The 144,179-nt window shown below is 41.8% G+C and overlaps 1 protein-coding gene and 1 non-coding gene across 4 annotated transcripts; both read right to left on the reverse strand.

The window, feature by feature from the left end:
* Positions 1–20,932: 20,932 nt before the first annotated feature.
* Positions 20,933–105,887, reverse strand: SHLD1 (shieldin complex subunit 1). Of its 3 annotated transcripts, XM_076010944.1 has the most exons (5): positions 105,798–105,887; positions 101,119–101,162; positions 100,622–100,759; positions 95,235–95,416; positions 20,933–21,855 (listed from the first exon to the last, which is right to left on the reverse strand). In XM_076010944.1, the coding sequence occupies exons 3-5, from the start codon at positions 100,744–100,746 to the stop codon at positions 21,401–21,403; spliced, it is 762 nt and encodes a 253-aa protein (XP_075867059.1). In that variant the 5' UTR covers positions 100,747–100,759; positions 101,119–101,162; positions 105,798–105,887; the 3' UTR covers positions 20,933–21,400. The 3 variants fall into 3 exon arrangements, with proteins under 3 accessions (XP_075867059.1, XP_012610532.1, XP_012610534.1); XM_012755078.3 differs by lacking the exon at positions 100,622–100,759 and having other exon boundaries at positions 105,798–105,886; XM_012755080.3 differs by lacking the exons at positions 100,622–100,759; positions 101,119–101,162 and having other exon boundaries at positions 105,798–105,878.
* LOC142861481 (U7 small nuclear RNA) lies at positions 60,578–60,639 on the reverse strand. Its single transcript, XR_012912707.1, has one exon. It is a non-coding gene; the product is annotated as a U7 small nuclear RNA (small nuclear RNA).
* Positions 105,888–144,179: the final 38,292 nt, after the last annotated feature.

Raw genomic sequence — 144,179 nt, forward strand, 5'->3', positions numbered from 1 at the left:
GAAATGAATTGTTACAGACAGCAGTTTAATTCTTCATGCAATAACTCCACCCTGAGCAATTGGAAAATTAGCTTCCTGAATCCACCCTCTTGGAGATTTGGCAAAGAATGCTCAAGCCTAAAGGGGACTTGGAGCTTTGTTATGTCCTCATTTTGCAGACACGGAAATGAGGTCCGAGGGAGTCATGTGAGCCTCGCCGGACGTCTTGCTTGTTAACGGCAGTGCTGTTGCCTCTCATGCCTGCAGCTGGGCTCTTCCTTTTGCCATGATGTCTCTCAGAAGGTACAAACCCGCCTCCCACTCTGGCCCTTTGCTTTTGGTTTTAAAATTATACAGTGTCAGTTGTAGGAAAGGGAAGGAAATTGTCAAGCTGGCTCCACTAAGAGGCTGAACAGGAGATGTAAATACATAACTAATTCATGTCTTGGTCTGTATTTACCCAGCACTGGTCCATGCCTGGCCTGGGTAGTATAAGCTTTCTGGCCTTCAGGAACTTTCTGTCTATTCAGGGAAGGAAGATGTAAACATATGAACAGTAAAAGGACTGTCCTGCTGTGTTAGGATTAAAAATGCAAATGAGTAGTTGGGCAGAGCCATGGGGGCTAGAGAAGGGATGGAATGTTTTGGGGGTTCAGGCCTGAGGAATGTGGAGAGAACACCCAGGTTAGATCAGTGTTGACCTGGGGTTGTGCTTCATCCTGTCGGCAGGAAGGAGCTTTCTGCAGGGGTGGATGGAATCCCCTCAGTGATCAGGGAGATCAATGTGGTAGCCACAGTGTATGGAAGAGGCTGGAATGGGGAGAGATGGCAGCAGGGAGAACCCTGAGTAGGTCCTTACAACGATGAAAATGACAAATGACACAGGTAGTGGCAGTGGGAAAGAAAAGGTAGATGTAAGAGTTTTGTTCTTTTAAGGAAAAAAACACTCATGCCAAGTCCTGTTCTAAACACTATATAGATGCCTCTCGATTTAAGGTGGGATTACATCCTGAAAAACCCATCATAAATTGAAAATATTGTTATGTCAAAAACTAAAGGGAAAGACCAGGCGCGGTGGCTCACGCCTGTAATCCTAGCACTCTGGGAGGCTGAGGCGGGCGGATTGCTCGAGGTCAGGAGTTCAAAACCAGCCTGAGCAAGAGCGAGACCCCGTCTCTACTATAAATAGAAAGAAACTAATTGGCCAACTAATATATATAGAAAAAATTAGCCGGGCATGGTGGCGCATGCCTGTAGTCCCAGCTACTTGGGAGGCTGAGACAGAAGGATCGCTTGAGCCCAGGAGTCTGAGGTTGCTGTGAGCTAGGCTGACGCCACGGCACTCACTCTAGCCTAGGCAACAAAGTGAGACTCTGTCTCAAAAAAAAAAAAAAAAAAAACTAAAGGGAAAGACCAGGCGCGGTGGCTCACGCCTGTAATCCTAGCACTCTGGGAGGCTAGGCGGGCGGATTGCTCGAGGTCAGGAGTTCAAAACCAACCTGAGCAAGAGCGAGACCCCGTCTCTACTATAAATAGAAAGAAATTAATTGGAAAACTAAAAATATATAGAAAAATTAGCTGGGCATGGTGGTGCATGCCTGTAGTAACAGCTACTCGGGAGGCTGAGGCAGGAGGATTGCTTGAGCTCAGGAGTTTGAGGTTGCTGTGAGTTAGGCTGATGCCATGGCACTCTAGCCTGAGCAACAGAGTGAGACTCTGTCTCAAAAAAAAAAAAAAAAAGGGAAGGAAAGCTACCATCATTAGAGCAAACAGCCCACAGAGTGGGAGAAAATATTTGCTCTCTACACTTCTGATAAAGGTCTAATAACAAGAATCTATCTAGGCCGGGCGCGGTGGCTCAAGCCTGTAATCCTAGCTCTCTGGGAGACCGAGGTGGGCGGATTGCTCGAGGTCAGGAGTTCGAAACCAGCCTGAGCAAGAGCGAGACCCCGTCTCTACTATAAATACAAAGAAATTAAGTGGCCAAATAATATATATAGAAAAAATTAGCCGGGCATGGTGGCGCATGCCTGTAGTCCCAGCCACTTGGGAGGCTGAGGCAGAAGGATTGCTTGAGCCCAGGAGTTTGAGGTTGCTGTGAGCTAGGCTGATGCCACGGCACTCATACTAGCCTAGGCAACAAAGCGAGACTCTGTCTCAAAAAAAGAAAAGAATCTATCTAGAACTTAAAAGATTTAACAAGAAAAAAATCAAACAGCTCCATCAAGAAATGGGCAACAGAAATTAACAGAAACTTCTCCAAAGACAACAGAACAATGGCCAGCAAACATATACAAAAATGCTCAACATCTCTAATCATCAGAGAAATGCAAATCAAAACCACAATGAGATACCACCTAACCCCAGTGAGAATGGCCTGTATCAAGAAAACCCAAAACAACAAATACTGGCAAGGATGTGGAGAAACAGGCAGAAACTTCTGCAAAGAAGACAGAATAATGGCCAGCAAACATATAAAAAAAAATGCTCAACATCTCTTATCATCAGAGAAATGCAAATCAAAACCACAATGAGATACCACCTAGCCCCAGTAAGAATGGCCTATATCAAGAAAACCCAAAACAACCAATGCTGGCAAGGATGTGGAGAGACAGGAACACTTTTACGCTGCTGGTGGGACTGTAAATTAGTGCAACCTTTGTGGAAAAGAATTTGGAGATACCTCAAATAGCTAGAAATAGAAATACCATTCGACCCTGCAATAGCATTGTTGGGCATCTACCCAAAAAAGCATAAGACATTCTATTACAAAGACTTCTGCACCCGAATGTTTATGGCAGCACCATTCACTATTGCACGGTCATGGAAATAACCCAAGTGCCCGTCAACTCATGAGTGGATAATTAAAATTTGGTATATGCTCACAATGGAATATTACTCAATTCTAAGAAACGACAGTGAGCTAGCACCATTTATGCTATCCTGGATTAAGCTAAAGCCCGTTATCCAAAGTGAGGTGACATAAGATCTGGAAAATGGGCTCCACATCTACTCGCCATCAAATTGGTACTGACTGACTAAAACTATGGTGCTCAAATGGTGGTAGTGTGCACCAGGACTGGGGGGGACACCCACATCTTAGGGATGTGGCAAGCATTGTGGAAGGGAAGGGCATACCTCTAACCCTTCTTAGGGAGAGGCAAAGATATACAATGTAACCAAAATGTCAAAGAAAACCAACAAACTTTTATGGGGTGGTGGGCAGGTGGGAGGGGGGAGGAGGAGCATGTATACTTACGTAATGTATACTTAATGTTACATAAGTGTATACTTACATAATGGGTGTGGTGTACACCACCTGGGGGTTGGACACGCTTGAAGCTCTGGCATGGAGGGGGAAGGGGTGGCAGGGGCAATATATGTAACCCTAACAATATTTGTACCTCCATAATATGATGAAATAAAAGGAAGGGGGAAAAAAAAGCTGTCTTGTTATGCAGATGAAGTCCCTCAGGTAGCAGTCCTCAGGAAGATCAGATGGCAGCCTGCGGTCAGACCTTTAAAAGTATCAGACCTTTAGTCTCTTTCTTGTGAGTTACTCTTCCTTAGATATGGATAAGGGGATCTTAGGGAAAGCCTCTGCCTAGATCCCCTGTTTGTTACTAATGTAGATAGCTGTAAATTTCATTTACAAAAGGATAGCTTTTCAGAGCTATTCCTATCTGCAGCTTCTCTGAATAACCAACTCGAAATATGCCAAAGAAGCATATTTTGAGGAGGCATATCTTAGTTTCCCATACCACTGTAGCTAATTTAAGCAGAAAGGGATTTGCTAGAAATGCACCAGAATGTTGAAAGGGCGAGAGGAATAAGCTATAGGCTGGGATTCCAGCAACAACTCCCCAAGCTACACCGCAGAACTAGAATGACAAGGGAGACAGGGTTGCCCCCAACTCCTATGCTGGGTTTCCTTAGCTTTGGTCAGGAAACCACTGCCCTCACCTTCACTAAGCCCCAAATTGCAAGGCCTCTGCCACAGTTAAGAAGCTGGGGTGGGCGCGGTGGCTCATGCCTGTAATCCTAGCACTCTGGGAGGCCAAGGCGGGAGGTCAGGAGTTCGAAACCAGCCTGAGCAAGAGCGAGAACCCCGTCTCTACTAAAAATAGAAAGAAATTAATTGGAAAACTAAAAATATCTAGAAAAAATTAGCCAGGCATGGTGGCGCATACCTGTAGTCCCAGCTACTCGGGAGGCTGAGGCAGCAGGATCACTTGAGCCCAGGAGTTTGAGGTTGCTGCGAGCTAGGCTGATGCCATGGCACTCAAGCCTGGGCAACAAAGTGAGACTCTGTCTCAAAAAAAAAAAAAAAAAAGAAGCTGTTGCCACCCCTGATAAGCCCAGAAATATGCTGTTTTCAATTTCCCTAGCACCAACAAAATGGATGCCCCAATGCCCTGCCTATTTCTTCATAGGTTACTTCTGGGTCTCACACTTGTGTGCAGCTGGACTTTCAGAACCCAAGTCCTGTGTCTGCAGCACAATGGGAAGGGAAGCTGGGACTCTAAGGCTGGGAAATACCTAAATGTGGAAAATGTCAAAAGTATTTGGGCAGATGAAAGTGATAGATGTCCATGAAGAGATACAGTTGGAAAATCCTCTCTCACCCTTTGTAGTAGGTCATTTTAGAAATGGCGCCCCCGTGAATCATGGCTCCTTGTGTTCGTGCCCTTATGTAGTCCTTTCCCATAATGCCAGTGAGCATGGCCATGTGACTTGCACTAACCAATAGATCATCAGCAAATGTGATGCAAGCAGAGGTTTGAAGAGTGCTTGTGCAGTGAGGTATGCCCTCCGGGAACTCTACCTCCATGTAACGCCCCAGCCAATAGCCAGCCCCAACTGCCAGACGTGTGAGTGAGGCCATCTTAGAGCATTCAGCACCAGTGGATCTGCCAGAGGACTGAAGTTGCGTGAGTGACCCCAACTGCTCAGATGAGCCTGGCCCAAGTTGTTGACCCTCAAAATTTTTAATTATGTTTTTTATTTTGAGGTAATTAGATTCGTTTGCAGTTGTAAGAAATAACAAATCCTGTATATCCTTTACCTGGTTTCTCTCAATGCTATCATTATGCAAAACTATAGTATAATATCACAACCAGTATATTACCATTAATACAGACAGATCTTGTTCAGATTTCTACATTTTGACTTGTACTCATTTGTGTACATTTGGTTCTATGCAGTTTTGTCACATGTGCAAGTTCATGTATCCACTACCATATAGAACAGTGATATTGGTGATTTGTACAGTTCAACTGAATTGTCTTTAAGTTCAGTGATTTTGTTGTTTGTTTCCACTCTACCATTGAGCCCATCCAGGGAGTATTTTTATTTTTGTTGCTGCTCTTATCAATTGTATGGTTTTCATTTGGTTCTTTATGTAACTTCTATTTCTTTCCTGAGGTTTTTTTTTTTTTTAAAAAAAAATGGTTCTTTTCCATATGTTTCAAAGGATTTCATATAATAACTGCTTGTTGAAACCATTTTATGGTGGTTGCTTTCAACTCTTTGCCAGATTGTTCCATCATCTGATTCATCTCGCTATCGGTGTCAGCTGATTCTTTTCTCACTCAAGTAGTGATTTTCCTGGTTCTTGGTAGACATGTGATTTTCATTTGTATCCTGGACACTTTGTACATGATGTTAGGAGACTCTTGATCCTATATAAATCTTCTATCTTAGCAGGCAGCTACCCTATTTAGGTTTAGTGTGTCAGTTTTTGTCTATTTCTGTGGACTATAGTTTTAATGGCATGGCATTTTCTGAGCCCTTACAGTGCTATTTTGGTCGGCTTTGTTCTGCTGGCTCTGCTTAAGCTCCTACTAGACCCTTACGTGTGGTGCCTGCAGAGGCAGAAGGCACTTTTCTGGGTTGTCTGCTATCATTAGGCAGGTGTTGGGGATGCCCTAGGTCACCTGCCACTGCATGAATGACTGGAAGATCCCAGGCCTGCTGGTGCAGGTGGAGGGGCCCATCTGCTGGTCACCTGGTATGGGGCAGTGGATGACCTGGCCTGCCCAGGTTTCACTGTTACCTCTGCTGTGGGCAGATTGGGCTCATTCATGGCTGCTGGTGGGTGTGAGGTGTGGGGTGGGTTAGCCCACCTGGGTTCTGCTGTTGCCACTGCTGCAGGCAGATGGGCCTGCTGTTGTCTGTGACTGTAGAGTGGGGGAGGGGTTGCAAACTCATTTTTGCTGTGCTGTGGGTAGTTTGGGTCCACTGCTGTCAGTGGGTACAAGTCTCCCCACTAAATTCCTGCTGGGATTCTCCTTCCCTGGTCCTGTAGCCAGAGGGACCAGAACACACACACGTGCTGTCTCGGTCTCTCTCTTTTTCTCTCCTTCCTTCCTTCTTTCCTTTCCTTCCTCTCTCTCTCTCTCTCCTATGCTTGTTGGTGGTTGCAGGCTGGCTGGTGCCCAGAATATGTGAAAGTAAAAAGAAAACCCAGGGAACTCACTGTGGTAGTGTTCTTCAAGTTCTGAGGTTCCTAGCCAGTGCACTTTTATCTTTCTACCTTTCTGAGTCCTTTTATGATTGCCTGTTGAATTATTTCCATGGTATTTGGTTATATTTTGAGGGAAGAAGCCAAGAAAAGTAAATCTATACCTTCTTTTCCTGAAAGTGGAAGTAGCTTTGGGATTCTGAGCACATGCTTGTTGTTCTAAGCCACTGCATGAATTTCTGATTGCTGCTGTAATACATTTCCACAAATTTAGTGGCTTAAAACAACACATTCACATCTTATGTTCTGCAGGTCAGAAGTCAAAAAAATGGGTCTGGCAGAGAAGATCAAGGCATTGGCAGGGCTGCGTTCCTTCTGGAGGCTTTGGGAAGACTCCATTCCTTGTCTTTTGCATGGAGTGCCACCTGCATTCCTTACCTGTGGCTCCCTTGCAGCAGTGGCACCGCTCTGACCACTGCTTCCATTGCCACATCTCTTTCTCTGCTCTGACCCTCCCGCCTCCCTTTTACAAGGACCCTTGTGATTATACTGAGCCTGCCAGAAAATCCAGGCTAATCTTCCCATCACAGGGTTCCTAACTTAATCACATCTGTAAAGTGCCTTTTGCCATGTCAGGTAACATATTCACAGGTTTCAGGGATTAGGAGGTAGGCATCCTTCAGAGCCGCTGTTTTGCCTACCATGGCCATTACATTTTGTGTTGGTTTGTCACTTAGCAATAGAAAATGGATGCTCTCTTCCCCTCAGCTACCCAGTTCTCCCCTACAGAGGCAACAAGGGTCACCAGACTCTTGTATCTCTCCAAAGCTATCTTATGAATATGCAAACATTTCTCTGTTGCCTCCTTTTACCCCCACATGAATGGCAATTTACTACATGTACTGTTTTTCCCTTTGCTTCCCCCCCTCCCAATTAACATTAATAATATAGTTTGGAGATATCTCTGTCTCCAATAAATAAAAACCCGCTTGTTCTTTTTATTACAGCTGCATGGTAGTAGCCTACAATGTGGACATGTCCTACTTCATCTAACCACTGCCTTACTGTTAGGCATTTCTGTTGCTGCCAACCTTTTGCTTTTGCAAATACTCTCCAAATATGTAAGACCAAAGGCTTTTTAAAAGTTCCTGCTGGGATTTGAGGGGTGCCCAAGAAATACCTTATTTTCAAATGAGATGATTGTTAGTCACTGATATGGCCAAGAGGGGCTTCAACTGAGGAGCAGTGGCCGTGGAGGCCAGGTTTGAAAGGGATAAGGCACTAGTGAGCATGGAACAAATGGGGCCACCTCACGATTTCACTATGCTCTTTAATTTATAAAGAACTTTCAGGCACATTTTGTGTACATATGTACTGAACAGTCATTATCTTATGAGAGCCTCATAAAGACTCTGAGACATTGCAATCACCTGTTATCTCTAATCTGCAGAGAAGGAAACTCAGGTCCAGAAAGGTTGAGTGACTTACCTGAGGGTGCACAGTGGCAGAGCCAGATCTCAAACCTAGGTCATCTTCGTCTCCAGATTCCAGCATCTTTTTGTGTCTTAGCTATTTCCTGGGGCTAGAAGATGGAGCAAAGGGAAGAAGAGGAGCTCGACAGAAGCAAACTATGATTAAATAGTTTTGTTTTTTTTTCAGTACATGGGGGTTGTGTGTGTGTGTGTGTGTATGCATGTGCATACAATTTCTTAAGATAAAGGAGATCTGTAAACATATGATGGAAAAGGGGGAAGAAAAAAAGAGAAGAGTGAGGATACAAGACAGCAGGGAGAAAATGTGAAAATCAGGGCAGGGTCAGGCATTATTGTGTCCTTGTCGCCAGGGATTCTAACCAGAGCATTTGACAATTGCACACCAGGCATCTCAATGTTCCTCATACCTTCTAGAAAGTCAGTATGGCAAGAATCAATCAGGATCCCAGGAGGAGCTTGCAAAGGCGACCAGAAAACTTTCCCAGTTTGATATACATGCATTGCATTCTCATGAAATAATAAAGTGCGCTTAAGGCATCTGACAGTAAGCTGCGAATGCTGAAGGAAGCAGAGGAGAAAATAACAGAGAGGGCAGAGATGCTAAATCTTGTGTCCTCTGCAAATGCACCACCCACTGAGACAGCAGATGGAAAGGATTCACTGGGGAGGATTTGGAGAATTCTCGGTTCAGTTGCTGATAAAACTGCTGTCTCTGTTGCACAGCTCTCAGGGGTTTAAGAAAAAAGCAATGAGAGAATAAGGCCTGTGGGTTTCAAACAAGCAAAGAGGCCTGGGCTCATCCACAGCATATTTGCCTAGAGAATCATCTATCCAAAAGGGGCCATCTAAGGCAACCTTCTCCTAGGGAAGAAAGCAGAACCTGAGAGAGCCAGGCACTGCACAGTGGCCTGAGGGAACAGGAATAGAGAGAGGAAAAGGAATAAACAAGCATTTTGCATCAAAATGCAGCAAAAGTAGAGGTGGTTTGTCATTCATTTGGATGTGCAAAAACCTACATGCAAACAAAAGTTATGTCTGCTTCATTTTGTTTCTGTTGAAGTATTTTGAAGTAAATTACAGATATTAAGATATTTTACTCTTGAATCCTTCAGTATATGTCTCTAAAAAATAAGCACATCTTCCTACATTTTGTTTGATAAACATAAATATCTGACATTGGTGCCTGCTGGACTGGGTGTGCCCGGCCCGGGCCCACAAGACAGAGCTCACGTTGCTTTGGCAGGGGTGGGGCTGGGAGCTGAGGGGAGACTCAAACCATGTGCTACATTATCACATTTGTTTGATGGCAATTAAGTTATGAAGGGGAAGCTCACAGTGCAGTGGGCGTATACAACAGGGAGACCTTCCCAGTGGGGTGGGGGGGGTGAAGGAGTGGTCTCTGAGAAAGGGACCCTCCAGGCAGAAGGCACAGCCAAGGGGATGGCCCTGAGGTGGGAGGAAGGGCAGCATCCTGAATTAGGTGTGGGTTCTGGCGCCACCTCTGCCAGCTATCAGCACTCTTTGCCTCAGTTTCTCCATCTGTAAAATGGAGCTGATAACAGTGTTATTTGAAACGATGGTTGACATGTAATGATGATAAGCAGTCAACAATCCTATCTTAAAAGATGTTGCTTTAGGAGAAGGCACGAGGGCAGAGGCTGGTCCTAACCCAACAGCAATGTGAGAAGCATGGGAAGGTTCGTGTCTGTGGCAAGGTCAGTCTATATATATATTTTTTTTTTTTTTTTTTTTTTTTGAGACAGAGTCTCACTCTGTTGCCCGGGCTAGAGTTAGTGCTGTGGCGTCAGCCTAGCTCACAGTAACCTCAAACTCCTGGGCTCAAGCAATCAGTCTATATTTTTAATTTTTCAGCTATTTATTTAATTATAAAGGTGATGCATGTGTTACTATTAGAATGCCCACGTCCCCATGTTTTTGTCTACACTAGATAGGACTGAACTTTTCTATTTTTTGCCAACCATATAAAATTAAAAATGGTGACACCTTTTAAAAGCTCCATTTCTTTAGAACATAGGTTGAACAGTTGTTCATATTTATTGACAATTTGCATTTCTACTGTGAAATGCCTGTTCTGTACTCTTAGTTCATTTTTCTATTTGTTTGCCATTTTAGCATTTATTTACCAAAGTTCTTCATATAGTATGACATTAAACTCTTGTTTGTTAATGTATGGAGCAAATTTTTTCTCCAAGTCTGACACTTGTCTTTCAACATTGTTTTTCTTTCATTAATTCATTCATTTAGAGGCAAGGTCTCACTATGTTGCCCAGGCTGGCCTTGAACTCCTGGGCTCAAGCAATGTTCCCACCTTGGCCTCCTAAGTAGCTGGGAATACAGGTATGAGCTACTGCACATGGCAAAAATATATTTTTGTCACAAAAATGTCAGACATAGAAAAGTAGAAAGAATTATGAACCTCTGTATACTCATCACCTAGATTTGGTAACTTGTTAACATTTTGTCATATCTATTTCGTCTTGTTTCTGTTGAAGTATTTTATTTATTTTTTATTTTTTGAGACAGAGTCTCACTTTGTTGCCCAGGCTAGAGTGAGTGCCAGTGATGTCAGCCTAGCTCACAGCAACCTCAAACTCCTGGGCTCAAGCAATCCCACTGCCTCAGCCTCCCAAGTAGCTGGGACTACAGGCATGTGCCACCATGCCCGGCTACTTTTTTCTATATATATATTAGTTGGCCAATGAATTTCTTTCTATTTATAGTAGAGACGGGGTCTCGCTCTTGCTCAGGCTGGTTTTGAACTCCTGACCTCAAGCATTCTGCCTGCCTCAGCCTCCCAGATTACAGGTGTGAGCCACCGCACCCAGCCTGTTAAAGTATTTTAAAGTAAATTACAGACATTAAGACATTTTACCCTAAATACTTACATATACATCTCTAAAAAATAAGGACATTTTCTCACAAAATCACAATGCCATTATCACATATTTATGATATCTTTCACTATGAGTTTTAAAATTTTTATGTAGTCAAAACTGCCAATCTTTTATTTTATTGTTTCACATTGCCATCTGTCTTAGGAAGACCTTCATGCAAAAATTATAAAAACACCTATATTGTCAATCTATAACTTTTATAGTGCTAATTTTTTTGCATTTAGATTCTTAATCCATCTGGATTTTTTTGTGTGTATAATTTGAAGTTGAGATCCTACCATTTATTGGATATTTAGATAATTCATCCTTTACCGGCAATTTAAAATGTTATGCTTAACACATACTAAATTTCCACAAATATCGCATTCTATCTCCCTTATTCTCTGCTTAAAAATCCTCAAGTCACTTCCCATTGTCCTTAGAATAATACTCTTTTTTAAAAAATTGTATTACTATATATTTATGGTGTACAACATGATGTTTTGATAAAGGTATACATTGTGGAATGATTTAATCAAGCTAATTAACAACTCTATCACCGAACATAGTTACTTTTTTTTGCATGTGTGGGTTAAGAACATTTAAAATCTATTCTCTTAGCAATTTTCAAGTATATGATACATTATCTTTAATTATTGTCACCATGGTATATAATAGATCTCCAGAATTTATTAATCCCAACTGAAACCTTGTACCCTTTGACGGACATCTCTCCCCTGCAACACTCCCAAGCCCCTGCCCCTGTAACTACCATTCTACTCTCTGCTTCTATGAGTTTGACTGTTTTAGATTCCACATATAAGTGAGATCATGTGGCATTTGTCTTTTTGTGTCTGGCTTATTTCACTTAAAATAATATCCTCAGGTCATTCACATTGTCGCAAATGACAGGATTTCCTTCTTTTTTAAGGCTAGTGTTAAGTGTTCCACAGTGTGTACACCATATCTTCTTCTATATCCATTTGTTTGTTGATGGAGACTTCAGATGGTTCCATATCTTGGCTATTGAAAATAATGCTGTAATAAAGAGAGTGCAGGCATCTCTTCCAGGTACTGATTTCATTTCCTTTGGATATATACTCAGAAGTGAGATTGCTGGATCATATAGTAATTCTATTTTTAATTTTCCGAGGAACCTCTGTTCTGTTTTCCATAATAGCTGTACTAAATTACATTCTCACCAAGAGTATACTAGCATTTCGTTTCTCTACATCCTCGACAATACTTGTTATCTTTTGTCTTTTCTTTTTTTTTTTTTTTTTTTTTGAGACAGAGTCTCACTCCGTTGCCCCAGCTAGAGTGCCATGGCATCAGCCTAGCTCACAGCAACCTCAAAGTCTTGGGCTCAAGCAATCCTTCTGCCTCAGCCTCCCGAGTAGCTGGGACTACAGGCATGCACCACCATGCCCGGCTAATTTTTTCTATATATGTTTTTAGTTAGCCAATTAATTTCTTTCTATTTTTAGTAGAGACAGGGTCTCGCTCTTGCTCAGGCTGGTTTCAAACTCCTGGTTTTGAGCGATCCTCCCACCTTGGCTTCCCAGAGTGCTAGGATTACAGGAGTGAGCCACTGCTCCTGGCTTTGTCTTTTTCTTAATAGCCATTCTAACAGAGGTGAGGTGGTATCTCATAGTGGTTTTATTTTTTATTTTATTTTATTTTTAACTCCTTACCCTAGTCTAAAAGGCCACAGCCTGCTTCTGAAATTCATCTACCACTCTGCCCTCTGTGGACTGTGCTTCAGCCACATGGGACTCCCTTCTGTCCAGACACTCCAAGCTCATTCCAAGCTGAGTTTTGCACTAACTTTGCACATGCTGTTCCCTCCGCCTGGATGTGACAGTCTTTGTGTGGTTGGTTCTTGTGACATCTGCAGCTTTCAGCTCAAATGAGCCTTCTTCAGAGTCTTCCTCAGACCACCTAGTCCAGAGCGCCCACCCCAGGTACAACCACATCATCCTTTACTATCCCAGAGCACTTCTCACTGTCTGAAATGACCTTGTCTTTGTCACCCCTCACTAGTGGGAGACCTTCCAGGTCTGGTTCACCGCCGTAGCCCCAGCTGTAGTAGGTGCTCAGTCACAGTTGTGGAATGAATGAATTCTTGGGTCAAAACAAACATGCTTTTATGATTTTGATAGAGGTTGCCAGATTGCCCTGAGAAAGGCTACCCCAATTTACCTTCCCCCTGATAGTCAATCAGAGCACATGTCTCTCTTAGCCCTGGCCAATACTACATTCCTTCCAACTTCTTACTGTCCTCCAAAATACAAATATCAAGAAACAAAAAATAACAAAGTGTATCTTATTGGTGTTCTCAATTGCAGTTTTTATGTTTGAGTGTACTTGTACATGATTTCATGTTTATTAGCCATTTGTGTGTGCATATATATATATATATATATTTCTTTTTTCCTAACTACCTGTTCATGTCCTTTGTCAATTTTTTTTATTTGGCTGTTTTTCTAATGATTTCTATGAATTCTGTTTGTTGGAGGAAAAGTCTTTCTGTTGAGTTCCAAATATTTTTCCTAATTTTGATCTTGTTTATGATAAGGCAGTCATTTTCATCAAATTTGTCCTTTATGAGTTTTAGGTTTTGTACCAGTCTTAGAAAAATCTTCCCTGTTCCAAGATATCTAGATATCTCTATTTATGTGTATATCATCACCTGGATTTTATTCTAGCATTTTTATGATTATATTTTTTTACATGGAAATTTTTCATCCACCATGCATTCATTTTGACATAAGAAGAAGACTTTGCCTTCGGAATCATGGCACTGTCGCTATGGAAGGGGCTGGTGGGCATTGGCCTCTTTGCCCTAGCCCACGCCGCCTTTTCCACTGCTCAGCATCGTTCATATATGCGATTAACAGAAAAGGAGGATGAATCACTGCCAATAGATATAGTTCTTCAGACGCTTCTGGCCTGTGCAGTTACCTGTTATGGTATAGTTCATATGTTAGGGACCGACCTTCCACAGCCCCACTGGACAGAAGAGCAGAGACATTGAGGATGCAATCACACAAGAGGAGGTTTATTTTCTGGCTAGCCAGGGTCCAAGCCCCAGAGCACCAACGCAGTGGCCACTCTCGCAGGCAAGGACCCCGACCGGAACAACGGCATGCCTTGTATCCCCATGGTGCACAAGCTGCGCACAAGCCGACTACGCATGGATCATGCGTTGACCTTTAAAATGATTGGTTGCCCACTATTGCCTTTTGAAATAATTGGCGGGTTGGTTGCCCTCTATTGCCTGATGGGCCAGTCGCCCGTGCTTCAATGACCTCATCCCATAATTCCCCTTACAGCGGCGTAGCAAGCAAGCAATGACCAGAAGCAAAAGTTTGTGGTTAGCTCATTGCCCCACCCAAGTAAATTCTCGACAATTGGAAAAACTCCTCTGCCCTTCCTCTGTCCTACAAATTCCTCTGCCCTACACATATTGCAGGGGAGTTTAAAGATATAGATGCCACTTCAGAACTAAAAAATAAGACATTTGGTACATTAAGGAAACACCCATCCTTTTATGTATTTAATCATCATGGTCGAGTACTGTCCCGGCCTTCCGATTCAACAAATTCTACAAACCAAGATGCATTGTCCTCTAACACATCGTTGAAATTACGAAAACTCGAATCACTGCGTCGTTAAGATTTTTACAAATTATAATAACAGGACAGGACATAGAGCTGGAATATTGGAGTTTGGGGTATAAAACACTCCCTCCCATCAGTATTTATACTTATCTTTCAGACCTAATTAAAAAAAAAAAAACTATGGCCCTTGTTTATACACTGTTAATCAAATCATTAATGCAGTATAAGTTATCTGTAGAATGAGTCTTTGGTATTTCATATAGAGAATTTTTTTTTCATTTAAAACAAATTTATGTCCTTTGTAAAAGCCACTGTTTTGAACACCATTCCTTGGAAAATGGTAGTTTTTGTGATTATTTATTTTCTTAGATTTCTTTTCTTTTGCACTACAGTTTTTAGAATCCTTTTGGAAATACTATGTGACTACTGCATTTTGCAGCATGAATTATGGCAAAATTGTCTTCACTTCTCAACATATGGGCTTCTCTAATGAGACCAAAATGGTGACTTATCGGTTTTTCTTGTGTCCCCTAAAAAGTGGCTCTGCTTTGGCAGATACTTGCCAGCTTTTAATTTATCCATGACTTCTTGTTTCATCACTTCAGAGATTCTGTGTGCAGTGAGTAATTTTGTGTCAGAAATTCTTTGTCATAACAAGTATATTTAACAAGCTCAACTTGCTGTAAAGCTACCTGTGCTTCTTCATTTATCTGTAAAAATTTTCCCTAATTGATTATGTAGTGTAAAAGTAGTTGGAGATAGACCAAAAGACCATTTGTGATTTCATTATCCTGCCTATGTAAAAGAATGGTAAATCACTGAGGAAAATTGATTACTTGTCATTAGCCAGTTTAACTTATTCAAAGTCTTTGTTGGTTTATTTCATACCGAACTAGTGAATCAGTGAAAATAAGGAAACTTTTCATTAACCTAAAGGAAGACTTCAAGGAATTGGGCCAAATATGTTCTAAATATTTGGAACTGATATATTTAATTTTTTAGAAAACTATGGTCATTTAAGAAATTATTTTGTAGCTTCTGATTTATAGCAGGCTTAGAGTTTTCCATCTTCACTGTATGGTGCTGAAGTGAAGGTGAGGATGAGGATCCAGAGTTGAATTTTTTTTGAAACAGTAATTTTACTTTCAGGGAAATGTGGCTAGCTCTTTGAGCTAGAAAGCTGCAGGAAGCTGAACATTTCCTTGTAGAGAACATTGCTTGTGTTGAATTGTTCAGGTATAAAAACATTGCTTTTGTTGAATTGTATAGGTGTAAAGGGAATAATTGTATGCAGGTTTGAAAAGGAAATCTGCTTTAGGCACAAAAGAGTCATAAGATGCCCTTATACTTGATGGCATTTTTTCCTATTAGAAAGGAACCTCAGCTCTGGTAACACATAGCCCGAAAGCACAAGATTATTTTGTCATTGGATTTTTTTTTTTTTTTTTTGAGACAGAGTCTCACTTTGTTGTCCAGGCTAGAGTGAGTGCCGTGGCGTCAGCCTAGCTCACAGCAACCTCAAACTCCTGGGCTCAAGCGATCCTCCTGCCTCAGCCTCCCGAGTAGCTGGGACTACAGGCATGCGCCACCATGCCCGGCTAATTTTTGATATATATATTAGTTGGCCAATTAATTTCTTTCTATTTATAGTAGAGACGAGGTCTCGCTCTTGCCCAGGCTGGTTTTGAACTCCTGACCTTGAGCAATCCGCCCACCTCAGCCTCCCAGAGATGTCATTGGATTTTTATTGTTGTTTAGTTTTGTTTTGTTTTACCAACCCAGTCTGTTGTGGAACACTGACTCTGCTCTCTAATGAGAACAAAGTTAGACATCTGCTGATAACCTGAAATGATTTAGAAATGAGTTAAAAATATGAAATCAGGGGTTAAAGTGACGATGATTAAAATAGTGTGTGAAAAACATGCTCCTTCCATCAGGCTTGTATACCGTTTCCTTAGGTATGACTTGATTTTGGAAGAGCCTCTTGTTTTCTTTTTTGGCGTTGTCTTCCTTTCCTAATATGTATTTGTGATGATGTTATTGAGCTATAATTCACCCAATTAAAGGGTGCAATTCAGTGATTTTCAGAATGTTCACAAAGTTGTGCAACTATGACCACAATCAATTTTAGAACATTACCCCAAGAAGAAGCCCCATACCCCTTAGCAGTCACCTCTTCTTTCCTCCCACCCTCCAGCCCCTGGCAACCACTAATCTTACTTCTGTCTCTGTAGGTTTGCCTATTGTGATCACTTCATATAAATAGAATTCTATAACATCCGGTCTTTTGTGACTTGCTTCCCAAATAGGTTTTCTGTGTGGAGTGAGAAATTCTTCTTATCTTGAGAACACTTATTGCTATGAAAGGGAGTGGTTGGTAAAATCAATAGATTTAAGGAGGGAAAGCCAGATACCTAACAGGTTTCTCAGTTAATCTTATGCTGAATAATTTTTCCTTGTAGCCAGGCATTCATAATATTATATTTTGCTCAAGCCAGAGGTGGTGGTTTGCACCTATCCTCCCAGCTATTTAGAAGGTTGAGGTAGGAGAGTCGCTTAAGGCCAGGAGCTCAAGACCGGCCTGGGCAACATAGCGAGACTCCGTCTCTAAAAAACAAACAAACAAAAATGGCCAATCTTTAGAATGGTTAATGAAATCTTTGCCTGCCTGGTCAGGAAAGAAAGTCCTGCTAAAAATGATGCCAAATAATTTGGCAGGTAATTGACATAGTAGTTGTCAAGTGTGTCTACCTTTGTTAGCAGCTTATATACCAAGTGAGCTCCATAAATTTCTTTTTAATCGACTCCAGTGAATTTCTGCTGTCTTTCTGAAGTATGTACCATAGGACTAAAAGTGATTTGGGTGCATTATAGCACTGCTAAATGTACTAAGTACAGAATTTTATTTGCAGTACTATGAAAGTCCATTACTGCCTAGGGTAGTTCAAAACATATAGTGATTTGATCTAGTTAACCTTGCAGTTTACATGATTTCAGTGACATTTAGAAGTGTGTACCAATCAGAGCTCTCTCAAATACAGGAAGACTCACTTTTAACCAAGGAACCAGGCAAATACTATGGGCTAATAGCCCAGCTGCAGAACATGCAGATCAGTGAACTAGAGACTATTATGCTCTGCAACTCCCTAATGATTGTTTCCTAATCATTGTGGCTTATTTCTGAATGGCATGACAGCATCTTCCTGGTTGTACGTGGTCTGTTTCCATGATGTATTGAGTAGTGTTGTTTGTTGTGAGCATCGATGCCTATAACACCAAGCTAAACACATTGTTTTGGATATGTTTCCTCTCTAAATGACCTTGCTCTGTCCAATAAATAAATGATTGCCTCACCCTGTTAAAAAAAAAAAGAAGAAGAAGAAGACTTTTACTGTCTCCCCCAGTGTGGGGGGGCCAATGACTTGAAGACCACCTGCTAAAAACTCACCCTTTTCCTTATGGATCTGAAATGCTGCCTTCATCATATACTCAATTTTCACATGCATGTGTATCTATTTATAGACTGAACTCTTCCTTTTTCTATTTCTGTTTTGTTGCTGCTTTAATTTACTGTAACATTAGAAATATTTTCACATTGGATAAGCCTAGTCCTTTCTTTTTAATTTCCTGGCCATTCATGCATGTTTAGCTTTTTAAAAGAATTTGTATTATGGCTGCATGGTAAGAGAGGCAAAAAGTAGATAGATACAGGTTGACCTGATGAAAGTTTCTTGCAGTGCTATAGGAGAAAGATGGTGGGAAACTAACGGGGTAGGATGGATTATTTATCCCACCGAAGTCCAAACTTCAGTCATTTTCAGGTATACAACTTTTATAATTTTTGACATAGCACTACATCACCTGTGCTGTTAATTAAATTTTTTCATTAATTCAGTCCACTTTTAAATCTCCAATACTTACAATACACTTGTCCTATGTAATAGATGTGAAAGCATGGATTAGATGTAGTAGTTATATTTTTCTAACACATTAAACTGAATAAGCAATTGAAATAAACATTGTTTGTCCATATAGCATCTAAAATTATTTTATATGCTACCAGCAGTTTGAGAAACATTGGTCAGAGCAAACTGTTCTCATCAGTTGTCCAGATGAAAATTTCCACTTAGAAGGCAGCTGTCTGGGCAGGGCTAGTGATATCTGTTGCTTGATCAGGATGCTGGTTACACAAGGGGGTTGGTTCAGTTTGTGAAAATCATTGAGATGTTCACTTATATATATGATATGTGCACTTTTCTAATGAATTAATATTATAATTCAATAAAAAGTTTTCAAAGTAGAAGTGTATTGTTTTGTGCTAACTACTAGTTATAAGATCTGTTACATGTGTCTGTACATAGGTTATGCAAAGAAACAGACTAACAAAATGAATAATGGAATGTAAATTTAAAACACTGGCAGCGGTTCTTTTCTTTACAGTTCTGATATCTCTGCAGGCAAATCCATCCTCACAAAGACCCCAGGAGGTCTGAAAAGGGCCACAGATGATATCATAAGCCAGTCTTAACATTCATAGGATGGTAGGATATTGGTGAATTTATCTGCAGGGCAGAATGAGACAATAATGCTAAAGACTGAGACTGGTATCCTTATCTCTCAGTCTTTATTAAAGGTTCACAGAGATAATGGAAAATGCCATCCTAACCACTCACAGAGATCAAATTAAGGAGCGAGGATGCAGGGAACCAAATATCTTGTACTGACCTGTCAAAAACACTTACTCAAATGCAAGTAAACACACACCACACTCTTTTACCCTAAGGTGATTCTGGTTTTCAGATTTCTAAATCCTCTGCCTTCCAGACTTTACCTCTTGCAGACAGCACCCTTAGCACTAACATTAATGAGGGTTACAAAATTTCTGGTGCTAAAATCTCACCACGAAACAGAAGCTACTGCTTCTCAATGTGGAGATTCAAATAGCTTGTATTTTTTTGCCCTTTACGAACCGTATAAAATAATCCAATTTCATTCTGTTGGTAGCCATGGAGACTAGGTGCAAATATTTCAGTGAGTGGATAATACCAAGAATGACAGCATTTTTCAAGGGTATCTATTAATATACTTCACATTAGAAAAACAATAAAACTGGCAACCTTCACATTTAGTTGTCAGATTTTAAATGATAAGTCTCACTGGTTTCACAATGATTTGGGGGCCAGTTGTCTAAAAGACACCCATGGAGAAAGATGCAGAAGATTGCTTGTCAGAGGAGAACCTGCAGTCTTGTTTTCCCAAGTGTCTCTTAAAGACCTACTCATTTCCCATTTACTGCATCAGGGTCTCCTGCCAGGGGCGCCTCTACATTTCAATTTGGAGCCCTGTTTCTTACCTCGGATCTTCCCACACTGGAAGCCTGAGTATGTCATTCTTAACCTTTAAAAGGCGCCTCTCTCTGTCCAAGAGTCCCCAAGTGACCTTCCTGAGAGGGCATGCTCACTTTTAAGTTCACTTTTAGGCTGACCCATTTGCATGGCCTGTTTTCCGGGAAGCTTCTGGGGTCTTAGGCCAATTAAATTTCACAATTAAATTGCACGGGGCTGCCAGTTTCTCTTGTTGTTCCCCCCAACATGCAAAATAACCCCTTGTGCCCATGTAATGTGTTTGGAGGACTGGCCAGGTAGGGATTAGCACATGGTTTCCAATTGCACTTTTGGAGAGCCTGGTGCCAGCTGATGTCATTCCAACTGAGTCTGACACCGGGGTTCAGGACACGACCCGCAGAGCTGAGCATCTGCCAGTGCAAGCATGCACTGGCTATTTCAAGAGCTCCCTGGCAAGGCAGGGCTCAGGCCTGAAGGACAGGGACAGGGTGGCAGAGAGGCCCCAACCTGGGCAAGCGTCTGCAGGTGAGAGCCCAGGGTGTTGGAGCAAGGACCAAGGCAATAGGGGAGGGGCCAACTACTCAAAGGGTGACACAGAGTGCTGGCAGCAGGCAGGCAGAGAACAAAAATGAGAAGAAGAAGGACTCCACCTGGGTAAAGGATTCCTCATTCTCTTCACCCACAAATCGAAACAAGGCTGCATCGTCTCAACCTACCATACCCTCATTGTGTATCGTGCTTACACACACTTTGGTGGGTGGTGCACAATTGTTTTCTTCTCACCTTTCACATTTGCAGTCTGATGGGGGCAAAGAGACTTAAAAAAAATCTTGAATTTTGAGCTGTTATTTTAGATGGTCCAAATGTCCCTTCCGCACCCAGTTAGTATGATAAAACGGGGAATTCTGGCATTAGAGAGGAGGCAGCGGTATGATTAAGATGTGATGTACTTTTTGGAACCAAATTTAAATCTTTATATTATTTTAGAACATACATTCTCAATCCCTTGGCCTCAGTTATACAACTTCGTGTCATTCTTTTACCTGATTCGGCTTTGTACCCTTCCCAAACCTCATTTCACAAAAACCTGTTATTGTAGGTTGGGTTCTCCCAGAAGGATGCTCTGAGTGAAGGGTTCAGATAGAAGAGGTTTATTAAAGAAAGGCTCCTGGACACACCAGTGAATGGATGGGAGGAGGATGGAGAAAGGAATGAGGCCCAGCAAGGTGTGCCTTCATGTAAAGTCCCAGCCTCAGCCTGATGGGGAGGGGAGGGAGCATAAATTGCACTTCAGGGTATGTCTTTCTTTGAGGCAAGCAAGCTGGGTGTTTGACTCCTAACCCAGTCAGTCAGTGGCCAGGGCCCAGGGGAGTTGGCCGTGGGATGGCCACAGGGACACCTAAGTCTCAGAGCCTGCTGGCTCTCCGTATGGGTGGACTGGCTCCAACACCAGATCACAGGTACCAGCCTTTAACCACAAAACACTGAGCTGGGATTGGGCACATGGAGCTGGCAAGAGTCCCCGGGGAATCTGGTGGCCCACCAGCAGCGGCTGCCACGCGCTACACCTGCAATACTGCCTGCCCGCACCACCAGGTGCCAGCTATGGGTCTTTCATCACATTCTGCTGCAAGAGGAAATTAATAATATCTTTTGAAAGTCCTGGAATTGGCTCCTCATCATCCAGAGACAAACATCCTTCCTCCAGTGGGTAGAAGCGGGTGTCCCTGGAGTGCTTCCGTAAGACCGAGCAGCCGTCCCGGTTGAAGATGACTCGGGCCATCTGAAAACTGCGGAGAGCGTACACTTGGCTCTCCTGGCCTCTCAGTTGAGAGATTTTCTGAGACAGGCACTGGCAGACAGATGCAGAGAGTGGATTCCCTCTGCCAGATGCAGAGGCTGGCTGCAGATGGCCAAACGTTTCGTAGAATCTGTCCAGGGAGTTGCGAAGTCCATCGTCTTCGTCTTTGGTCCCTGATTGGCTTCTCACAGAAGGGTCAAGCCAGAAGTTCTCAGAAGCCCAGGAGTCATTCTGTTCAATGTTCAGGTTATTGCTGTCTGCAAGACAAAACACAGTCCAATGCTGGAACACACAATCAGAAATATCAGAAGGCAAGCCAAGAGCAGACGATGTCTCTTTTAAGTTCAATACACTTACTCTTCCCAGGTGACGGCAGTGGGTAGAAGCAGCTGAGTTCAGAAGCTGTCCCCACCATCCTGGGGTTTTGACACTTGTCTGCTCATCACAAGAACATCTTACTTGCATGTATCAGGGGTGTTAACCTGGGGACCCTCTATAGAAATTCAAGGTGGCTGTGAACTTGGATGGAAAAAAAAAATCCTATCTTTATTTTCACTGACGACTGCCTGAAATTAAACATTTCCTTCCATGATGCACGCAGGCAGCAAACCACAGTATTAACAGCAACCACTGCTGTGTCCATCTGATACTCCATGTTGATATAGCCCAGACTTGTAGAGCTCTCAAACGGGGGCAGCAATGTCTACTCTAGGGAGGGTCTGCGCATGTCTTTGTGTCAGTGATTGCAAAGTGCTACTTGCGTTTAGTGAGTGGGGTCAAAGGTGTAACATCCTGCAGTGCACAGAACAGCTCCATACAGTGAACTGTCCTTCTCCCCATGACAATAATGTCCCGCCACCCCTCATTCCTCTCCTGAAGAGGAGCACTGGCTCACAGGATGGATGTTGGAAGAAGTGGGAGCTGAAGCCCACTGCGTTGTAATATATTAATGTGCCTTGAGCTCCCTAAGGGACCTTTGCTAAAGATCACTATTCTCTGCACAACACCCTTGTTGCTAGAACCTACTCGAGTTTTGCATTCTTCCCTTCTCAGACCTAGAGATAGGGTTTTCTTTTTTTTTTTCTCAGCCAGGACCCCATTCCCAATGATTCTAGCATCATCCAAATTGGGTGGCACTTCCTTTTTTTTTTTTTTTTTTTTTTTTGAGACAATGTCTAGCTTTGTTACCCAGGCTAGAGTGAGTGCCATGGCGTCAGCCTAGCTCACAGCAACCTCAAACTCCTTGGCTCAAGCAATCCTGCTGCCTCAGCCTCCAGGTAGCTGGGACTACAGGCATGTGCCACCATGCCTGGCTGATTTTTTCTATATATATTAGTTGGCCAATTGATTTCTTTGTATTTATAGCAGAGACGGGGTCTCACTCTTGCTCAGGCTGGTTTCGAACTCCTGACCTTGAGCAATCAGCCTACCTCGGCCTCCCAGAGTGCTAGGATTACAGGCGTGACCCGCCGTGCGTGGCCCGGGACTTCCCTTTTTATTTCAATATGCCTTCCATCATGAATAGGATTTCTTTGGGAATGTACAAGGAGAAAAGCAGGAGGACAGCTGGATATCACAATGCTTTTGCATGCATTGTTTCAAGTTAACCTATTTCCCCAGAGCGATCAATTGTTAAACACATAGATACTTGATATTCTTAGAAAACTAAAAGTACTTTCATATCTTTAGGAGTTATAGATGCTTATTTGAATTTGGTAATTCAAGACAATGAATTAGCATGGAGCATTAATATTAATGGTTGTATTCTGCAAGAAGTGCCATTAGCCTTTAGAAACCCAGATGTCTGATGGGAGTTTCTTCCAGGGAACTTTCCATAGCTATTTCTGTGGCTGATAAATACACAACAGGATTTTGTCTCTGTGAAACATTTTAGCCTTCACCTTTAACAAGTTTCTGCTAAAGGGATTTGATATTTAGAATTCTGCCTCCTTCGTGTATCTGAATCAATGGCCATCCTGCCTTATTTTACAAGCAACTGCTCATTAGGAGGGTCTGTGGTTTCAAGGCTGTACAGAGCCAAAAGAAATATAATGTTTAGGCCGGGCGCGGTGGCTCATGCCTGTAATCCTAGCACTCTGGGAGGCCAAGGCGGGCAGATTGCTGGAGGTCAGGAGTTGGAAACCAGCCTAAGCAAGAGCGAGACCCCATCTCTACTATAAATAGAAAGAAATCAATTAGCCAACTAATATATATAGAAAAAATCAGCCAGGCATGGTGGTGCATGCCTGTAGTCCCAGCTACTTGGGAGGCTGAGGCAGTAGGATTGCTTGAGCCCAGGAGTTAGAGGTTGCTGTGAGCTAGGCTGACGCCATGCCACTCACTCTAGCCTGGGTAACAAAACGAGACTCTGTCTCAAAAAAAAAAAAAAAAGAAATCTAATGTTTAATCTAAAAATATGGGAATGTATCAGGATTTAAGGAAAGAAGAAATACGTGGCTTATAAGGTCTCCTTCCATGCTGCTCGGGTGGGAAGCTGCCCCTTCTTCAGGGCACTGTGTGGCACACTCCTAAGTTCCCAGGCCCTGCTGCCTTGGTTTGCCTGTTGGAGGCTCCTTGGGTTTTGTGTGGCTCTAAAAAAATTCATGGAGAAGAACAAGGTGAATGGGGGACTGGAGGGCATGTCCTGGTCATCAGTGATGGTCACTTGTCAGTACACTTTTTTTTTTTGAGACAGAGTCTCACTTTGTTGCCCAGGCTAGAGTGAGTGCCATGGCTTCAGCCTAGCTCATAGCAACCTCAATCTCCTGGGCTCAAGTGATCCTCCTGCCTCAGCCTCCCAAGTAGCTGGGTCTACAGGCATGCGCCACCATGCCCGGCTAATTTTTTGTATATATATATTTTAGTTGGTCAATTAATTTCTTTCTATTTTTTAGTAGAGACGGGGTCTCGCTCAGGGTGATTTCGAACTCCTGACCTCGAGCAATCCGCCCACCTCGGCCTCCCAGAGTGCTAGGATTACAGGCATGAGCCACCGCGCCCGGCCTGTCAGTACACTTTTGATGCACGACTCTTCTTTGTGACAGCAGCCAGACTCCACAGGCCTCACAGCGCCCTGGGTAGGGCACCTCTGTGGGAGGCACTGCCATTTTCAGTGTGTTAGGAGTCATGACCCATGGATCTGGGCTAGGCTGCCTCTTCCTGCTCCAGATCTTGCTTCCTTTTCTTTCCTCCCCGCTTCTATCCCTCCCACTCCCTGCTCTGTGGAGGAAAGGAGGGGAGAACAGGGCTATCGGGTGAATGAAAACCTAAGGCCTTTGGAGTCTGGCTCCCTACTCGGGAGGATGATGCAGGAAGATCACTGGAGCCCAGGAGTTTGAGGATGCAATGAGCTATGATGATGCCACTGCTCTCTAGCCAGGGCAACAGAGTAAGATTCTATCTCAGGAAAAAAACAAAGTTGTATTTCTCTCACTCCCCTAAGTCCTTGTTATCCCCACCTCCCTTCCCTGCCTTATATTTCTACATAAACCTAGTATCATCTGAATACACATACGCACAATTTTTTTATCTTCTCCTACTCAAGAATTTTTGTCTCTCTTGTTACAGGCTATTTGGGACCTAACACAGTGCTTGGCACATGGTAGGTACTCAGTACAAAAAAGTTGATGTTTTATTTGGTGAGTTTCATTTTCAAGGGCATGATGAATCTTTGATACACAAAGACCCCCTTATTGTATGTTTAATAAATCCCCATGTACTTGGTACACTTGTAGAATGAACAAACACATGAATGAAATCAAGGTTAACTTTTGTAAACAAAAAAGTTAAAAAAAAAAAAGTAGCCAAACTCCTATCTAGTCCCAACACACATCGTATTCAGGTATATTTCCTAAAGACTGACACAATTCAAAGACAATTTTTTAAAAACTTTATAATAGTGATAAAAAAGTAAGGAATGCCACACAGTATAATGAAATGTGATTTGAGCAACATGTACACCTAGATCTGTGCTGTCCAGTACAGTAGCCACTAGCCATATGGAGCATTGAGCACTTAAAATGTGGTTAATGGAGACATAAGCATAAAATCACACCAGATTTCAAAGACTTAATATGAAAAATTAATGTATATCTCTTGATAATTTAAAAATATTGATTACATGCTGAAATGGAAATATATTGGATCTCTTGGGTTAAATAAATATATTCTTAAAATTAATAGTTTGTTTTGTGTTTTTGAATGTAGTTACTGAAAAATTTAAAATAACATATGTAACTCTCGTTATAGTTCTTTTAGACAATGGCTGGTCTAAACATTCTTTATAGCTGTGGTATAAGAAAGTCATCTTTCCTGAAGGTTTAGCTTGAAGGCCCTGGAGATCATGCAACATTCTGAAGGCAGCCAGGATGAAACTTTGCTGTGCTGTGGTGTCCCACACTGTTAGGGAAATAGGAGGTGTCCGTCCCAGTTGGTCAGTGCTGTGTGTCTGCCTCTGCCAGCTGCCCCTGGAGACCACTCTGCAAGGAAGTGAGGACCAGCCTTCCAAAGTGGCCCAGTTGTCTCTGCCTTTCACAATCAATAATTATGGAGCATTTACTGTCCAACACATAGAGCTCGGCCCAGTGATAGTGGCCAAGGGCCAGGAGGCAAAAGCCAAGCAAAGCCAGGATGAGCCGGAATGCTGGGGCTGGAAAGATGAGTCATCTTCAGACAGACGAGGCAGAGGAAGAAAGCTACTGCAGGGAGGGAGAACCTGGGAGCAAGGCGAGGAGCCGGAAACACCAGAGAGCACGGTGTGGGGTGGTCTGGCAGGGCAGAGAATTCTTACAAGACAGGAAAGGCTGGGTTAGGCACTGGAGGACTTGGGGGCCAAGCCAAGAAGCCAGGTAGACACTTCTGATCGCCGTCCAGCTCCAAGTACTCACTCCTCCTGTAAAAGCATGTGGTCACTAGGGTGGGTGACCGGTACTCACGAGGGTGACTGGGAAGTTCCCCCAGGACAGACCTGCTTTAGAGTAATTGTTTCACTTAATTGTGAACAGCATCCTCTTTCACTCTCTAGAGGGCCCTGGACCACAAGACTCATTGAACGTATATGGGTATCACGACACAGTAGATATATAACCTGGTGCCAGTGGCATGGGACAGATATACTTGGGTTAACAGGAAAAAGTTCCCACCACACAGTTACATCCCAAGGGCTGAGATTTGACACTGGAAATCATCACAGTTTGTGATATAAATAATAAGGTGTCTACAGATTTCTGTTTTCTTCCTTTTTTCGCTAAGCCTTCCATGGATTTGTTCTTCTTTTCTCCAAGACAATCCTCTTTTCCTTTTCCCTCTTTTCACAGTTGGCATTGCTCCTATTCCCTTGCTGTCCAAGAACTTTTTGGTTATTGCCTGGCAAGGGAAGGGCCCCAACTCACTCTACCCATCAGTACCTGGCTTGATTCCTCTTCCTGGTTTTGTCTGGCTTTTCCCTGCTGTGTAGTAATGCCAGAATTGGCATTCTAAGGCACCTTACATCCTATTTTATTAATAACATAAACTACAACAACAAAAAACCCAACAACAAAAAAAGCTTAATGAGCTTAAGCTTCCTTTTTTCTGATAGCAACCATGATTTATACATTTTAGTATCTATACAAAGAGATGGTGTGTGAATATCAAGATATTTAATCCAAATTAACACTTCAAAAGGATGGATGGCTTGGTCAGGTGCTTTTGAAACCACAGTCTCTGTCTGTACTTGTTTACATCTGAAAGCTAGAACTGGATGAATCACCCAGAGGGGAAGTGGCATATGCTGTCATCCTTCATCCTAATGACAAACAGATGAGACAGGTGGAGGATAGGGTACTCTAAGAGGCTACTGCTGAGAAATAAAATGAATGCTGGAAAATAACAAAGGTGTGATCAGTGAAGAGCCCTAAAATTAGGTGTCAGGGCAACTTAATAAGGCCAATGTTCCAGTGTGTAAGCTGTCTTACTTTTGCCTTGGCATTTTATATTTTTCTTAAGAAATTAAAATGTTCTAAAAACCACAGAGAACTATAACACCCAAGCTCACACAACCCCAAACTGACAATTAACATATTGTCATATTTGCTTGAAACCTCTCTTCTTACTAAACATTTCAATTACAGTTGACTGCTTCTTCATAGATATTAATTGGGTTCCTTCCAGCCTATTTTTATATGTTACATATATATATGTATCCATAAGCAATAGAGTGTTGTTTATGTGTGGTGGTCATTTTAATTTAGCTTTCAATATACAAAGTTTTGCATCTTGCTTTAAAAAAAAAAAATTCCAGCTTGGGCAACATGGCGAGACCCCATCTCTACAAAAAAAATAAATAAATAACTGGGTGTGGTGGCACTCGCCTATAGTTCCAGCTACTTGAGAGGCCAAGGCAGGAGGCTCATTTGAGCTCAGGAGTGAGTTTGAGGCTGCAGTGAGCTATGATTGCACCATTGCATTCCAGCCCAGGCAACACAGTGAGACCCTGTCTCTGAAAATAAATAAATACAATTTCCTTTTTTTTTTCTTTGTTTTAATTCAGAAGAACCTTGGGATAATATTTTATATTCTATTACAAAGTTTTTCATCTTTCTTTTAAAAATATTTTTACCTTCTATATATTATGTTTTATATCCTACTTTATGATTTTTTACTTCTAGCTATTGTTGATGTATGAAGATATAAATCTACTTTATAGTATTCTAATATTCTAACATTATTTTCATCCACTCTCTTCCTGATGGACAAGTAGGAGGTTGTATCTTATTTTTCATTATCACAAACAAGGCGTCAGTGAGCCTCCTGATACATATCTCCTCGTGCACATGTGCGAGGCTTTCTCTGGAAATACGTCCAGACATGAAATCACTGAATCGAAGGAAATGTGCATTTTCAATTGTACTAGATCCTGCCAAACTAGTCTCCAAAGTAGTTGCAACAATTACACTCCCACCAGCAGTGCTGGGTTTTCCTGTTTCTCCATCTTTGCCAAATCCTGATATTGCCAGATGTTGTGTAAAGTTGTATCTCTTTATTTGGATTTGCATTTCCCTGATCACTAGTATGGCCAAGTTGCTTTTCATCCACTTATGGGCTTCCAATTCTGTGAACTGTTTATTCATATTCATTTTTCTCTAATTTTTTTTATTGGAGAACACTTCATTCTATAAAATAGAATGAGTGTTCCCTGTTTATTCATATTCTTTACCAATTTTCTATTGAGATTTTTTTTCTCCCTCTCTTATTATTATTTTTTTTGTGTGTGTGAGATAGTCTCACTCTGTTGCCTGGACTAGAGTGCCATGGCGTCAGCCTAGCTCACAGCAACCTCAAACTCCTGGGCTCAAGCAATCCTCCTGCCTCAGCCTCCCAAGTAGCTGGGACTACAGGCATGCACCACCATGCCCAGCTAATTTTTTCTCTATATTTTTAGTTGTCCAATTAATTTGTTTCTATTTTTAGTAGAGACAGGGTCTCGCTCTTGCTCAGGCTTGTCTTGAACTCGTGACCTTGAGCGATCCTCCCGCCTTGGTTTCCCAGAGTGCTAGGATTACAGGCGTGAGCCACCATGCCTGGCCTCCCTCTCTCTCTTTATCTCATTTCTTTTTAATGGCATGCAAAATGAATTACCAAAACAACAACAACAACAAAAAGCCATTTTTTGTCTGACTTTTCCTTGATTAATCTCATGACTAGGTTATTCCAGTCTCTCACATGGAAGGGGATAAAAAGAAATGTGAAGGTGAAAGAAGGACTTCCCGAGAAACCAGCAGGTTTGTTTTGTTTTAATGGCAAATCTCAAGCCAAACAACCCTCACAGTGTCAGCTTAACACCACCAAAGGTGACGGTGTGATTCAACTCTATTTAATAAAGAAGTCATGTACCAAGCCGGATCCAGGAGCAGGGAAAACATCTGGCTCCACAGTGTCTTATTTTCTAGACCAGAAAATCGAGACAAGGACCAAGTTTCCAGAATCACTGGATGAAGGGGTCGGCCACTGGAACGCGGGAAAGGTGTTTTAATCTGCTCATTCATTGTATTAATTAATGTGATCTACACATGGCTATCGTTTGCCACAGTTAGGACGGGGGATAGCTTCACATGTTGGCAATGACAGCCAAGCAGGGTGGGGCCTCCCTAGATCATTCAGATGATGAAAGTTTCGGAACTAATGACTTTGATCATAAAAATGCTTGACAATTTTCTTCTTTGAGGCCTACCCTGAGGTTTGATTTCAAACAGCTTAGTTTTGCATTTTTGTCACAAAGGAGTAACAGAGTTAAAGGATCACAACCTGACCCCCTTTATAGCTAGTAAAGCCGCGAGGAATGATCTGGTTGAACTCTCCCACTTTCTAGAACAAGAGCTGTGATGCCCTGACCCCGTCCACGTTCTAAACGGCTCTTGGGCAGCCAGGCTGTCAGACAAGGGAGAGACAGTTTCCTTCTGGAGCCACTTGGAGTTAGGAGCTTCACTGAAACACTTAAAGCAATCATTTAAGAATGTTTTTCCCCCAGTGGTTTTTAAACTTTCATTTCACATAGGAGGTTTCAGCCAATTTGCTTCACAGCCTGGCCTAGATGGTAAGGAGCACTTGTGATGTGAGCAGAGAGGAAAAGCAAGTGAGTTGGATCTTGGTTGCTATGGCAACCTTGCTATTTTGATTATGCTTGTTTACTTCTGCAGAGTTAAGTTAAATGAATAGTTAATTAAGATGACGCTCGAAACTCTAGCTTTAACTTTACCTGTAAGAAAAATATAAGCACTTTAAAAATAATGTTTGAAGCGCTGCTGGATACATATTTAGCAGAGAGATCATTCCTGTTTGCAGAAAAGCAGAAGCCTGACCCTTTTTCCTTGAAGAGGAGGATTCCTCCCACAATCTGTCCAAATCAACAAGTCAACAGCTGGTAATGTTAAGATTTTAAAGAGGAACAGAACAGGATTCCTATCCAAACAGAGCCAGTTCCAGTGCTGACATCAGCAATCAGACTTTCCAAGAGAAGGCCAGGTGCCATGGCTCACGCCTGTAATCCCAAAGTGCTCTTTGGGAGGCTGAGGTGGGAGGATCACTTGAGGCCAGGAGTTTGAGACCAGCCCAAGCAACATAGTGATGACCCCATCTCTACCCACAAAAAGAGACTCTCCAAGAGAAGGTAACATCTCTCATAGACAAGGAAAGTCTGACATTTTCTATATGTGGTAGAATTTTTGTTAGATGCAGATTTTGGTAAACAGATCTCACTCCATATCAAATCAATGTTAAGTTCATCTATGAAGTCCACAGATTGAACTGTAAACAAACACACTAGAATGTAATTAAATGGCGGAGTGCTCCTTCTTCCTTGGCCTCCTCCTAAAGGCCAAGCTCTCATTTGTATTTATAAAATGCTGACACTACTAAGAACATGTTGGAGCTTCTTAGGAAGTGTCTTCACTTTCTTTGGAAGCTTCTTCTAAATGTCCTCATTGGTGACCAATCTCTATCATCAGAAGACAGAAATTACCTTTTTGGAAACTGGCAAGAGGCACTAGGAGTGAAATCACCTAAAGAATGTAGGTGATCAAGCAGGGAAACATGGCATGGGGTAAGAGGCAAGGTTTATTCACAAAAGAAAATAGACTTTATTATGTTACACATGCTGATTCTGTAAGCAATCGCACAAAGGAATTCCAAAATCAGTTCTCTGCAATGTAGGCAGCATGGTTTCAATGTGTATTCACTTCCAAATATGTTACCTTATAAGGTGGCTTTCAATTCTGGATTTTGTAAAAGCTCATACTCATAGATTAGAAATCTGGTTTTGTCCTCACAGAAGAGATGTTTGCAAGTGTGGACTCTGGATTTAGAAGACTCGAGCTTGAGTCCCAGCATCACCACTTATGGGCTGTATGATCTTGGGAAAGTTACTTAACATCTCTGAATCTCCATGTCCTCATCTATAAAATGAGGATAATTGCTCCTACCTCATAGAGATGTTGTAAGGATTAAACGATTCATTAGCATAAGCCTAGAACATAGTAAGTGCTCAATAAATAAAAGCTACTTTATGATTATTACCATCGTGACAAGAGTAGTACCTATAGCAGAGTTGTTACATCTAAGTATTAAGGTGTTTGTCCTTTAACACCTGGGATTTTAGAAAGTGAATCGTGAATGCTCCTGTACGTCTGCTACAGAGCGATCAATACGTATCATAAGGGAAGTCCACACTAACAAGCATTTGTGACTGGAAGGAACTTCATCTTTACCAATAGTTACTGCCCCATCCTGGCAGCAGAGCTGAAGGGATGAATCATCTCGAACATTCTCCATCTCACAGCAGGAGGACTGCAACTACACAGAGGTCCCAAGTGCACATTCTGCAAAGCAAACATGATCCCTGTGTGGGTAGAAAGAGCAGGTGTCCCAGCGTGTGGGAGTGTCAAACACAAAAGCCCAGGCTGGCAGAGCCCTCCAGCTGTCCCCAGACACATCCCTCCCAGGGGGACCAGCACCAGAGTGTGGGTGCAACTGAAATGACTCAACCTCCAGAGAGCCTGCTGGTGGATTTTTGTTAGTTGATGGCAACTATTAATAAAAATCAAGCAAAGAGCTTTAGGGAAAAGTTTGGGTTAGTAAATACATTGACTAAGGAGAAACAGGCTGGATTAAAAAAAAAAAAGATTGTGAAAATAGGCGGAAAAGATCTAGGGTTCACAGAATGACTGCTGGCTGAGTCAGAATTGCAGCACTGAGTTAAACTGAAAAGGCAAGATGAGATTGGGAAATACAATGAAAACAGTTACGGGAGATAATTCTCAACTCCCTTTCCTGCTATTTACACTTAAATTTAAGGAAAGCATAAATTTGAGCCTTCTCTTCTGAAGCACAGAACTTTGGGGAACACAAAAAAATTCAGAGAAGCTGAAAAAAAGCCACGAACAATATTTAAAATGTACATAATACAACCTATGCAGTGAAAGACTATAGACAGCAGAGAAGTGAAAACTGAGGCTGACTAAACGACAGAAAATGTGGGCCATGAGGAGTTTGGGGTGCATTTTTGTTGAAAGATTTTCTAACATGAATTATTAAGAGCTAGGACTGGTAGCAAATATGGAATTAAATTTCCATCTTTGCAAAGACACCTCTAGTAGGGTTGTAGAAACAGTTACATATTTTTGACAAAAGAATATGGTAGATAAGATATTATGAAAATCCTTCATGTTACTAAACATCTAAAAATGCTAGATAAAATATTTTTTTAAATCTTTTAAAATGCATGACTGAGCTGGTAATAAGATAAGGAAAGTCCATAGAGACCAAAAGCAAAATCAAAGTAGGAGTTCCAAGAGATCAGCGAAACCTGAGCTGGTGTCTAGACTTAGTATGTCACCTTTAATGGCCACACAGAGCTCTCAGGACACAAAGTCTAGGGTCATGGCAAGATGGGGCTCTTACAAGGAGATCACTGCATAAAGCTGAGAACCCTGAAGTTACACCCTTAGAGAAAAGATGAACTGAAAAAACAGTATGCTGGCCGGGCGCGGTGTCTCACGCCTGTAATCCTAGCACTCTGGGAGGTTGAGGCGGGAGGATCACTCAAGGTCAGGAGTTCAAAATCAGCCTGAGCAGGAGCGAGACCCCGTCTCTACTAAAAATAGAAAGAAATTAATTGGAAAACTAAAAATATATAGAAAAAATTAGCCGGGCATGGTGGTGCATGCCTGTAGTCCCAGCTACTCGGGAGGCTGAGGCAGGAGGATTGCTTGAGCCCAGGAGTTTGAGGTTGCTGTGAGCTAGGCTGACGCCACGGCACTCTAGCCCAGGCAACAAAGTGAGACTCTGTCTCAAAAAAAAAAGAAAAAGAAAAATATCTTACAACCATTCGGAAAGACAAGACAAATTATCCATAAATAAATGATGATTAAGTTGTATGAGATGCCTCCATAGTGGCAATGCAAGCAAGAAGGCAATGAAATAATGCTTTCAAAGTTCTGAGAAAATAGTTACAACCTAGGGCCATTCAGGAAATGCTGAGGAAGTTAAGACATCAAACTCTTAACTGGCCTAATAAACAAAATAATAAATGTCATAGCCAATATTGCCCTTATATCCAAAGCTCATTCTCTAAGAGTGCCTAAAATATGGCCAGCCATGATGGCTCACACCTGTAATCCTAGCACTCTGGGAGGCCGAGGTGGGAGGATTGCTTGAGCTCAGGAGTTGGAGACCAGCATGAGCACGAGCAAGACCCCATCTCTGCTAAAAATAGAAAAATTAGCCAAGCATTGTGTCACACACCTGTAGTCCCCGCTACTTGGAGGCTGAAGCAAGAGGATCACTTAAGCCCAGGAGTTTAAAGTTGCTGTGAACTGTGATGATGCCACTGCACTCTACCCAGGGCGACAGACAGAGACTCTGTCTCAAAAAAAAGAAGGACTGCTTAAAATAGGTAATATTCTTATCACCTAGATTGAATTATGGAGATTTTCCCTGAACATAGAGAAAAGAGCTATATGGAATTTCAAGGTTTTCTATTCCTTTGATGACATGAGTCTGTTTAATTCACCAAGGTAGTCCAGCTATCCTTGAGACAGTATTCTGATGCTAGTCTTTGATCCCAAATCACACGATTATCTTAAAAGTATAGTTCATGTCCATTCCACATTTTGTTTCTGAAAGTTTCATTTCATAATAAGCCAATTATGCAAAATATTATTCAACTTCAAAGTTGTTCTAGGTTGGTTTTATAAAAAATGCAAATGCTATTAATGTTTTGCAATGACATTTCTCTCTCTATAATCAACTATTTCCATTTGCTTTGCAAATAATTACTAACTTTATCTTCCTAACTCAGCTCATGCCTGCTGTTCCGGTGGCCTCTGCATGCAATACTAAGTGTGCAGTCATTGGACTACAAACCAAGGATATCTGTTCCAAATACTCTTGAAAAATGGGAAAATAATTATTTTTACTCTTTCATGATATTCACTCTCTTTGAAGAGATCACATGAAAGAAGCTGTATAGCTTAGTTTTAAAAAAGTAGTTTAATTTCTTTTAGCCAATACACTATGCCAATCATAAGAAGATAAAGAGTCAGAAGGTATGAGTCATGAAGTTATTAGTGATAACATTTACTGTCTTAGTGACATTTGGAATTTTCTGTTACCTAAGGTCCTCCTTAAATTGCATTTCACATAAAAATGCATAAACCCAAAAAGAAATACAAATTTGAAGGGTACTATGAAGACAGAAAAAAAAAAAAAGAAAGAAAAATGACCCAATTATACTTGGTCATTCTGGATGACTAAATTTTTTTGACCTCTAAGTGGCAAAACTTCAAATACATTTGAAACTTCATTTCCTAAAAGGAGCCCTGAGAAATTCATGCCACAATAAATCTTTCACGCACATTTCTGTTTTTCTGTATCTTGATCTGGGTAGTGGTTAATGGGTATATACATATGCAAAAATCTACCAGGCTAAACATATAAGATTTATGTACTTTACTGTATATAAATTGGATCTCAAAAATATACCTATGTGTGCATGCATACACGCACACACAGACACACACACACACACATATTCCCTGTCTTCAATAAATTTTGGATGTGGCATATAAATTAATTATTTTCAAAAAGATTTCCACATGGTTCTAAAGTTCACTTAGGTTACTAACCACTACCCTGGAGCAACTGAAATATGTCTCAATTAGAATGGACATTCAGCAAATACTTGTTTTAACAAATGAATAAATGAATGGATTAATTAATGAACAAACCAAAAAACTAACAAATATGTATGTTATTTATGATTGTTGGTGTACCACTGATTAAGGCCAGAACAAGCACTAAGAATATTTTCTATAAAAAGCATTCCAGATAATGTTCTAAGCACTTTAAATGTCTGACCTTATTAAATCTCTCAAAAACCCTATGAGGTAGGTTGACTGTTCTGGGTTTTTAGTTGCAACCAACATAAATCACTTTGGCTACTTTAAGTAGGAAGACATATCAAGAAGTGTAATACAGTTCATATCATTGCTAGGAGAGATGCAGAAACAGATTTTAGACTGAACTTTCAGGAATTACTCCTCAAATTACTCAGTAGAACTGGACAGCCAAAGGGCTGCTGCCTCCATCACTATTAGGAACTACATAGTTAGGAAGCTGCTGTTAACAGATTTGCTCCAAACTAACACAGTTTCTACTACAATCTGGAAGCTTCCCAATCAGGAATTTGCCTGTTAAATCAGGAAGCTGTCACTACAATGGCTAGTTCTAGAACCATGATACCTTTGCCACTATCCATACCAGCTGAAAATGAAGGTCTCATACCCCATCTCTCTTCCTATATCACTTAGATCTGAATTCAAAGGTTTATGAAAATGCATTTGATTAGCAGACCTTAACTTACATCCAGAACACTAGCTGCAAGGGATTCTGGAAATGGAAACTTTCCTCCCTCTGTAAGACAAGAAATTGTGCTGGAAGGGGTTTGGAATAGGTATTGAGTGGGTTAACTGACAGCTTCCCAGATGATGAAACTGAGGCATAGAGATTAAGAAATTTGTTCAAAGGCACACAGCTGGTAAGTGGCAGAGCCAACATTCAAACTCAAGAAGTATGGCCCCAAAGACTGATAAAGCATGTAAGAAAATAACAATGCAGTGCACAGGCAAGCTCCTGGGTATGAGGTCTCAGGCCTACATGCAAACTGTTGTGCCCAACATCAGCAACTTCTAATTTACTGCATTTGTTAATCATGATATTATCTCTAAGACTTGAAAGACTTGCAGTTTATTCAAAATGCAAAGATACCATTAATTTACTTGATCATTTTATTATTGGTTTAGAAAGTGTTCTCAAATATTAGCAGCAGGAAAAACCTAAAAATGTCTCTACCACCAAACGGTGAGTGAAGACACCCATCCCCAGGCTTCCACAACCACTCCCCACTCCAGCTCCTTGCATTAGGTCCATGCTACAGATTCAAGGAACACTTAAAAGTATCCTGAAGTTATTTTAGCACTTTCCAAAAGAACATTTTACTGATTCTATATCAATAAGTTTGGGAAACTATGATATATACAATAGAATGACAGTTATTTAGCCTCTGCTTGGAAAGCTGACTATTATATAGCTCTTATGGCCTTGAGGCTAAAGCTTGGGATGTATTCTGTGTTATCTGAAACTGTACTTCCACATATCCTTGGTATAGCTTGGTCTGTCATTTTGCCTGTCTACCTGTCTGCCTGCCTATTTATCTATCTACCTATCTTTATCCATCCATCCATCCATCCATCCATCTCTCGAGAGTGACCCAGATATCAGAATAAAAACACTAAGCTATATCCAAAATAAATATATCAATAAGCATAGACTAAGGCTGAGAGGAGTGAGACGGGTCAATTTCAAATCATAGGAGGGAAATGTTGAATGCTCCCCACAAAGGAAAATGTGTCGGCTATTTTTAAAAGATTATAATTTTGATCAGAGATCCATCTGGGAATAAAGGAAAGAGAAAATGCTTCATTTGACATGACAGGTTATGAATTGCAAATCTGCTGGTTTGGGAAAGGTCAATATTTGCTGAAGATTAAGTCCATGGCAAAGGTACATCATTAAATCTAAAGTAATTAAAAAGCTAAATTTAATATTGCATGCAGCTACTATATTTTTAATAGGCATACAGCCTCAAAAACCACAAGCCATAATCCAATCTGTCTCCATGGTGTAGAAGGAAATGACAAATGTCTTCAGCATGACATCCAACAAGGTGAGTCTGAGTTAATTACCGCGTGCGCAGGTGAAAATGGATTTGGTTAAACAAATGAGCCTCCCAGCCAACGACATTAGCCACATGCTGGACAAAATTTCATATTAATCAAACATACATCAAACTGTTATCGGTGACATACACAGAAGAAGAACTACTTAAAGCTTATCTTTTAATTCATAATTAATTTTTATCAACATAATATATACTCATAGCTTTTAAAAGTTGGATGAACCTAAAAATTGAAAAACAGTAGTCCCCATTCCTTCCACCCTCCTTCCCATTCTACATGGTCTACTGTTTCAACCTACTATTCCTTCTGATTTTAAAAATCTTTATATGTCTCTTTAACATGCTCATATGTGATAATATATCACTTTTAGACATTGTGTGTTGATATCCTATTATGGCAGGTAGGAATTTAGGTCTCAGACGCACATGCACACACACACGCTCATTCATGCACAGATACAGAGACGCTTTCCTTGCCCCATTCTCTAAATGCAGGTTTGTCAATTTTTTATCAAAGCAACATTCAGTGTTTATTTTATATCTATATAAATCTTGACCACTAGTAAATGTACTAAGAATATGTTTCCTTTATTGGACAATGTTATTGTTTCTGTGGCAAACAGGTATTCCTCTTCTGCATGTGCTTGCTTCGCTCTGTAACTACAGTTGACCGACCCTTGAACAACATGAGTTTGAACTGCAGGGGTCCACTTATACGTGGATTTTTTTCAATAAGTATAATGGAAAGCTTTTTGGAGATTTGTGACAATTCTAAAAGACTTACAACTTGAAAAAACTTACAGACAAACCATGTAGCCTTAGAACTATTGAAAAAACTGAGAAAAAGGTATGTCATGAATGCATGAAATACGTAAATACTAGTCTATTTGTGTGTTAACCCACAATGTTATTGGCAAGGTCAACAGTAAGCTATTAGCAGTTAAGTTTTTCAGGGAGTCAAAAGTTATGCGTGGTCAAATGGTATGTCTACTTTTAGTAAAAAAAAAAAAAAAAAAATGCAGGGATTTTTGACTGTGAGGGTGGAGGGGGGTGGGGTGTTGTTCTAGGGTCAACTGTATCTCTGACCCTCCAACAATCTCTCAATGTTATTTTCCATGCATCAAACTGTGGGAACAATCCCTCAGTTCCCAGCCCTCCCGGTAATTCCCCCTGAGAATCTTCTATCCTCTTGTTCCAATCTGCTTCGCTGCCACCAAGCCTGTTCCACAGCTGTTGACTTGAACTCTCCTCTGTTCCTCTCCTACATTTCTTGTATTATTTCTATGTTGATTTCCTTTTTATTTTATTTTATCTTTTTTGCAGATTTCTCCTGCTCCATCATTGTCTCTATTTCCTCCAAGTTCTTGGTTTCTTTTTAGTCTTGCTCCCTATATTTTTTAATAAAGGATTTCCTCCAATTGCTGCTGATCTTTGGCTGTGAGTTCATATTTAAGGGTGAGGCATTAAAAGTGCTAATTGCAAGCTTTTGCTCGTGTTACCAAAAACTTGGCACTTGTCCTCTGGGCCGCATCAGGAGAAGGAGAACAAGTGGTTTGAGGGGAAGAAAAGAGAAGTTTCATTACTTTGCTGGCAAAGGAGGAGGATGGAGACTCCTGTCTGAGATGCTATTGTGTAATAATAATCAGAAATACACAGCTTTTAAAGGATGGGTCCCAGCTTTAGGCGATTACTGTTCAACCACAGTTGGAGGCGATTACTGTTCAACCACAGTTGATGATGCTGATCATCCCATCTCCGCTGAAGACAATGTCGTGACCTCCACTCAGGACCTCCCTTTACCAGGTCCAGGCTGGGCCATCTCCTGTTGCACCGATAACAAAACACTTACCCTGCCCCTCCCAACCACTGAGGATGGCCTGAGGATGCAGGGATGCAGGTTTCAGTTCTCAAAAAGGAGTAGAGGATGTTTCAAAGCGACAGAAAATATTTTTGCCTTTTTTCCAGTCCATTCCCTCTGCTACACGAGGGGTAGGGCTTACGAACAGAAGGGCCTCATATACGAAGCTGGTTTTTCCAGAGGTGGATCCGGCCTCCTGACTGGCCAGAGAGTGAGGTGAAGATGCCGCTTTAGCAGAGAAGGTCCAGAAAGTCCTCCTTGAGGAGGTGGCATTGAATTGGAAACCTAACTGCAATGAGGAAGGGAGCAATGCGAATATCAGGGCAGGCAGGTTCCAGACAGGGGAAATGACGAAGGCCCTGAGATGGGGACAGCTTTGCAAGGACAAGAGGCAGCCAGGAGTCCACCGGGGATCGCTGTGGGGGCGAAGGGACGTGCAGGGGGGAGGATGTACCTTTCCAGTGTGGGAAAACGGTTTTCACACAGACCTTGGCAGAGACATTAAGAAGCCAAATATTAAAATATTTCATGATACTTTATAAAAGTGAATCGATCATTTTTTTACCATATTTGACATTAGACATACAACATCACTATTGATTTGGCTCTGTTTGGTTAGTCAGGCTAACAGCCATGCAAAATTATCTACTCCATTCGACCTTGCAAATATTCTGAAAAATAAAAAATCTATAAACACTAATCTAGAGATTCTGAATTAGCTATAAGCCAGCACGCACATGTCTCAGTTCAACCAAAGGAAGCAGTTTATGGTGTTGAGAGAAATCAAAAGCTTTTTTTTTAAAAAAAACAAAACCCAGTTGTCAAGGCAGCAAGAAAAAAATTAGAAAATATAGTCTTCATCTCAACTACTATCACATACAGAAGCTGAATATCTCCTAGCCCTGCTTTGGAAGTTTCATTTAACCTTTAATCAGTTATTTCAGTAGATGGGACATGAACGGAGAATCCACAGCACAGGGGCAACTTGCTAATAAAAAGCCACTTATGAGAAGGAACGAAAGCCCTATGGTTTACAGAAAAAGGCATGAGAACTATTTTCTGTATTTAAAAATTATTCTGCAACTTTTCCTATATGATAACTTTGCTGAGAACTTCCATTTATTAGCTAGAAACCAAATGGTTATTGAGAGACCAGAAGGTCAAATAACTTGCTGGAGAGTTTCCAGGTCCTTCTCCTTGAATTTCTGTAATTTCACAGAGTGACTCAGAGTTGACTTTAAACGCCATCTGTGCTGCTCCACCAGCCACTCTGCTGAAAGCCCCGACACTCACACGCTGCCAAACATGGTCTCCAGTCTCCCCTTCCCTGTTTTCTACACCTGGAGGACTCCACTGCTCCATGGGGACCCCGTGCCTGTCCCCTCTTCTGGGGAACCTTCCCCAATTCTCCAGATAGAGCCGGCCAGCCCCTACCCCAGGTCCTCCCAGAGCTCAGTAGACGGTAATTCAGGGGCTGGTACATCCTACTGCAAGTTCCTGTGCGGCTGTTTTCTTATGCAAACGTGACTTCCCCGAGTTAGGGATCCTGTTCTAGCTATAGTCTCCTGGCACAGTGCTAAACTAAATGCTTTTTAGGGAAGGAGAATGAAAAAATTAGAATATGGCCCTAGCCTTTAATGCTAAAGAACGATTCCCAAATCAGTATCAACACAGCTGGTGAGAAGAATCTGGAAAGTTGGGGTGGAAAGGGAGGCAAATGTATCTGGTTCCAGTTCAGCCCCCGGCCAGCAGTGTAATGGCCGAACCTCTCTCGTCCCCCAGACTGTGTCTGCAGAGTCCACCTGCATCCTCAGAGACAGTAGCAGATGCTCCACAAAAAAGAGATTTAATTTTCCAATAAATTTGAGAATGGCAGGGCACTATGTTCTGAATGTTCGTGTCTGCCGCCAATAAATTCACATGTTGAAATGCTAACCCCCAAGGTGATGGTATTAGGAGGTGGGTGATTAGGTCATGAAGGAGGAACCCTCGTGGATGACAATAGTGCCTTTATAAAGGAGACCACAGCACTCAGTCCTCTTCCTCCTTTCATGACTCGAGCACACAGCTAGAAGGTGTCATCTATGAACCAGGAAGTGGGCCCTCACCAGACACCAAACCTGCCGGCACTTCGATCTTGGATTTCTCAGCCTCCAGGACTGTGAGAAATAAGTTTCTAGTGTTTACAAGCCACATAGTCTATGGTGTTTTGTTATAGCAGCCCAAATGGGGTTAAAAACATTAAACATGTTTTTTTTTCAATAATAATGTCAAGTTTAGGCCGGGCTCAGTGGCTCATGCCTGTAATAGCATTCTGGGAAACCGAGGCGGGAGGGTCGCTCAAGGTCAGGAGTTCGAGATGAGCCTGAGCAAGAGCGAGACCCCATCTCTACTAAAAATAGAAAGAAATTAATTGGACAACTAAAAATATAGAGAAAAAATTAGCCGGGCATGACGGCATATGCCTGTAGTCCCAGCTACTTGGGAGGCTGAGGCAGGAGGATCGCTTGAGCCCAGGAGTTTGAGGTTGCTGTGAGCTAGGCTGATGCTATGTCACTCACACTAGCCTGGGCAAAACAGTTTGACTCTGTCTCAAAAAAAATAATAATAATGTCAAGTTTAATCTGTAGCGTGTTTTGCTTGGGTGATACACAATAAACAGAGGTTACTTGAAATGATCAATGGGTAAGGTTAAAAATGGGCACTGGCTCTGGCCAGGTGGGTGGAAAGAGGGTAGGGAAGGCCAGAGAGGAGGTCTCAGAGGGCACTGGCCAGGACAATCCATGGCTCTTAGGAACCCAGGGACATAGGCTTTCAGATGACAGCTCCTCTCTGAATGAGCGCCCAGGCAACACAGACTGGGACTGGTCATCACAAAGTTGTCAGCAGCCTCCTCCTGACACAACCACTGCCCACTAACATGCAATATACCAGAAAAATGAAGCTCTTCTTCCCTCTTTTTTTTTTTTTTTTTTCCTTTGAGATAGGCTCTCACTCTGTTGGCTGAGCTAGAGTGCAGTCGTGTCATTAGAGCTCACTGCAACCTCAAACTACTGGGCACAAGCAATCCTCCTGCCTCAGCCTCCCAAGTAGCTGGAACTATAGGTGTGCACCACGTCGCCCAGCTAATTTTTCTATTTTTTCTAGTGATGGGCTCTTGGCTCAGGTTGGTCTTGAACTCCTGGCCTCAAGTGATCCTCCCACCTTAGCCTCCCAGAGTGCTAGGATTACAGGTGTGAGCCACTGGGCCTGGCCTGGAAGCTCTTCTTATTCCACCTCCCAGGCACAGCCTCCAACCCCCAGCAAGAGTTCTGAAATCTGAAAACAGAAAACGATTACATTTGAAACGGTGTCCTGCAATTTTCTTTCTCAAATATAGCCACTGCCCCTCTTCCAGCCCCCTTCACAACCCCCAAACAATTTCTGTGCCAAGATAAAGAGGAAGCCTCCAGCCGTGAGGATGTCTCTTTCTCTCTCTGTGTTTCTTCCTATCTCTGTCTGTCTGTCTGTCTGTCTCTGTCTCTCTCACACACACACACACAGAGCAGGGCAATCACTTGGACTGTTCAGGACAGACAATAATTTATAGCAACGCAGTTAAGCAGAGGCCTGGAGATAATGCAAATGTCACATCCCCCTCAACCAGAGCAGAGCAGAGCAGAACAAACAAAACAATGTACCCATTAAGGTATTTTGAAGGTCAAGAGAAACACAGTCTTCCAGTGTTACAAAGGGGATTTTTCTTCTTAGCAATGAATAATCCTGTTTAAATGAGTATCATTTAATATTTTAGGAGGCTAAAGAGAAACTAGAGACAAAGTTCAGAGGAGTCTGGAGGGAAAAAATCTGAAGAAAGTCAAGTAGTAGAGAAGCCCAGGAGTCTATTTTAGGACTATTTCAGGAATCTATTTTTAGGAAGCGTGAACTAAAATAAAATCTTAAGCTCCCCTGCAGCTGACTGAATGGACCCCCTCTTGGCCAGAAATACCCTAAAGCTGAATTGCTGGCCAAGAGAAGGGAGGTCAGACACTCCTCATCATGCCCCCTCCCCTCTTGGCGATGTCCTTTTATTAATAGCTCATTAACAGGCTTAAGCCTACACCAGTCAAAGCTTAAACCACACCTGCAGGTCATCAGTTTACTTAACAAATAACTTGAGTCTGGGTATATGTTGGGTGGCTTTTTCTCTCTTTAGCAGACTTCCTTATCTTAACTTAAGATGTTCCAAGCCTTTAGACAAAGCTTCATGTCTTTAACCACTTACAAATCAAAGATTCTTTACACTCACCCATAACCTGTAGGCCCCCCAGCTCTGAGATGTCCTGCCTTTTTGGGCCAAACCAATGTAGACCTTCCATGTATTGATCCCTGAAATGTATAACACCAAACTGTAACCCAATCATGGCGAGTCCACTTGCTCAAGGCTTCTTGGGCGTGGCTCTGGGTCATGGTTCTCAAATTCGGCTCAGAATAAACCTCTCTAAATTATTTTACAGAGTTTGGCTTCTTTTGCATTGACAGAAGAAACAGCAGGAGTACAGACACTGTATGGTGTGTGCACCAGGAGCACGGCAGACCAGGGCCTCCGGGCCACGACAAGGAACAAGGTCAGCCATGCAGCACGTGCTGCTCACCACATGGTTCCACGAGTGTCAAGAAAAGCACAGCACTGGACAACTACCCAGAAATCCTCTACCCAGAGAAGTAAATCTTCTGTTAAAAGGCAGAGAACCAGGATTAACAGGATTTTAAAGTCTAAAATATGTAGGATCCCTGCTTTTAAGATGAAATTAAGGATGATGATATTAGTAAATGGCATGGTTCTATCCTAAAAGAATTCTAAGCATTTTTTAGTGATTTGGCATATAATGTATATATATCAGCCAAGCTAATCTCCAAAATTTAAGCAATGAATAAGTAGAGCTTTGGGTTATAAGTCATGCTATAGTATTTTCCAGCAAGATACGAAAGCCCAGATCTTAATTCTACACCTTCATATACAGAATAAAGAAAACCGAGTCAGCAACACTCTGCCCACGGAGCCTTTAACAATGTAGAGAAGTTTCTTTCCTAGACTAACTCCCATTACTCTTAAGAAATTAAGAAAAAGGGTGGGGGGTAGGGGGTGAGAAGAGGAAGACAAAGAACATGAAAGCAATGGTATTATAGGAAAAGGAAAAAATTACAATAAAACAGTAAAAGAATTTCCCTCTGTGCGGAAAGATTATGAGTGTTTTTCTTTTTCCTTCTTCGTGCTTTTTTCATATTTCCTAATCTTCTGCAATGAACATGTAAACAAGAATATTTTAAGAGAGAGAGAAAGGTCAAAGGGATTAGAGAAATCAGATTGAGACAAGCCAGGGAAGCAACAGAGTTATTGCCACTTAATAGCAAATGCTTGTTCCTGCCTCAGGCAGGAACTCTATTCATCTTCCTATTTCTTTAAGGACTTGACAAGGTCTTCACTTGTCAAGTATTTATTAAATGCCCCACCCAATGCCAGACCTGTATGGAGAAACGCAAGGTGGGGCTATTGGTCTCAATAAACTTGCAGTCAAGAAAGAAGCAAAAGAAATGAAATACCTACATAATCCTTAATTTAAAAATAAATAAAGGCCAGGTGACTCATGCCTGTAATCCTAGCACTCTGGGAGGCCAAGGCGGGCGGATTGCTGGAGGTCAGGAGTTCGAAACCAGCTGAGCAAGAGCGAGACCCCATCTCTACTATAAACAGAAAGAAATTAATTGGCCAACAAATATATATAGAAAAAATTAGCAGGGCATGGTGGCGCATGCCTGTAGTCCCAGCTACTCAGGAGGCCGAGGCAGGAGGATTGCTTGAGCCCAGGAGTTTGAGGTTGCTGTGAGCTAGGCTGATGCCACGGCACTCACTCTAGCCTGGGCAACAAAGTGAGACTCTGTCTCAAAAAATAAATAAATAAAAACGATTTTTTTTTATTTTTTTATTTTCAGCACATCTATTTACAGCATAAAAACGATTTTTAAAAAGAAATGAAATACCTAGATCACCATTAAGTGCTAAACTATGTTCTTTTGATGATGGCTGCAACCAGCTTACAGAGAACAGAAAGTCAGAGGTGCTGCAAAGACTGCACTGAACCAGGAAACCTGAGTTGATCCCCAAAGGGGTGGGGATTTAGATAAGCTCTCATGGTCCTTCACAAAAAGACCACGGCTATGTCAATGTCTCGATCCGTCCCTTTTGGTAGATAATAAAGTTCTGCTTATCTTCCATGATGTTTCTGTGGAAGGGAACCGTGAGAACCGTGGCAATAGTTACAAAGAAAGTCAGAAATGAAGGGAACATGAGCGTAAAAATAAATAAATAAATAAAGTTCTGCTTAAAGACAATGTAATACTTGTAAGATCTCTAGTCCTATGTCAGTGTCACTTTAAATGGTCTCTATACTGTTGTTTTTCTCATGAGTCAGCATTAACCAGAGAGGATAGTGACCAACTCTTTTTATTTTTTGTCACCCCAGGTAGAATACACTGGTGTCATCATAGCTCACTGCAACCTCAAACTCTGGGGCTCAAGTGGTCCTCCTTCCTCAGCCTCCCTAGTAGCTGGGGCTACAAGCACATGCTACCATGCCCGGCTCAGGCTGGTCTCAAACTCCTAGGATTACAGGTGTGAGCCACCACTTCTCAGCTCAACTCTTCCTTAAATTATTATAATGCCACATTTTCAAATTGATATATATATATATATATAACTTTTTATTAAACTATAACATGCATATATCAAAGTGCCTAAATCATAAGGTCTATTAATTTTCACAAACTGAATGTATGCAGTATAATCAATACCCAGATCAAGAAACAGAACGGCATCAGAACCCTGGAAGCTCTCCTTGTGTCCCCTTCCAATTATTACCCTTCTAAGGATTACCACCATTCTGACTTCTAACACTTAGATTGCTTTGTCTTTTTCAAAAATTTAATTTTTTATATACTTTCTAGAGACAAGGTCTCACTATGTTGCCCAGGCTGGAGTGCAATGGCTATTCACAGGTGTGATCCCATAACTGATCAGCACAAGAGTTTTGATTCTTTGTCTTTCTTATACTTTAAATAAGTGAAATCATGTATTATGTACTCTTTGGTATCTGGCTTCTTTCCCTCAACTTTATGTTTGTGAAATTCATCCATGTTGTGAACAGTGGCAGTTTGTTCATTTTCAATCATGAATAGCATTCCAGTGTGTGAATACACCACCATTTATCCATTCTACTCATGACGGGCATTGGGGTTGTTTCTAGTTAGGGCTGTTATGATGAGCGCTGCTGTAACTATTTCAGTGCATGTCTTTCCATGAACATATGGATGCATTTCTGTTACGTGCATACCTGGGAGTGAACTGTTGGTTGCAGGGTATACATATGTTCAGCTTTTAGAGATACTGAAAACAGGCACAAAAGCTTCTCTGAGAATTAAGGACCCAGTTTTGCTTTAGCCTCCTTCTAGCTCTAAGGATGGCATACTCCACCAGGTCTGTTCCAAACCTGATCTTCTATGGCTCAAGATAGAGAGACTCCAAACCATTCTATTGCATCCACCTTAAAATCTTCATAGAAAATTGCCTATGCTTTTTTTTTTCTAAAAGAAGAGGCTGTTAACCAAGAAAACATTATATTGTAGTTAAAGGCAAATTATATTATAAAGGACAGGCTGCCAAGTAAAACACAACTTGTAATTACCATTAACTTCAGAATAAATCAAATTATCCATATAAACCCAACCACTCAGTGGTAAATTAATGAAAAACATGACAGCATTGAGCTTTTAATTGCTTCTATTACAAAACCCCCAAACTTAGGTTATCAGGCAGAAAGGCAATTAGCTTGCAACAGATGCACAGTATAAACCTGTTACATGGTTCCAGAGTTAATCTTCCTCAAGTTTATGAAGACCATATGCCCAGTTTTTGTAGGTTTTCACTTTAGACAATCCTATTTAGACAGTCCCTCCAAACTAATTGCTTTTTGCCTTTTTCGTCTGTTTGTTTTGGATCAATATCTTTTTCTAATATCTCCAGTATATAAGCTTCATAAGAGCTCTGTTATCTCAAACCCCAAGTTTAATTTCCTTTCCAGAAAATATTTTTCAGAATATTAAACTTCAAAAAAAAAAAAAAAAAGAGCAAATAAAAAGATTACTGAAGGATGGTAGGGCTTAAATAAATTAAGGCTTCCAGGCTATGTTGCTACTTCCTGTTTCCAAAAGGTAATCTTTTTTCCAGTTATCAAACATCATTCGTGACCTTTCAAAAGAACTCCTTGAAATCATTTATTAATAATAAAATCTAGTTAGACTATCACATTAGTGAAATGTTATAAAATGATGCCAATTTTCCATTTTAAGACCTGATAATGCCTATTACACATTTTCAAAGCTACTAAATAGGTTTGAAATGGCCCAAACTACAATGTAATATATTTTACCGGCACCATCAAATTAAAACAACTACAAGTGAGCACAGTTAGGAATGAGAAATGAGAAACAGAATAATTTCAGAAAAAGAATAATTCTCCCAATATTACTATATTCCCTGTGGAGAGAGAAGGAAAAGGGAATTTGTTCTTTTTGGTATAAGATCTACTTGCATACACGTGGAAAGGGCGGCTGCTCTAACGGTGGGAGAGTGTCATAAAAACGACTACTTCCAGGAGCAGGGAATGACGTGAGGGGCAAGGAGAGGAACTTCGTGGGCCCTTCCATGGCACCTGGAGTGCCCAATTTGCTGGCCTCCTGAGGTTACATGTCACAGTATATTGTGACCAATATATTTATTTATTCAACAAATATTTATAAATACATCACATACTGCTCTAAGCTCTGCAGATTCTGTGATGAATAACAGATATATGTGGCTCCTGCCCTCAGGGAGCCGAAGATCTAGAAGAGGAGGTAAAACACGGGATAAATAGTTACATAGATAAATTATCTCTCTCTTTTTTTTTTTCCTTTTTCCTAGAGCCAACTACAGGTTTAAGATAAATTCTCATTAAGTGACATACAGAGCATCCCCGGAGATGACAGCAAATAAATCTGAATAAGTGGGGGTGTGATTGGGTCAGGGAGTGACTTGGTTACATACAACATGTGATATGGTTAATCAGTGTTAAATTTGCTGAATTACTGACCCTACCTTTAGCCAGGTAAATGATATTTATCATATCTTTTCATCATTCAACGCAACTAATTTTTTGAGCACTCATTTTTATTTCAACTACTTGGAGGAACCACAGAGAAAGGCAGAGATGACTATGGTATGGTCTCTGCCCACCAAGAGGGGACGATCTAGGGTACAGAGGAAGCAGTCCCACAAATAACCAGCAAAACCAGAGCACAAGGTGCACCCCAATGAAGCACTCGTGGAGTCGGCTGTGAGGGGACCTAACGGGAGGTAGGGAAGGCTGCAGAGAACAAGGGGATTTGGGATCCTTCCATTAAATAGCATTTCTCCAGGCCAGGCGGGGTGGCTCACGCCTGTAATCCTAGCACTCTGGGAGGCCTAGGTGGGCGGATTGCTCGAGGTCAGGAGTTCGAAACCAGCCTGAGCAAGAGCGAGACTCCGTCTCTACTATAAATAGAAAGAAATTAATTGGCCAACTAATATATACAGAAAAAATTAGCCGGGCATAGTGGCGCATGTCTGTAGTCCCAGCTACTTGGGAGGCTGAGGCAGCAAGATTGCTTGAGCCCAGGAGTTTGAGGTTGCTGTGAGCTAGGCTGATGCCATGGCACTCACTCTAGCCTGGGCAACAAAGCGAGACTCTGTCTTAAAAGATAAATAAATAAATAGAATTTCTCCAGGCCTAGAAGGAGAGAAGGGCACTCCTGAGAAGTTGAACATGGGTGCAAAGGTCATGGCATGCTGGTGAGCAGGCGGCAGACTGGAAGAATGGCAGGGGAGGAGATTATGGGGACAGAGAGGAGTGGGTGGGCCACACCTCAAGGACACATGACTCAAGGCCGAGTGGGGCGACACACCAGGGGGCCATGGGGCACTGTGCAGAGATTTTCCACCTGCCCCTGGGTCTAGATCCACTCTCTTCCGCTCTAGCCAGCTCTGCCCTTGGGAGGCTGACTACAGGACTACGTGGATGGCCGCCCTTGCCCTTTGGCTTTCAGTTGAGAGCCAAGGGGAGGCCTGGCAGGACGTGGAGGGAGGGAGCAGGTGAGGTCAGACTATTTATGTCCCTGGCTCCCTTCCTGCAAGCTCACAGCTCCTGCCAGGAAGCCTCCCACAAAGCTGCTGTGAGCAGCTCTCTCAGGGTGGCTAGCCCCAGGCACTGTGCTTCCCCGTGGTTGCTCACAGCTGCCTATGCCTTTGTACATAATCTCTTTATTAAGCTCTCCTCAAATCACCTGGTTGGACTGTGTTATCTGTCCCCCACAAGGACTTGAACTGACAGTCATGCAGCAAGGAAATCTGGGGGGCTCATGACAACACTGGGGCAAATGCAGAGAGGGAGATGCCTCTGGGGAAAGGAAGGTCAGGATGATGTTGGGGGGGGTGTTGGGGAGGGAGATGTCAGACTAGCCACAGACCACAGCACTTATGTGACTTCTACTGTGGCCAGGCACTATTCCCCAGGTTTTAACAGAACTCATTTAATCGTTACAGCAGCCTTATGAGGCATCCCATTTAACAGATGAGGAAACTGAGGCACAGAGAGGCCAAGTGACTTGCTCAAGGTCCCAAAGTAGTAGGTGGTGAAGCTCAGATTCAAGCGCAGTTGAGTCTGGTTCCAGAGTCATATTCTCAGCCACTGGACTGCACTGAGCACTCTGGTTGGGGCCAAAGAAGAGAACTTCAGAATTTGAGATCTTGGGGGAGGCAAGGCATGGGTGATGGCATCTCCTGGGAAGGTCACCTGTGTAGATTGTTGAAGTAAAGCCACATGAATAAAATCTTGCTGTCCTACACAAACACTGCCTCAATGACAATGAAAAATCTCAATGACAAAGAAAATCTTTTTTCTTTTCTTTTTCTTTTTGGACAGTGCATAATCTTGTACAGGTATTGGAATAAAAGTAATCCTCAACTAAATTACCATATCCAAATAAATTACAGCTAGTTCTGCTATAACACCATAATTATTTTCCTAAGAAACCTCACATTATTTTTTAAAAAATCATATAAATAGTTATTTACATATGGGAAAAGGAAGGTTGTGGTTACAGAGAGTTGATAAAATTATTAATAGATAGTTTTTCCTATAGGAGCTTTGACAACAAAGAATTTAATTATATTTTGTACTCATCTATAAATAATGAATGGCTTGATCACAGACCAACAAAAAAGAACTAAAAGCAAAACCTGAACAGCACAGAAAAATAATACACAGCCACGTTCACACCCACCAGCGGTAAAGAACAGCCCTTGAAGCCAGCCAGCCTCCTGCTACTCACACAGTGCCTCAGTGTGTCCCTGTGTCCCATGGGCAGCCCTTCCTTCCTCCAGGCCCAGGGTCCCTCCAAAGGTGCTCACATCCAACCCTGAGTGATCCAGAAAATTCAAACCCTGCTCCCCATATAGCCAGCTGCATAATAGCCAGTTCTTGGAATGACAATTTATACTGTCAGAAAAATCCTAGTCACTACTGTTTGTGTAAGCTCTCTTGCAGCAGATATGATCAAGAAAACAAACGTGCTCTGGAAAATGAGAAGCGTTGTATACATGGAACAGCAGCACAGCACATCCTGTTACTTATTTTAACAGGCAAGACAGCATCTTCGGCTGTCGAGCCATGCCAACATGCCTATTATATCAGAAATAACTTCCACAGCAATCCCTTCCCTCCCTTAAGGAGAAAGATAGGAAGAGAAAGTGTTCCCTGTCAGATCTATATATTTTTCATTCACGCCGCAAGCTGCCAAGTGTGCCAGCTCAGCCTAGACTGTAACGAGGACACTGATAATGCGCTCTGGGGGCCCGCAGCCACGGTAGAATGTCCGGTAACAGCTACCGACTGCATCGACTGGCCTCTGCCTGCTTCTGCTCTTCCTAAAAAGCTTCGTGCTGGGTCCCATACACATACAGACAGGACGAGAGAGAATGGTCCACTGCTGCAGCTGTTTGCTCAACGTCAAAGGCAGGTGGCCATGATTATGGCTCAGCCTTTACATGCAAGAGATGGTGGCTGGCAGATGACAGTTGTTGATCAATGATATTCCACACATTCATAGTCACAGAATCCAAGAAGCACTGACATGATTGTGAATGTTCCTTCAGGTTCAAACTGCTAATTTGATGTAAAGGAGCCCAACGTCTCTTTTGAAAAAAAAAAAAAAAAAAACAGGAGGGATTCAGTAAAGTACTTTGGAAAAGACATAGTTTAGTTAAGCAATCGTGTTGGCTGGGCAAGGTGGCTCACACCTGTAATCCTAGCCCTCTGGGAGGCCGAGGCGGGAGGATCCCTTGAGCTCAGGAGTTTGAGTCCAACCTGAGCAAGAGTGAGACCCCATCTCTACTAAAAATAGAAAAAATTAGCCTGGCGCTGTGGCATGCACCTGTAGTCCCAGCTGCTTGGGAGGCCAAGGTGGGAGGGTGGTTTGAGCCCAGGAGTTTGAGGTTGCAGTGAGCTATGATGATGTTACTGCACTCTACTCAGGGTGACAGGGTGAGACTCTTGTCTCCAAAAAAAAAAAAAATCCTGTCAATTTGAAAAGGAAGCCAAGGCTTCTAGTGACTACAGCAGTCAACAAGGTATGCAGATAAAGCCACAGGAATTGATCCACAATTTTAGATTTGAAAGACAATCTAAATGTTAGGATTTGGGAAAGGCAATCTGAAGTTTAGGATCTTCGAATAAAATTGAGAAGATCCTTCAGTCCACATTGTAGAAAACTGAAGATTTTGTCATAAAATTATTCCATGGTATGTTGTTTTTCTCCTTAAGAATGCAACCCTCATCTTCTAAAGTCAAGGTTGGGAGCCAGCTGCCTGCAGCACACACGCCTTCCGGTCTGCTGCTCCACGTTCTGACCTGTGAGCAGGGCCTGCATTATCCAGGACTACCTGTGGTTCTTCCAGGAGTTCTTCAGTTATGGCTGACCCTGGAGGAGGGGACACATTCACATCTTGCTCTATTCTGTTGCAAGCAGTAACTCTGAAAGTTTCCCTTTTCCCCCTGACATTCCACTACCTGTTACCCCAAATCTGACTTCCCCATCTTTGAGCACTCAGTTAGGCTGCATTTTCCAACCTTCCTTGCTGCCCAGTGTGGCCATATGACTAAGTCCTCTCCCCTGGACATGACCAGAAGTGATGTGTGCCCCTTCTGGGTGTGGCCCATGAAAATATCCCACACGCTCCTCCATGCTCTTTCCTCTTTGGCTGGCTACATGTGAATAATGGTAAGGCCTGGAAGGAACAAGATGGAAGGAACCTGGACCCTGAGAGGCTGCTTGGAAGAAAGCTACTTTGCTGCACTGACAACCTGCCCAGGAGTTTTAAGTGAGCAAAAAATAAATTGTTATTGTGTTTAAGCAAAAAAGATTATATTATATACATACTATTCCTAGAAAAGTTATTAAAGAGTTTTATAAAATAATAAAAATACAATATATGTCACCTGAAAAAGATTGCAAGTGACAACTCAAAGTTCTGTTTATAAATTTCCCTAACTAGACATTCTGGAAATGGCAAAACTATGGAGACAATAAAAAGATCAGTGGTTGCCAGGGATCAGGGGAGAGGGAGAGATGAATAGGCAGAGCAGAGAGGATTTTCAGGACAATGAAAATACTCTGTGAGATGCTACAAGGGTGGAAACATGTCATTACACAGTTGTCGAAACCCACAGAATGTACAACATCAAGAGTGAACTCAAATGTAAACTAAGGACTTTGGGTGTTGATGATGTGTCAATGTAGGCTGACCAACTGTAATAAATGTACCTCTCTGGTGAGGGATGTCGATAACACAGGAGGCTGTGCATGTGGGGGGAGTGAGGGGCATCACAGAATATCTACCTACTGCTCAGTTTTGCTGTGAAGTTAAAACTGCTCTAAAAAATAAAGTCTACTTAATTCACTAAATAAAGATAACAGACTACGTCTTGCAAAAGCTGTTAGATCATTAGCAGGAAAGTTCATTTTGTTTCCTTCTTTTACTGTCCAACAGAACTTTCCATGATGATGGAAATGATCTCAATCTGTGCAGTCCACTGTGTAGCCACCAGACCATGTCATTATGGAGCACTTGAAATATGGTGAGTGCAACTAAGGAAATGAATTTTTAATTTTATTTCATTTAAATTCACTTTAATTTAAGTAGCCATAAATAACTTGTGGTTACCATATTGAACCACACAGCTCTAAACTGCCCCAGAATCTCATGGTTATCTACCTCAGAATGGAAATTGGATGGCCTAAATTCTATTTCTGGTTCCGCTACCTGGCAGACAGCTTATATCATCTTAATTTTTAAATCTCTAAAATTTAAGAAAGAGGCAATACTTGGTACATGAGTAACTTCTGGTCTAACTACTAAGCCAACCTAAATGTCCCCATTTGCAAATGACTAAAAAATTTCCCTGCATATTCTGGATAAAATATAAATAATTCATTGTACTTACGCTTTCTTTCACTGCTGTGTTTGGGTGTAAGTGCATTTCTGGGCTTTTCCTTTAAATGTTGCCCACTTACACAAGTTATCACTAAATAGTTAAATTATGAGTGTGGGAAGAGATTTCTTAGGTAGAAAACCAGTTGAGGGCAGGAATCACTTTAATTTATGAAGATGTGTCATAGAGAGGCAATACGAATGGTTAACAAAGGACGTTTGTGTTGATAAACTTTTATAGTGTAGAATGTTTCTATAGTATTTTATAAAATGAGTTACTTGTGGAACAAAAATAAAGGATTTATATTTTATTTTAATGCAGCCTGAAAATAACGAGATAAAATTTTTTCAATCTTAAAACTTTGAAAGTGACTCACCTAAAATACACAGTTGTTAGGCAAAGGAAAAAAAAATAAAATACACAGGCCTACTATTATTCAAAATAATAAAAATATTAAATTCCAGGTTATTCCTATGAAGGTAAAATTCTTTACCAAAGTGCTGGAATTATCAACAGGAGCCACCACGCCCTGCCCACTGGAAGGTTTCAGCAGGTAGAACTGGCAGTTTCTAGAAAGGTCACTCTGGCGCCGCTGCTGGAAAGCGAACTGAGGAGGGCAAGTGTGGGCCGGGAGCCCCGTTAGGAGGCTCCTGCAGGAGTCTGGAGGGCAGAGGCTGGGGCTTGGCTGGAGGAGGAGGTGGCGAGCCTCTACCAGGGGTCCTCAAAGCACGGGCCACATATGGCCCTCCGAGGACATTTATCTGGCCCGCCGGGTGTTTTTGCCGCCGCTGCCTGTCCTGCTTAGCAGCCGACTCGTCCCGGGCCCACAGTGCGCATGTGTGGAGTGTGCGCCGCACTCTCCAACGGCCCTCCAAGGGTCTGAGGGACAGTGAACTGGGCCCCTGTTTAAAAAGTTTGAGGACCCTGCCTACTCTATGGCATTGAGAGCACACTCTGGATGGAGAGCCCTGGGGCTTGCTTGCGTTGCGTCCAGGGTGTGAGGAGAAGAGAAGGCGAGGTCTGGGGCCTAAAAGACCAGATGATGAGAAGATATTTAGGCAAGAGGCAAAGTTGTTTATGTGCCTGTTTGAGGGGATCAGGAGTTCTGTTTGAACTTGTTCCATTTCGGGTGCTTAGTGGATGGCCATCTGGAGACCCGGAGGATGCAGCTGACGCTACGTGCCCCATCCTCAGGAGAGAGCTCTGGCACCGCTGAGGCTAAGAGATCACTGTGGGACAGAAGGCAGAAGGTGGAGGGAAAAGGCTGGGGCCTGAGGTCAGTTAGAAGAGCCCTGAAGAGCCAACAGAGGCTGAGAAAGAGCAGCCCGCAGCGGGGAGGAGAAGCAGAGGTGGGGTCCAAGGAGCCAGGAAGAGCAGGTGTCCAGGAAGGGAGGGAACAACAGCTGGCAAATGCTGCTGCCTGGTCAGAGGACTGAGACCTGAGCACTGGATTTGGGAAGACAAAAGACACCACACCGCGTAACAGTAGCAGTAGTGGGTGGTGCATGGGCGCAGGGCAGGAGGTGGGGGAGGGAAAGCTGTGATTGCGGTGGGCTGGAGATAAAGCAGCAGGGACGAGGTGGAGGGAGGGAGTACAGACAGAAGAGACACAGCTTTCACAGCCTTTGGCTATAAAAAGAAACAGAGAAATGGGGCAGTATCCAAAGAGGAATATGGGGTCAAGAAGGCGTTCTTTTTGTGCGTGTTTTTGTTAAGATGGGAACTATGACATCATCTTTGTGTGTTGCTAAGAATGAGTCAGTCAAGAGGGAAAAAGCAAGAATACAGGAGGGAGGAATTCACTGTAGGTATGACGTCCATGGCTGGGAGAGAGAAGGGGATTAAGTGGAGCCAATTCACCCCCTGGAACAGAAGGGGGCACGTAGGGACAGATGCAGGGCAGGGGGATGAAAAAGTTGTTTCGATTTTCTCAGTAAAACGAGAAGCAAGAAGCAAGATCATGGGCTCATAGGGTGATCCTTAGAAAATGCAGAAACAACGAGGCTTCCTGTAGACCTGGACAACCACGAGCCTTAGGCTGGACGAGAGGGGGCGCCTCAGCCCGCTGGGCTGCCCAACTCCCTGCAAGAAACCTGCCCAGCCCACTTCTACGGAGAGGAAACAACTGGGAGAAACAGACTTAGCAGCCAGAAAGGGGAAAAAGAGGGCAAATCTCTCAGGAATTAGGACCAGACAGAGAAAAACTACTAACTTTATAACAATACTTAAAAAACTAGTAATCATTGATACAGTTGCTTTCAATTTTCCTAGCAATTTATTCCTACTCAGTGAGAAAAATACTAATGTCCCAAAAGGAAAAATAAGGTAAGGATATTTACAAAGAATTCACAAGTAAAAAAATGTGAATGGCCAATACATATGGGTAAAAATAAAAAAGCATTTCATCCATAGAGACAGAAAATAGATTGGTGTCTTGCCAGGGGCTGGGATACCCCAAGGGGAATAGGGATGGGGAGTTAGTGTTTAACGGGTGCAGAGTTTTGAGTTTGGGAAGACAAAAATATTCTGGAGTTGGATGGTGGTGATGGATGCACGACCATGTGAATGTACTTAATGCCTCTGAGCCTAAATGGTTAAATGTCACTTAAATGGTTAATATTATACATTTTACATTATGTGTACTTTATCATAAATTGTTTTTAACAATTGTATTGCTTTAAGTGTTTTTTTTTTTCAAGCTAAAAAGAATTGCTTTTCATTGGTAAAGAAACACAAAATAATGAGATGACACTCTGTCCCCATACTATATCCTCAGTGAGGACACAGTGGGCTCCCCTACCTGTGGGAGGAGTGAATATTACCCAGGGTTGGGGGAGATGAGCCCCTCCCAGCTTCCTGGGTGGAGGATAAGCAGGTATTTTCTTCCCAGAACTATGACTCAAGTTCTTTGACCCTGTACTTTATCAGTCAGGAGTCTATTCTAAAGAAACAGGCAGCCACCAAGCTCAGAATGCATACCGAAGTACATACACATTGCTTTGGTCTGATTGTGTGCCCTCAATACCTAATCACCAATACAATGATATTAGGAAGTTGGGCCTTTGGGAGGTGATTAGATCATCAGGACAGAGTTCTCACGAATGGGATGAATACTCTTATGACGTCCCAGAGAACTGCTTTGCATCTTCCACCATGCAAGCACACAGTGACAAAGCGCCATCTATGAACCAGGAAGCGGGCCTTCACCAGACACCAAATCTGCCAGTGCCTGGATCTTGGACTTCCCAGCCTCCAGAACTGTGGGAAATAAATTTCTGTTGTTTATAAGCCACCCAGTCTGTGGTATTTTGCTATCACAGCCCAAGCAGACTAAGACGAATATCAATCCACTGCATCATGGAGAGCCAGGAGGGTACCACCAGTGGACAACACCTACAAGAAATATCTGGAAGATGCAAAGCACAGTGGCCAAGAGAGACTATGACACCCAGTGTGTCAGTGTACCCACAACCCTGCCCGGCTGAAAGAAGACCACATACAAAAAGCATGTTTCCCAAGAGAAATCTGAAATGTTCCTAAAATCAGAACCAGAAGGAGTTGGAAAAAGAAAGAGTGGAGAGGGAGTGGGGATCTGTCTGGATATTCTTTAAAGGGATTGGAACAGCTGAGCCAGGTGCCCTGAAGACACGCCATACACACGCATCTTCTCGGAGCTGACAGCTCTGGTGTGTGTGTGTGTGTTAGCAGGATGCAATGCAAAACTCATGGGACATTTGAGTTTACAGTGGCATTATTTGTAAGAATAAAAATATTAAAAAATAGCCAGCAAAAATGGTTAATAAATTATGGTGTATCTATGTGATGGAATGTCATTCAGCCATTAGAAATGATAATTTTTAATTTAAATGATATAAGAAAAAGCTCACCAGGCCAGGTGTGGTGGCTCACGCCTGTAATCCTAGCACTCTGGGAGGCCAAGGCAAGAGGATTACTCAAGGTCAGGAGTTCAAAACCAGCCTGAGCAAGAGCGAGACCCCGTCTCTACTAAAAATAGAAAGAAATTAATTGGCCAACTAAAAATATATAGAAAAAATTAGCCAGGCATGGTGGTGCATGCCTATAGTCCCAGCTACTCAGGAGGCTGAGGCAGGAGGATCGCTTGAGCCCAGGAGTTTGAGGTTGCTGTGAGCTAGGCTGATGCCACGGCACTCTAGCTCTAGCAACAGAGTGAGACTCTATCTCAAAAAAAAAAAAAAAAAAGAAAAGTTCACCATATGTTTAAAAAAAATTGAGACAATTGACAAAATTTGAATCGGGTCTGTGGATTAGATAATGGTTCTGTATGAGTGCTGAATTTCCTGATTTGATAATTGTATCATATTAGTAGTTGTATAAGAGTGTTCCTGTTTTTAGGAAATGTACACTCCACTAAAGTACTCAGGGGAAGCATGTCTACACTTACTCTCAAGAGATTAAGAGAAAAAAATAATATACATGTGGTAAAATGTTAACAATGGGAGAATCTGGGTGAAGGGTATAACTTTTTAGAAAAGCAAATAAGCCAATTTAAAAAAGAGCCAATGATACAGATAGGTAATTCACAGGAAAATAAAGATGTCTAACAAATTATAGGGGGTGCTGCTCAACGTTACTAATAATGAGATAAATAAATGCAAGTTAGAATAAATTCCTGTTCTTCACCCCTGTCAGCAAGGACGTGGAAGAACAGACACTCTCAAACATTTTTAGTATAGCCTTTTGGAGAGCTATCAGCTGTTGTCTAACTAATTAGGAAATGTGCATGCCCCTTTGATGTAGCAATTTCATTTCTAGGAACATGTTTGAAAGAGTGACAATGCAGCATGTAAAGTCACATGTAGAGTATAATCCTTATTTGGTTTTCTAAAAAAGCTATTAAATTGCAAAAGTGGTAACGATCATCTCCAGGCTTTAAAAAGGAGACTATTTTCTTCTTTGCATTGCTTTTTTCAAAAATATGAAATATTTGAACATCTAGAAAACTTACTAAAGTGAATACAGTAAACTTCTACATACCCACCACCCAGACTTAACAAATGATTACCCAGACTTAACAAAGTGACTGTTATAAATCACGAGATACATTTGAAGACCACCTCAACTTTTTTCCACCACTTTCTTCCTGCAGTTCCTTCTTTCGCACCTTTCTTCTCTAAGCTTTTCTATATTTTCCAATGATAATCTATTACTCTTCTAACAACTAAAAGCCTTTTGAAAAGCAGCATTGAATGTAAATAAGCAAATCCTTTGCACATTGTATTCTGTTTGGGAATTTTGCAAAATCCGTCTGACTACTTGTTATTGGAGAAACTGCAGTGTTGCCAGGTAGCTCTACTTGCACGCCATGGGGTTGACTGGTTGTAGGGCTCTAAGTTGAAATAAAATGCCATTTGGGAACCAGTAGCTTTCACATTTGAATGCCCAGGTAACTCTGCAGTAGAAGAATATCTGGTGAAATAGTCATGATATGAATGAGTTGGAAGACTGTGCTGATTACCTTTCTAGGCCAATCATTTTGTTACTGTTAAGGTCCAGGGCAAGCGTGCACCTTGCTCAAGACCTGACTCCAGGCCTAATATGAGAGAATCACCAGCAGCCTGGCACCAGATTCCCTTGCTCTCCCTTTTTGCAAAATGAGGACTAAAAGGTGCCCAGACCATAGCTTTGAGAAGGTATTCCCATGATATTCCACTGAGAAAAGGTTCCCTCCTCAGATTCCCCACACCTTGAGCCTGGCTAATGCCTCCTTCATTGGACCTAGGAATGGAAGACAAGGGGCTTGTCCCTTGTGTCTGGATCACTAGTCGTGCTCAGTTGGTGTTTACACAAACTTAAAAGTCCTCTTGGTGGCTGATCCCTTCCTCTTATGTATCAGCTCTTTGACTCTATAGAATTATAAGGAACTACACTATTAGTCTCATGCTGGGATTTAGGGACACCCACACACAGATACACAGCCACACAGCTCTGGGCATTCACTTAATTTTATTATTTTTTATTAATTCTTTTTTTAAAATTATTTATTTATTTATTTTAAATTCAGAGTATTATGGGGGTACAAATGCTTTGGTTACATAAATTGCCTTTGCACTGCCCAAGTCAGAGCTATAATACAAGGGTGCCCATCCCTCAGACAGTGCTCACCTTTAAGTGTGAATTTACCCATCTCCTCCTCCTGGGCATTCACTTTAAATACCTCCAAAAAAGGAACAATGGAAGCAGTAAATGTCAGTTCACTTGAGTCAACACGATGAACTTTTAGTTAAACAGAATTTTGCCTGACCAATAGCCCATGAGGTAGCCAGCCTCTGAGATGGCCACCAAGGATCCTCCCCCTCCTGGGATGCTCCTTCTTGTGCAGTTCCTTCCACGTGATCCCAGGGTTGGTCTGTGTGGCTGGCTGAATACGGCACAAGTCATGGTCCATCACATCAGGGTCTAGGTTATAAAAAACACCATAACTTCTGTTTCGCTCTCTCACTTGCCCATGACTCACTGCGAGGGGAGCTGACTGCCATGTTTTGAGGACACTCAGTGGCCTGGTGGCGAGGCCCAGGTGGAGAATTGAAGACTCCAGCCTGAAGTCACATGGTGAGTCGTCTTGGAAGCAGGACCTCCAGTGCCAGGGAAGGTTTCAGCTTGGTGGCAACCCCAGGAGAATCCCTGAGCCAGAACCACCCAGCTAAGCCATTCCTAGATTTCTGAGCCTCAGAAACTCTGAGATAATCAATGTCTGGTGGGTTCTTTTTTAATTGGGTCTTCCACTGAGGACCAGAAAACCTGCTAGACAAATTCTAAAAGAGCTGTGACACTAATGTCTGTTGTTTTAAGCCACTGAGTTTTGGGGCAATTTGTAACTACTCCCAATAAGATAAGTGAACCCCCTAAGCCTCAATATCCAGTACACTACAAGAAAATTTTAACCAAACTATATTTTATAGGTTAAAAAATGTTGGCCACAGACTTCCATGAATCTTTTTTTTTTTTTTTTTAGACAGAGTCTCACTCTGTTGCTCGGGCTAGAGTGCCGTGGCATCAGCCTAGATCACAGCAACCTCAAACTCCTGGGCTCAAGCGATCCTCCTGCCTCAGCCTCCCGAGTAGCTGCGACTACAGGCATGCGCCACCTTGCCCAGCTAATTTTTTCTATATTTTTAGTTGGCCAATTAATTTATTTCTATTTTTGGTAGAGATGGGGTCTCGCTCTCTTGCTCAGGCTGGTTTTGAACTCCTGACCTTGAGCAATCTGCCCGCCTCGGCCTCCCAGAGTGCTAGGATTACAGGCGTGAGCCACTGCGCTCGGCCTCTGTGCAATTTTTAAGCTCTATATTTAATATATTTTTAGTTGATAGATCCAAATTTTTAAAATTTTCTCAGTTGATGAAATTCAGATACTAAAAGATTTTTCACAGAACTAGAAATTGCTGCCTTAACATTTAATACCCAAGCAAATTGTGTATATCAAAGAAGAACTGGGCTCAACCAGAGAATCAAAAAGGGGGGGGGGAGGGATAAAAGAAAAGAAGGCCTAGAAAGCTCTTTATTTAATGTGGCTTTAGGGGAACTGCCTTCCTGGCAGGCTCCCACACCCCCCACCCCCAGCAGTCTGCTGGAAATCCTTTGTGTAATTCTAAGACAGCCCAGATCTAGGACAACACATCAGGTGCTTAGATACAGCCTGGCTTTGTTATCCTGGGTCTCTTTCTCTAGAACACTATAAATCAAAGGCCCAAGCTAAGGTTTATATATCAAACCTGGAGATGAAAAGGAAAAAAGACCAAAGGAGACATAAATAAAACCTTCCCTGCGAGACAGTGCAGCAGCAGGCTAAGCCATCATTTAATGTCAGCCTGAAATAATGTTTTCCCTTCTTTACTTTATGAACTTTACCTGGCTTTTCACAACTATCCTTTTTATAAAACCTTCTCATGACAAAAGACTTTGAGTTTGCCTGGTGAAAATGTCACTGTGGGAGAATCTCTTCCAATCTGAGCATTTCAGGGGCTGGTTTCTTGGGTGTTCTATCACTGGGTGGTGAACTTGAAGAGGGCAGAGACTGTATTTCTTCCTTACACTTCATCCTCAAGAGCTAGCACAGTGCCCAGCACATAGTAGCTGCTCACTGAACATCTGCTGAATAAATGCACTGAATTTCTTTCCATCTCTGAAGGCCTACCAATCAGTCAAAGAGTACTCGTTGTGTGCCTGTGGGTATAGTGCAGTACAACCAGCTGTCATGGCCATGAAACTTAACATGGCATATACTTGAAGCACTTAAGGATTGTCAAGTCCTCATTGTGTAGCCACCAGAAACCAGTATTTTTTTTTTTTAGGCATAAACACAATGTGGCGTTCTTAGCAAATTACATTATGTTTTAAATATTCTACGTAGTTCCTACGTAGTGCCTGAAACCAATAAGCATTCACTGAGTACTTACTATAGTTGATGAAAACAAAGCAAATAGGACAGTGAACATTACAGTTAATAAGCAAAGTTTGAAACTAGAAATAACAGATAAGGGTTAAGAGTATAGATGATTCTTTTCCCCTTCTAATGTTCTATATTTTCAAATTCTACAACTAGCATGTATTGGTTTTAAAGTCAGAAGACAACAAATGATACACATACAAGGATGGAATGAAGTAGAAGGGAAAAAACACTGGGCAAGTCAGCAAAAATAAGGGCAGGGAGAGGCAACCCCCAACGGGAAACCATTGTGATTAATAGCACAAACTTTGGAGTCTGCAGCCCTGGGTTCAAATCTCAGCACTGCTGCATTTTAGCTGTGTCTCTAGGCAGATAACTTGGCTTTTCTGAGCCTCAGTTTCCTGATCTGTAAAATAGGAGCAATAGTGCCTTGTTTAGGTAGAGAATAAGGATTAAATGAAATACACTCTCAGTACAGTGTTAATGACAGAGTAAAATGTGGCTATATTTCTGTATTATTTTATATTATTATTACATTATTGTTATTTCTTTATATTATGAGTGACGTTTGACACAACTCTTGGGGTTACAATCCCAGTCCCAAATCTTTCTCCTGATGCACAGCTGTGATGTTTCACCTGCTTCATTCTTTTACCACCTTCCTGTTTGACTTGTTCTTCTCTACTCTTTTGTTCCTCTGGTCTTGTCTCTGCTGATGTTAACCAGTAACACCCTCTAGTGGGCCAGGTCATGTGATTCCAGGGTTCCTGCAGTCCTACAAACCTCTTACTCACTCTTGGCGGCTCTGTGTTATCGGCTCTGTGTTATCTCGCCTATAAAATGGGGACAGGATCCCTGCCTTGACTTACTACAGAAAAATATCAGAAGACAGATCTAAGTACACGGCCTCTGGCGGTGACTAAGTAACCGCCACCAGACTTGCTCTTCCACTGTAAATAACTATATGACAAAATGCATGCAACAACTGTTTTCAGCTACTGCACACAGGTGGTATAAGACTTTGATCCCTGAGGGAAGGGAAACAAGATGTACCTGCGATGGCTCTTCCTGCCTGGGGGCACTTTCTGGACCACAGTGCAGAGAAGGAGAACCCAAGCAGGGACAGCAATCTCACTGACTCACAGCAGTCTCCTCAGCAAGGAGACAGAGATCAGAGTTTCAGGTGCTCAGAATTTGTGAGGCAGAGTCTTGGAGGCAAGGAAGCTCTACGGACAAAGAGCTCCATAGGGTTTCTTTTGGTTAGTGCTAAGCAGTACGTGTTTAAATTGAAACTCCATAAAGCCAGGCAAAGCCAGGGGAGCTGGGAGCTGAACAACTTCCAGGACTCACTCAGGGCTGGGAGGTGTGCATCTTCTGACAGCCAGAGTGGGGCGACTTTGGAGAACACCTGGGGTATTCAGTAGAGACCCAAAAAGGACACAGCTTGGTGGTAAACTGCACTAGCCATAGAGTGAAGGCTACTCCAAAATCTCCCTAGGGAGCTTAAAAACAAGCCTCGAAAGCATGAAGTTGATCACCAAGTAATTTAACTGCCTGCTGGAACTTCAATACATTTTTTTAAAAAGGCAACAAAATACAGACACTCTGCAATATAACAGCATTAAGTCCAGCATCCAATAAATGTTATTAGACATGAGAAGCAGGGAAATGTGACCTATAACCAGGAGAAAAAAATAACCCAATAGAAACAGATCTTGAAATGACAAAGATGATGGAATTAGCAGACAAAGACTTGAAAGCATCTATCATAAATATTCTCAAGGTTTTAAAGGAAAATATAAACACAATGTGAGAAGAAACAGGAATATCTGTCATAGTTTTTAAACTGGCCCTTTTATGCTGTCAGGATTTTAGTTGTCATATTCACTCTTGAGTAGAATGCAAGCAATATCACAGAAAAAGCACAAACCAAAATCTTATCAGGAGAATGAGTTTCAGTTCTGTCTGCCACTATCTTGCTATGGTCTTCCTATCCTCACTTGCGTTTTCTAAAGCTCGACTTTTCTCCTCTGTGAAACATAGATGCTGATCTCAACAATTCTGTTTGTAGAATAACACTGCCTTTTGTTTACCCACAGACAATGAATCCCTGATGCACCAGAATTTACTCATTCAGCATTTCACTTGAAATCAAGCCTTCTTCAATCAAATTATAGGTGAGGAAATTCTGAATTTGCACAGTGGAACTTTACTATTTCTATTTATTTATTTATTTATTTTGGGGACAGAGACTCACTTTGTTGCCCAGGCTAGAGTGAGTGCCGTGTGGCATCAGCCTAGCTCACAGCAACCTCAAACTCCTGATCCTGCTGCCTCAGCCTTCCAAGTAGCTGCGACTATAGGCATGCGCCACCATGCCCGACTAATTTTTTCTATATATATTAGTTGGCCAATTAATTTCTTTCTATTTATAGTAGAGATGGGGTCTTGCTCTTGCTCAGGCTGGTTTTGAACTCCTGACCTCGAGCAATCCGCTGGCCTCAGCCTCCCAGAGTGCTAGGATTACAAGCATAAGCCACTGAACTTTACTATTTCTAAAGGAGAATCTTCAGTGATTCTTGAATCTTTCTGCTCTGGAAATTCTTATTTAAAACCAGAAAATTGTCATTCAAGGAAAATGTGCCTTTTTTCTTTTGGAGCTACATGTATAATAAAAGCACTAAAGAAATTTTTTAAAAAATAAATACAGTTTAGAGAGTATAAATTTTTAAATAATATTTACATTTGTAGTCAATTCCATGACCAACAATTTGCGGGCCACAAATTCTTCCAGTTATGCCATTTCTCTTATGTATAAATAAATTCCTAAGAAGACAAGGGGCCATGAAATCCAATAGAGTGGGATAATACTAAGAAGGGATTTTCAGTGGTTATGGGAAGCTTTATGAAGAATTCTTCTTTTAATATACCTTTTAGCTTTATTTCAAAGCCTACAGCACCCAGTATTCCCAATGGGTCTCCTATCCAAGTACTAACCAGGCTGACCCTGTTTAGCTTCCAAGATCAGGCACATGCAGGGTGGTATGGCCATAGACAACAGTTCTTTTAGATCATGGGTTGGTAAACTTTTTCAGTAAAGGGCCAGATAGTAAATATTTTAGGCTTTGTGGGCCATATATGTTCTCTCTTACATATTTCTTCTTCTTTTAAATAAATCTTTAAAAATGTGAAAGCCTTTCTTAGCTTGCAGGCTGTACTAATAGGCCCTGGGGCAGAATTAGTCCATAGGTTGCCAACCCTTGCTCTGCACCGTCGTATATACATGCACATCATCGGCCTCCGCCTCGCATTTCACTGAGTTAGAATCTATATTTTAATGAGATCCCTGGGTGATTGACCAGGAGTCCTCAAACTTTTTAAACAGGGGGCCAGTTCACTGTCCCTCAGACCGTTGGAGGGCCGGACTATAGTTTTAAAAAAACTATGAACAAATTCCTATGCACATATATCTTATTTTGAAAAAAATAAGATCTTATTTTGAAAAAAACAAATAGGCAAAAACACCCGCATGTGGCCCGCGGGCCGTAGTTTGAGGACGCCTGGTGATTGACAGTCACATTACATTTTGAGAGCAGTGGTTTTAAAGCTTGGCTTCATGTTAAAAGCACCTGGGGAGCCTTTTAAAAATCCAGATTTCCAGGCTTCCCTCCACACCAATGAAATCAGAACTTCTGGAGGTGGCCCCTGGGCAGCAAGGACATTGGTGCCCCAGGTGATGCTAGTGTACAGCCAAGGCTGAGGATAGTGGTTCAAAGAGCTCATTTAGCACAATCATCAAGCTCATCTGCTTACCAAGAAAGTAGCCCAATTCTCCACCAGGCCCACTCCCTCTCGGGGATGAATGGATTCTAGAGCCACAGAAACCCCCAAGGAGCATGAATGATGAAAAGGGACATGAGAGCAAATTTTTGATGTCTCCTTCCAATCCTCTGGTGATTTGTGTCATTAGAAAAAGTAATTTTGGAAATACAGAACTTATTTAAAAGGATGTTAGCAATTTCACCTCAAAAGTTAAAATTTAGCTAAAAGTAGACAACTCATTAATCTATTTCAACTTTGGAATTAAGTTAAGGAATTGATTCAGTCCTATAGGGCTGTCAGAAGCATTTTAAATTCTAGAACATTTAACAGAAAATATGCAGATATTCCTAAATAAGCCACTCTTGAGTGGTCAATAGTTTTCTTCAAGATTCTTGGGACCTATACAACAATTTCACAGGTGACATTTACTTTTTGCCAGTGTTAGTAAATATTTAACACCTTTAAAGATACCTCCTGGATCAATACCCCGGCAGACATAGAGGAAAAGCAGTAATAACAGGTGTTTTGAGAAAAGCTGGCTCATTTCTTGGTAAAAAGTCCAAAACAATCACTTCATTGACTTCTTTCTGTTTCTTTTTTGCTTTGTAATTTGAGGAAATAGTGCTATAAATGTATGACTATTTCTTTTACTCTTTTCCAATATTTGCATTTTCTCCTCCTCCAGGAAAAGATGTAGAAGAGGCAGTTTGTCACAGAATTAACTTTACAAACAAGAGAACAATGTATTAATTTACTCCCTTACTGCCAAAATTCTTCCAGACTCTACGCACATGTCACCGCATCAGAGAGGCCTTTCCGGGTCACTGTGTTTAAACCACACCCTCATCTCTAACACTGCTTTCCGGTCTTCACAGCACTAGCTGATATATTTTATATTTGTCTGATCGTCTATATCCCCCTTCCGTACCCCTCCAACTATGACCTCAGTTATTAGGATTTAAAAGACCCCTCTAAGGCAGGGCCTTTGTCTATTTTGTTCACTGTTTATCTATCCCCTGTGCCTGGAGCAGTAGATGTACAATAAACATTTCTCTAATGACTGAATGGACGACATCCATTACATGGTAAAGAAGTCAGTCACGGGGGTTCGGGTAAACAACCCGATATAATATGGAGAAAAAAGAAAAGAACTCAGCATTTGGTAAGACATAATACCTGGTGAAAGTAAAACAGGTGGCAAGGCTACTTCTCATTAACCTAATGATTTATTTTATAAAGCAGACAGGCAATTTTACTGAGCTCTTGAGGACTTGTATAACCCACTAATACTATAATCCACAAACTTTACAAAAATCTACAGAAAAGAATAGCCCTGCTGTCTTTTAAAAGGCCACCCATTCACTTATTCAAAAATCATCAGAATTTCTAGAAACGGAGGGAAAGACTCAAGTTTCATGTATCATAATTTCTTGGCAATGGTTGTTAAATAATACTTCTTATAATCTTTCAGTTGCCTATTCAACACTCAGCACAGATAACTTGGGAAACTCAAGTTTCCCAAGCAGTGGCCTCTAGACTCATACTAGGTAGGCCATGATAAAATTCTTACCAGTCCAAGGCCAAGTGAGAAAAATACTAGGGATACTAAGCTGATCTTTATTCCGGGATTAGGTCCTTCTTTCATTTGGATGTTAAATTAGTCTTTCAAGAAATAATGATTTGTAGAGATAGTGGTATAGGCTGGTTGTTTTTAAGATCTTTCCTTCGAAAAATAAAAAGATGGGCTAATCTATATGGGTCCTCAAAAAAAAAATTAAGGCTTAAAATAAAGTAACTGCCTTGGATCATACAGCTGGCAAGTGGAGGAGATGGAATTTAATGCAGGTCTCCGGCTCCAAAACACATGCTTTTTTGTCTAGGATTCTGTTGCCAGAGAGAGACCAGTTTTTTTTTTTTTTTCATCTCCCCCTGTTTTATTAATTAAGAGAGACCAGTTTTGTACCTTTAATGTCAGAGATGCATTATTTAGGGAACTGGAAGAGAAAGGATTTTTTTTTTTTTTTTTTTTTGAGACAGAGTCTCGCTTTCTTGCCCAGGCTAGAGTGAGTGCCGTGGTGTCAGCCTAGCTCACAGCAACCTCAAACTCCTGGACTCAAGCGATTCTCCTGCCCCAGCCTCCTGAGTAGCTGGAACTACAGGCACGAGCCACCATGCCCGGCTGATTTTTATATTATATATATTAGTTGGCCAATTAATTTCTTTCTATTTTTATGGCAGAGACGGCGTCTCGCTCAGGCTGGTTTTGAACTCCTGACCTTAAGCAGTCCACCTGCCTCGGCCTCCCAGAGTGCTAGGATTACAGGCGTGAGCCACCGCGCCCGGCCGAAGAGAAAGGATTTAAAGCTCCTAAGATTTTTGTCCATGTCCATTTTGTAAGATTTCACTTTTCTGGGGACATATGTTTTCTAACTGATAAGTAAAGGCCTCAGCTCTGAGGTGCTGGCTGTAATTTTGCTATGACTGGGTGAGATCACAGAAAAAAGATGGGTCTCTCCAAAAGTTAAGGGGATACAGGAAACATCTGTCCTGGAATTGTCCTTTATGGAGCCATATGACCTGGGACATCTCTCTGAGCTGTGGTTGCTTTGTCTATAATTTGGAGAGAATAAGCCAATTTCCACTTGCCTTCAGGCTTATTGTATAGATCAAATATTTGGCAGAGCTCAGAACTCAGTAAATGTCTGTTTAAAGAATGGCCGTACAAATGAACTCATGCTGTCTATTACTGCTACAGGGAAACTAAGTGTCACACGTGATGAATTATTATTAGGTCATCAGAGCCTCTCAGTATTGGATGACCTTACAGGATAATCTTAGAAGCCAAGACACCTGCAGAGTTAGCAAAGAATTATATGACAGAAATATGTCTTTTGACAGAGGAAACAGAATCAAGTAGACATCTGTATGTACCTACTGTTCTTCCTTATCCCACTTCAAAACTACATCTGTAATGCCAGAGTGATGGGATATTTTAAGATTTAGAGAAACTCTGTAGATAACTTAGGCAAACGCCCTCATTTCACGAAAATTAATTAAATGGCTGGCCAAAGGTCCCACAGCTAATTAGAGGCAATAATGAGATTAGACCTCCTATCTCCTAATTGCTACCTAACCTAATGCTAATATCACTCCACCACGATATCAGTCCCCTTAGTCACTCAATGTCTATTGAACAAAACAATTTTTTGACAAAAGTGCAGTACATGGTAAACTACATAAGCCAAAATATTGAAATAATAATGAGATCTCAGTATGGGACATCCTTGTGGACAGCAGGGTTTCATAACTTTAGCATTACTGGGCTGGATAATTCTTTGCTAGGTGGGAAGAGCTATTTTGTGTATTATAGGATGTTTAGTGGTGTCCCTGGCCTCTCTCCACTAGATTTCAGTATCACACCATGGTTGTAACAACCACAAATGTCTCCAAACTCTTCCAAAGGTCCCCTGGGGGTAGGGAGGGTAAAATTGCCCCTGGTTGAGACCCACCGGTGCAGAGTAAATACTTGAGTTATCTACACAACCAAGGGAGGATAGATGCAGTTGCCGTAAGATGTAGGGCAACAGTAATTAGAAGAAAACTTGTCTAGCTGGAGCTACAGCTGCTGAGGGCTGACTGTACTGGGTCCTTCTTGGTGGCACAGTGGCAGTCCCCTCACCTCCTGGGAGACAGACAGCTTTTCCTACCTGGTTGCTGCCAATCAGACAGTTGACCAGAGGAATGTGACATAAGGGGAAATGGGGATTTAACTGTGAGCTCAGAGCAAATAAATCTAATTCTAAAGATCTATTTAAGAAGAGCCATATCGATTAATGCTATCAAGATTCACTCCAAACAGTAGTTAGTATTCATTTCATGGAATTAAAATGGGTTTCCTATTTTTGAGCAAACATGTACACTCAGATCCTTTCTATTATTTAGTCATAACTTTAGTTCTTTAGTGATTTTTAAAAGCTGTCATTTTAATCACTTATGAATACAGTTTTAGAAAGAAAAATCCACCCCCGATATTTCTCACCTCCTCTCATGAGAAATTATTCTTTTTTAGTTCCACCTCTGGAAGTACATTCTAATGGTGTATGTGCCACAGCTCTGTATCTGCCACTACAGCAACTCATTAAAAAATGCCATTCCTTCATGCTGCATTGATTTGATGTTCTAAACAAATTTTTTAGCATTAATTAACTCCTAACAAACAGTATTAGCCTAACTAAACTGGATCCTCTAACACTTCCACCATCTGTAAATATGTTTCTTGCATATTTTTAATGAGATCTTTTGTTACTTAGCCATTAAGCTTCAATATAAATATTTTCTGCTAAAATCTACTAAGTTACTAATATTTAAAAAAACAGCAATATAACAAAAAAAAGGAAAAGTAAAATATAGCAATATAGTTCTCAGGTGTGACTCCACTAATGAGAATATTCATGAGAATATTAATGAGAATATTCATTCACCAAATTTATCTGGTAAGATATGTCATAGGAGATTGTTTATGAGAGTAAAAAGAAGGTAAATCTAAACATCCATCAACAGGCATCATGTTAAATACATTATAATCCAACTATACAGTGGAATACTACGCAGCCACTAAAAACATGGGAGATCTATATGTACTAACATGGCAAGATGCCTTATTAGAGCATTAGGTGAAAAGAGCAAGATACAAAATGACATTATGGTAAAATTCTACTTGTATTTAAAAAATATATATATGCATATATATATATGCTTATCATTTATATTTATATATGCTTATCATTGCATAGGAAATATTTGGAAGGATACACAAAAGTTATCTTCACTGATTACCACTAGGGAAAAGCATTGAGGAGATCTAGGACTTTTACATTTCATTTCATACTCTTCAGTATTATTTATTTTTATAACTACTTTTTTTTTTTTGAGACAGAGTCTCACTTTGTTGCCCAGGCTAGAGTGGCATCAGCCTAGATCACAGCAACCTCAAACTCCTGGGCTCAAGCAATCCTTCTGCCTCAGCCTCCCGAGTAGCTGGGACTACAGGCATGCACCACCATGCCCGGCTAATTTTTTCTATATATATTAGTTGGCCAATTAATTTCTTTCTATTTATAGTAGAGAGGGGGTTTCGCTCTTGCTCAGGCTGGTTTCAAACTCCTGACCTCAAGCTATCCGCCTGCCTCGGCCTTCCAGAGCGCTAGGATAACAGACGTGAGCCACCTTGCCCGGCCTATAACTACTTTTTTAAAGAAAAAAATAACTAATCATTTACCATTAAAAAGACTAATTTTATGCAGTTGTCAGTGGGCTAAAAAGAAAAAAAAAAAAAAAAAAAGACTAATTTTATTACAAGTATCATAACTATTATACATCCTTCCCCCAAAGACTAGTAGCAGTAAGTCTATAATGAGAAAGAAGGTATAGATTAGATTTGTTATCTCTAGCTGATTCCCTGAAATCACTTCTGGTTTGTAGGGAGCATGAATCCTGAGGCTACAATCCTCAAAAGTAAGTCTAAGGGGTACCTCTTTTCCAACAATGTTAAAGTAATTCTAGGGTTCACGACTTGCCAAATCAGGAGAATCCACAGAAATATGTATGGCTCTGTAACTTATGAAACTGCTTTGAAGAATTAGGATGGGTATTATCATCAGAAATATTTTCAGGAGAAGTTAGGAGTTTATACCACATTTCCAGATTTTTTTAAAAACCAAAATATCACTGTACCATTTTTGAATCATAATTCAACCATAATCAAATGTGGCCAAGAGTTCCCCCAGCCCCACCTAGGAGAGACATGCAAGGCAAGAGCCCACCGAGGAGGGCACAGCCCTGCAGGGCTCCCACTGGAAGCAGAGGGCACTGGCTGGCTCCCGGCTACTAGCCAACTGATTTCTATGCCAGTGTGGTCGTGAATAAAATGAGAATTCAAGGAAGAAAACCGCAAGTACAGGTTACAAGACCACTTAATCCTAGATGCTAAAACCAAGTCTTTCAGTGGAAAGACACGATACATGGCAGTCTAGTGGAGTGGGTGGTGACAGAGAGCTGGCAACCATCACTGCACCAGTCCACACCTTCCCCCACCTGTGGGTTACTCTGTTCACATCCCCTGGGTGCACAGAAACAACAGCACAGGATGTAAATAGGAAATGTTGGTATCTGAGCTGATTGGCATATCACAGGCAGCAAGATGGATAACAAAGCCAACTATCCCCTCCTTCTGCAATGACATGGTGATGCTGAATCTCTGTGCCGGGCCAGAAACAGGCACCGGTGCCCTCAACGGCTCCTGGGACAACACTGTAGGCCTCTGTTCCACTTCTATCAAAATTCTATTGTTTGATTTCTTTTAGGCTGAACCTAATTCCTTCTCAACTTGGAAGGCAGATTATGAAAGCTGCATGCCTGACTGGTAAGGAGAAATGAACACACAAGATTTATTATAGATAATTTATCTAGATAAATTGTAGATAATCCACTTATTGTAGATAATCAGCTTCTTCGTGGTAATATAGAAAAATGTCATTGCTTCAAAACCATCACAAGGGATGGGGCAAGTGACAGAAGAAAAGGAAACAAATAAGTGTTCCGGTTTTCAACACAGAGCAAGAAGGTGCAATCCATAAATACATACGCTATGGACCACTGACCATAAAGCTTCAGCAACAGTTTAAAAGTATAGGATGGAGACTGTCATTTATGTCACCTATTGTGTGTCTAACTCCATCAGGTAGTTGTTATTGTGCCCATAAAACAGATGAAAAAACACCAAGTAAAAAATGATAAAGCCCATTAAACCCCACCCCAAGGCCGTACTTTCTGCCCACTCAACAGAGAAATGGAGGTCACCAAGCCCAGCCATCAGTCCTGCCTTATTAAGCACAAACTCAGCAGACAGTTCAAGCTTTTACATTATCCTTTTGTCATCTGCCTCCAAGTAATTTACCTTTTCCCGTTTTTAAGAAATTGGAAAATGCACCACTTGTAGAATGACTTAATTTCAAAATTTAGAGAAATCAAAAGGAGGAGCAGGGCACCGACTGATAATGGAGATTAAGAAGGGGAAACACAATCATACCACTGCAGCCTCCTGGCTATTAGACCAAGAGCCGAGCATGAAGACACAGGCTTCCTAGGCTAAAACAATACTGTCTTCTGGGAGGGCAAAAGGGCATTTGGGGTTAGTTCTGGGAGATTTTTGTTTTTTCCTCCAGCTGATCGCGGTGTAATGCTGCCAGGACTCCTGCTGCCTGGACTCTGCCACCATTTCCCAGGCAGGGCAAAGGCTTTATTTCACCACCAGCACACGGCCCTCTGTTCACTAAACAAACTGCCGGAGTCTGTGACCACGCAGGCTCTCTCGGGTTGTTTTTCTTTCCCTCCTTGCCTTCAAACACTTCAGGTTTTCAAAGTCAGTAGGAAACATCTCATGCAAAATTGAACAGGATCCTGCTTCTTAATGCAAATTCCTGTCGGATGCATAGACACAAGTTTCCATGCCAATTCCAAAATGTAAAGTGGCACTGCCATCCGTGAGGAGGTAGCTGATGGCCACCTTCAAGTGCAATTCCTGCAATGGCATTCCTAGGGTGTACACTTTGTTAGGCTATAACTGAAATGTTCTTGTATAGCCACAGATCAGCTCTATGATAATAAAAGATCATGGGATGTGGTAGACCCTGAACAAACAACACTGGATTGCAGGGACCACAAGGTCACGTAAAAAACACACAGGAGACTGAGCATAAGCTAGGGTTTTTGTTTGGTTTTTTGAACACTATACCAATGTTTTACATTAACTATATTGATCCAATCACAAGAAGATATAACTTCCTCTCTTGATGGAAGAGGCAGGAGACAGATCCCCAATCCCAAAATAGCAAGGCCACCACCACCTACTCTTCTGTCATTCTTGTTTATTCCTTTAAATGTTAAATCCAAGGCCTAGGATTCTGGGGACTCCCCTGAAACCACAAGCTGCCACATTTGGGGAAAACTTTCATTCTATCAGATTCTCAAAAAGATCTGCAATCAAACAAGGTGAAGAACAAATGTCTTCAAAAGGTCCTCTGGTCTTCAAGAATGCTGAACTGGCCGGGCGCAGTGGCTCACGCCTGTAATCCTAGCACCTTGGGAGGCTGAGGTGGGAGGATCGCTCAAGGTCCAGAGTTCAAAACCAGCCTGAGCAAGAGCAAGACCCTGTCTCTACTATAAATAGAAAGAAATTAATTGGCCAACTAATATATATAGAAAAAATTAGCCGGGCATGGTGGCACATGCCTGTAGTCCCAGCTACTTGGGAGGCTGAGGCAGAAGATTGCTTGAGCCCAGGAGTTTGAGGTTGCTGTGAGCTAGACTGATGCCATGGCGCTCTAGCCAGGGCAACAGAGTGAAACTCTGTCTCAAAAAGAAAGAAAAAAAAGAATGCTGAATTCAAATACAGGCCCTCTTGAATTGCTACTGCTAAGGGCAACAATATGCCTAGGACAGCAGGAAGGGAAGGCCAGGACTGGTAACCAAGCCAGATGTGAGCCTGAGCAAAAGGGAACCCTTTTCACACTTTGTCCTGGCACTGGCCCTGGCCCTGCAGTGTGAATGACAGAGAATTCTTTTTTTTTTTTTTTTTTTTTTTTTTGAGTCTCACTGTGTTGCCAGGGCTAGAGTGCCATGGCATTAGCCTAGCTCACAACAACCTCAGACTCCTGGGCTCAAGCAATCTTTCTGTCTCAGCCTCCCAAGTAGCTGGGACTACAGGCATGTGCCACCATGCCTGGATAATTTTTTCTGTCTATATTTTTAGTTGGCCAATTAACTTCTTTCTGTTTTTAGTAGAGACAGGGTCTCGCTCTTGCTCAGGCTGGTTTCAAACTCCTGACCTTGAGCAATCTGCCCGCCTCAGGCTCCCAGAGTGCTAGGATTACAGGCATGAGCCACTGCCCCCAGCTGAGAATTCTTGACATAACCATTCAAAGAAACTTTGAGAAGCACCACAGCGTACAAGGGTGTGGGCATGGAGGAGCTACATGGTTGAGGGACAGTGTTGGATATGGTAGTCTCCGACAAAGCTCTGGAGTTAGACTGCCTGGTTCTGCCACGTCCTGTGTGGCCTTGGTTAATAACCTGGCTGGGTCTTGGTTCACTGTAAAATGGGAAAATAACAGTATGTCTCCCTTTGCTTACTGAAGGATTACCTGGGATAATGCCAAGTAGACACTCAATAAATGTCAGCTACCAAGATTACTCTTTTTAGGTGACTTTATGTTCCCTCATAATCATTTTTTAATGACCTTTGCAATGAACATTTTCTGAGAGCGACAGATTTATTATGATATCTGTGTTCATTCTTCCATTGAAGACCTTGTAGCCACATGTTTTAAAAGTATCTTCTTATCTCTGCTATATAACTATTTCAGAACTTCTATCTTTAATGAATTAAAGCAGGTTTATCTTCTTCACATTTGCATTAGTCAGCGTTCTCCAGAAAAACAAGCCAATAGGAGATACAGAGATACAGAGGAAGAGATTTATCATGAGGGATTAGCTCATGTGATTACAGAGGCTGAGAAGTCCCACCATCTGCCATCTGCAGGCTGATGTACAGCTGGTGTTTTAGTTCTAGTCCAAACTTGAAGGCCTGAGAACTAGAGGAGCCCATGCTGTAAGTCTCAGTATGATCAGAAAGGCTCAAGAACCAGGAGTCCACTAAAGTAAGTCCTGGCCCAAGTCCAAGGGCCCAAGAACCAGGCACTGAAGTCCAAGGGCAGGAGAAGATGGATGTCTCAACTCAGAGACAGAACTTGCCTTTCCTCTTTTTGTTCTATTCAGGCCCTCAACAGATCGGATGTTGGTCACCCACATTGATAAGGATAATCTTCTTTACTCAATCCACTGATTCAAATGCTAGTCTCTTTTGGAAACACTCACAGTGACACCTAGAAATAATGTTTTACTAGCTATCTGGGTAACCCTTAGCTAAGTCAAGGTGACACAAAAAATTAACCATCACAATGTTTTTCTTACATTCTATTTTCTGTAGCTATCACATGAAGCCAACAATGATCTGAACACTTCTAAGCTCAACCAGACATGAGGACAAGGTGGCTTTTCCAACCTCAGCCACTGATAACACTTACTGGCTAAAAATGTCTTGCATATGTATGATGCTGTGAGTTTCTTTCAGAACTACTCTTTATTTATGTGTTTATTTATTTATTTATATCCCTATCTTTTCCCATCAAGGACTGAAGGTAGCTTTAAAGACACACAAAATTTGACAAGTTGACAAAATAAAGATAGAGCCAAGAGAGAAACAAGGAAGAGAGAAACCCCAAGACCCCGGAAAATGGGAACAAAAGGTATTATTATCATTTAGCAGAGAAAGAAATCAGGGCACAGAGCCACTAAATAACTTTCTGAAGGCATGTGGGATGAAAAGTTAGGAATGGTCTGATACTAAACTAGCCCAATAATGATATCCTGGGACTCTGAAGCATTGGAAAATTGACTTAAAACAAAACAAATTAATGATGTCAAAGAGACCATCATCCAGGTCAGCTAAGCTGGAGCAGAGATGAGGACTCTTACCAGAAGGAATCCTGGGAAAACTGGACATAAATCTAGCTTGGAAGGGAGTTGGAGATGACAACAACAATAATTATCGTTAATACAGATCAGATACTTGCAAGGTGGCAGGCACTATGCTGAACACTTTCTAAGCATCATCTCATTTCATACTCACCACAGTGCATTATGATATAAGTACCAGTATTATTCAAATTTTATAACTGAGTCAAATATTATTCTCTGAAACATGTAACTTCACATGACTGTCATCATGACAGACACTATAATGGTGTGTCTAGTACATGGGGACAGTGTGCTGGGTACTTCACATACGTTATCCTTCATCCTCTCCAGAGTGTTAGAAGATACAGACGTACTTTTCTCTCCCTCTCCCATCTCCTCCCTCCTTTCCTGCCCTCTTCTTTCCTTTGTGTTCTTTCCTTATGTCACTAATTTTAAATTTTTAAAATCACACCATACATTGTTAGATGCATAAAGCTTCCTGTCATTAACTTTGAGCAAAAAATAGAATCTGGAGCTCTGTTTCTGTTTTTCTTCCAAGTTCTTCTTAATATGCTGAGAGATACTCGATAATACTTCTCATTTTCCTGGCTAGCTGCAAAGAACTTTAACTTCTCGTGCCTGTGGCAGGTTGAGTTAATATTTGAAAAGTGATATGCAGATTTACAGTCTAAAACTGGGAGTGACCAAGTATCCTTCAATTCACCTCCCATGTTCTAACCCCATGAATGTTTACTGAGTGCCTGTCATGTAAGTAAACACCATGACACCTCCTCAGTAGATGGATCACAAGTGAGAAGACTACATGAATGGACATAAACAGCTTTAGGCGGTGGCAAGGGTTGTGGCCACCATCTAAAAGTAGGAAAGTCATTTATTTTCCATCACTCTCTACGGTTCCTGCAGATTCAGCACCAGGCACAGTACTGAATACAGAGTGTGCACTTATTCAGTGTTTATTAGATGAATAAAAAGCATTAAATAGACAGCAGTGTGAAGTGTGGAAATTGTGTTCACTGTACAGAATAAGTATGAATTATCTCATATTATTAGATCATGCTGACTCCATAAAATTCACTGGAATGTATATTTTTAAAATCTCATTTATATAATAGCATTTCGTAGCCAATTCCAAATTTGTTTTTTTTCCCATTTCTCAATCTTATTAGTTCCTATTTTTGCCCAGACCATTGTCTGGGGATGACTGTAGGAAGTTATCACATAACCCATATTCTTGAGGTCCAAGTTTGAGAGAGAGCACATTTCAATCAACTTATTCTTTAAAGGAAGAAATTAAGATCAATAATGGTCTCATTTTCACAAAGTAACTCAAATTCAAACTGAGGGAATTGCGACGCATTTACAGGCTGAGATAAAGCAATGGAAAACTATAAGGTACCTCTCAGATGTACCACTCTAGGGGAACAACTCTTAAATCACAATTGAGCAATTATCTGTTTCTTATTATGATTATTTCTTTATATCTTCTTACTAATATATTAATGATATTAACAACTATGGACAATAGGTCAATTTAAAAGATATTTTCAGGCCGGGCGCGGTGGCTCACGCCTGTAATCCTAGCACTCTGGGAGGCCGAGGCGGGCGGATTGCTCAAGGTCAGGAGTTCAAAACCAGCCTGAGCAAGACCCCGTCTCTACTAAAAATAGAAAGAAATTAATTGGACAACTAAAAATATATATACAAAAAATTAGCCGGGCATGGTGGCACATGCCTGTAGTCCCAGCTACTTGGGAGGCTGAGACAGGAGGATCGCCTGAGCCCAGGAGTTTGAGGTTGCTGTGAGCTAGGCTGACGCCATGGCACTCACTCTAGCCTGGGCAACAAAGTGAGACTCTGTCTCAAAAAAAAAAAAAATAAAATAAAAAAAATAAAAATAAAAATAAAAGATATTTTCAAACTTCACAGGTAATTTTGAGAATGTTCACAATAAGAAAACTCTGAGATCTAGTAATAAACAGTTATAAAAATGTTTCCTCTAAGATCTGGTTACATTTTGAATTATTGCTCTTCTGCCTTGGTAAATTTAAAACAACATATTAGGCTGGGCTTGGTGGCTCACGCCTGTAATCCTAGCACTCTGGGAGGCCGAGGCAGGCGGATTGCTCAAGGTCAGGAGTTCGAAACCAGCCTGAGCGAGACTCTGTCTCTACTAAAAATAGAAAGAAATTAATTGACCATCTAAAAACATATATACAAAAAATTAGCCAGGCATGGTGGCGAATGCCTGTAGTCCCAGCTACTCGGGAGGCTGAGGCAGTAGGATTGCTTGAGCCGAGGAGATCGAGGTTGCTGTGAGCTACGCTGATGCCACAGTACTCACTCTAGCCTGAGCAACAAAGTGAGACTCTGCGTCTCAAAAAATAAATAAATAAATAAATAAAATAAAACAACATATTAATTGCTATACCTTAAATAATGATTTCTAGCATCACCCAGAATGTAATAGCTTCAACAGCTGATCTTTACATAGAGGATTCTGACTTGGGGAAATATAAGCAGATATCTGCTCTTTTCTGAATACATGTTTTTTTCCTTAATAAATTCATTCACTTCTCTTTGTTCTATGCAGTTATGAAATTTATAGAGCCTGATTTTATACCCTTGTATTTTAAGTTTGCATATATTATGGTCTCAACTAGACCATCAACTCCTCAAGAATAGGAATCATGTGTTGTCACTGTTTCATATCACCCTCAATCGGTAGCAAGGTGCTTGGTTTAAAGAGGATAATAAAAAAACTGTTTCATTTCATTGATTAGATGTCTGATAAACATGCTAATGCATTCTTACAGACATAGCTCTACTTAAAGACCCCTCAAATTAGCTGGAATCCTCCATCATAAGATTATTTGTAGAAACTGCATAGAAGCACCTTTCAAATACAAATCACATCGCTTTGGAAATGAGAAGGCACCTGTTGAAATACACACAACATTCTCAATGAAGAGATTATATGAGAATAGGATTAGATAATATCCCTAAAATTCTATCCAAAGTTAGCAGAAAATACGTAATATATATTAATAGCAAATGGTAAGAAGCAATTCTATAGATACTTTGGACCAGTGTTAATCAGAATAACTTCTCTGTAAGGGATTTGTCTAGTACAAGTCACATTTTTTGCCTAGTACTGAGCAACATAAAGTAGAAAGCTCGAATCCCACTTCTGACAAAGCTGTAAAAATAAAATAATAAAAAAAAAAAAAAAAAAAAAAAAAGTAGAAAGCTTCGTTTCCTGAGAGAAACTCAACAAAGAAGTGAAACCCAGAAGGCAACCCCAGTAGCAGAACTAGTCATAACAGCAGCAGTAGTAATGACAGCTAGCCTTCACTAAGTGTTCTCACTCACAGGTGTCTCACTTGATCCTCATGACAATCTATGAAGCTGACAGTATTACTGTTCTCATTTTACAGATAAGGAAATTAAGCCAAGCGAAGTATAGCAGCCTGCCCAAGGTCAGAAAGCTAGTCGGTATAAAATCAAGGTCAAACTCAGACCAGTCTGGCTCCAAAACCAAAAAGAAAAAGAAAAGAAAGAAAAAAGAAATGTAGAATATGATTTTTTAAAAAGTGAAGGGAACATTTAAAATCAGAGGGAAAAGATACAATTAAATAAATAGCTTTAAGACAACTAGCTCCCATTTGGAAAATAATAAAGCTATCATCTTGCCTCATACCTAACACTAAAGACTTCAAAGTAGAAAATTAACCTTTAAAAATACTAGGAGGTGCCTATTTATATAATCTTGGGAGGTGAGAATGGTTTTGTAAATATTATGACAAAGCAGAAGCACTGACTCATAAATTTGACCATTTAAGAATCTAAAATCTTGGCGGGCGCAGTGGCTCACACCTGTAATCCTAGTATTCTGGGAGGCTGAGGCGGGAGGATCGTTTGAGCTCAGGAGTTGGAGACCAGCCTGAGCAAGAGTGAGACCCCCATCTCTACTAAAAAAATAGAAAGAAATTAGCTGGACAACTAAAAGTATATAGAAAAAATTAGCCAGGCATGGTGGTGCATGCCTGTAGTCCCAGCTACCCAGGAAGCTGAGGCAGTAGGATTGCTTGAGCCCAGGAGTTTGAGGTTGCTGTGAGCTAGGCTGACACCACAGCACTCTAGCCTGGGCAACAGAGTGAGACTCTGTCTAAAAAGAAAAAAGAATCTAAAATCTCTATACATCAAAAAACTCACAACATATTTATTTATAATTACCAAAACTTGGATACAAACAAATGGGGGATGGTTAAAAACATTATAATGTACTTATACTCCAGCATACTATGCAGACCTTAAAAGAATTGTGGTACTGATATTAAAGGATGGTTGTAATTAAATATGAATTTTAAAAGGCAAGTTGCAAAACAGCATGTTTTTGTTAATGTCTTTTGGTTAAAATCTATACATAACCAAATGTACTAAAAGATATATTTATGGGGACAGCAAGAAAGAATACACACAGACCCTAAATAGCCAAAACTATTCTGAGAAAGAAAAACAAAGTGGAAGGACTCACACTTCCTGATTTCCAAACATAGCTACAGTAATCAAAACAGTATGGTACTGCCATAAAGACAAACATACAGACCAATGGAATACAATAAAGAACCAAAAATAAACCCTTGTGTATATAGTCAAATGATCTTTGACCAGTATGCCGTGACTACTCAATAGGGAAAGGAAGGTCTCTTCAACAGATGGTGCTAGGAAAACTGGATGTTCACATGTAAAAGAATGAAGTTGGATCCTTGTCTTACACCATACACAAAAATTAACTCAAAATGGATTAAACCTAAACATAAGGTCCAAACCTATAAAACTCCTTGAAGAAAACAGAGAGAAAACACTTCATGACATTGTGCTTAGCAATAATATCTTGGACATGACACCAAAAACACAGGCAACAAAAGCAAAAATAGATAAATGGGACTACATCAAACTTAAAAACTTTTGTGTATCAAAAGACACAATCAACAAAATGAAAGGCAATCTACAGAAAGGGAGAAAATATTGGCAAATCATATATCTGACAAGGAGTTAATATCCAGAATATATACAGAACTCCTACAACTCAGTAACAAAACAAAAAAATCAACCCATTTTTAAAAATGGCAAAGGGCCTCAAGAGACATTTCTCAAAAGATGATACACAAATAGCCAATACACATATGAAAAGATATTCAACATCACTAATCATCAAAAAACTGCAAATCAAAACCACAGTGGGATATCACCTCACAAACATTAGGATGGTCACTATCAAAAAAATGGAAAATATGGCTGGTCGCAGTGGCTCATGCCTGTAATCCTAGCACTCTGGGAGGCCAAGGTGGAAGGATCACTTGAGCTCAGGAGTTCAAGACCAGTCTGAGCAAGAGTGAGACCCTGTCTCTACCAAAAAGAAAGAAAAAAGCCTAGCTGGGAGTTGTGGCGTGTGCCTGTAGTCTCAGCTACTCAGGAGGTAGAGGCAAAAGGATCGCGGAGAGCCTAGGAGTTAGAGGTTGCAGTGAGCTATGATGATGCCACTGCATTCTACCCAGAGGGAGACTGTCTCCAAGAAAATAAAAAGAAAGAAAAGAAAAGAAAAATAACAGGTGTTGGCAAAAATGTGGAGGAATAGAACTGTGGGCAGCTTTGTCAAACTGGATTGTATTTTCTTTTTTTTTTTTTTTTTTTTGAGAGTTGAGTTTTGAAGGTTCTTTGGACACTAGTTCTTTGTCAGATACAGGATTTGCACATATCTTCTCCTAGTCTATAACTTGCCTTTTCATTTTCTTCACATGGGCTTTCACAGAGGAAAAGCTTTTAATTTTCATGAGGTCTAATTTATCAATGTCTGGCTATTGTATTTTTCAGTTTTATTATTTCCATCTGCTTCTTTTTATAACTTTTATTTCTTTGTTGAGATTTTCTATTTTTTCCTATGTTTCAAGAGAATTTATAATCGATTGCCAAGGCATTTTTATGGCAGTTGCTTTCAAATCCTTGTCAGGTAATTCCAACATCTGATTCATCTCAATGTTGACATCTGTGACTCTCTGTTCTTCATTCAAGTTGTGATTTTGTTGTTGTTGTTGTTGTTCTTGGTAAGACAAGTGATCTTTCATTGTATCTTAAACATTTTGACTATTATATTTAGAGGATTTGGGTCCATTTAAATCCTTTATTTTAGCACGCAGTCATCCTGCTTAGGTTTAGCATGTAGGTCCTAGCCTACATTTGTAGGTCATGGTTTCAATGAAAGTTTAATTTTCAGAGTTTTTTTCTGTTTATTTCAGTCTGTTTATTTGTAGTAGGATCCCCTTTGCTGGTGCCTCCCAACTGCCCCGGTGAATGTAGGCGGGGCAGGAGAGTGTCAGGCCTGTAGGGACAGAGAGGCTTCCAGGCCAGATCATTTGTTGTGCAGGCAGAATCCTCCTGCATGTGCCCCCTGGTCACCAAGGTAGCACTCAGCGGGGGAAAGGAGTCTCAGGCCCAGTGGAAGTGAGAGCTTCCCCTGGCCTCTTACTGTTAGTAGTCTCCTCTGATCCCCATTGATGAGCTTTCCTGGCCATGCTGGATGGTCAACCAGTCAATTCTGGGGAGAGATAAGCCCACCTGGGCCACCTTTTTGTTGCTAGGTTGGAGGTCAGGATGCCCTGGGTCTGGGTCCCTTTCTTCCGTTGGGTGGGAGGACATAGGACACCCTGCCGCTACATTGTTCCTCCAATCTCAGGGCCCCAAACCAATTTACCTTCTTCTTACCAAATCTCAGAGTTCTCCTTTGGTTGCCTCTTATGTTTCCAGGTTTTATAGTTATACTTAGCCGGAAAAAGCAAGGAGGACTAGATCCATATCATCTTATTGAATTTGAAATGCCACAATATTTTTTAAATCTTATGGTTACCCTTTAATGCTACTATAATTTCACCAAAGAAGGAAAATTTAAATCCTTTATCTTACTTTTGCCCAAAAAAGCACAACTTTCACTTGGCAAATGTACAAAGAAGAAAAATCAGACATCACTATTTATGTTTGTATTCTAGCCTGTAATCAACCCAGCAGGATAAATGAAAAAGGTCTCCTCAAATTATAAAATACACACATGGTGAATATACCTAACAGTGGTGACCTTAAGACAAACTAGCTTCTAAAATTTCAATTGAGTAAAATAACCTCTAAGAACTTTTAATTTAACCCCTGGTAGGCATAGGACTCTGCAAAGAATAAACAGCAAAGGCTTAACACATTTGGTACAGTTAAATTCTCTTTCTCAGTAAGGCTCAGAGCACGTAAAGAGTCGCCACTAGAGGGCAGTAGACCCAAGCACTGCCCTATAATGAGAATTTGCCAGACACCACCCCCAGGCCTAGACTCAGAGCAGCCACCTAGCTATTACTGTCTAAACGTAGAATACTATTTTAACCAATTTTCCATCAAACTCTACTTCTTAAACTGTGTTGGTGGTGAGTAACGTCCTTATCTTCTTATTTGTACTGTGCTTAACATTCCCTAGTATTTTCCAAGACTTCTTTGTTAAAAGAAAATTCTGGACAAAATAATGACTGCTGAATATACTGTGAAGAAATGGGAATACATCTCTGTTCATTTTTTAGAATTTTTTAAAATTTGCCATTTAATTGTATTATTTTCTAAGGAGGAAAAAAAACTCACAATACTATAAAATGTGATAGAAATGCAGTTTTCTTAAAAAAAATAGCTTTAGGCCGGGCGCGGTGGCTCATGCCTGTAAACCTAGCACCTGGGAGGCCAAGAAGGGAGAATCACTTGAGGTCAGGAATTCAAGACCAGCCTGAGCAAGACGCCATCTCAACTAAAAATAGAACAATTAGCTGGGCATGGTGGCACATGCCTGTAGTCCCAGCTACTCAGGAGGCGGGAGGCTGAGGCAGGAGGATTGCTTGAGCCTAGGAGTTTGAGGTTGCTGTGACCTGGTCTAATGCCACAGCACTCTAGCCAGGGCAACAGAGTGAGACTCTGTCAAAAAAAAAAAAGAAGAAAAGAAAGAAAGAAAAGAAAGAAAACAAAGAAAAGAAAGAAAAGAAAGAAAGAAAGAAAGAAAGGAAAGAAAGGAAGAAAGGAAGAAAGGAAAGAAAGGAAAGAAAGGAAAGAAAGGAAAGAAAGGAAGAAAGGAAGAAAGGAAGAAAGAAAAGAAAGGAAAGAAAGGAAAAAAGAAAGAAAGAAAGAAAGAAAGAAAGAAAGAAAGAAAGAAAGAAAGAAAGAAAGAAAGAAAGAAAGGAAGGAAAGAAAGGAAAGAAAGGAAAGAAAGAAAGAAAGAAAGAAAGAAAGAAAGAAAGAAAGAAAGAAAGAAAGAAAGAAAGAAAGAAAGAAAGAAAGAAAGAAAGAAAGAAAATAGCTTTAGGCCAGGTGAGGTGGCTCAGGCCTATAATCCTAGCACTCTGGGAGGCCAAGGCAGGAGGATCACTTGAGGTCAGGAGTTCAAGACCAACCTGAGCAAGACCGCGTCTCAACTAAAAATAGAAAATAGCCAGGCATGGTGGCGCATGCCTGTAGTCCCAGCACCTGGGAAGGCTGAGGCGGGAGGATTGCTTGAGCCCAGGAGTTTGAGGTTGCTGTGAGCTAGGCTGACACCACGGCACTGTAGCCTGGGCAACAGAGTAAGACTCTGTCTCAAAAAAAAAAAGAAAAAGAAGGAAAGAAAGAAAATAGCTTTAAAGGCAGGCTTTAAGGGTATCCTTAAAGCTATAATCACATGCACTGTGATTATAGAAATATTTGCTGTATAAACAACTCCACTAGAAACATATTTCTTTATGATGGAGAAATATAGACATCATATTCCATTCTCAGCAGCATTATATTTCCTTTCAGATTTCATTTCTCTACTGTTTTCTTTTCAAAGAAAAAAGCCAGGGACTTTTGAGAGAGACTAGTTGAGGCTAGTCTGAAAACTTTCCAAATCAGAGTTAAACAGATCTGCAGGGTTTATGTAAGACTTGGAAACTTTCTCATACTATCATACACATAATCAAGGATAGCTTTAATTTGATGATAAAGTTACAAACTGATAAGCAAAGCACTGTGATAAATACTTTCTATTTTTATATCTTATCCTGTTTCACTGGTATGTGTTTTTCATTTATTCATTCAGGCAGCCTCTACTAAGCACCTACTAGGTACTAGGTACCGTACCCTGTTCTCTACCCACACATCAGGGTCGAGGTTTAGCAGGAGGCAGCTGCAGACACTGCATGATTAGACTAGGCAGAGAGCAAAACATGAACCCTGCCAGTCAAGCATGGCAGACCCAGGAATGAATTAAAAAGCCCTTACCCTTAAAAGCTCTGTGCCAGTAAGCTGGGTTTTTGTAACTTCAAGTATGTTAGCAAAACTCAGCCATCAAAAACTCCAGGGAGCTAAAGGGTTGGCCAAGAGCAGCCACTTAGCAGACAAAGAACAGCCTCAAGGGGCAAAGAGCCAAGAATTACAAGAGTTCTGGAACCAGGTGAGAACATTTCTTCTAGGTAGAAAAAGTTATCAAGGGTTTCATTTATTCCAGAAATCAGTTAAAATTTCTGACTTGTTTTCTTCCCTGGGTTTTAACATAAAAAGCTTGATCCTACCTGGCATGAGAAATTTAACTGAGAAGACAACGTTTTCTCTCCAGCTAGTGTGCAGGGAGTTAGAGCTTCTTCCACACTGGGAAGACGAGAGGTTGAAAGGAGAGTCCGTGCACAGTGGACACGATGCTGGCCCAGTGAACTGGGTGTCACCATCGCCCCCGAGAAGGTACTGACATCAGTTTCAAGATATTCAGAGTCAGTGGGAAGATGCTAGCGGAGACCTAAAGAGGTAACTGCAAATATTTAAGTCTTAATACATTTTTTTTTTTTTTTTTTTGGAGTCAGAGTCTCTGTTGCCCAGTCTAGAGTGACATGGCGTCACCCTAGCTCACAGCAACCTCAAACTCCTGGGCTCAAGCGATCCTCCTGACTCAGCCTCCCAAACAGCTGGGACTACAGGCATGTGCCACCGTGCCTGGCTAATTTTTTCTCTATATTTTTAGTTGGCCAATTAATTTCTTTCTATTTTTAGTAGAGACAGGGTCTCGCTCTTGCTGAGGCTGGTTTTTCTAACTCCTGACCTTGAGCGATCCTCCTGCCTTGGCCTCCCAGAGTGCTAGGATTACAGTCGTGAGCCACTTCACCAGGCCAATACATACTATTTAATCATACCTAGATGTTTGCATTTCTTTAACATTTGGACTTCAAAGGCAGGTTTGAGTCCCAGCTGTCCACCATTCTGTGGATAACACTAACATGCAACCAGCCTCTCTAAGGTTCTGTTTTCTCATGGGTAACATGAATTTACTTCTTGGGGGTGGTTGTCAGAATCAAAAGAAACAATGCACATAAATGCATAGCACAGTGCCTGAAACATAAGTTTACGATAATTGACAAACCATCCATCCTTCTGTATTATTTGAGTGTAGTCTTCCTTGTCTTATAAATACATGACAATGAATCAAACTAGGACAATATCTGTTCGACTATTGTAATCAAGTTGTTTTCTTGTATTTTAAGAAGACACAGCTGAGTGACAAGTCACAGATGCATGCTTGCTTGGAGAAGCCCTTGATGAAAGATATCAGGCCAGACCATGAGGTCGCTGCTGCAGATAAGTACCCTGCAGGTGTGGCTCATGACAGGAACCACAGCCTGTTTTTCAACTCAGTTGGATTACTTTTTTTTTTTTTTTTTTTTGAAACAGAGTCTCATTTTGTTGCCCAGGCTAGAGTGAGTGCCAAGGCATCAGCATAGCTCACAGCAAACTGGAACTCCTGGGCTCAAGCAATCCTCCTGCCTCAGCCTCCCGAGTAGCTGGGACTACAGGCATGCGCCACCATGCCCAGCTAATTTTTTCTATATACTTTTAGCTTTCCAATTAATTTCTTTCTATTTATAGTAGAGACGGGGTCTCCTCTTGCTCAGACTGGTTTCAAACTCCTGACCTTGGGCAGTCCTCCCGCCTCGGCCCCCCAGAGTGCTGGGATTACAGGTGTGAGCCACCGTGCCCAGCCGGGATTACTTTTAAAACTCTAACTGCAGAAAAAGTACACAGAAGTAATTAAGTCTCTTCTCCCTTAGCAGGTGTCCTTGAAACTCAAAGTGGGGAACAGTGGCAAATAGCATTCTTGAGCTTTTAAAAATAATTCTATCTTTAAACTATCATCCTCTCCAATGATTATTTAATGTGATATACAATTTAGCAATATACAGAGTTATAGAGAACTATATATTAGGTGGGGCTGAGGGATGGAAAAAAAAAGAGAACTATATTTATTTTTGAAAAAGGGATACAGAAGTCATAGTTAGAAGTAGTCTGTCTGCACAGGCCAGGCACAGTGGGTCGTGCCTGTAATTCTAGCACTTTGCTAGGCTGTCGTGGGAGGATTGCTTGAGTCCATGAGTTCAAGACCAGCCTGGGCAGCATAGGGGGTGTTGGGTCATTTGCCATTAGGTTGGATATCATTTAATGCACCTATAAAAAGAAAATGTCTTCAACATTATTTACATGTCTAAAATATACCCTGACTCCTATTTAAGAACACCACCATCACTACATCCAGAATTCTACAAGTATGATACAAATTTTATTTTGAGTTTTGGCTCTAAGAGCTTATAACTCCTTTCTTTTGGAAACAAAATCTTATGGAATTAATACCATATGAACTCTAGAGAGGAAACAAGTCAAACATATTTACCTCTCCTAATTATTAATTCCTTAGATGAAATGCCTAAAGACATGGGTTATAAAATGGCCTTTGGTAGACTGGGATGTTGACAGATTCCCAGAGTAAGAATTCCCAGAATAAGAATAAGGGAGCATTAAACCACTATTTACTTTAAACTTATAGCTGTCTGCCAGCTAGGGCCTTTAATCATCAAAGACTTATTGTGTTTAACATTCAATCTGCTGTAGATATTCACCCAATTTCCCCAACACTGCTCTTAGACAGAAGTTCAAGTTTGAGGAAAGGGCTGAGATTTCCTACATCCGCATTGTAATGTCCGAACAATAACTTCAGAGAAACGCTCCTTGTCCTGTATTAGAAAGCACCTTGGGTGTTTTCCAGGACAAAGGCTCTACAGGGCCTTTGTCTCATCATCTGATGAGATGTGCCACATGAGCTACCCAGAGTTCATCAAGCTCCAGCAGTACCCATGGGACTGTACCTCCAAAATCCTTTGTGACACTGAGAGATTTAACCAAGATCATTTGTCGCTTAACACGGCTCTTCCATTCTGTATATTATATGCGTCCCTTGAGCCCAGAAGCAAAGGAGAAAGGAAACAAGCATCTTATAGGCAGGGAGTCCAAGTCTATCAACAAGTCTGGGCCAGGCACGGTGGTTCACGCCTGTAATCCTAGCACTCTGGGAGGTCAGGCGGGCGGATCCCTCAAGGTCACGAGTTCAAAACCAGCCTGAGCAAGAAGGAGATCCTGTCACTACTACAAATATAAACAAATTAATTGGCCAACTATATATATATATATATATATATATATATATATATATATATATATATATATATATATATATAGTTAACCAGGTATGGTGGTGCATGCCTGTAGTCCCAGCTACTCAGGAGGCTGAGGCAGGATTGCTTGAGCCCAGGAGTTTGAGGTTGCTGTGAGCTAGGCTGATGCCACTGCACTCTAGCCAGGGCAACAGAGTAAGACTCTCTCAAAAAAAAAAAAAAAAAACAAAACAAAACAAAAAAAAACAACAAAAAAACAAGTCTGTACTTGGGACTAATTGATGGATTCCATTCGGCAGTTTCTGGCAGGGACTGGAATTGATTGGGGAGGTGGGAACACATTCCAAAGAGGAGAACAAAGCATTAAGGTTTGGTATAGCTTGAAAACAGGCCTGATAGGAGTTGCAGGCCTGTGTTAATGAGCAGTTAGACACCATGGGGCCTTTATTCAGCTCGAATGTGCAAGTTGTTAAAATATTGCAATACTGCTATATTGGTTGTTAAAGATTTTGAACAAATATTGAGTCACCAGATTACAGAATTCTGAAAATGATGCAGAGGAGCTTTGATCAGAGGTAGAAGCAAAGAAGAAATCTATGATGACATCTCAAAGACACTTAAACAGAGGAACATGGTGGAAAAGGTGATCTAGGAAGACTGTTTTGGCAGTGGTGGGTCTTCTGCCTTATCTGACCGGGAAGGGCAGAGGGGAAGAGTTTCATAATCTTGTGCCTGCCTTGGGCGGAGTTGTTTATTCTTCCAGCACTTCATGAGGAGTGGCCGGAGGGCTGGTAACTGACCGAACACTTGCTTATTTAGACACACAAGGCCCAGCCTTACCTGTGTTTGCATATCCAGCCTGAAAGGACCATGGCTGTTGAGGTTTTTCTGACTAATACTCTTAGATTCTTACCAATCCATGAGTTTCTTTCTTTCTTTCTTTCTTTTTTTTTTTTTTTACTTTTCTTACCAGTAGATGCTTAGCTAAATCCATTAGTTTCTTAGAAAGTCCTCTCAAGTCTTGTGTCTCTTGCCACTGATAACCTTCCCCAGGGAATGAACAGTGAGGTGGCAGCTGGGCACATAAGATAAGGACACAGAAGTGTCCATCAGGTTTGGCTTCTGGGGAAGATCACTGGCATCTGAGCAAGGGCAGGGTTAGTCCAGTGGGGCATAGGGGTAGAGGCCACCTGCCTGGGAGTGAGGAACAGCCATGAGATAAAGGCGTGGAGTGAAGGAGCACAGGTGGCCCCTTCAACAAGCCTGGCTGGGAAGAGCAGGGAAGTGATAGGCCCGTAGCCAGAAGCTACTACAAGGTGAAATGGGGAATCCTTTATAATTAGGCTTAAGCTTAGGCCCATGTTCTTATAACCAGGTTTTTGCAATGGTACCTGCCACCTCCCAACACTGAAACAACCCTTCTCTCGCTTACTCCTCTTCCAAGGGTTAGAACTGTTAACGCTGACTCCAACCTTGAAGCTGGGACCTTGCAACCCACTGATAAGCTATCTGCACACTGCCTGCCACCTGCCTGGATTTCTGGGTACTCTCTCTGGCTTGCCTACTGCAGGACCGTGCTCTGCTACCCATAGGCTATTTCACTGCACCTCTGTGGACCTCACCCCCTTGCCAACTGTGTGTCTGGACTTTGACTGGAGATTCTGACAAGCAGGGATGATTTGACTGAATCCTAATGTCAGCTCCTATTTCACTTAGTAGCTGGGAGATCCAGGTCCTAGGTTCACCCTTTGACCTTGATTCCACTGTATGCAAACCACCATACTCTGCCAATGTTTGAGATAGTCAACTCTATTTTGATCTAAGCACAACCTACATGAATGTAGCTGACGATATGCCTCACTGAGCGTGTACCAGGGTGGGTACAGACCAATGCAGAGTAACCTGAACAAGTATCCAACTGGAAAACCTTGACTGTATTCACCAATCCCTAGAAGATCAAATTGCTAACAACACATAATAGCAAGTAACAAACCAAGAACATCAAGTTGGCTTGAGAACCGGAGGTGTTAGGAATCTGAGATAGAACAGTAGCCAGCAGAACACCAACAGAGATCAGTGTAAAGGTAGGCATGTCTCCAAGCAAACAACAGATCCAGAGCAATCAGAACTAGGTTAAAATGTCACCAAGAGCCCACTGAAGGGCTGGACTACAGGGGTGAGAACCTATAACTACAACTAACCCATGACTACAACTACCTATGCAGTGATGGAGAGGAAATTAGACTCAACTTATAAATGGAAAATGAAAAATTAATAGCCTTCCATGTTGTGTAAAAATCTCCTAGTAAAATCAGAATGAGCTTCCCTTTATGGTAGGTAAACCTACCACATTTATTTCTGCTTAGGATAAACTATCAGACATGGTATTATTTAATAACAGGATGGCTGGAAGATATCATTTGCACTTGGTTTTGGGGAAATTGTGAGTGATCTGGTCCTTTTTTTTTTAAACAAACCTAGTGAGTATTGTGAATAATAAATGGCATAACATACAAAAGCACTACAGAATAGCAGAGTGCACAGCAAAATAAAAATTGTTTTTAAATATTTAAGTCTGAATAAAATAGTACCAAAAAGTTAATATCCCTCCCTAAAATCTCCCTTTCCCCCCTAAAATGAGTTGTTTGCTCCATCAATCTAACAAAACTTGCCTAAATTTATTACCGGTAGTTCTTTATCTCAGTGGTATCATCCTCTTGGTCATTTTCCAGGTTAGAAAAAGCTACTTGCTTTGTTTTGTTTTGTTTTTTTTCAATAAAAATGTGATTTGAAATGCTGTCTTTGGGTTCACCAGCTCTGTCATTTACTAAATGACATTGGACAAGTTTGCCAATTTCTCCACGCCTGTTTCCTCACTTATAAAATGGGGATAATTCCATTTCTCAGGTCTCTGATGAGAATTAAAAGTGGTAATATGTGTGAAATATTTAGCTCCTGTCATCAGGAGCCTGATGACACAAAAATATGACACATAGTAAGTTCTCAATAAATGGGAGTGATCGTTATTATTGTACTCTAAAACATTCCGGTGACTGGATACACACAAAAAAATGATCATACACAGGACATTCCTTGGGGCAGTATGTGCTAACCAACATGAGTGTTTTAAATACACATTATAGAGGACAGAGATCACTTCTGCTTGGATAAGCAGAGATGGCCACAGAGAAGAAGTGGGAAGGACACTAAGGAATGGTCCCACCTGGAAAGGGAATGGTTCCACCTGGAAAGGTCAAGTTGGGATTGCATGGAGAGGGGAATGTGAGAATATTATGAGAAGTATAACAGGATGCATTGCAGGGAGACCAGAGAGGCAAACTCCCCAAATCTCTCTCCTACCTGCCCCTTGATTCCTGAAATTTCATCATTCTTTCAGGTTAAGACTCTTAAAGGGATACTTGCCTGGAAAAGCTAACACTTGAAGCTACAGCCAGGCATTTATATTTTAGTCTGAGTAAGTAGCAAAAAAAAATTTTTTTGAAAGATTTTGGTAGGAGACACACGGAGGCACTGGCCACCTGAGAGACAGAGAGGAGGCCCGAGTAGGGAGGAAAAGAGAAAGTGAGAGGAACTGTGGCTCCAACAGGCACAGGCACAGGGTGTCTCGGCTGTGTGTGTGATGCACATTACCTACGTTTTCTATCTTGAAGGAAATGGTACAAAATCTACACCACTGCAGGAGAGTTCATGACTTCCTTTGCATTAAATGGCTGACAGTTCTGGCAGGTCTTCATGAGTCACACATTTTAACTTTCCTTCTGGGAAGGAAAGGAAGTCAGACAACCTCCTTTTCCAACACTCATCATGCTGTAGAGCTAATTTTGGGCTTCTCTAATTCAATGCTGCTTATGACTCTCATGCTTATTCCCTGCTTATTCCCTCTACATGCAGCTTCCCAAAGCTATCCCTATATAGGAGCCTTAGGCTATGTAAAGGGGTGGGGAGAATGGAGACGTTTTATGTTGTAAACAACTTCAGCTCTAAATCCATATGGGCATCTCTTTTTTTTTGAGACAGAGTCTCGCTTTGTTGCCCAGGCTAGAGTGAGTGCCATGGCGTCAGCCTAGTTCACAGCAACCTCAAACTCCTGGGCTCAAGCAATCCTCCTGCCTCAGCCTCCCAAGTAGCTGGGACTACAGGCATGCGCCACCATGCCCGGCTAACTTTTTCTATATATTTTTAGTTGGCCAATTAATTTCTTTCTATTTTTAGTAGAGAAAGGGTCTCACTCTTGCTCAGGCTGTTTTCAAACTCCTGACCTTGAGCAATCCTCCTGCCTTGGCCTCCCAGAGTGCTAGGATTTCAGGCGTGAGCCACTGTGCTCAGCCTCTTTTTTTTTTCTTTTTTGAGACAGTCTTGCTCTGTTTCCTAGGCTAGAGTGCTGTGGTGTCAGCCTAGCTCACAGCAACCTCGAACTCCTGGGCTCAAGCAATCTTCTGCCTCAGCCTCCCCAGTAGCTGAGACTACAGGCATGCGCCACCATGCCCGGCTAACTTTTTCTATATATTTTTAGTTGGCTAATTAATTTCTTTCTATTTTTAGTAGAGACAGGGTCTTGCTCTTGCTCAGGCTGGTTTAAAACTCCTAACCATTATACATCTTGAAATCTATCAAAAAAAAAAATTAAAAAAAAAAAATAAAACTCCTAACCTTGAGCAATCCTCCTGCCTTGGCTTCCCAGAGTGCTAGGATTACAGGCGTGAGCCACTGTGCCCAGCCTCTTTTTTTTTCTTTTTTGAGAGAGAGTCTCGCTCTGTTGCCTGGGCTAGAGTGCCGTGGTGTCAGCCTAGCTCACAGCAACCTCAAACTCCTGGGCTCAGGCAATCCTCCTGCCTCAGCCTCCCGAGTAGCTGGGACTACAGGCATGTGCCACCATGCTCGGCTCATTTTTTCTATATATATTAGTTGGCCAATTAATTTCTTTCTGTTTATAGTAGAGACGGGGTCTCACTTTTGCTCAGGCTGGTTTCAAACTCCTGACCTAGAGCAATCCGCCCACCTTGGCCTCCCAGAGTGCTAAGATTACAGGCGTGAGCCACCACGTCCGGCCCCGATCACCATTTTGTAGATGACCACTGGAGCTTATGGGGGTTAAGAACCATGCCCAAGTTACACGGCCAGTAAGTGACAGAGTTCAACTTTGAATCCAGGTCTGGCAGCCTCCAGACGCAGATTGGGTAATTCACGGGGAAGAGATGGGCTTTACAACTAAAGATGGTCACTACCTACATCAAAGAATTACCATTAGGCTTAAATAATAGACTTCTTGGCAATTTCGTCAAAAACTTGTTACTTAAATCCAGAGTATACTTCATAAGAGGAATAGTAAAGTCTCTATTTTTTTTTTTTATTTATTTTTTGAGACAGGGTCTGTCTGTCACCCAGGCTAGCGTGCAGTGGTGTCATTACAGCTCATTGCAACTTCAAACTCCTGGGCTCAAGCAATCCTCCTACATCAGCCTCCTAAGTAGCTGCGACTACAAGCACATGCCACCATGCCTGGCTAATTTTTCTGTTTTTTGTAGAGACAGGGTCTAGCTCTTGCTCATGCTGGTCTCAAAGTCCTGACCTCAAGCAATCCTCCTACCTCAGTCTCCCAGAGTGGTAGGATTATAGGCATGAGCCACCATGCCTGGCCAAAGTCTCTATTTTTATTATCTATAACACACAACAGGCTCATATTGCTATTTTAAAGAACAAAGAAAAAAACAATTCCACTCTCTTTTTGTTGAATCAAGTGTTCCCCTGCTTCTGAATGCATTTTGATGGAGATCAGAAAGGGACCCAAGGGAAAAACAAAAAACAAAGGACCTCCAGGAAACAGCTCTTTGTCATAGAAGGGGAGGCTGTCCTTTGAAGTCTCTCCCCACAGCTTTGCTTAGGTAAGATGTTTTTCTTCCTAAAACAAGGAATCATTCCCAGAGATCTGCTATTGGAAGAGAGAGAAACAAACTATCACATACCTGCGTATCTGCTAATTATTTTTTTTTAAGTTAGTTTGTTTAAAACTCTGCTTATTACCTGGATCCACATCAGAAGAGCAAGGAAAAGAAAGGGATTCCACAGAACTAAAAGCCTCACTGTTGGCCTTTTGGCTGGGTCTCTGTAGGGCATAATCTCTTATGTCACATGCTGATGGCAGGTCCAAAGCATAGCTCTCCTCTGACTGGCTGCTTGGAGTGGCTTCCTGGGATGCCATAGTCCTGCAATGGAAAAAAAATTTTTTTTAATTCAATACCAACGGCACTACATAACAGGAACCTTCATTAGAGCCATAGCTGGAAGATTCTTAAAGATCAAACACCAGTAAAGCTAGAATAATTTACAATAGTCCCCCTTTATCCACAGTTTGCTTACTGCAGTTTCAGTTACTTGCGATGAACTGTGGTTCAAAAATATTAAATGAAAAGTTCAAAAATAAACAATTGATAGGTTTTAAATTGCACACCATTCTAAAGAGCGTGGTGAAACCTCTCACTGCTGTCCCGCGCCATCCTGGATGTGAATCATCCCTCTGTCCGGAGTATGCAGTGTATACACTCCCCGCCCCTTAGTCACTCAGTAGCCACCTCAGATATCAGATTGACTGTGGCAGTTTTGCAGAGCTTGTGTTTAAGTTACCCTTATTTTACTTAATGATGGCCCCAAAGCTCAAGAGTAGTGATGCTGGCAATTTGAATAAGCCAAAGAGAAGCCATAAAGTGCTCCTCCTTTAAGTGACAAGGTGAAAGAGTTCGGCTTAATAAGGAAAGAAAAAATGGTATGTTGAGGTTGCTAAGATCTACCATAAGAACAAATCTTCTATGCATGGAATGGTGAGGAAAGGAAAAGAAGTTCATGCTAGTTTGCTGTTGCACCTCAGACTACAAACGTTATGGCCATGGTGCCTGATAAGTGCTTAGTTAAGATGGAAAAGGCATTAAAGTCATGGGTGGAAGAGATGAACAGAAAAAGTGTTCCGATTCACAGCAACATGTTGCGCCAGAAAGCACAGAGGCTATATGAAGACTTCGGCCAGGGATCCCCTGAAATGAGTGATATCAAGCCACTTAATGGAAACTAAGTGATGATTACATAGACTCAGGAATAGGTTTGGACTGAAAAATATAAAAATTACTAGAGAGGCTGGATTTGCCAATGAAGAAGCTGCTGCCACATTTTGGCAGTGTTGAAGAAATTGATTAAGGAGAAAAGATACCATGCAAAGCCAGTTTTCAATTGCAATGAAATCAGGCTGTTCTGGAAGCTGATCCCCAATAGAACCTACATTCATGAAAGTGCAAAAGAGGCATCAGGCATAAAGCATGGAAGGGCAGATTAACTCAGGTACTGTGTGGCAATGCTGCAAGGCACATGATAAAGCCATGCTAGTGTCCGAGTGAAGGAACCACGTGCTCGCAAAAACAAAAACAAAAATTATCTGCCAACATAATCAGAAAGTGTGGGTGACAGCTATCCTGTTTATGGAATGGTTTCATCAATGCTTCATCCCAGAGTGGGAAAATACTTAGAAAAAGAAGGGTCCGAATTTAAAGTCCTATTATTTATTTATTTATTTTTGAGACAGTCTCACTTTATTGCCCAGGCTAGAGTGAGTGCCATGGCATCAGCCTCGCTCACAGCAACCTCAAACTCCTGGGCTCAAGCAATCCTGCTGCCTCAGCCTCCCCAGTAGCTAGGACTACAGGCATGCACCACCATTGCCCGGCTAATTTTTTCTATATATATCAGATGGCCAATTAATTTCTTTCTATTTATATTAGAGACAGGGTCTCACTCTTGCTCAGGGTGGTTTCGAACTCCTGACCTTGAGCAATCCGCCCGCCTCAGCTTCCCAGAGTGCTAGGATTACAGTCGTGGGCCACCGCACCCAGCCTAAAGTCCTATTAATAATAGACAATGCACATGGCCATTGTGAAGCTGTTTGCTATGAAAATAAATATGCTGAGGTTGTATTTTTACCTCCAAACACAACTTCATTGCTTCAGCCCCTTGACCAGGGTATCATTCTGTGTGTCACGACAACATACACCTGCCTGGTATTTGTGGTATTTGATCGTATTCCATCAGCAATTGATGCAGACCCTAAACTGGACATAATGCAGTGCTGAAACCATTTGCTATTGCTAATGCAATAACATTCATCAAAGCTGCTATGGATGAGTTAAAACCAGAAACTGTAAGTGCCTGCTAGAATTTATGGAGTGGAGTCATGAATGATTTTAAAGGATTCTGGGGATCAATCGAGAAGTTAGCAAAATCATTCACACAGCAAAACAAGTTGGTAGAAAAGGATTTACCAACATGCTTGATGAAGAAATGGAAGAACACATTGAAGGCAGTTGAAAAGTGTTAAATGAGGAATTGGAAAAACTTGTTGAGTCATCTACAGAGGAAGAAGAAGAAGAAGAAATTAGAGCAGACACAGCAATGCAGACATTACCGAAATTTGTCAGTGTTTTGAATTGCACAGAAATTAAAGGACAAAACTATGGCATATGATCCTTGGATGGAACATAGTATTTAAATCACCCATATTATCAATGAAGGATTACAACCTATGCAACAACACTCTGGTGACTTAAAAAGAGACAACAACTTCTAATTATAATGTTCTTCCAAAAGGTTTCAGGAAAAAAAAAAAAACAACTTTCAACCATTGAGAACCCCCTCCATCCATCAATTTTTCTAACATGAGAAAATAAATAAACCAACCCAGTATTTGTTTAGCATGTTTTCTTCATCATGAGAAGGGAACAGTCTCAGCAGAAAGAAACCATTACTAATTTCCGCTGGAAAATAAGCTGCATGTCCGAAAAGGGAAGGGTTCAATCCTGGAGCCCCTCACCCATGAAACACTATGCAGCATATAATTCAAGGGCAACAAGAACATTTGATGAGAAGGGGAAATGTTTATGATATAGTAAATGTAAAAAGCTTTTAAAACAATAAAGTTTGACCCAGATTTTATAAAATAAGATGTCATTTATTTTACATAAAGAAATAAAAATGTATTTATGGTAAGGTGTGTATCACATGCAAGATGTGTGTATGAAAAATATAGAGACATAAAACTAGGGGGGAAATGTCTGGGAGGGTATATCCCAAATTAATTTCAGTGGTTAGCTGGGTAATGTGATTACAGGTGATTTGCATTTTCCTCCACGGCCTACTCAAACATGCCTTCAGTCAATTATTTAACATGCCAGGCCTGGTGCCAGGCACTGGGGACACAAAGGGGAATGTCACATAAACCCTTCCCTCCTAGTTTGGCATGATCCAAACACAGAGACATACCACGTTACCACAGTGAGTTAAAACAGAGAGGAGCCCAGAAGGGACAGTAGGCTTCCTGGAGGAGATTATCCCCACGTGAGGCGAAAAGCATGAACTCAGGGAGAAACACTTGGACAATTACGAGTGGTGTGGGGTGTCTGGAATTTAAAGTGAGTGTCAAGGATTGGTCACATAATTAGTAGAAGGACAAACCCTGTGGCTGCAGCTGCATGGCTGTGGAGCCCTCCCTCCTGTACCCAGCTCTAGGAAGGACAGCAAGCCTGGCTGCTGTCAGCAACTTGGATACAAAAACTCTCCAGCTGATACAAAAACTCTCTGGACACCCCAAAGGTGGCTTACTGGATTCAGTGTTTGAACATTTCTTGTTTAAAACTAGGTGTTTTCTTTGCCTCCCGGAGCCACCTGTGGGGCACTAGATTCCCTACTGGAGGACTCTCTGTAGTGCCTCCAGCCCTGCCTACCTCTCTGTGAAACAACTATGGGCCTGGGGAGATCCTGGACCCTCTGCCTCATAGGTTGCCGTCACCAATAAATCTTATTATAGCTGGCACCAGGTCTCGCAAGTGCCATGGGCCACCATACAACACGCAGAGGAGCTACATGGTCAGATCTGCATCTGACAGTAGACCCACAGACAGGTGAATTTGTATGGCATAAGCCTGGTGACAAGCAATCTCATGAACGACAAGAATTCTTCACTCACCTGCAGTGGTCCAGGTGAGAAAGGAAGAGCAAATGAACTAGGTCAGGGCCCCACAGGTCAAGAGTAGATTAAGAGAGATTAAGAATATATTTAGGGGGCCGGGCGTGGTGGCTCACACCTGTAATCCTAGCACTCTGGGAGGCTGAGTGAGGGTGGATCGTTTGAGCTCAGGAGTTCGAGACCCCATCTCTACAAAAAATAGAAGGAAGTTAATTGGACAGCTAAAAATATATAGAAAAAATTAGCCTGGCATGGTGATGCATGCCTGTAGTCCCAGCTACTCGGAAGGCTGAGGCAGAAGGATTGCTTGAGCCCAGGAGTTTAAGGTTGCTGTGAGCTAGGCTGACTCCACTGACTCCACTCTAGCCCGGGCAACAAAGTCAGACTCTGTCTCAAAAAAAAAAAAAAAAGAAAAGAAAAGAAAAGAATATATTTAGGAACCAAAATGAAAGTAGAACTTAATAACTGAATGGAGAAACGTGTTAAAGAGGAGAAGAGACAGTTTAGGGACTAGGCAGTGTTATTAACTGAGTTAGAGAAGACAGCAGAAGGAATAGCTTTAGGAGGAGGCAATACTCCAAATCAGGGAATCCTATGCAGCAGTTAAAATGATAGTTAGAACTTAAAAGATCTTAAAGACACATGTGTGAATGAAAGAAGGAATTTCAGAATAATACGAGCAGTATATGAATAAGAGTAGTTCCCCATTTACTGAGTGCTTGTTACATGCAGGCATTGTTGTAAGAGCCTCTTCTGCAATAACCCTATGAAGCCTGTTATTATCCTCATTTACAATCAGATCCAGACACAGACAGCAGTCACGTAACTCATCTAGAAGGTTACCAAGCTAGGATGAACCCAGCTTGAAGTCCTCCCAGCCTCCTGGGTCTGCACAGCTTCAATGCTGCAGCCTAAGCTACCAGCTGATTAGTCAAAGATAGGAGATATATAAAAACAAGTCAACAGGAAGGTCTGGCAAAATCCATCTTGTTTGAGGACACCCAGTCACATGCTGTTGTGCACATTCGCTCAGGCAGAGAGTGAGCCAAGGTATCAGCTGATTGCTCCTGAAAGGAGTGGAGTGACCCAGGTTCCCGAAGAAGCAGGAACATCCTGTCTTTTCACACGTTCCATATTAGCCAACCAAGCCAGAAGTTTCAGCAAACACCTCTGTGGCAGGCACCTTTGGTTCTCCCTTCTCCTTTCATGTTACCTAACACTCTGCTCTGGAGGCTTCCAGAAGGGAACAAACAGGTCAATGAATGATATTGGCATATCCTGCCTGCCTGCAAAGGTGCCTTGAAACCAACCATCAACTGAGAGTGTTGTTAGTGCTGTGAAATGAAAGAAATTCTTTTTTAAAAAAATATATTTAATATTTTATTTTAAAATTATTAATTTTACTTACTTTCTTCTATTCAAACATTTCCGCCAGGTAGAGAAAGGAATTCTTTTTGAAAACAAATAGCACATTGACGTGATACCTCTCTTTTCTTTGTTTTTAGAATCACTTATATCAAATGCCAAATGCATTCCAAACTGGGCGCTGGACCAAAAAAATGATGAGAAAAAAAAACAAACGCTTACTTAAAATAAGTCTTTGTGCATGTAAAATGCATTATCTGGGACTCAATGAATTTGTATAGAAGAAAGCAAGCAATGGGGGCAGATGAAACCCTTCTTATGGTCTGAAACACCCTGGGCTAGCAAGTAGAATGCAATCATTATCCTTTGCCCCATTATCCTTTGTGGTTCAACTTCCTTCCCAGAAGTCCTTATTTTCCTCTCTTAAAAGTGCTTTAATTACACAATTTAAATACTCTTTTTCAACACTGGAGAGTCTCAAATGCCCTGGGATTGTAGACACAAGAAGTCTCTAAGTACAGTTCATAAAAACCTGCTTACCAGGAGGCAGCCAATCTTCTATGACTCTGCAGATTCTTACAGACCTAGAAATACAAGTCAATCAAGGTCATATAAGAAGTAAGTTAACTTCCTCTACTTTTCTTCAATTAAGGCACTTCCCTCCCAATATATAACATGAAAATTTTCAAACATAAAGAAAAGCATAAAGAATTACACAGTGAACATCCTATAGCTACCACGAAGACTCCCCAATTAACATTTTGCTATGATTGGCTTCATTACATAACTACCCATCTATCCAACTCTCTATTCATCGTCCAATGTATCTTATTTTTGAAATACATATATTTCCACTTAAATCCTAATATAATGAAGGCTTCTCAGCTGGGGTGTGAGATGACCACTTTGCATTTTTAAAAACTCATTCTCTTAACTGAGGGAAGCACAAATTGGAGGATCCAGAATGTCTCCAGAGTTAAACAGCATAAGGTTTGAGCTTCTGCCATCACTTTTGAGCTGTGTCACCTTGGGCAAGACACCCTCAGTTTCCTTATCTATAAAAATACTTGATGATAATGTACTTACCTCATAGAGTTGTCATAAGAATGATATAAAATTAGTGCATGTAAGGTATTTAGTATAGTATCTATAGTTCTAATAAGTGAAACAGTAATAACTAAAAAAGAAATTACAGGCTCCTATCTTCCCAGCCTGCCTCTAGTCCATTTGCCCCTCTGTTTCCTACCTAATAGTCATCTTGCTTCTCTCATCCTTATCCAGTATATTCTATGGTCCATAATTTTGTTAACATCCTAAACTCCCCTCCTCTGCCCATTTTGTCTTTTCTTCACACCCCTTTGTCAAAACCCCAGTCTAGATGAACCCGCTGGCCTCCCCACCCTCCATGTGAGATTGACCAAACAGGGCAGCTTGGCTCTGCTCTACCTCTACAGTCCCCAACCAAGCCATGCATCACCGCCTGTGATCCATGAAACTGGTCCCTGGAGCCAAAAAGGTTGGGAACCACTGCAGATGGATGAGCACCAACCTGGATCCAACCAGCTGGCCAAATGGATACTGAGATGTTTATCTCATAACTGCCTCTCTCCCTCCGTGGCCTGAAGTTTCAGCAAACACCTTTGGTTCCTGCTTCTCCCTTTGTGTTACCTAACCCCTCTGCTCCAGAGGCTTCTGGAAGGGAACAACATGTTTTCTCTACTTTTCTTCAACTCAGACCCTCCCCCAACACTCAGGCACCTTGCTCCTCTTTTTCAGTAGATCATCTCCGTTCTTAATGGACAAAGGAAACAGAAACCAGCAGGGAGGAAGGTCCTCAACTCCCCTATCAGACACAACAAAGGCTCCCACAGGGGCACACCTTCACCGACCCTTAAAACAGAGATGCCATCCTGCCCTTGGTGAAAGCCAACCCCTCCACCCCCCCCACACACACACGGGCTTTAGATCCCACCCTGTGGACCTTTCCAGAAGCCTTCAGCAAGAACAATCCCTTCTCTCTCTTCTGTTCCACTGGACCCTTCACTGAGGCTTTTCAACATACCCAAATCTCTCCCATTTTCAAAAAAACATAGTGTGTAAGAGAATGTTCTTTGAAAATGCCACTGAAACATTTAATGGTAAGGGGACATGATGTCTGTGATATACTCTCAAATGGTTATACACGGGCGGGGGGGGGGGAGGGAGAGAGAGGAAGTCGTCAATAAAGAAAACAAAAATCTTTGACACCTGCTCTCCCCACAGCCAGTCTCTTCTCCTCTCCACAAACTTCTCAGAAGAGCCTACAATTGGCTCATTTCCTCAATTCCAATTCAATCACTACACTGTAGAACTCCCAGAAACTCCTTCTTCTAACACTCCTTTTCTTTTCAAGATGTCACTCTCCTGATTGTCCTCCCACCTCTTTGCCTGTTTCTATCCTCCATCTTTCGCTGGTCATCCTCGAGGCTTGGCCCAAAGCTCACTCCTTTCCTTTCCTCCTCTGAGACATTAATTACCACCCAGAAACTTCTCTCTAGCCCACATCCCCCAGCCTCAGGCCCCCATGCTTTCCCTGCTTCAAGCACAATGTCTTTCCTCCAGGTTCTCTAGTAAGCACTGCTTCCTCCCACAAAGTGTTGGAAGAAATTAAAGATCTAAAGGAATAGAAAAGCATCCCATGTTCATGGATTAGAAGACTTAACATTTTAAGTTGCCAATATTCCCCAAATTGACCTAAAGATCATTGCAATTTTTATCAATATTCCAGTTTGCTTTTTCTGCAGACATTGACAAAAGTGCTCCATAAACTCATATGGAAATGTAAAGGACTCACAATAGCCAAAACAATCTTGGGAAAAAAAGAACAAAGTTGGAGGACTCATATTTTCTGATTTCAGAACTTACTACAAAACTACAGTAAATCAATACTGGGTAGTACAAGAGTTCTATGATGAGCAGGCCTATGCAAACCTACCCCTAAAGTCCAAGGAAGCTGAGAGGCCAAAGAAAGAGGTTTTCACACCAGCTTCTCAGAAAGAAACATCTAATAGAAACTTATGAACAAAATCCACACCCTGGGCAGTGACCAGATGAGATGGTGGATTCCCCCTCCCCATTATCCCACCAGACTCAGGACTTACAGACCTTAGGGAAGCAATGTGTAGGAAAATTGAAGTCTACCTTTCAGGGAAAAGCAAGAATGCTAAGTGAATCTGGGTAGGACTTCTAGTCAAGGCTGTATTGACCTAAGGGCAGGATTTAGGTAATAGTAGATAAAGTAGAAATCTTAGAGGCATTCCTGGAAACAGGTTGATCATAAGTCCAACATGGCAGATTAGCATCCAACAGGCATAAGGATAGACATATAGACCAATGGACTATAATAGCACATCTAAAAGTAAAATTTTACATTTATGGTCAATTGATTTTCCACAAGGTGCCAAGACAGTTCAATGGGAAAGCGTAGTCTTTTCAACACTGGGACATCTAGATATCCACATACAAATAAGTATGCAGGCACTTTGGAAAACAGTTTAGCAGTTCCTCAAAAGGTTAAATATGGAATTACAATTGCCCTGGCAATTCCATTCCTAGGCATATGCTCAAGAGAAATAAAAATATATGTAAGTAGCATTCATCAGGTGTTGGGGAGGGAGGAGGAAGGGGGGAGTAGGAGATGGGTAAATTCACACCTAACGGGTATGGTACACACTGGGGATAGGCCCATTTGTAGCTATGATTCCAATGATGCAAAGGCAATATATGTAACCTCAACGTTTGTACCCCCTTAATATTTTTGAAATTAAAAAAAAGTGTCAGCCGGGTGCGGTGTCTCACGCCTGTAATCCTAGCACTCTGGGAGGCCGAGGCGGGAGGATCCCTCAAGGTCAGGAGTTTGAAACCAGCCTGAGCAAGATCCAGACCCGTCTCTACTAAAAATAGAAAGAAATTAATTGGACAACTGAAAATATATAGAAAAAATTAGTTGGGCATGGTGGCGCATGCCTGTAGTCCCAGCTAATTGAGATGCTGAAGCAGAAGGATTGCTTGAGCCAGGAGTTTGAGGTTGCTGTGAGCTAGGCTGGCGCCACTGCACTCTAGCCCCGGCAACAAAGTGAGACTCTGTCTCAAAAAAAAATTGTCCACACAATAACTTTACACAAATGTTGACAGCAGCTTTGTTCATAATAGCCAAAAAGTGAAAGTAATCAAAATATCTATCAACTAATCAATAGATAAAATATGGCATATGCAAGCAATAGAATATTTTCTTTTTTTGTTACCCCTGGTAGAATGTGTGACATCAGCCTAGCTCACAGCAACCTCAAACTCCTGGACTCAAGCGATTCTCCTGCCTCCGCCTCCCCAGTAGCTGGGATTACCAGCATGCACCACCCCCTCCGCTAATTTTTTTATTTTTTAGTAGAAATCAGGTCTCACTCTTGCTCAGCCTGATCTCGAACTCCGGACCTCAAGTGATAGTCCCGCCTCGGCCCCCCAGAGTTCTAGGATTACAGGCCTGAGCCACCGCACCTGGCCCATAGAAGATTTTTCAACAATAAAGGAATGTGGTTCTGACACATGATACAAGGGCAAGCTCTGAGAACATTATCCATAGTGAAAGAAACTAGTCACAAAAACTTTGAAAATATACTTAATGAAAGAAATCAGTCACATATTGTATGATTTCACTCATAGCAAATGTGCAAATTGGTATCTATAGGGATAGGAAGTAGACTAGTAATTGCTTAGGATTGGGGGGTCGCGGTGAATGGAGACTGACTGCTACAGGGTGCAGGGTTTTTCTTTGGGGAGATGAAAATATTCTAAAATTAGATTGCGGTGATGAAAGCACAATTCTGTGAACATACAAAAAAAAATCCCACTTAATTTACCCTTTAAAGAAGGAAATTTTATGGTGTGTGAATACGAATTCTCAAAGAAAGTTGTTTTTAAAAAAAGAAGAACGAAGCTCACGCAGACCCACTGCCTGCAAATTCCGGCGATTCCCCAAAGCAGAGGCTGCAGAGGCCGCGTGTTGGGGCGGAGGGGGTGAGGGACCAGCGGGAAATGGTAACGTGCCGGAAGAAGCCGCCCCAACTTCCCAAAGGTGAGAACTGATCGGACGCTTTACTGCGACCCCCGCCCCCGCCCCAAGTCATTCCTGAGTCGACGCAGAAAACTGACGAGAAAATCCGCCGACCCCCGTTAACACTCACCTTCCAGAAGCAGCAAGAGCCCGGAACCCGGAAGCGCAGGTGCCATCTTTGTTATGGGAAAAGCGAGGTTTGAAAGAAAAATCACCGGAACCATCCTTGATGTGGGCAGGCAAGGGCCATGGAAGGCAACCGCGGCCATCTTTACTGAGGACATTTGCCCACCCAAGGAAGCTAGTCGCAATTTGAGCAATTTCTAGAGGAGGCTTATCGACATTAAGGACACGTCAAAAATATTTTTAAATTTCGAAAATTTATTAGTTTGTTTTTCAGCTTCCCATTGGCCAAACACATAAAAAGTTAAATGTCTACATTAAAAGTAGAAAGAAATTGGCCGGGCGCGGTGGCTCACGCCTGTAATCCTAGCTCTCTGGGAGGCCGAGGCGGGTGGATTGCTCGAGGTCAGGAGTTCGAAACCAGCCTGAGCAAGAGCGAGACCCCGTCTCTACTATAAATAGAAAGAAATTAATTGGCCAACTAATACATATAGAAAAAAAAAAGCCGGGCATGGTGGCACATGCCTGTAGTCCCAGCTACTTGGGAGGCTGAGGCAGGAGGATTGCTTGAGCCCAGGAGATTGAGGTTGCTGTGAGCTAGGCTGATGCCACGGCACTCACTCTAGCCTGGGCAACAAAGCAAGACTCTGTCTCAAAAAAAAAAAAAAAAAAAAAAAGTAGAAAGAAATTAACAGAGGATGAAAATATTTTAATATATTAGCTTATGCAGGTAGGTACACAACTGCCAGAATTTCAGGACCACAAAAAAGAAACTGTCAAAAGACAAACATACTACAAATTTAGATTAAAGATCTATCTAATTGGTTTTTATGTGCAGTTCTAGAATCAGGTAACACCTCATTCTCATAAAAATAGGATGAGTGTTCCTATGAGCTAAGCAGAAATGCTTGGCTTTATAAGCAAAAAAGTGCTGAAGAAAGCAAAAAAAGACAGCAAAAAGCAGATTTATCTTTTCAAAGTTACTTTCTTTACAGGGTTAAAACAGAGGAAACTTCCCTATTTCATGTACTCAGGTTGACTGGAATCTCCGGATATTTTTTTTAACTGGCTCATTTCAAAGTTCAGCTTGATTACACAGCACTTAGCACAAGTGACTCCATTCTGCTTTGGTTTGATCTTCCGGGGTAGTGCAGGAGGCCAGTCCAAAACAATGGACTCCCATAAACTTTGTTTAAAAAGATTAAGATCTATTTTCTCATTTCACCATTCTTGAAAGAGTAGTATATGCTCATAGCCTCCTACAGATGCCTATGTTGGGATAAGACCCCACAAATTAGGAACCCTGCACTTAAGATGAATATTTTAAATAATACTACCTGGGGTTTGGCCAACTTCATGCCAGATTCTGTGAACTTAAGACAGCTTGGGAAATATAGTGGCCTTTAAAGGAAAATGTAAGAACACAATGAGAAGTAAAACTAACTTTCCTTCACCTTCAGGCAACTTAACAGAGCAACTGTAAATTTCATTTTCTCTACCAGCTTTATGCATAGTTATCAAAGTGTCTGATTCCAATTTTCACTTTGTTTTTAGTGATGAGCAGTCACACTGAATCACTTTTAAAAATGTAGTATATCTCATAAAAACAGCCTTCCAAAAGTAACATAATAGATTGTGATTAGAGAAAACCTGGAATGACATTATGTTACTTACCTGTTAAGAAACAAACAGAAAATTACAAACTCAAATTCAATTATTTGAATGAAATTTACTATCTGGATTAGTATGCAGCCATTAAAAATGATAAAAGATTTAGCAAAAGAAAATCTTGAATCATTCATTGCATCTCCAGTTCTCATGTGTATTTAGTGTCCTATAATCTCAATTTCTCAATCACTTTTTGTATCTTGGCGTTTACATCTTTGAAGAGCATAGGGTAGTTATTTTGTAAAATGTTCCTCAATTTGAGTTTGACCCTTCCACCTGGTTCTCAATGGTTTTTAACATTGTTGATCACTCCCTCCCTCCCAAAAGCTCTTGTCCCTTGGTTTCCCTAATACCATCCTCTCCTGGTTTTCCTTTTTCCTTTCTGAAAACTGCATCTAAATCTCCTTCACATTCTTCTGTCTCTTCAATGTGAACCTTTCTCAGGATTGTCTTAAATATTTTTCTCTTCTTTTGTTACCTTTTCTATGCAGATGATTCCCAACCCTCTCACCCCATATTCATCCTGAGATTGAGGTCAACAGATCCTCCAGCCACCTTAAACTCAACCTGCCCCCACAGAAAACCCAGCATTTCCCCCACCTGTCAATCCACCTGCCCCTATGCCACTATTCTCTGTGGCAGTGAGTTGGCCTATTTATTTGCCAAAGCCAGAAACCTCTTCTCTTCCTTTGCCATCTCCTTCCATATCCTGTCCCATTGATTCTTTCTTTTAAACATCTCCTATCTCTTGGTTTTCTCCATCCTCACTGAAATGGGAGTACAGCCCACCATAGTCTGCCACCTAGATGACAACAGCTTCACAATTGTCTACCCACCTCCCTCACAATCTAAGTTATCTTTTTAAAATGAAATTTTGATCACACCACTCCCCCGCCCTCAGGCTGAAGCTCAAACTTCTTTCCCTCCCCGCCCCCACTGATTATGCAGAGGAACAAACTTCTTAATGAGATTTAGAGGGTCCCTACCCTATCTCCCATCACTGTCCCCAACTCTCCAGCTATACTCTATTTTTCTTTTCCTTAAATATTCTGTGATTGTCCTCTCTCATCTTTGAGCTTTTCCCCCCCACACAATTTCCTCCCTTAGGAACACTCTTCTCTCTTCTTTGGCTCTTTATCATGCTTCAGATCTGTTTTAGAGAATTGTTCCTCCTGAAACCTTCTCTGACTTATCTAATAGGAGTTAGTTGCCCCTCCCAGGAATGTTCACTTTCTACTATTTACCCAGATTACTTTAAATTCCTTTGCCCTTTCTGTTTTCCCCTGCAAAACTATGTCTCAGGGCAAGGACCATGTTTATCTTTTTCATGCTATATTCCAGAACCCAACTCAATGGTTCATATCCAAGTGTCCAGAAAGTGCTATTATTATACACAAGAATGAATAAGTCTCTTCCCAGGTCTTCCCCATTCTCCATTTCCCATCCACACCCCATTCAATCCTTAACACCCTCAAAAAATCTCAATAACATGACTTATTCATGACCTATTATCAGTGAAACCAATCTTGGAGACTTTACCATTGTTACCTTTGCTTGAAAAAAAATTTGTGTATAAGTTAACTCTCACGTATTCTTCTGTGTTTTTCCCATGACAAGGTTTATCTTTACAATGGGCTTCCTAGAGCAAATTTCGAAAGCCTAGAGTGACTTTCTTTGTTATATAGCATGCCTCTGACCATCCTCTCTTACCACTTTCAGTTTGTCAGTGCAGAAGAAATGAAAACTAATTGAAGTAGTCATCAAAATAAAATCTTACCTCTGCAGAGATGGCAAAATAGAGCTTATTGCATTCTGAAAGTAAAGCATAAGTTATTTTGGAGTCCCCACTGTTTTGCTATTGATTATATAATGGCTGTATAAATTGGATTATGTCACAATTTGAAGCTCTTTATATTTCCGTAATTTTCTGCTATCAGCTAAGCCAGCTACTTCAGCCAAATCTCTTTCAACAGAAAGAAGTCATTTTAGTTGAAAAACCAAAATAGCTCTTTCAAAGTGAGATGATGTTGTTTGCAATTATCTTATCTTTCTTGGTCATTCTGAACCTTGATCTAATTACTTTCTCATCTGGTGACTTGGCCTTAAGAAAGAAGAAAGAAAACATCACAAAAGTTCAAGTAATTAATGAGTCTCAAGACATCTTATTGCTTTTTCAATCATACAGCATTCTAAAGTCACAATTTAGCAATAAATTAACAACCAAGGCAAAAATATCAGATAGTCTATAAGCTCCCTGACTAGACTGGAAGATCCATGAGGGTGAAACTGTGGGTTTTATTTGCCAACAAATACCCAGTATCTGAACAGTGTCTCACTCAGTAACTTCTTATATATTTATAATGAACATAGGCTTGGACCATAAGAACTAAAAATCAGTACTAGCACAATGTTGAGCAAATGGTAAAGACTTTAAAAATACTACTTGATGGAGGGGGGGGAATAAAAAAAATAAAAAATAAAAATACTACTTGATGAACATCCCATGATGCTAGGAAAAAAGAGTCCATTTCTTGGTAACTCAAGTATGTGAGGGCTTAATAAATAGCATGCCATTTCATGGTTCTAAGGACAGACACATCTATCTGGCGGATGGCCAGAGCCACCCTCAACTGCCACAATGAAAAGTGAAGCTGCAAGTGCTGTGACTGTGTGGTCAGGAGGGCTGGGCTTGATTGAAACGTGGCTTTCTTACTAACTGATTGTATGACTGTAGCCATTTAACCCCTTAATTTTCTATCTGTAAAAAGGGAACAATAAATGCATTTGAGGACTATTTATCTTTTTTTATCTTTTTTTTGGAGACAGAGTATCACTCTGTTGCCCCGGCCAGAGTGCCATGACATCAGCCTAGCACACAGCAACCTCAAACTCCTGGCTCAAGCAATCCTTCTGCCTCAGCTTCCCAAGTAGCTGGGACTACAGGCATGTGCCACCATGCCCAGCTAATTTTTTCTATATATTTTTAGTTGTCCAGTTAATTTCTTTCTATTTTTAGTAGAGAAGGGGTCTCACTCTTGCTCAGGCTGGTTTCAAACTCCTGACCTTGAGGGATCCTCCTGCCTCGGCCTCCCAGAGTGCTAGGATTACAGGCGTGACCCACCATGCCCAGCCGAGGACTATTTAAAAAAAAAACAAAAAACAAAAAAACATTGCTTGATGGAGTAAATGACAGACTGACTGACGGCCACCAATTCTAAATTCATTTTCCTCCCAAATTAATGGCTTCAACAATGCCAGAAGTAATGAAAGTATTGCATGTCAGCAGAAAACAAATGCAATTGGAAGAGGCTTCAGCCATCAGTATTTAGATACTTCTGAATATTAAAGAATCATTTGATTCTTATATGTTTATTGGAATGTGAAATATCAAGTCTTAGGAGAACCACAGCAAAGCTTAGAAATCATCAGGTGCCTGTAATCCTAGCACTCTGGGAGGCTGAGACAGGAGGATCGATTGAGCTCAGGAGTTTGAGACCAGCCTGAACAAGAGCGAGACCCCATCTCTACTAAAAATAGAAAGAAATTAGCTGGACAACTGAAAATATATAGAACAATTAGCTGGGTGTGCTGGCTCATGCTTGTAGTCCCAGCTATCCAAGAGGCTGAGGCAGCAGGATTGCTTGAGCCCAGGAGTTTGAGGTTGCTGTGAGCTAGGCTGATGCCATGGCACTCTAGCCCAGGCAACAGAGTGAGACTCTGTCTCGGAGAAAAAAAAAAGGCTGAGAGAAGGAAAACCAGCAATAAAAGCATAAATGAGCATAAATGTGTAGTTATGAAACTTAAATGCCCCAAACTGATTGATGTGAAAATAAAAATGTGACGACATCCCTTTCCTAGGGCTTATTATCTTAAATTGGCTCCCTCTTTTGTTGTGGGTGGCCATATTGACTCAGGAGACAGGCAAAGTGCTAACTTTATGTCTGCAGTGAGTTCCTAGGGCTCTAATTATTCTTGTTCTATAAAAAGGAGGTAATAAAACCTATCTCATCAAGTACCTGAAGGTAGGGAACAACCTGTGAAATATACTGTCCCTTTTGCTATCAAAATGACTGTCCTTACTCTCTGCCTTTTCCCTGAAAGGGAGAAGCACTTACCTACTGTCCACTGATAACATCCACTTATAAACAGGCATTATCAATAAGTCCTTGCCACTGACTGAAGTTAGAAAACTTCTCAGGAAGACAGTGAGCCAGGTGTTTCTGAAGTTCCAAAGAGCACAGCCAACCTCTCAGGAGGGTGAAGTGGGTGGCTACCTATTAGGTAATTTGAACAGCACAAGGTAAAACATCTTGTGCCAAAGTATCTCTGTCACTCTGTGTACTTGAAGTTTCCCCATAGAAATGCATTCCTGTGCAGTGTGTACATAGAGTCTCCCTTCCAAATGCAAATACTGTACCTTCACATCAGCTCTCCACATGGGTGGTGAGTCCAAAATTGGGTTATTGGGAATGATGCCTAGAAAGTCCCCCGCCAGAGTCAGGGGGCGTCAGGAGGCTCCTCAGGAGGGAGATGTGGACTGTCTTGCCTAGGACCAGCCCTGTGACCCTGAGGGCTCTAAGGCTTCCAGGTCAATATAACCCATATAAACAAGGCCAGGCTGACAATTTCCTTTCCAACTGTAAAGAGACCGTAACTCTGGCTGGATTCCCTCTAACATCACCTCCCTGCCCACTTGGAAGCAGCAGTTTCCCCACAAACAACGGCCACCAATCACAGCAGACCAGCGACTGGATGGCATCATTTCACTCTTCTGGTGTGAGGCCCTGCAGTCCCACAGAGCTGAGCTCTGGCAGTGCTTGGATGCAGACATAAGCTTTCTAGGCAGGACACCCAAGATTTTTCTTTCCCCTGAAGGCCAGAGGACTATTTGTGTGTGTGTGTGTTATTTTTAATTATGCTGCTATTGTTACAGAGTTGCTAACCTTTTCCATGGAGAATGAGTCTTAATCTGCTCTGATTAAGAATCCCAAAGTCCTAATACCTTTTACCCTTTACAAAAGAACTTACCATATTCACATTCTCTCTCTCAGCATGTAATCTATCATCCCCTAATCTCCAACAACACTAAACCAAGGGCCATTCCCACCAGCCCTGGGCATGAAGAGATATCCATAACAGAAAACTATGAATGTGCATTTATTGAATCAGCAGACTGCACGAGATGGGGGTGGGGTGTGGCAAGGAAGGAAATAGCAAAGTGCAAGTGTTTAGAGGCCTGCAGCACCCAGGGTCAGATGGCAGGCACCATCTCAGAGATTAACAGCATTAGGACTTTGTCCTCTGAGCAAGGATGTCGTCACCCAGCCATGTTACCAAAGGCAGTGTCAAGGTATCCTCTGAATTAAGGTAAAAAGACAAACTTTTAACCAGCCTCCCGCTAACACTTGCTTGTCCCTCATGTTCCTCGCAGGACCTTTTGAGTTTCTCTGCCTCTCTCTGGGTCTGACCCTGCTCTCCTCTTTTACCTGATAAATTTAATGAGTTGAACATAATGTTTGTCATATAAATAAAACTGCTTCTTGCTGCCCATCCCTTCATTTCTTCCCTCCTCCTGGCTCGGTAGGGGAATGGTCCATGATGATAGAGGCAAATTAGAAGGAACTCCTTTTCCTGAGAAGACAATAAAGTCAGATAACTCAGTCCTCAACAACTACCAGGGAACAGTCACTCACGGGGCACAATGACTCCTTTGTGGACACACCAACTGCGCTCACTGCGCGGGATCTGGTGTTTTGGCTGCAGGGCTCTGGGCAGCTCCTCCCTCACCCCATGATTTCAAATGTCCCCCTTCTCCTTCTCAGCTGCTGACTTGCTTCTTAGTACCGTTAAACATCCAAACCTACCCAGAGATGGACCACCTGCTCCTCCTTCCCTCCGTTTAGCCCAGAAGCTGGTAACAGTCCCTATTTGTCCTTGTATGCCCTGTCCTCGGTCCCAGCATGTTCACAGGACACTGACACTACTGATGATCTTCCCTTCTATTCTTTCTCTAGCCAATATCCCCCTCTCAGTTTGTTCAATAGACACACACACACACACTTAAACATACAGACAGATCCCTTTATCTACAATACTATAATGTTGCAGATATCTCATTCATTTGTCTTTTGACTTTGTTTATGGTGTTTTTCGTTTGTTTATTTGCTTGCTTGCGTATCGTGTTTTTTTGCCATGCAAAAATTTCTTCTTTTTTAAATAATCACGTTTATCAATCTTTTCTTTCATTGCTTCTAGATTTTGAGTCAGAAATACTTTTCCCCATATGCAAGATATAAAGGAATTGGCATATATTTTGTTCTAGAACTTGTACTATTTCATTTTTACATTTAGCTATCCCATCCATTTGTAATTTATTCTTATAAAAGATGTGAGGTATTGCGTCCAATTTTATAGTTGAATTGCTATTTAGGCTTCCTAACACTAAGGATTTTTTGTTAAAAAATCTTAGCCTCAGAGATTTGAGATGCCCCCTTTATCATATTCTAAATATATATGTATATATATATTTGAGGCCATTTATAGATTTCCTATTTGCTCTATCTATTCATGTACCTGCCATTAAAAAAAAAAAAAAACTTCCCTCAATCCTATACCCATCTCTAGCTTTTGCCCTAGCTCTCTCCTCCTACACAGTCAAACTTTTCAAGAGTTGTCTATACTCTCCTCCAGCGTCTGACCTCTCATTCACTCCTCAATTCCCTCCAGTCCAGCTTTCACCCTCATCATTCATTGCTGTGATACTAATTGTATGGGGAGTTTGATCTCTCAGCAGCATCTGAACACTGTTTCTTTGAAATGCTCTCCTGATTGGCTCTCAGATCTCTGCCATTTCCTGATTTTTTCCTTCTTTATCAGTCAGTCTGGTTTAGTTCCATCTGCTTGCTCAAGATACTCACCTGGCCATGAAGCACTGGTGATACTAAGGTTCACTTCTCTGCCCTTCTCTATAGACTCCCTGATGATCTCATCCCTGCCTATTGCTTCTGTTCTAACCAACCCACAGATGACTCAAAGACATCCATCTGCCACCCAGTTCTCATGTCTAAGCAAATCTAGACCCTTTTATCCAACCCCCTTTATGACATTGCCACTTGGATATTTCAAAGGCATCTCAGAGTCAACATGTCCAAAACTGGACTCAAGAGATCCATTTTATCTTACCCCCATACCCAAATCTGGCCCAACTTCTTCATGTCTTACTGAATGACACCACCATCCACTGGACACTCAGAATCCCCAGTGCCCTGGTTCACATATTCTCCTTCCTTACATTCAAGGTCTAACCATTGCCCATTCCTCTAAAGACCTCTCCCATCCTCTCTTTCTACCCTTACCTTCTAGCTAGATTCCTGACATAGCTGCCCACCTGGTACCCTGCCTCTCACTCTGACTATTCCTATATTCTACTCTTCACCCAGCATCCAGAAGGATCTATTTTATTTACTTATTTATTCATTTATTCATTTATTCATTTATTTATGAGACAGAGTCTCGCTCTGTTGCCCTGAGTAGAGTGCCATGGCATCAGCCTAGCTCACAGCAACCTCAAACTCCTAGGCTTAAGCCATCCTCCTGCCTCAGCCTCCCAAGTAGCTGGGACTACAAGTGCATGTCACAATGCCCAGCTAATTTTTTTTTTTTTTTTTGCCCAGCTAATTTTTTTCTATTTTCATAGAGATGGGGTCTCGCTCTTGCTCAGAGCTAGTCTTGAACCCCTGAGCTCAATCGATCCTCCTGCCTCGGACTCCCAGAGTGATAGGATTACAGGCGTGAGCCAGTGTGTCTGGCCTGGAAGGATCTATTTTAAATTAAACCACCTCGGCCGGGCGCGGTGGCTCACGCAGGTAATCCTAGCACTCTGGGAGGCCAAGGCAGGCAGATTGCTCAAGGTCAGAAGTTTTAAACCAGCCTGAGCAAGAGCGAGACCCGTCTCTACTATAAATAGAAAGAAATTAATTGGCCAACTAATATATAAAGAAAAAATTAGCCAGGCATGGTGGTGCATGTCTGTAGTCCCAGCTACTTGGGAGGCTGAGGCAGGAGGATTGCTTGAGCCCAGGAGTTTGAAGTTGCTGTGAGCTGGGCTGACACCACGGCACTCACTCTAGCCTGGGCAACAAAGTGAGACTCTGTCTCAAAAAAATAAATAAATAAATAAATTAAACCGCCTCATCTGCTTCCTATTGCTCTTAAGTCAAAATCATAATGTGTTCTGCAATTTGACCCCAACCTACCTCTCCAGTCTCTTCTTGCATCATATTTTCTTCCCCTTGCTCTGTGAGCCCTACCTCTCAAGACCACTGTCATCTCCTCTGGTATTCTCCCCTACTGTGGGGCCTCTCCTCCTGCTATTGGCTTTACTAGGCCACCCGCCACCTCCCCAGTCCAGCCCAGCCCTCCAGCCCTTTCTGTGTTCTCCCTAAGGCCAATGCCCTATTTCTTTTTTGTTTTCTTTTCTTTTTTTTGACATGGGTCTTGCTCTGTCAAGGTGGGGTGCAGTGGTGTGATCATAGCTCACCTCAGCCTGAACTCCTGGCCTCAAGTAATTCTCCCACCTTGGCCTCCCAAGTAGCTGGGGTAACAGACACATGCCATTGTGCACAGCTAATTTTTAAATTTTTTGCAGAGATAGAGTCTTGCTATGTTGCCAAGGTTGGTCTCGAATTCCCGGGCTTAAGCGATCCTCCCACCTTGGCCTCCCAAAGTGTTGAGATTACAGGTGTGAGCCACCACACCCAGCCCAATGCCCTGGTATATCCTCTCTTGATATCTCTCCTTGGAAATGATTTAATCACAGTTAACATTTTATGTTTATATGGGAGATTTATTATAAATATCCCATATTTAAATATCCATCTAAAATAAATTTAGATCAAATTTATTTTAAAATTTGACCTAAAAAAATTTAAATCAAACTCTAATCATTTCAAAGTCCTTAATTTTATACTTTAAACTTTGATATAATTTTGATTTTGTTTTTTGAAATGTTTTTAAGAAACATGGGATGAAGGTCAAGTGTGGAATCTGATAGTATGTTTAGATTATTGGGAATCAGAAAACTCTAGTTCTAATTCTAGTCTTTATAAATTGCAGTGGGGAATTCAGAAAAATATTTTGAATATTTCAGGCTTTCCCAAAGCATCCAAAATATGGATGCCTCATTTCTATTTACATTATTTTAGTTGTTTTCATATTCCTCTCTTCTACTAGATTGTCAAATTCTTGATGGAAGACCCTATGTCTTATTAATTTTTGTGTCTCCATGGTGTCAATTGCTTCAAAACACATAGAAGATATTCAGCCCATGTTTTATAAGTGAATTAATAAATGTATAATATATGATGACATGGCTATTAATAGCACTACAACAATGATGCAGCATTAAAAACAATTAGGAAATAATTTGGGGAATTTCCACTGCAATTTACTTACTTATTTCTTTTCTTTTCTTTTTTTCTTTTTCTTTTTCTTTTTTTTTTTTGAGACAGGCTCTTACTCTGTTGTCCAGGCTACAATGCAGTGGCCTTATCATAGCCCACAGCAATCTCAAATTCCTGGGCTCAAGTGATCCTCCTCCTCTGCTTCTCAAATAGCTGGGACTACAGGTAAGCACCACCATGCCTGACTAATTTGTCTATTTTTTGTAGAGATGGGGTCTCACTTGTGCTCAAGCTGGTCTTGAACTCCTGGCCTCAAGTGATCCTCCTGCCTCAGCCTCCCAAAGTGTCAGGATTACAGGCAGGAGGCACTGCACCCGGCTCCACAAAAACTTAATCAGAAGGAAAATACAAGGAGACATTCCTCAAAGGCAAATATGATAAGCCTTTGGTCAGAGACTTTAACAGGAAGGTCAAGCCATGAGGAAGGCATTCAAAAAGATCTGGAGGAAGCTGAAACAAGGAGTTGAGGAGGAGACAGGCATCTGGAATTGACAGGATGTCATTGTAGATGAGTCTTTCCAAGACAGCAATGAGTATGGACAATTTAGAATTAGCTTCAATTACATATAACAGAAAAATTACTTAAACATGATAGAAGATTTTTCCTCAGGCATATGAAGTCCAGTGCTGATATACTGGTTCCGTGATCCTATGAGACCAAGACTCCTATCTTGTTGCTTTGCCATTTAAACATTTGGCTTCTCCTCATGATCCAAAATGGTTGCTTGAATTCAAGCCATTATATCAGCATTCCAAGCAGGGGAAAACAGGAATAAAGATGGTCATGGCTGCCCCTTTAAGGACACTTACTAATAGTCATATATAATACTTCCAGTTATAACCCATTAGTCAGAACTTAGTCACATGACCACATCTACCTGGAAGAGAGGCCTGGAAATGTAATCTTTGCTTACGGAAGCCATGTGCTCAGTTAAGAGTTAGAATGAGGCCGGGCACGGTGGCTCACGCCTGTAATCCTAGCACTCTGGGAGGCCAAGGCGGGCGGATTGCTCAAGGTCAGGAGTTTGAAACCACCCTGAGCAAGAGCCAGACCCTGTCTCTACTATAAATAGAAACAAATTAATTGGACAACTAATATATATAGAAAAAATTAGCCGGGCATGGTGGCGCATGTCTGTAGTCCCAGCTACTTGGGAGGCTGAGGCAGGAGGATCGCTTGAGCCCAGGAGTTTGAGGTTGCTGTGAGCTAGGCTGACGCCATGGCACTCACTCTAGCCTGGGCAACAAAGCGAGACTCTGTCTCAAAAAAAAAAAAAAAAAAAAAAAAAAGAGTTAGAATGAATAATGGGGTTCAAATAACAGTCTCTTCCCCAGCATATAATCCCACGAATTAAAAAAGAGGAGCTACAACAGTTTCTTTAAAAAAAAAAAAAAAAAAAAAAAAAAAAAAAAACAGACACAACAGTTTCTTTAAAAAAAAAGAGGAGCTTGTGTTGCAGAAAATGAAATTTGGTGAAAATCCATAGATTGAGTCAATCTTCACATTTCTATTTCCTATACCCAGACTGCTGAGCACTCCATAGCTGCACAGGTAGTGGCCAAATGAGTGACCATGAAGCCTCGGGTGGACCTCAGCACCCCAGTTAATGCTGCACTGGTACCTGGTCACTCTCTCATCCACTTCCACACAGGCTATTCTAAACTCTCAGCACCCTAAAGCCTCCTCCTTCTCTGACTCTGACAACCCAGAGGAAATGGGTGCTCTCAAGCATGGGTACCTCAGTTTCCCATCCTCATATTTACAAGTTTATCTCTATCATTCTTCTTCACAACACCTATCCTCCAGTTTTTTTGTTTATTTTGTTTATTTTGTTTCTTTTTTTGTTGTGCCATTTCTCCTGGTTAAGATAAATCCTGCTCCTCTGTAACTAAACTCCAATGATTATTATGATTTTTCTTAATATCTTGCCTGTCCCCACACTTTCTAAACATTTTCAAGCCTACCCTATCTTAGAAGAAGAAATAGAAATGGTTCAGCCCTCCTTGACTGTACTGTGTATTTTCATGTATCTAGCACCTCTCTATTTGCCTCCATAGTCCACACTCTTAGGAAAAAACAATCTATTTCCTTATCTCCCACTGACTCTCAACCCACTGTAATTTCATAGCAACATGACCTCTACCCCCATTGTCTGCCAAAACTGCTCTGGCTGAGATCCCTAATGACCTACCAATTGCCAAATCTAATGTTCTCTTTTCAATCTGCATCTTTCCTAACACTTCCTTGGCACGTGGCACTGCTGAGACCTTTCTTTGTCTGGGGAAATTCCTCTAATGGCTTCTTATGGGCTCTATGCTTAATCCTCTTCCATTTCACTTTCTGTCTATTGCTGTTGCCTCCTGAGATTGCCTCGTTTTTCACAGCTTCAGATACCCTCTCTGTGTTAACAACTCCAAAATCTTTATCTCTAGCTTCAGATCAAAGAATTCGTTACCTCCCAGAGATTTCCACCAGGATATTGGTTTGTTTTTTGTTGTTGGTTTTTCCCACAATTCTGTGGGTAGCCATTTGAGCTGGGCTCAGCGGTGTGGTTCTTCTGCTGATCTCACTGGTGTTCACTCGTGCAGCTGCAGTCATCTGGTGGTCCATCTGGGGCTCAAGAGTTTAAAATGGCCTCATTCTCATATCTAGTGGTCAATGTTAGCTCTTGGCTGGGGCACCTCAGTTCTTCCCCATATGACTTACCACCAGGCTTATTCACATCATTCTTGTATTGTTCCAACTCCAGCTGAAAGTGTGCAAGTGTTTTTTAAGTCTCCGCTTGGGTCACCCTCGCTAATGTCCTATTGGCCAAAGCAAGTTACACAGCCAAATTCTGATTCAAAAAGTAGAGAAATAAACTCTACTTCTTGATGGAGAGAACAGCAACATCACACAGCACAAGGTCATGCATTCAGAGCTGGGAGGGTCATTGCAGCATTATACCAGAATGTTCTTCCCATTCCAAATCTGTCTCTTCTTCTGTCTTTTCTATCCTTGGGAATGGTGCCAGTATCCCCCCAAGTCACTCCGGCCAGAATCATTCTAGTTTATTCCCTCATCACTTGCAGCAGATATCATAGATTGGAAGGCTTAATGCAAATTCCCTGCCTCTTTCTCTACTATGTAGATGTTAAATGATAAACATTTTCTCAAACTACTCTGTAGCAATTCATGATATGCACTTCTGGCTGATAAGCAGAAATCTACAACTGGTTTTGCAAAAACTTTTGCTTTCTTATTAAAATGAACAGACCCTGCCTTTCTTATTTCCTCACTATATCCTTGAACACAGAGGAGATTCTGGAGCTGCAGCAGCTACCTTGTGACTAGGAGGCAACAAATATTAAGGAAAAGTCAAGAGAATCACAGAGGCACCAGCCTTAATATTGTTGAATTATAGAACCAAAGGCAGCAGTTGCCCCAGTCCACACTTCTTGTTATGGAAGAGAAATAAACTCTTCTTCATTTAAGCCACTCTAAATTGGGATTTCAGTCAAAAGAATTCCTGAGACACCTTCATTTCCTAATCTAATCAGTCGTCACTTACTGTATACTCTACTTCCTGAGGTTTTCTCACATGTATTTCTTTTATTCCATCCCTGCCATCTCTGCCTTAGTTCATGTCTCCATGGAACTTCCTCAATAGTCTCCGAGCTGGTCTCCTACCTCTAATCATCTGCAACCTAATCCTCTTTATTGCCAGCACTTGAATCATTCAGAGCCTCCCAATTTTCCATTCTGTGAAGTCTTACTTCAAACGACCTCCAGAGATTTTCTTGATCTGGCCTCTGCATACCTCCCCATGATTCGGTAGATCTAGGATAAGGTACAAGATTTTGCATTTCTAATGAGCTCTCTGATGATGCTGGTACAGCCATTAATGTGCAAACCACTTTTGAGTAGCATTGGTTCAAAGTTCTTTTCCTTTAGAGCATTTGTCTCAGTTTGTAATGACAGATCCCTTCCATTCCTTAATTAAGTGGTTCTCAAACATCAGCGTGCATCGGAATCCCCCGGAGGGCTTGTTAAAACACAGATCACTGGCTTCCGCCCCCAGAAGTTCTGATTCAGCACATTTAGTGTAGGACCTGATAATTTGCATTTGTAACGAGTTCCCAGGTAATGCTGATGCCTCCTGTCTAGGGACCAAACTTTAAAAAATCACTGCCCTAGTGCAGGGTTTCTCAGCCTTGGCACCACTGACTTTTCAGGCCAGATAATGCTTTCTTGAGTGCGTGCGTGCGTGCGTGCATGTGTGTGTGTGTGTGTGTGTGTGTGTGTGTGTGTGGCGTGGGGGGGATTGTTCTGTGCATTATAGAGTGTTTATCAGTATCCCTTGTTCTACTCACTGGATGCCAGTAGCAGCCACTGAAGTAGTGACAATAATTCCTCCAGATACTCCTAAATGTCCCCTGGAGGGTAAAATCACAGTTGGTTGAGAACCACCCTTTTGGAGTGACTATTTGATTTCCAGCCATCTCCTTCTTCAGTCTCAGAGTTTCATAACAGCCGGGCCCTATTTTATATTCCCAATGCCTCAACAGATATTTGTTCAAGAAATAATCAATGAATCTAATTCTAACAGAGTTTAAGCCCCTTTGATAATTTCTTCTCCAATCTTTTTCTTGTGTCTGCTCTCTCACCACCAAAAAGCATGAAAAGAAACCTATCTGCCACCACGCTACCCTGAGTAGGAAGGAGGACAGTCTTCTGGACTACTCTGGCCAGGAATATAGGAGCTGAGGACATTCCTCAGTCTCAGGCCTATGTTTAAAGGGGCTGATCCATCTAGAGGAATTATATCAATTGTTTTCTTTTTCTGGGATGAGGTAGGGGGTGATGTTGGGTTCCCCACCCTGGCCACACTCACTCCACAACCAGAAGAAGAAGAGGAGTTGGACCCAGTCCCTGACTTCATAGGAGCTCGGTGAGCAAGGTCAGTGTGAATGGATGTCTATGGATGTTGGAGTGACAGTGAAGGTCTTGGTGACCAAGCCTAGGGTGACTGAGCTGCTCCATGGTCCACCCAGACTGGCAGAACCCACAGGTAGTGACTATGCTTCTGGCCTTTTTTCTGTTCTTTCATACTGCATTGTGCTTTTGTGACATTCTGGAAATAAAACCTTAACCAAAAGAACGACTCAGTAACGAGAATTTTATGAACCATGTCAGGCTGGGAGAAAGGAGATATTTGGGGTCAAGGTACTGTTTCTCCCCAGTAACAGCATCCTCTTGGGAACTTTCTATTATGCCCACCACTTTCAGCAGCCCAGTAGCAAGGACAGAGAGGCTGAGGATTTGACAACCCCAGCAAATAGCAAGCGCGGTTGAAGAGCTTGCACAGCTGGCACCACGGTCTGCTCCTGCCCATGCGTACTTCCCCGACTCCTTCTTTCGGCCACTTATCTCTAAATCTGAGCTTGTGTGGACCCGGCTAAGGTAATTAGGGAATGCATTGTTCCACTCTGGATTGTCTAGGACCACAAAGGCCTTGCTGTCTGTACCAGCCAGGTCTTCAGGCCAGGTTTTGTGAATGCCGCAGGGGAGTGGAGGGCGTGTTCATTCACCTGTGGGGAGATTAACAATCATTGTGCTTTCAGGGCTGTGAGAAGGAAATTCCTACAAAAGGAGTGTAGTGGAGCAGAACTTTCTGGCTCACTGAAGAGTGTGAGAGTAATTTTATGATGCTTTTCTGGATTAGTTGACTCTTTGGCAATATGCAATACAAGTGACTTGAGCAAGCTTGAGAGACAGGAGGGCATTTATTATATGTATTTTGGCATCATTCATAGACCAGGAGCTGGACTTTGGAGGGTTTCAAGAAGGGAGGGACCCTAGAACAGGAAGCCGTCTCTCATCTCTGATTCTCTTGCCCATTCTCTTCTCTCTCATTCTCTCTCTCTCTCTCTCCCTGTAGACTGGCTTTCTCAGCTTCTCCTACCCATGCAGTACAGTATGACTCTGTACCACAAAGCTTCCAAGTTGACACGTGGAAGGTCTAGCCTTCTTCAGACACAAATCAACATCCTCTCTGTTCCAGTACAAGAATCTAGGGAAAGAGAGTCCTATGAATGCAGCTCAGGTCAGGTGGCCTGCTTGGGTCCAGCCAGCAATGAAATGTACAAGCAAGGCTGCATGGGCCCATCCTTAAGAGACAGTTCCCAGATACTGTGCTGTCTTAGATTGGGCTCCCGCAGGAGCCAGAAGCAGACTGAATCAAAGATTTCAGTTCCAGCTTATTAGGAAGGAAGCTGAGAAAACATACGATCCAACTTCACCCTCTTCTTTCCCTTTGGTTGCCTGCAAGGCTCTCCATGGCCAGATTCTCAAGTGAGAAGACAGTGAAGCCCAGGGCACAGAGAAAAGTGGAAAAGAGTAACAAGTGAGTCTACAGAGGTAAACAGAAGCCACGACTCAGATGTTTCTTAAGGGGATCTTGTTATTTATATATCCTAATACAGAGTTGAAAAAATAAAGTATTCCATTTTTTTAGTTGCAGGTAATTGTAGCATTTAGGCATGCCCAATTTCACAATTATCCTATATAAGATCTTAATAGTCTATTAACACTTAACATTATCACTGTTTCATATAGCCTGCGGTCAGAAGTGTCAACAAATTCCTGGACAAATTATAAGCATATTTAGATTTTTTTTCCTTTTTTTTTAGACAGAGTCTTACTCTGTTCCCAGGCTAGAGTGCTGTGGTGTCAGCCTAGCTCACAGTAACCTCAAACTCCTGGGCTCAAGCTATCCTTCTGCCTCAGCCTCCCGAGTAGCTGGGACTACAGGCACACACCACCATGTCTGGCTAATTTTTTCTATATATTTTTAGTTTGCCAATTAATTTCTCTCTAATTTTAGTAGAGACGGCGTCTTATTCTTGCTCAGGCTGGTCTCGAACTCCTGAGCTCAAATGATCCGCCCACCTCGGCCTCCCAGAGTGCTAGGATTACAGGCGTGAGCCACCACGTCTGGCCCATATTTAGATTTATATAAATATGATTCAGGTCTGCCATAACAAACTTAACCAGTTCAAGAGTCAGATGCAATGTTTATGTTACATCCCATGTGAGTAATTATGTCCTAGGCAGAAGGAAAGTCGATTTTAGAACAATGCCCTTGGTCCTGTAATACTAGTGCTTTGGGAGGCAGAGGTAGGAGGACTGCTTGAAGCCAGGAGTTTGAGACCAGCCTGGGCAATATAGTGAGACCTCATCTCTACAAAAAATAAAAAATTAGGTTGGTGTGGTGGTGTGCACCTGTAGTCCAGCTACTCAGAAGCCTGAGGCAGGAGGTTGCAGTGAGCTAAGATTGCACCACTGCACTCCTGCACTCCATCCTGGGTGACAGATTTAGGCGGTGTTAGGAACTCCCTACAATGTTCAAGTGTATCATTAGCAGAAATTTATAGGAAATGCAGGGAGGTGGAAGAGCACTCTGTCCCAGCAATTCACCAGAGGTATTTACCCTTTTAGAGTTGAGACTGAACTTGGGTCTGAATAGAGTTGGGTGCTGGAAAAAGCAGGAGAAGAAAGAGGAAGAGAAATTGGGGGAGAGAAATCTCTTTGGAAATTTCTATTTGCAAAATGTGGTTGCACTGAGCCTTCTCACCAGAAAATTTGGTTCTGGGAGGGAAAAAAGAATCTTAGGCATTAGTGCTACATTCATCAAACCCAAGGATTCTCCTGTTAGTTTGAGCTGATTCTGCAGAGAGACTTCCTGCTTCCTTGATACTTGGCTTTGCCAAATTTGGTTTTTCTCAAATTTCACCCCGGGCTGCTGTTTATCTGATCAAATTTCCTCTCCCACTTACCTTAACTACTCTGCTTAGATTTAATATATTCCTGGGTTTCAAAGAGGACCCATTATGATCGAAGTATGTATATGTACCAACAATTCTCACTTCCCCTATCTTGGCTTTATTTTAACAACGGTTTAATTTTTCCCCTCACTGGTCTACAGGAAAAAAAAAAGGATAATAATTAAGATTCTCAAACAATGCAAACAGATTCAAAAGCTAAAGACATTTTTATCCTCTGTACTACCCGAGAAAAATTCAAATGTATTTTGTGCCTAATGTGGCATCTTGTATTTTCCAGATTTGACCACAGTAATATGTGCCTCCCCTTCTTCTTACAATGTATGACACTCCTCCCATCGACAGGTGCAGCCTGTGTTCCCTCCCCTTGAACCTGGGTGGGCTCCTGGCTGTGGTGGAAATGACACTATATGACTTCTGAGGGTAGACGTGAAAGAGTACAGTTTCCTCCGGCTTCTCATGGGATATTCTTAGAACCCAGCCATTTCGGCGTGAGGAAGCCCAAGCAGCGACACGTGGAGGCCACGTGTTGGTGTCCCAGCCAACAGCCAGCACACACTGCTAGACATGCAAGTAAGCAAACCTTCAGATGATTTTAGCACAAACCTGCAAAGTCACTCCTTGCTGTTTGAGTCGTCCCAAATGAAGTCCCAAGTATTGAGTAACAGAGACAAACTGTCCCTGCTGTGCCCTTCCTGAATTCCTGACCCCTGGGGATACATAATCATGATAAAGTGGGGGTTGTTTTATGCTACTAAGCTTGGAGAAGTTTGTGCTGCAGTGAGAGTAACTAGAATACTCAGGTGCACGCAAATGTTGAAAAGTGGCAGGCATTCTTACCAGCAAATACAATAACTGTAAAAGGTGCCTGAATCTTACCATTTATTCCCCAGATTGTTTCTTTTTCTTTCTTTCTTCTTCTTCTTCTTTTTTTTTTTGAAATAAGAAATGGGGGTCTCACCATGTTGTCCAGGCTGGACTCAAATGCCTGGGCTCAAAGAATTCTCCCTCAGGCCAGGTGCTGCGGCTCATGCCTGTAATCCTAACACTCTGGGAGGCTGAGGTGGGAGGGGAGGATCACTTGAGGTCAGGAGTTCAAGACTGGCCTAAGCAAGAATGAGACCCCCATCTCTACTGAAAAAAAAAAAGAATCCTCCCACCTTAGCCTCCTGAGTAGGTGAGACTACAGACACGCCACCATGTCTGTAGTCTCCCAGCTTGTTTCTTAAAAATAACAACTGTCTCAATCCCATTATTCTAATCCAGAGCTGGCTTGTCCTTTTTCTCCCAACGCAATTCACCTTTTCCAAGCAATTGATGTGGCCATAGTTCAATGCACTAGTGATTTCATAAAACTTCACAGAACCTGTAAACAAATCCCATTTAAAAGGATAGACTTAGTCTTTTTCTTAAAATTTATTTTTGTAAAATGTGGTGAGTGAGGCAACAAAGCAAGAGGGAAACCCTTTTTTGGGGGGTGGGTGGGACAGGGGTGAGAGGAGGGTAGGGTGGAATCAGATGACAGAGCTTCAGAGTGAGGTTCCAAATGATACCCAATCGGTAGAAAAATAATCTTGCTTTTCATTTTTCTGAGGTTTCCCCATTCTTAGAATGTTAATAATTCTAGATCTGTTGGAAGGGGCCTCTTTTCTGAGATGATTTTCTGATTTGTTTTGCTAGTTCAAATCCTTTCTCAACGTTTTACCCACCTTTCAAATACATCTGTGGATTCAGATCTCAGGAAGTCATTGTTTCCTGCCAGAGTGTTTTGTGAGGTCGGTTGCATGGAGCAAACTATTCATTCTCTCATTCAACGAATATTTGTGTTGGCTCTGTGGACAGGGGCGACAATAAAGAGAGATGATGGATGACATGGGAATTTGGGGTTGGGGGAGGAAGAAAATTGATTTAATCAACCCCCAAATAACACACTGTGTGATTTCATGAAGTGCTTCAACACCAACACCAAGTAGTTTGCTCATTCTTATGTGTAGTCATTTAACCTTACCACGTGTTCTTTCAAATTCTCATAAAGAACGTGAAGCAGGCCGGGCGCGGTGGCTCACGCCTGTGTAATCCTAGCACTCTGGGAGGCCGAGGCGGGCAGATTGCTCAAGGTCAGGAGTTCCAAACCAGCCTGAGCAAGAGCGAGACCCCGTCTCTACTATAAATAGAAAGAAATTAGTTGGCCAACTAATATATATATAGAAAAAATTAGCCAGGCATGGTGGCGCATGCCTGTAGTCCCAGCTACTGGGGAGGCTGAGGCAGAAGGATTGCTTGAGCCCAGGAGTTTGAGATTGCTGTGAGCTAGCCTGATGCTACGGCACTCACTCTAGCCTGGGCAACAAAGTGAGACTCTGCTTTAAAAAAAAAAAAGTTCGAAGAATGTGAAGCAGTGAATTAGCTATTTAATGATCCTCGTGAATATTTTTGTACATCAAGTACTTATTCTTTTGAATGGCAACTACTTATTCTTTTGAATATTACTGGTTTTTTTTTTTTTTTGATGGGTAGTTCAAGAAAGTCAAGGCCAGCTTGGGTGGTGATGGCTACATTACATGCGTGGTGATGGCTACAGATTGCAATTTTCACGCTTTATTAACACTTGACTTCACTTAAAAACACAACGTGTAGAAAGAGGAGATGGAGAAAGCATGCATGATGGAAATTCTCTGATGTTCTCTCAACCATACTACTGACACTGCCCACCTCTTCCCCACCAGCCTTACACACGGGACAGTGATCTGCAAACAGGCTGAGTACCATACTATTTCACTACGCTGCTCTCCCTGAGCTTCTGTTGCTGTTAATCAACATGAATAAGGCAATGGCCTTTTGATGAAGACTGAGGACATAAATAATCATCCTCATGACATGCTGATATCTTTAAGAATGCTTCAGATTTTGTCTCATTGCCTTTATCCCAAGCAGAGGTCAGAACTTTAGAGATATTAATCATTTAGCCCTAGTAACGTTCATTCGGGGTAGATAATATTATTGCATCCCCATTACACAGACAAGAAAACTGAGGCACAGATAGCTTAAGTAACTTGTCCAAGATCACAGCAAGTGGGAATGTCAGGATTTGAACCTTGAACTCTGGCTCCAGAGTTCATGCTCTTAGCTGTTATACTATGTTGCTATTGAGAGTTTATATTTCTCTTTCTTAAAGAAAAATTACCCCAAAACAAAAATTTCAAGAGGCCAAATTGATGGTACAGTTGGTCCTTGTTCTAGGTTCACCTCACTACTCAATAGTTAAAAGCAATGATTCTAGTCTTTTGTACTTAATTTTGACCCACAGAGCATTAGGACATACTGTTTTGGACAGCCCATTCTTGGAAAGAACATGTTTATCACTAGCATCCATTTCCTGCTGGATCTGGCTTGTACAATATTTTCCAGTGAAACAGTCAGTTTTTAGAAGCTGCCAAGACTTCAGAAAAAAACGAAACCCTGGGATAATGCTCATACCAGACATATGTAAATGGCGAATAAACTCTTATGAACATCTGCAACAAACAGGGAGGGCTTAATTGGTCATACATTCTGTCATTCCATTATATCTCTATTTATAACTTTACAAACACCATCTTTGCTGGTTATGCATTTACTACTAACAGGGTAAATTTAGTTCATTTGTATGGTCAATAGTAGTAAGCTTCTCTGTAGCACTTCCCTCGAAAATCTCCACCGTTACTTCACACACACACAGTGGATAGGTAGGAGGGGTGGGGCACAATATATTGCAGTTTCTTCCGTCTAGAGAAGGAGTCAATATTTTGGTGCCTTGAATCTAGGCGTGGCTGTGTAACTTGCTTTGTTCAGTGGGACATTAGCAAACAGGATGCAAACAGAGGCTTCAAAAACACGTATGCGTTGAGGCCTGCCTCTTGCCGGTGGAAGCTCTTCTGCCATCACGTGAACAAGCCCAGGTCAGTCTGCTGAATGATGAATGGCATGTGGCCAAGTCATCCTGTCACTCCAGCTGATAGCAAACCAAGCGCCAAACATGTGAGTGAGCTGCCTCTCCCAATCCGCATCCCCCTACCCCGGATCAAACAGCCCATCAACCACCAGACAGTCCAGTGAGGGCATCATAGACCATCCAGCACCAGCCGAGCAGACCTGGACCAGAAGAAATGCCTGGCTGACCAGCAGAGTTGTGAGCAAATAAAATGGTTGCTGTTGCGGGGTAGTTTACAACATAGCAAAAGCTAACTGACGGCCATCCTTACTTACCTGGCCACATAGCTGTTTGGAAAGCTGCTGTTTCTGACCTGATTCTCCCCTCCTCTCTCCCTTTCCGCACTCAGCCACAGTTGATTTCTTCAGGGTGATGACCCAAGCTGGGCCAATTAGATCCCAACCCTCAGATATTTCAGACTACACCTAAGTAAAAGAACTTGTCTCCCTTTAATAGTAGAATTTGCAAGACGTAAAACTGAAAAGTTGTTCATAGCCATGTTTCCTACCCAGTGGACGATGCAAGCTTGCAATGAATGAAAATGAAGAGAGAAGAAATCAGAACTGAGAGATGGAGAGAAAAATGCCCTGGTGGCATTTAAATCCTTAAGCATCATCCTGATAATCCTGTCATTAGATGAGTTAACTTTTCCTTGCGTTTCATGAACCAAAAATCTGCACCTTTTCCCTAAGCAGTTTCATTTGGCTGTCCATCATTAGCTCCCCAAAGAATCCTGTTCGATGTATCATTTTCATTTGCACAAATAACTATTATTTATATAATAAATAGGTTGATGATTATTTCCATCCTTTTATTCAGTAGGACTTTAGGTACTGTTTTGATTAGTTATTGCTATAGAACAAATCACCCCAAAATTAGCAGCTTAAACCAACAAACATTTTATTATCTCTCATGGACTAGTTGGTTGACTAGGATGAGCTGGGCAGTTCTTCTGCTGGTTTCACTTGGGTTCTCTCATGTGGCTGTAGTCACTTGCTGGCTAGGGCAGAGGCATCTGGAGGCTGAAGGCTCATTAGCTGGAACACCCAATACGGCTTCTTCTTACACATTTGCATCTCAGGATTCCTCTGCGTGGCCTTTATCTCCACATAACAGCTCATCATCCAAGACCTGTGAAAAGGTTTTCTCTTTCCAGTCTAGCTAAATGGTAGATCAGGCCTCCCCAAGATGGTCTCAGAGGTTAAAGCTCCTTATGACTCAGGTTTGGGAGCCACATGGCATTATTTCCTCTGTGTTGTATTGGCCATGTCAGGCACAAGGTCATTCCAGTTTCCAGGAGAGGAAATTAGGTTACCCTTTTTTAAAAATTATTTATTTATTTATTTATTTATTTTTTGAGACAGAGTCTCGCTTTGTTGCCCAGGCTAGAGTGAGTGCCGTGGCGTCAGCCTAGCTCACAGCAACCTCAAACTCCTGGGCTCAAGTGATCCTCCTGCCTCAGCCTCCCAAATAGCTGGGACTACAGGCATGCACCACCATGCCCGGCTCATTTTTTCTATATATATATATTAGTTGGCCAATTAATTTCTTTCTATTTATAGTAGAGACGGGGTCTTGCTCTTGCTCGGCTGGTTTCGAACTCCTGAGCTCAAACAATCAGCCCGCCTCGGTCTCCCCGAGAGCTAGGATTACAGGCGTGAGCCACCGCACCCGGCCTAGGTTACCTTTTGATGATGAGAGTGGCAACGAAATTTTAGCCCTTTTAACCCACCACAACAAGCCAAGCTTTCTGATTTTAACAGGTGTTATTTACATTTCAGCTTCAAAGTGTGTGATATTTTATGATTCAAGGTATAAAACTTAAACTTTACAAAAAAGCTAAAGGCCAATAAAAAGAACTCCTCCTAGAGCCTGGTATTTCCATATCTATGGATTTTCCAGAACTGGCATCTGCTTGAAAAGGTCATGCAGATCTTCTATTAAATGTAAATTTCTCCCAAACGTGAGTTGAGTTATTTGTGTAATTACATGTTTAATATTGGTCTCCCTATATTGGTCAAATCTCACTGTACCGAGATTTGAGAAAGTAAGAACCATGTCCCACAGGCACATACTGTGTCCTCTGAGCAAGTGGCATAGTATCTGCTACGTGATAAATACTCCTTAAATATTTCTTGAATAAAAGAATGCAGTTATTCTCAACCAAGGGCAATTTTGCCCCCAAGGAAAAATTGGCAAGGCTTGGAGGCATTTTGGGTTGTCATAACTGGATGAGGCCCTACTGGCATCTCAAGGGTAGAGGCTCGGATGCTGCTAAACATTCTGCAATGCACAGGACAGCCCTTTACAACGAGGAATGACCTGGCCCAAAATGTCAATAGTGCTGAGTTTGAGAAACTCTGAATGAATGAATGAATGAATGAACGAATGAATGAAACGATTGTGCTGTCATAGCTTAGTCTTTGAGTCCACTAAGTCATAACTTTCCCTAGCCTTTTGGCTTTATCCCAGTTGGTTACCCTGGGTTTCCAGCAGATGCTGTTAGTGGGAGAAGTGGGAGAAGAGCCAGGACTGGATGCCCATGGCTGGCCCTTACTGGCCTCCTGCTGCAGGAGTCCTTAGTGTCTTCCTCGCTGAACTGGATGTGCAGGTGACATGGTGTGTTCGGTGTCTTACATTTGCCCTTCCAGGTCCAATCTTGACTTTCTCCGGTCTGTTCTCTGTCCTGGTTGGCTGACCTTTGTGGACTGCTTCAATAGGCCTCTTCTGTCTGACTTCCCTTTGGGTTCAGCCGGTAAAAGTGCCAACAGGAGGAGGGTAAGGCTGCAGAGATGATTGTCCTGGATTCCTCCCTCCAGGTGCTATCGGTTGGTTGTGTCCTTCTGCTGGAAGCCAGGGTTCTGAGCAGGAGGCTGCTGTCTCTCTAATTGCAACTGCAGGCCTGGGAGATAACGTGCCTTTCTGCTCTTGCTTGCCTGCTTGCACCGCACCATTCATTTCGGTGTCCCTTAACCTGCCCTCACCTTTGTAAATAGTCTATGAAGTTCTCCATTACCCCATCTGCTTGTGACATCAGTTTCCTGCTGGGAAGTACTCTGGGAATCACAAGACTGCCATCTGCTTTACTTCAAGGAAGATCTGCTCTCTGTAAAGCCCCACTGCCTGTGGCATCCACTGTACTTGATCGACTTGTTTTTTTGTTTGTTTGTTTTTTGATCGTCTTCATATCAGCAACCCTAGACAAACCGAGGGCGCCATGCCCCTTTGGAGGGTGGTGTTACTCTGCTTTGAGGTGGATCATGCAGTCAGTTCCCCTTCCCTCCCATACCACCTTCCACACCTCCCCAGTCCAAGCCCCAGGATTAAACAACAACCAGGTTCCTCCCTCTTCCCAAGTGCTGCTCCCTACTGAGGAGGCAGGAACCCCAGGAACCACTCCCTGCTGAGTTGTCACATGTTGGACTTAAATGACCCATCCCTTCTTGACCCTTTGCCCAGCTCTGGACTCTGAGTGCCTGCATGCTGGCACAAAATCTGCTGCAGCTTTGCCAAGGATGACTATGTGTCTGGCTCCTGCTTCCTGGTCCTCTCTCTGCAGTATGTATATGATGTAATATTATGGCAGTCTTGCAAACGCGTTGCTCATATGGATCTTCAGCATTATCAGATGCCTCCTCTGACATCTTTGTTTTTTTAGAGAAGGGGTCTTGTTCTGTTGCCCAGGCTGGAGTGCAGTGGCACCATCATAGCTCACTGTAGCCTTGAACTCCTGGCCTCAAGCAAATCTCCCACCGCAGCCTCCCAATGCACAGGTGTGAGCCCCCATAGCTGACCCTTCTCTAGCATCTTAATAAGTTGTTCAGAGCAATCAAAGAAAAAAAAAAGGTTAAAAAGAGAACAAGTTTCTGTATCTATGTGTCAAATCTTGCTTTAAGAGTGTTCCAATTACTGGCCGGGCGCTGTGGCTCACGCCTGTAATCCTAGCTCTTGGGAGGCCGAGGCGGGCGGATTGCTCAAGGTCAGGAGTTCAAAACCAGCCTGAGCAAGAGCGAGACCCCGTCTCTACTATAAATAGAAAGAAATTAATTGGCCAACTGATATATATATGTAAAAAATTAGCCGGGCATGGTGGCGCATGCCTGTAGTCCCAGCTACTCGGGAGGCTGAGGCAGAAGGATCACTCAAGCCCAGGAGTTTGAGGTTGCTGTGAGCTAGGCTGACGCCACGGCACTCACTCTAGCCTGGACAACAAAGTGAGACTCTGTCTCAAAAAAAAAAAAAAAAAAGTGTTCCAATTACTATTGCTGCATTAAAAAGGACCCCCACATGCAGCAGCTTAAAACCACCGTTTTATTCTGCTTACATGTGCCATGGGTTAGGATTTCAGATGGGGTAGAGGAAAGTGATTTGTCTCAAGCCTCAGCTGGGAAGACTTGAGGGCTGGTGGTGACTTAACAGCTTGGGCTGAAATCATCTGGAGTCTCATTCACTTGCCTGACTCCTGGGCTGGGGTGACTCAAAGACTGGGACTTCCCACTGGGAGCCTACACAGGGCCTTGCTGTCTGCTACAGCATGGCAGCCACGGCGCTGTATGAGCCAGCCTCAGAGACCAAGCTGCGTCACTTCTGCCGTGTACCACTGTTTGGAGCTGTCACGAGAGCCTGCCCATCCAGATTCACGGGGAAGAGAACAAGATTCCACCTCTTGATGGGGGAGAGGTGAGTTCATGTTGTAAAGAAATAGGTGGGACAGAAGATGTTCTTCAGCCATCTTTGGAAAATCCAATCTCCCTAGAGAACTTTACAAAGTCATTGTCGCTTTGAATCTCAACAACCCTGGGAGGTAAGTGGTGGTTCTCACATTTTACAAATGAGGAAGCAGAGGCAAAGAGTGGGTAAGGAATTTGCCCAAAGAGAAAGTGGCAAAGACAGGAGTTGATGCTGTTCATTGAATTCTAAAGCCCACTCAATACATCAGAATTATATATATTATGTATGTATGTGTGTGTTAAATTAGGATGCTTCCTATAAAGCAAAAATACTTATATAATCTTAAAATTATGTTTTGCCCTCCATTCCCCCCCCATTTATAGTATTAAAAGATTTCCACAAAGGATGTTAAATTGCCCTAATATGTAAGATATTAGGGCAATTTGTATTTTCCCAAAATAGCCAGAGCAATATTGCCAGTCCCACATGCTCTTCCAGAACTTGCAACTCTTCCATCAGGAGGTAGATTCCATTTCTCCTTCCTTTGAACTTGTTTGGGCTAGCGGATGATCTAACCAGCAGGTTACAGTGAGCTATGATTGGGCCACTGCACTCCAGCCTAGGTGACAGAGCAAGATCCTGTCTCTACAAAAGGAAAAGTCAACCACGATGGAGTTACTTTAGCTTCCACAGCTGCCATAACAAATATTTTAAACTGGGTAGTTTATAAACAATATGAATATATTTCTCAAAGCTCCGGAGGCTACAAAGTCCAAGATCAAGTTTCTGTCAGATTCTGTGTCTGGTGAGTGTCTGTTTTCTAGTTCATAGATGGCACCTTCTAGCTGTGTCCTCACATGGTGGAAGGGGTGAGCTGGCTTTCTGCGGCCTCTTTTATAAAGGTTTCACTCTCATGACCTAATCACCCCCCAAAGGCCCACTTCCTAATACCATCACTTTGGTGATTAGATTTCAACGTATGAATTTGGGACGGGGGTTGGGGGTGGACACAAACTTTCAGACCATAGCAATACTTGCAGGCATAAGTTTAGATTCAAATCCCTGGTTATTTGAAACATTGTCTCCATTTGAATTCTCCCCAAAGCAGACCCTAACACAAGGACTTGGGTGCAGGTCATTTACTTGGGGGGAGACCCCAGGAAGCTCAGTGAGGGGAGAGGAAGAAGAGCCATGAAGGGGGATTAATAAACACAGTTTAGGGCAACCCTGGCTCAATCCCACTGGGGACCCTCTGAGAGATTGCAGAACATGACTCAGGAACATCATACTGAAGGACTAGGCAGCTGGAGTATTTACATAATGTTATGGACTGAATGTTTATGTAACACCCTTCTCCTCCAGTTTATATATTGAAGTCCTAAACTTCAGTAGATTTGGAGATGGGACCTTTATGGAAGTAATTACAGTTGACCCTTGCATAACACAGGTTTGAACCACATGGGTCCGCTTATATGTGGATTTTTGTCAATAAAAGTTACGCTAAGCTGCCTCTCCAGCCTTCCCTTTGATGTCTTCCACCTTTGAGATAGCAAAACCAATCCCTCCTCTTTCTCCTCCTCCTCAGATACTCAGTGTGAAGACAGTGAGAATGAAGACCTTTATGATGATCCACTCCCACTCAATGAAGAGTAAATATATTTTCTTTATGATTTTATTTTATTTATTTTTTTTTTTTGTTTTTGTTTTTTTTTTTTTTGAGACAGAGTCTCACTTTGTTGTCCAGGCTAGAGTGAGTGCCGTGGCGTCAGCCTAGCTCACAGCAACCTCAAACTCCTGGGCTCGAGCGATCCTACTGCCTCGGCCTCCCGAGTAGCTGGGACTACAGGCATGCGCCACCATGCCCGGCTAATTTTTTATATACATATCAGTTGGCCAATTAATTTCTTTCTATTTATAGTAGAGACGGGGTCTCACTCTTGCTCAGGCTGGTTTTGAACTCCTGACCTTGAGCAATCCGCCCGCCTCGGCCTCCCAGAGAGCTAGGATTACAGGCGTGAGCCACCGCGCCCGGCCTATGATTTTATTTTTTATTTTCGAATATTGTGGGAGTACAAACATTTTGATTACATGGATTGTTTTAGTACAGTTTGAGTCAAAGTTGTAAGTGTGTCCATCACGCAGATAGTGTGCATCATATCTGTTAGGTGTGAATTAACCCACCCCTTCCTCCCCACTCCCACCTGCTTGATTTCTGTTGAATTTTACTACCATATGTGCACATGAGTGTTGATCTATTAGTTCCAATTTAGTAGTGAGTACATGTGGTGTTTGTTTTTCCATTCTTGTGATACTTCACTTAAAAGGATGGTCTCCAGTTCCATCCAGGTTGTTGCAAAAGGTATTAGTTCACGATTTTTTATGGCTGAGTAGTACTCCATGGTATACATTACCATGTTTTATTAATCCACTCATGTACTGATGGGCACTTGGGTTGTTTTTTATGATTTTCTTAATAACATTTCCTTTTCTCTTGCTTACTTTACTGGAAGAATACAGTATATGATATATATATATATATATATAAAACATATCAAATATATGTTAATCAACTGTTTATGTTATCAGTAAGCCTTCCAGTTAAAAACAATAGGCTACTCTGGGAGGCCGAGGCGGGCGGATTGCTTGAGGTCAGGAGTTCGAAACCAGCCTGAGCAAGAGTGAGACCCCGTCTCTACTATATAAAAAATAGAAAGAAATTAATTGGCCAACTAATATATATAGAAAAAATTAGCCAGGCATGGTGGCGCATGCCTGTAGTCCCAGCTACTTGGGAGGCTGAGGCAGGAGGATTGCCTGAGCCCAGGAGTTTGAGGTTGCTGTGAGCTAGGCTGATGCCATGGCACTCACTCTAGCCTGGGCAACAAAGCGAGACTCTGTCTCAAAAAAAAAAAAATAAATAAAAATAAAAAAAATAAATAAATAAAAACAATAGGCTATTAGTAGCTGAGTTTTTTTGTTTTTTTTTTTGAGACAGAGTCTCGCTTTCTTGCCTAGGCTAGAGTGAGTGCCGTGGCGTCAGCCTAGCTCACAGCAACCTCAAACTCCTGGGCTCAAGCGATCCTCCTGCCTCAGCCTCCCGAGTAGCTGGGACTACAGGCACAAGCCACCATGCCCGGCTGATTTTTATATATATATATATATATATTAGTTGGCCAATTAATTTCTTTCTATTTTTATGGTAGAGACGGGGTCTCGCTCAGGCTGGTTTTGAACTCCTGACCTTGAGCAATCCTCCCGCCTCGGCCTCCCAGAGTGCTAGGATTACAGGCGTGAGCCACCGCGCCCGGCAGTAGCTGAGTTTTTGAAGAGTCAAAAGTTATATGTGAATTTTCAACTGTGAGAGGGATGTCAGTGCTCACAACCCTTGCATTGTTCAAGGGTCAACTCTAAGGTTAAATGAGGTCATAAAGGCAGGGCCTTGATCTGATAGGATTAGTGTCTTTATAGAAGGAGACACCAGAGAACTTGCTCTCTCTCTCCTTCCAAGTGCATGCACCGAGGAAAGGCCACATAAGGATATAGTGAGAAGGCAGTCATCTGCAACCCAGGAAGAGGGCCCTCACCAGAAACCAAATCAGCCTTGATCTTAGACTTCTGGACCCCAGAACTTTGAGAAAGTAAAATTCTTTTGTTTAAGCCACATAGTCTGTGGTATTTTATTATGGAAGCCTGAGTAAATAAACTAAGACATGCATCATCTTCCATTATCATTGGTTGAGGATTTCCCTTGAGAGCATTGCAGGTAGCTTAAGGTGGGAAGATTTGTGAGTACACACAGAATTTTCCTCCCTGGCTGCAGGTGAACTTGGAGATGAGCCAGTGGCATATGGGAAGACCACACTGAGTCTGCTATACTATTGTTTCCAATCTTCAACTTACAAACGCTGCTGCATTGACTATCCTTGTCCATATGCCTATTTGGCACATGTTGCAGTATAAATTAAGAATACAGTGACTCATTCAAATGGTATGGACATTTTTTTTTTTTTTTTGAGACAGAGTCTCACTTTGTTGCCCAGGCTAGAGTGCTGTGGTGTCAGCCTAGCTCACAGCAACCTCAAACTCCTGGGCCCAAGCGATCCTCCTGCCTCAGCTTCCCGAGTAGCTGGGACTACAGGCATGCGCCACCATGCCCGGCTAATTTTTTCTCTATATTTTTAGTTGGCCAATTAATTTCTTTCTATTTTTAGTAGAGACAGGGTCTCGCTCTTGCTGGTTTCAAACTCCTGACCTTGAGTGATCCTGCCGCCTCAGCCTCTCAGAGTGCTAGGATTACAGGCATGAGCCATCGCGCCCAGCCTGGACATTTTTATATTATGATAGATATGACCAAATTATTCTCCTAAAGGATTATATCAGTTTATGTTCCACCAGCAATGCCTGTTTTTCCATGGTCCTTCTGACAGTTTATCAGACATTTTGATCTTGCCAGCCTCATAGGTAAAACACAGTGTCTCATTGTAATTTTCATGTATAAACATCTTTGATTAAGTGTAATAGTGTGTGAGGCAAAGGTGGTGGAAAGGATGTTTTCCTGCTTCATTGGCAACCTCAGCCCATATATCAATTCTTCACTGCTGGCAAGGATACATGAGCAACCTCAAAGGTTGTGGTGTCTTTGGCCTGGTTGGGGCAGGAAGCAAATCCTGGTCCAGGTATCACTTGATCTCATTGGTAGTCATGGTATAGGTTTGGTCTAGGTATCACTTGATCTCAGCGGTAGCCTTGGTAACAATGGCAGTGTCAACAGAGTCAGCAGAAGTAGCTTCACATGCATAAAAGGCCCTGGAACAGATTAAAGCCCTGGGAACAGGAAACTACAGTGGGGGTGAGGGTAGTATAATAGTTCACACTGCATGGTAGCTATGTTTGTGAGCTCACCTAAGTTACTCCTGCTCACTCCCAGAAGAGATGGGATCAGAGACATAGAAAAGCCACAAGAAATAAAAAAAAACAACAAAAAAACAAAACAAAAAAAAAAAAAAAGAAAAAAAAACAAAAGAAAAAAACAAAGAAAAAAAAAAAAAAGAAAAACAGAAAAGCCACAGGTACTGTTATAATATTTCTGTATTTTTATCTCTGTATCATGTCCACATTCATTTTACTAGGCTTCATCATAGATACTATATTTCTCTATAAGAAAGAAAGACCAGGCCGGGCGCGGTGGCTCACGCCTGTAATCCTAGCTCTCTGGGAGGCCGAGGCGGGCGGATTGCTCGAGGTCAGGAGTTCGAAACCAGCCTGAGCAAGAGCGAGACCCCGTCTCTACTATAAAATAGAAAGAAATTAATTGGCCAACTAATATATATACAAAAAATTAGCCGGGCATGGTGGCGCATGCCTGTAGTCCCAGCTACTCGGGAGGCTGAGGCAGGAGGATTGCTTGAGCCAGGAGTTTGAGGTTGCTATGAGCTAGGCTGACGCCATGGCACTCACTCTAGCCTGGGCAACAAAGCGAGACTCTGTCTCAAAAAAAAAAAAAAAAAAAAAAAAAAGAAAGACCATAACATTCAAGCAGTGGAAAAACATTATTTACTGTCACCTCCACTATTTCTATAGACAAACTAGAAATGGGATGACTGCAGAATGCTTGAAACAGATCATAAGGAAGTTTGCAGGAAATTCAGCAATAGGAAAATTTGATAGACATAGTGTTGTGGCAATCTGTACAGCTAGTGTTACAGCTCTTGACCAAGGAAAGAACCAAGTGGCACACAAAAAGTCGGAGAACAGCCTTTTACAGCAGGCTTAGCACACCTATTGTTACAGCTCTCTTCTTGTCTTCCTATCTTCTGACCCTTCTTCCTTGTTCTCCTCCTGCTTTTATACCCTTGGTAGGGCTCAAAAAGCATCCAATCAACATCAAGCTTTAACATCCAATCAACAACAAGCTTTAACATCCAATCAAAAACAGTGGGATTCAAATATTACCCAGCCAGGATCACACAAGCAGTGTGGCTGTAATCTAGGTGGCAGCACATGATCCCGGCGGGCATTCCGGCCGAGGGCGGCTTTCTGCCTCGGGGCCTGCCCCAGCAGCGAGCTCTCCAACTAGCCACGCACAGCACTGGTCTTCGGGGAGGCGGGAAGTGGCCACGTCCCGGAGCCCGACATTTTCCATATCAATAGGTCTGGGTATGGGTAGACAGGGAGTTATATATGGATAGAAAGAACTGCATAGGGAGAGTTCCTCTGTAAAATGTTTTAATTTCTAAAACTCTCACATTGATAAAAAGAATTTGTGTTAAAAAACTTGTTTGACTTCTGCTTCTAGTAATGGTGGCCAGATAATTCAAACTAACTTTCCTATTGAGAATAATTTAAAAAGTTGGATGAAATATAAATAAATCTTTAAATCATTGATGAGTTAACAGCATAAAGAACTACTACTGAGCCAAACCTAAGATTAGACAAGAATCTAGACAGGTAAGCATTGTGCTCAGAACTACTTTTGCCCTTAGATAATTTGTTGTTCTGGTAACAACTACGGAACTGGGTTGTGATACTGACAGTCTCAAAGGGCAAGAGGAATAAGTGTTAAAGATCAGAAGTTGCCCAAGTTGAAGATGTTGATAGACCATCCTCCACTTTGAGTTGGCACTGCTTAGGGTAAGGGTGAAACAGAATCAAACCAGAACTTCTGAGGCCATGAAGCTGGGTTCATGTCACCAGGGTAGTCTAGGGAAACTTGAAACTTTAACTTAAATTAAGGCAATCCTGGACTGGTGTTGCCTCCAAATGACCAGTAGAAGGAAACAAAAATATTCTATGAAGAAATATACAATCATCCTAGCCCTCAATTTCCACAGATTATTTCAATGTTTAACACACAATCAAAGATAAAAAACACCTGAGGAAACAAGTTAATGTGGGCAAGGACAAAAAGAAACAACAGTCAACAGAAATAGACCCACCAAGACTTGAGATATTAAAATTATCAAGCACAAACTGGAAAAGAACGTGTGTTCTTTGTTTAAAGATATGAAAGACAGGCTTGAAAATAGCAATAGCAAACAAGAAACTATAAAAAACTGAGATAACAGATATGAAAAAGAACTAAATAGAGCATTTAGATCTAAAAAATAAAGAAGTTCAGCACCTCCAGCAGCAGGAGGAGTGGCAGCAGCCAGGCAGCTCAGCTTCAAGAAGGCTCTTGGTGCCCCAAGGGCCACAGGTACCTGGCAAGTGCCCTCCTTGCCACCAAGGTACCCAAGAGGAAGGTCAGCTCAGCTAAAGGGACAGTGAAAGAAGAGCCCAGGAGGAGGTTAGTGTGGTTGTCAGCTAAATCTGCTCCTGCAAAAGTGGAAAAGAAGCCAAAAAAATGGCTGCAGGAAAGGATAAATCTTCAGACAAAAAGTGCAAACAAAAGGGAAAAGGGACAAAGGAAAAACAGGCCAAAGTGGCAAACCAAGAAACTAAACAAGATTTTCCTGCAGAAACTAAAACTGAGGATAGTCCAGCCTCTGCTCAAGCAGGAAAGAAAGAAGCCAAGTCTGATTCATATCACACACCACATCTTACCAGTGGTCCCTGTCTCCCTTCTTGTATAATCCAGAGGAATATTTTTATCAACTATTTTGTAAATGCAAGATTTTTAGTAGCTCTAGAAACATTTTTAGGAACAAGGGAATCCCACCTCATCCCATTTTTCAAATGTAAATGCTTTTTTTAAGAGGCAAGATCATTTACTGGTTATTTATTTTTTGGTACCACCAGAAAATAGCATGGGATATTGAAATGTAACTCCCCACCAAAGATGGGGGTTAGTTTTAATATCCTTTAACACAAAGTATACTAAATGGCAATATGGAGCCACAGTCCTGCATTTAATGTCTTGGATATTTTAAATTACTTCTATTCCCATGTTGTTTTTTGTAGAATTGTTTCCTAAAGAAAACTACTCCTTGATCCTGGCTCTCCCTATTGGAATTGTGTACACTCTGTAACAGTGTTGGTTGTGGCAGTTCTGCTTTCCTAATAACTTTGTTAATGTGCTATAAAATATTGAAAATTTGAGTATGTCATGTATATAATAAATTTTGAATTGATGGGATTTATATAACAGCTTATCAACATTTGAAGACACTGGTATGTAATATGTTCTTAGGAATGTCTCTTAAGGAAAATCTGCCTCCACATTTTAAGCTGAAAAGTCACTGGAATAACTGTTTAAAAAAGAATTGTAATATACGGCTTTTTAGATTTTTGGTATGTATGTTAAGAATTGTGTACAATCTATGCCAGCAATCTCCCTAAGTCACAAAAGAAAAAAGAAAAGAAAATTATAAAGATTTTTAAATATTTTAAAAATAAAAATATTTTAAAAAGAAAAATAATTGTGTACAAATTGAAATGTCTGTGTAGTGATCCTCAACGCAAACAATAAAATCTCAATTACAAGCAGGGCACAGTGGCTCATGCCTGTAATTCTAGCACTCTGGGAGACCGAGGCAGGAAGATCACTTGAGCTCAGGAGTTTGAGACCACCCTGAGCAAGAGTGAGACCCCATCTCTAATAAACATAGAAAAATTAGCCAGGTGTGGTGGCACATGCCTGTAGTCCCAGCTACTCAGAAGGCAGGAGGATTGCTTGAGCCCAGGCATTCAAGGTTGCAATAAACTATGATTGTTCCACTGCACTCCTGCCTGCATGACAGAGAAAGAAAGAAAATAACTGCCAACCTAGAATTCTATTTATTGCAAAACTATCCTTAAAGAACAAAGGCAAAGCTCGTGTCCCCTAACTAATAAAAGGAATGAGACATTTGTTTGACATTTTAGACAAACAAAACAAAGAGACCTGAACCACCAGTAAATGTGCATTAAAGGAAAAGCTAACAGGTGTTATTTAGGCAGAATGAAAATGATCCCAAATGGAAGATCAATAATGTAAGAAGGAATGAAAATATTCAGAGAATTGCTGAATATGCAAGTAATTTTAAATAAATATTCAATGTAAAAAACAAAAATCATAATGCCATATTGGATCTTAATGATATTGAATTAAAATATACAGGGAAATAATTATTTCAGTGTCATGATTAAGATTCGAGGTTAGAGGATTTCACATTTGCAGTAATAGAGTTAGGTTTTAAATGCAGGAATTTCTTTTAATGGTAGAAGTGTTTTTGCAGCTGTAAGAGTAGAAAACCTAAAAATAAAGGAGAATATCCAACATTAAAGCATTACATTTAAGCCTTTCCAGAAGTGTGGGCCATGTCCTTAATTTGTTATAGACTTGTTGTATATACTCCTTCCATCTTTAATGTTTATTATTAGGAAAATAGGGGACAAAAGGCCTATAAGAGTAAAAAAAAACCACCTCAGATTGGAATAAAATTATAGCCTCATTCACAAGCACCAATGATAAACAAAAGAATGAAATACCAACTAAATAGACCACCCCAACAAACAGAGATTGTGGGCACCCGCAGTGGGCTCATACCCCCTTCTTTTGTCTAGATGCCAATTCTTCATTGAGTGCACATTCTATAGATTGCAACTCATTCTCCCTAACTGAAGGGATTATATTTGATTTCCATTCAGAAACTTGTACAATATAAGAGTCAGTTTTTAGTGACATGAAAAAGTAGCAGAGAACCAAGGAACACCCAGGGTCTTTGGAAATTGCTGACACATCAGACATCAGTGAGGTTTCTGAGCCTGCTACCTGCTTATTCCTGGAAGTCTCTGCAAGGTTGCTGGCCAGAGGTATCATTTTCTCTCTGTCTTTCCCTCTCTGATGTAGAGTTTTTGTTCCATGCTGATCGCATTACTGGGGTGTTCTATTTTAGGCTAACCTTGAATGGCTTGGGTTCTTTTGCAAATACAGAATTGAATAATTTGTTTCCTTCCAGCAGGCCTTCTGATTTATCTGTCCTATCAATGGGGTGAACCATCAAAAGGACATCTACAACTTATGATGGGAAAATGGAAAAGACCCCTCTGTTTTCAGGATAGGCAGCTAGGTTCCAGCCTGTGCACAAAAGATCCTTGTGCCCCCTAAATCTGCATGCGGTATAGTTTTAAATGACTGTATGTTTTCTTTTTCTATTTATTGAGTTGGGGCCAGGCAAATGTCATCTGAGTGGGAGTAACAAGTGCGAAGAAAGGAGTGAGCTACTCTTGTGGATCAGCCATGTAAGGGATGGGATTCTCCAATTCTCAAGCCCTCTTGAGCTTCCTTTAACAGCTTTAGGACACCAGGCTTCACACACTTTCCCTTCCTTCACTTTTCTCCACTGTGCTCTAAGCCAGTGGTCCCCGACCTTTTTGGCATGAGGGACCATTTTCATGAAAGATGATTTTCCCATGGACTGGGGCAGGGGGGATGGTTTCAGGATGATTCAATCACATTACATTTATTGTGTAATTTATTTCCATTATTATTGCATTGTAATATATAATGAAATAATTATGCATCTCACCATAGGTTGGGGACCCCCTACTGTAAGCACTTTGCAGATTTCACGCAATCTACTTGCCTACAACCTTCTAACACCCACTGCCACCTCTGTTTTCTTTTTGTTTGTTTTTGTATTTTGAGAAAGGGGTTGGCTCTGTTACCCAGGCTGGAGTGCAATTGCACAATCATAGCTTACTGTAGTCTGGAACTCCTGGGCGCAAGCAATCCTCAGCCTCCCACCTCAACCTCCCACATAGGGGCACTATAGGTGTAAGATACCAAGCCCAGCTTCACCTCTGTTTTTTTAGGCGCAAGTTCTAACACTTAGGTTTAGGGAATCCCTGTGAAACTGCAGCCTGACAAGAGATG

Source organism: Microcebus murinus, chromosome 16 (genome assembly GCF_040939455.1).
Source record: "Microcebus murinus isolate Inina chromosome 16, M.murinus_Inina_mat1.0, whole genome shotgun sequence".
NCBI classification, from domain to species: domain Eukaryota; kingdom Metazoa; phylum Chordata; class Mammalia; order Primates; family Cheirogaleidae; genus Microcebus; species Microcebus murinus.

Excerpts from the sequence above, each read along its gene's own strand:
- SHLD1 (XM_076010944.1), bottom strand. The coding sequence starts at position 100,746 with ATGCATTTGGCATTTGATATAAGTGATTCTAAAAACAAAGAAAAGAGA. Across the intron at positions 95,417-100,621 it reads AAATGTTTGAATAGAAGAAA|GACTATGGCATCCCAGGAAG; the intron begins GTAAGTAAAATT and ends TTTCCATTGCAG. Across the intron at positions 21,856-95,234 it reads CTCTTCTGATGTGGATCCAG|ACAGCAATAACCTGAACATT; the intron begins GTAATAAGCAGA and ends TTTGTCTTGCAG.